Below are 133,626 nucleotides of genomic sequence, written 5' to 3' on the forward strand. Positions count from 1 at the left end.
CTAAGTGAATCAACAACAAATACATGTTGCAAAGATGAGCTTGTCTGCACTTTTGTTGGCTTCCACAACACGAAATTGTCGAAAATGTAACTTTAAACTGGCAACCAGAGCTACAACTACAACAAGAGCGACAACGACAACAACAACAAGAATTTTGAACAACATCAAACACTTTGCTGGCAGCGCCAACTGCATGCGTGTGTTTACTTTGCGTTAATGAAGTTGTGCGCCAACTGGGGGAGGCCCAGAGGCGGAGTGACGATGGACGAAGGAGGAGTACAGCTGAGAGGGTAGTTCTACTTATAAGGGAAAGAGAGAGAGAGTGATGTGTGAGAGAGAGGGAAAGCTCAGCTTAGCGTCAGAGCCCAAAGGTAAAGGTAATGCCATTGGCATTGCACATAAACGGCAAAGCGCAAATGAAATTGGGATGTGGAAGTGACTGTGGAGTGCGACTATGAAGGTGAATGTGCCAGCTCAGACAGAGAGAGAGAACAGAGTAGACAGACAAACAGACGGACAGACAGACAGATGAAGGGACAGAGCTGACATCAATGTCAGCGAGTCTTCTATGCAATTAGTACTTTTGTTGATTAAGTCGCAAATACGAACTCAATGTGTCTGAGTGTGCGTATTTGTGGCGATTTGACAGTGGAGAATACATACAAATATATATTTTTTGACTTTGTAATGTCTTTTTGGTAGCTTGGCTTTTAAATCGTCTGACATGAACATAATTATGCATTAAATATTGAAAATGCTGAAAATGCATTTTAAGCTGATGAAATGAACATGAAAACAAATGAAAAGTGCAAAGAAAATTAATCAATATCTGTCTGCTTTAGATAATAGTATTTACGAATGAAAAAGTTTTTGATTTAAGCAATAATTTATATGAAGATTTTGCAAATTTAAAAATAATCGTTTGACCCTTTACTTTACTGAAATGAAAAATTTGCTTATTAATAAAATAATTAAATAAATTCGGAAAGTTTTTTTTCCAATTTAGAACTGTATGATACTTTATTTTGTACACAGTTAAAAGTTCACTGTCAAATATTCATTTATAGCTTATCACATGGTTGCTTACTGTACAGGAAAATGTATGAAACTTTATTGATAGGAAATATTAATAAACTTGGAACTATTCAGTTTAAAAAATTAACAATTAACAAAATGATTTTCTACTGTACATGATTATGTTTGCAGCTTTACTTACTAGTCAACCATTTTAAATCCAGTTGAATGTTTACTGTCAAATGACAAAAAATGAAAATACAATATTTTAACTATTTTCTCAATTGACAAAACGATTTAGTACTGTACAGAAAAATCTCTGATACGTTAACAGAATAAGAAATATATAGCTTAGAAGACTTTCCAGTTTATTAAATAGTTTTCTCGTGAAAATGACTAGTACTTAATTTTGTATGTATTTAAATGTTTATTATCATTAATAGATTGGAAAATGCTGAATTTATGCAATTTACTAAACTTACATAACAATTTCTTACTACACAAAGAAATGCAAAACATAGCAACAAATACATATTCAAATGCAAAATGTAGTGAAAGTCAATTGGAACTTGTTTAGATTAACTACGCGATATTTTACTCGTAATGTGGCAATATTCGAGCAAAGAATTGAGCACATTTTATTTCGAAGCCACAAATGTGACCTATAAATTCTCTAATCAAATGAACGAGAGAAGTTTGAGAGAGAGGGAGAGTGAGAGGGAGGGTGAGAGTCAAAACATACTCATGCATACGAAATGCGCGCTGCTGTTATTTTGTGGGCCACTTGAAATATGTCAATCCTTTGTTATTGGATTTACTCTTGTTGTTGTGGTTGTTATTCTCCTGAGTTGTTGTTGTTGTTGTTGTTGGTCGGCTGCATTTGACAAGGCAGTCAAAGAAAATGTGGCTGACTGTAACCGTGCATAACCATTTGACAATCAACGTTTCCCTAGCCTCGCAACAAAATTCAAGCAGTTACTTTTTATTGACAACTTTGGAAATTGTTTTTACCGCAGCAAAACGCCCACATGCTGCCACGCCCAGCACAACTGTGTGTGTGGTAAAAATGTTGTTTCGAGTGGTCGCCTAAGGTCGATAAGGTAGAGCACATTTTTTGACAACAAGTTCGTGATTTTCATGCAAAAATATTATGGCAAACACACAAAGAAGGCGAAAACTCTGTTGCTTATCGATTTTAAAATTACATGGGCCAAGCAAAGTGTAAGAAAAAGGAAACACAAAATTAGCCAGAGCTTCAAACTCGAAACTCGAAAAACTGTAGCATACTTTTTTGGGCAAGTTGAGAGCGTAACCGTTGCTTGTGGGTGGTTGGTTGGTTTTGCAACAGCAGCCAAAAGCTAATGTTTGTAATGCTATGCCAAGAGCAAACATTAGCCAGATAGCTGGCACACAGTGTGTTTACTGGGGGGGTTGCGAGGGGGTGGTTGAGTGGAGCAGCTGCTGGTTTGACTGGTTGCCAACCAAACCAGACCAAACCAAACATTTTTAAAAAGGCTTGCATTGACTTTTTGGATTTATGCGTCCGCCTACACAGTTAACCCATTGGAAGCACCCCCAAAAAATACACTTCTCCCCTCCCCCTCCCGCTATTTACTCAATGTAATAAGCTGCCAGTCCAAAAACAAAAATATATGTATGTATGTATAAAACGACTATCGTAACAGCCCCCAGTCAGAAGTCAAATATGCTGCCAAAGTTATTGATGGCGCACGCAGCAAGACAAATTTACTTAAATCTTTTTAATGTTTGCACATTTTTTACACTTTTTTTCCCCTGGTTTTCTTTTCGCTTTTCGCTCGCTATCGTCGTTGTTTTTTTTTTTCTCAATATTCTATAAATATATGTTTGCCATATGCCAGCCAGCGATATGTTAACTTTTTTTTATTTTAGCTTAGCTTTTTTCTTTCTATTTGTTGTTGTTATTTCTTTTGCAGCATGCGTGTGATTAGTCGCATAGATCATTTTGACAGCGGCATATTTTCAAGTCTTGTGCATGATATATGGCGGAAATTTTATAGAAAAAGGATAAAGGAAAATAATAGAAAGGGTGCTTAATGAGGTTATTTGGGGAAAGCAACTGTCGGGAGAGTTGATAAAAGGGTTTTTTAACTAGGCAGCTAATCGTAGTGGCCCTTAATTTATTTTATAGGTACGTTGTTGAAAAGTAGTTCCTATAGATAATGTCGTTTTAAAAATTGTCCTTAAAATATGATTTTTCAAATATTTCATTTTTGCAAAAGGTTCAAGTTTCTACTCGAAATTGTTGTTCTTTAAAATCCTTTATTTAAGTGCTAAGGAAGTTTATTCTTAGATAAATTGTGCTCAAGTTTTCTTTCAATTATTTGAGTTTTGCTTTTGATTGATAATAATCAAGAATTTATATATTTTTTCGTAAAACAGAGAGTATCTAAAATTAATCTAAGCTATAAATATGAGAATCTTTGTTTATTTTTAAAATGGTTTTAGCTTATGTTTTCACTTACTGTAAATAGTGTCGCTCGTGTCAAATTGCGCCCAAATGTATATTTATGTATTCATTTTTTTATATATATTATTATATTTTACATTTTTCTCTTATACAAATTATTCTATACTTTTATTCTTCAACTCCCTCGCTTTCGCTGTACGTATAATGACATATTTAGTTCGTGGACTTTTATACTAAGAAGTGAAACATAATTTGTTTTCAACATGAAAGAAAATTCAGCCCCACTTTTTATATATTTTTTAAATTATAGTAAACGGAATATGAGATTAGGATTTCGCTTAACTATTTACAAAAGAAACGTTACGCTCGCTTTAAGCATTTCAATTTAAAATGTAAATAGCGAGCAATTAGCTTGAAAACATGCCTGGTTGCGGTTGGAAAATTGTATGCTTCATGCTTCACACACACACATACATACTCGAAAATACACACACACACATACACATACGTAGAGAGAAACTCACTTAGCTGGCAGTTTTTCCCGTCTGTCACCTGGCATCAATGCCCCAATGGAGGCGACGCCGCCATTGCCGCTGGCGTTTTGGCCACTGCCACCGAACAATGCAACCAACCGAGCAGCAGCAGCAGCAGCAGCAGCAGTAGCAGAGGCAGCAGCTGCGGCAGCAACAGGAAGCAAAGATGAGGCAGCAAAAGGAAGAGAGGGCAGCGGGAGCAGCGGCAGCTGGGAGGAAGCACTAGGTAGCCGTGTGTTGAGCCACCATTGTGCCTTTTGAGCGGCGCATTGTTGGACATTTTTCCCTTTTTTTCGCCTTTTCTTTTTTATATTGTTCGTGAGTGTGGTTTGAGTGTGTGCGCGTAAGTGTATGTGTGTGTGTGTTAGTTGATGTGCAGCTCTCGTTGCATTGTTAGCGAGGCGTGTGCAACGTCGACTTGTTGCCGTGACGTTGCCACTTGGCGTCCATTCGCCACTTGCCATGTAATGAGTTTGCCATTTTATTTTATTTATTTGCCCAGCGCTTTGTCTCGCACAACGCACAGAGCCTGATAAAAGGCTTCACTCACACGCACACACACACACTAAAGAAAGAAGCGTGCATTTAAAATTAAAATTAAATAATGATTTAAGTGCGCCGCGAGGCTTTGTCTGTTGTCAGTTCACACAAAAAAAAAGGAGTTAGAGTATAATAAATAAATAAATATTGCATTTAAGAAGGCATTTCGAGTTGCCTTTCATAAATTAGGGGAAACTTTTTGTATGCATTTCTAAATCAATAATCATGGATAAGATGTGCATAAAACATAAATCGTTTTGTTAGTTTGAGACTAGAGTTGAAATAGAGTTTTAATTTAGTTTCCACATAAATGAAGCAAAGATGGTTAAAAGGATCTATTTTAGAGGCATATTAAAATAAAATAGAGAAGTATGTGTTATGCTTATGTATTCTTATTTTAGTCGTTAGGTTTCGGAATTTCGCTTATTTTTTTTTAGGCTCAGTAGAAATTTTGAAATAAAAGCTCGTGTTTTAATATATTATGTATACGCAATTGCTATTATGTTCTGATCATAACTTGATTTACAATTTTTTTTAAAGTCACAGGTATCATTTTACTTTGATTTCTTGTATGAAATTTTTATATTTCAATAAAATTCGAAAAATTCAGATGATTACATAAAATTGTCAATCATATTTTTGGCGTGTTGATTCTTATTTTAGGGCTTAAGACAAAAAGTTATTTACCCAAAATCAACTTCTTATTTTAGTCCCAAGGATTAGAGAACTAACCCAATATATTTGTAAGCTCAGCTAAGAAATCTCGAAATAAACTCTTTGGTTAGATATGTTAAATGTGAAATATTATGTATACGCAATGCTTGCTCAAAGATCAACACAATTTTTTATTTACACGAATAGCTGCAATAATTATTTTACTTGCTCTACAATCATCGCTTAATCAGCCGCTATTGATCAGTGCATTTTACTTAATGAAGCTGTATTTAGAGTTTGCTATAGTTAATTGCGACAGTTTTGTGGGTTTTAGCAAAGAGCGAAAATCCTTTTAACAAAAATGACAGATGCAAAGTGAGATAAAAAAGAAGGGGAGATGCAAATAGAGAGAGAGAGAGGGGGAGATCAGGGAGTTGGACAGTTGAAGAGTTGTTTCTGTCGTTGATGTTGTTTTTGGAGGCTGGTGGCAAAAGACAGAAATCAAATTACAATTTCAATATGCGATGCGTACGAATGTCTGTTGGTGGCAGTTTTGGCTTTCAATGTGGAGCATGAACTTTCAAGTTGATGTTTAGAATTTCTGCGGGCACACATGTGTATGAGTGTGTGTGTGTGTGTGTGTGTGTGCCTGGTAGAGTTTGATTTGAGCCCACAAAATGGATTTCAGTTTGTATGCTTGTGTGCGTCTGTCATTTAATGGAATTTATCACATTTTAACTCTGTGACAGAAACGACAACGTCAGCAGCAGTACTCTCTATCTCCCTCTTTCTCTCTCTCTCTCTCTCTCTCTCTCTATTTCTATCTCTGTTCATGTGTGGCCACATGCTCATCCAAGCTGTGCTCTTGTGTCCTGTCATTTGCTCGGTTTGTCAGGCATGCATTTGAAATGTTATTCAATAATGTGCATGAGAAAGAGAGAGAATCTTCGCATATCGAATGGTTGTGCTGCAAGTGTCACTGTGTCATTGATTCCCAGCTAAATCCAAACAAACAATAAATAATGCAAATGCAACAAGTGTGTGCTGTCGCTTTATTTATTCATCTCCAAATCTCCCTCCTTAACGACTTCAACTGGGTTTAGTTTGAAGCAATTAAAAGCCTACTCATCAGTTGGCTATTAAGCAAAATGGAAATGCTTTCTTTTCGCCAAAGCTATTACAAGTTCTGCCCTCGGGATGCGCAAAGTTTGCAGGCAACTTAACGACTCGACGCCGATTATTAAATTAAAACGTGCAAAAAACTTTAGCCAATGCTCAAAGTTTTCTTTGCTGCAGCAACTTGAGCAAAGCATGCAGAATTTGTTAGTTAAAATGTGACGTTTGCTTAAATATTAATTAGTAATTAATATATTATTAAATTGAATGCATCTTTTATATTTTATAATTTCTTTATTTTGCCATAATAACAAATTTCTTTTACATTCTTTTATTTATTTATCCTTCCAAAACTAGTTGTTAGCGTATTTAATATTCTTTAGCGTTCAGTTTTTCTTCACTTCCTTTTTTGCATTGCGACGCATAATTTATTATGCGAGGCAAAAATCTGCTGCAGCAAATTTGTCACATGGGATAAATAATAAGAAGAAACTTGCTAAACTTTCAGCACAGCAGCAGCAGCAGCACAACTTGCTTTTGCTTTTGCCACAGGGCCACCGAAGTCCTGAAGCCCTTCAAGGCTAGAGCTCTACGACTAGCTCAGCTGAGCTGAGTGTTGGCGCTGGGGGATTTGTGACAGCGCTTGGGCAGATTACTCATACGCCATGAGCGCTGCGTCGAGCGTTGGCTAAAATATACGGGGAGAAAAAAATTTGTGAGCAGGCCAGCGTGAAATTAGTAAGAAAGCACTTAAAGTAGGTCGAATGTGACGCTGCAGCAAAAAAAAGAGTTGAAACTTAGTTTTGGGCAACAAAACGAAGAAAAAAGACAGAATTTTATATTGCAAGTGGAAGAAATGAACGACCAAGAGATATGCTTTGAATTTTTTATAGAGTTAAAATTAAACAGTTAAATTTATATGGATGATAATTTTATTAAGTATTAAGTATTTTATGTATGAAACTATAAATATGTATGAGTTATAGTTTAATAATTAAGTTTGATATTTATTAAGTTTGATAAATTTTATGTATGATAGTTTCATTCTTAAGTATTTCATCTATGAATTAATAAATATATATGAATTATAGTTCAATTATTAAGTTCGATATTTATGGAGCTATCAGGATAGCTTTATATTACAATAAACTATCGTTAAATATATTTCTTGTAGCTATCAAGTGGAAGTTCTTGAGATGCTGTAAATTACAATAAACTTTTCCTAAATATAATACTCTTCTATTTATAAACGTATCAATTTAAAGTTTTCAGGATAGCTGTAAAATATATTATAATATATTTGTAAATATATTTCTCCCCTGTCACCTTAAAGCTGCGTATTATAAAAAAAAAAAACAACTTAAAATTATATTTCTCCCCTGTTGTGATCATAAATTAATTGGATTCAAGGGTTCTCTGAGCCTCGGACGCAGTTGCAATTATTAACTAATATTTTGTGAGTATATTTAAAAATTTCTTTAGTTTTTATGATTGTAATATGATCTACTTCTTAAGTTTTATGAATCTCAAAGTTAGCTCTAAATATGGTTTTATCTGGCATATCACAAGTATCTAGAATTGTTATACAATTCGTACTAAGCGAGAACTTCACTTTGATTTCTTGTTAAAGTTGAAATTCATGCGTTTCTTCTTGAAGAAATTTGCAGTTCGTTATGTCTTGAAGACAAACTAAGCCGACGAGACAACATTGCGTTTGCATATTTAAAGCCATCTGAAAACTTTATGCTCTAGCAAGTTGCCTCTGGCTTTTCCCTTTGCCTCTGCTCCACACTTTCCTTCACTTCGGTTCTTGTCTTAACCGCACTAAAAACTGCAAGCACTTTCACTTACTTATGTGTTTATATAGCGTTTTAATGGACTTCGCACAGCTTGTGAGTATCACATGAGCTGCCTTATTGGTCTTATCGCTCCGGCGTGCTAAGACGCCACTAAATATGTCAAAATAAAGGCAAATTTATACACAAACTGATAAAAAAAAAGAAAATATAAAAAAAAACATAGAATGAAGATGGTTTTTTTTTCTTTGGGTTATGTTGTTGGCTGGCGGCAATGCTGCAACAATTGCTATCTTGACATTGTCATCTCTCTAGAACTGTGAGCTGGGAAATTGCCATTGAAATTGGCCCAAGCTGCCTGCAGCATCATGAGACTTTGCTTTGCTTGTTGGTTCTCGTTTCGTTTCGTTTCATTTGGTTTGGCTTGTTGTTGTGCTTTGGCACGCCTATCAGTGGAATTGAATCAAATTACCTTGTAATCTTAACCTTAAGGTTATTTGCCGTTTGCCACAAAACGCTTTGTGCCCTCTGCGTTTAGTTACTATTCAAGTGGCTCCCCGGTTTCCACTTCTTCTACTTTCCACCTCCAGCTCAACTTCTTGGCTCTCGCATTACATCGAGTCGCGTTTGACGTTGCACCTTTAACACTTGTTTCGTGTTGCGGGTGGGTTTCTCTTCTTCTTTTTTTGAGAGGAGGAAATATAAATGGAAATCTAGCACTACGTCTTATCATGATTGCAAAGTTTAAGTGACTTTTCTGCAAGTGCAAAGCGATAGCTGCCACAGTTACTTTTCGTTCCTCCTCCTTCTGCTCTTGCTGCTACTTTCATGTTGTTGTGGCACTTTGAAAATGTAGCAAGTCAATCAATGTTTGTTCGCCTGTCTGCTCTGAGAGCTAGTAGCTCGGAGAGCTGAAATTGTGGTAGTAAGTAAAAGTTAGTTAAATTTCGATTAGACTTCTGCATGTTGTAAAGTTGAGTCTTTGACTCGGCTCTGCTTTCGATTATAAAGGTTCCCTTGAGCATTTTTATATTCAACGAAACTACTTAACGGATATTCTGACAACTTTAAACTAAGCTGAGAGCAGATAATAAAAGATTTTGATTTTATATATTTTGATTGAAGGAACTATCAAGAAAAGTGTAGAAAAGGTTTACGAGTTAGTTGATAAATATTGTAATAAATATTAAAAGAAATTTCAAATTTGTAATTTAATGATTATAACATAAGATTTGATTGGAGTTTTTATGATTTTCATTGAACTAATTGTATGGATAGATGAAAAGATTATCAAATAGGAATCATAAAAAAAGTAGAATATAATACAATTAATTTCTGAACTTCTGATATTTGTAGTATTAAAATAAATTAGTGATTTGAGTGAGCAAATCGTTATTACAAAATACGATTTCTTCCTAACCTAATGTGTGGCAACTATTTGGTATATTTTTAGAATGGTTTATTTCGAATGCAGCATTGCAATGATATATTAAAGATGGCCTTCGGTATATTTAAGTATTTTTGTGGTATATTTTAAATAAAATACTGAACTGTCTTGCGTATATTCCTCTTCACGCGTCTTGCGTGTACTGAAAATACATAGCGGGTATTTCACAGTCGAGCACACTCGACTGTAACTTTCTTGTTTAATAGTAATTATTACACGATTATTTTTCATTATCTTTGCCTGATTTTGATGGAAGTAATTACATAAGATAGAAATTTGCGATTAACTCTTATAGCTAAAAGATTATCATATAGGAACCCATTACCAAAATAATTATTGTGGACATATAGTAAGTTTGTTCTTTTTCCTCTCTCCTTTCCCCTCACTCACTAACATCGTACAACATTTTCATGAGCTCCGGCACGTAGTCATCCCACTTGGACTGGAAAACATTGCCAGCCAATGGATCACTCATATCATATTTCTGCGTAAAACGCTCCACATCGAAGTTGCTATGATCCTCGGCATTTTTCAGATCCATTTTCTTTTCGTCAATATCCAATTTCTCCGCCTGCTGATAGACCAACACCACATAGCGACACAGACCGCTGTCTTTGGGTGGCAAAGGACCATAGTATTCAGAAATCGCTTGACCCTTGGCCACATCGATGCCGGGCACATTGACAACCAGCCAATGAAGCCACGAGCGATAGATGGGATTCTCACGACTCGGTGCATCGGGACTCAACATGACAATCGTGTAAAACGTTCCTGGATCGGCATTCCATTCGAGTTTCGGCGGGAATTTCAGTTCCGTGGGCGTATAAACTTTGCCCTCCTCAATCTCCAGTTCGTTGTCGAAGCTCAACTAAAGTTCAAAATCAAATTTAGTTAGGCGAAACGTTAGAACGTGTCTTAAAGTTGACCTTTAGCAGTTCCTTGGGCGGCTCCTTGAGGACATCGGGTATCACCTCCAACTCCTTCATCACCCGTCGCACATTCAACTCGTCCAGCTCGGCTCGAGTCGAACACAACACGCAGAGCAAGAAACCGTAGTGGAAATGCATTGTAAATGCTTTTGAGTCCATAATGCCAACAGCTTTTTATATAGCATGCGCCTCCCTTCAATCGATATTGTTTTGCCACTAATCGTCGACGACTCGAAATTGTCAACGCAAATATAATTAAGCAAATTGAGAGCCGAAGCAATTTGCAATCATTTGTCCGGTTCGTGCAAATATTTACAAATATATTTAAATGCTCGAGCAATTTTGAATAATTCGAGCAGCTTTTGTTGCGACACAATTGAAATTAAGCTTAAGCTCTCTCGGCTGCTCTTCAATTACATGCAAAATAAGTATAAATTGTTTGACGTTCGAATAGAAATATCTATTTAAATGGATAGCACATTACATTTTTGTGTAATTTGGCTTTTGTGTTATTTTTGTCGCCTGTTTATTCAACGAGAGAATTATTGAAATATCTCAATCTATATCAAAAGTAATTCACTTTGATTGTCTATTTTGTGTTTTCATAAAAATTTGATTATTTACCGACAAATTTATTTCACATATAAAGACTTTTTGTTGAGAGTTGAAATAATTATTCACATTGTTTCTCATATGAATTCGGTTATTAGGTTTCTGGAAAATATAAAAACTTTGTGTGTTAAGAGTTTAAATTCATTTCAGTTATCTAATTTGTTTTATCATAAGACTTATATAAGTTAAAATCTAAAATAATTCATTGTGATTGCATAAGAGTTCGATATTTAATATGTGAAAGGCCCTCAAATTTCGATCCACTGTTTTGTCAGTTAGTTTCTTTAGCGTATTTTTTGCATTAAAATTTCTTAAGTAAAAAATAAGAAAACATTTTTCCTATTAATTATAAAGTTTTCGCTCTTAGCTTAATTTCTGCAGCATAACTTAATTAAGTGAATCCATTTTCCGGCATACATTTGCATGGCAAATTAAAAGATGGAACAAAGAACAGAAAAAAAAGACACGGGGAGGAAGATGCCATACATAATTTGCAAAACTATGTGCATTTTTTTGTGATTTTTCGCACAGCAGGAGGCAGAAACAAATAAGCAGTAAAAATGTGGAAGAGATGAGATGGGATGAGGAAGAGGAAGAGTTGTTGCGCCTCAGTGCTGGCAACAACGTTGTGTGCTTCAACTTGTGGCAACATGTGCGTCTAATGTGCGCACATTAGCAACACAAATGCAGTCGACTTGCCTGAAGGATGTGGATGAGCAGCAGCCAGCCAGCTAGCTAGCTAGCTGAACGAAGTTGAGTCGAGTTGAGTTGAGATGAGCTGTGCCAAGCCAGCGCCACTCAAGCAAACGAACGCACTTAATTTATGCAATTTGGTTAACAACGTTAAAATTGTAGACAAGAGAGGAGAAGGAGAGAAGAGAGGCAGAGAGGGAGAGACTACGAGTTTTGGGTTGGCCTAGACTGAGAGGCAGCAGCCAGACATAAATCAAAATGGAAACAATAACGCAGCTTCTCTCCAGAGCTGGCTGGGAAGCTGCACGAAAGGAGTAATAAGGATAATGAAGCAGCATACAGCACAGCACAAGAGGCAGACGTTGTGGCATGCCGGGCACTTGCCATGTAAACGATGATGAGCACGATAATGATGGCATTTGAATGGGCACACACTACACACACACATACACACTCAGTCTCTACGTCTGATGTCGTAATTTGAACACTGCTCCAGCAATTTTCCTCCTTCAATATTTGCGTAAATATTGGCTCATTATTTGGCCATATTATATATTAATTTGCTTATTAATTATTTGAACGTTTCCAATTCCACAAGGTGAAGTGTGTGTGCCTGTGTGTGACATTTTGCAAAAGATTTTTCCCCAGTTATTAATATGCACCAAATTAATTGGCAATTTTCTTTGCTTGAATAAACAAAACGAAGCATTTGCTTCACCTGTTTGCGGACTAAATTAGTTATTGAGATTTGCAGATTTCGAAATTAGTTAAATATAAAAAGTTAGAATTAAAATTGCTCTAAGCTATTGTTTAGACCAATAAGTTAAGTTAGCTTAATCAAGTGTAACAAGAGCAGTTGAAGTGAAAAGCATAGCTTTATGATTATTAGCCTAATTTAAATTTATAATTCAACGAACACCATTTAGGCTTTAGCTTACAAAAATAAAATCGCATTCAATTTAATATTTACATTGCATTTATGCAATAATTAAACGTAGTTTAGAGTTCAGTTTACATGATAAAAGCTTACATCAAAAATGTCATTATAAATCTTTTCTATACACTTTTTATAACTATACATAATTTAGAATTCAGTTTACATGAAAAAAGTTAACAGCAAAGACGTTATCTTAAATCTTTGCTCTAAACTTTATAGAGAGTATTATAACTGTGGGTATTATTATATTTTGTACACATTCCATAGAGTATGAATGGCGGCATATTTTTCGGTAAATTTATTTGGTATATTTTTAGAATATGGCTTTATTGAAATGGATGCGGGTATCTTAGAGATAAGCCCACTCGACTGTAGCTGCCTTACTTGTTGCATTAAACATCATAATATAAACTTATACTTAATTGATACAAAGTTCCAATTAATGAAATAGAATTTAGAGTTCAGTTCAAGAAAAATTCGCATTCCATTTAAAATTACTTTCTACATAAATTACTGTTACTTTAATTAAATCGACATCCGCTCTTATGAAATTGACAGCTTACAAAATTTGCAAGTGTCCACAGTAATCTTGATACTATTCACTCTCTCAATAGATTGCAGAACAAAAAGCAAAAAAGCACCACAACAAGCACAATAGAGTGTCTCCATCTCTCTCTCTCTCTCTCTCTCTCTCTCTCTCTTTCTTTCTGTCTCCCTTGAGTCTGTCACATTTTATTAGCCTCAATCGTGGGTTGCATTTTTATGGGCCAAAACCCAAGTAGCTATGGCAGTTGCCACAGCTTCTGGCTGCATTATCTAGTTACTTTTACAAGTTTTTGCCCAAGATTACGAACGTTGAGCTGAAAGCTGTAGCTGCAGCTCCGACTGAAGCTCTATTCATGAAAACTTTTGCATTGTTGTTGTAGCTGCTGATTCTGTTACTGTTGTTGCACTAATTTGCATGACCTTTGGCTGTGGCTCTGGCTGCGGCGACTGAGACCAGCTCAGGGAGAACCCAGGTAACCAACTAACCAAGTAACCAAAAGCCATCTCATCCCAAAAAAAACCCAACCCCATCCTCGAAGCGACTCGCTGCAGAACTTGCATTTGAATGGCATTTCATTTGCGACGCTTTTCAACGTTAATGCCATGGAAAATGCATAAATTGTGGCACTCAAGTGGAGAAGTTGCTGAAAAACAATGGCTTCTTGGTTTGAAATCAATGTGAAAGCGAGGAAGGAGTATTGTGGATAGCAGGTAATATTGTAGATGGAGAGATATTAGCCGGGCTAATTAGCAATCGCCAAGTTGAGCTGCAGCTTATCAGTGCACAAGTTGTGCTTGAATGCTGCGATGCTCTTTAGTATTACATTTGCAACGCAGCAAGGTGGTAGTATATTTTTTTCTTTTCATATTATTCCCTGGAGAGGAATGTCCTCATTTCAGTTCTTGGTTTGATTAACAGAGTGATAGAGTTGCAATAAATTATACAACTGAACTACTTAATACAGGATTGCTTTTGTAAAATAGGATTTACAATATCTAAGCAAAAACTGAACTTAACTTATTAGGAATTAATGTATTCCAAATTACAGTCAAAAATGTAAAACAAATTTTAAATAACAGATAACGATTCTTTAGAATATATATGTATAGCAAAGTATAAGAATTTAACTGGTTGGTTTTATTTATTTATTTTTAAATTCAATATTTTCATGTGTGCTTCTTAGTTTGTTCATATTAGTAATAAATATGATTAGTATAATTTGAGAAATATGAATATAATTGTAACGCATAATTTAGCGAATTTTCTAAGTTGAAATTGAAATATTCACACTTGAAGCAGGCATTAAAATATAATAAAAGGTAACTAGGTTAAAAGCATGCTAAAAGTTATTATGGTTTCAAATTCACTTTTCGCATTTGAATTACGAAATGGAAATGTTTAAAACGAAGCACGAAATTTGCTTTTAAGATGTTGTTCACTTTGCGTTGTGTTGTGTGTCTGAAATTACAGCTGTCCCTTTCCACATTTGTATAGAGAGAGATAGAGAGAAAGTGGAGAGCAAATGGCATTTGGCAATTTCACTTGTTGTTTGTATCCTTTTTGGAGCACACAAACACACGCACACATGCACACACAGCAGGACTAAAGCGCTTGATATATCCATTTCGTTTGGAGGATTCTTCGCGTGCCTCGTTGAGAGCTCGCTGGCAAACAACAAAAAGCAATTGTAGTTGTTGTTATTGTTGTTACTGTATTACATGCGTGTGAAGCGTACAGCAAAAGCAACAACAACAATAACAATGGCAACAACAATGCGAACAACAATCATCCAAAACTGGGGAATTGTTCATTTGGAGCTCAACTTTTGAGCTGATGCTGTGTGTGTGCGCATTGTGTTTATTTATTTAAGTGTTATTTCGTTTTATTTTTGCAAAATTGAGTTATAAACAAGTTTTGAAAATTGTTTAAATGGAAAAAACAGATTGAATATCCTCCTCTGCAGCAACAACAACAATAACAACAACAACTAGAGTGGAGGCGACTCTGAACGAGGAGGCAACTCCGAGTGGCAGCCACTTGAGCACATGTCAAGTGGAAAATCGTTTTGTTGTTGCCTCCTCCGTTGCCCGTCGCTTGTAAAATGTGTGCGGCGAGCGCTATGAATATGTTTTTGATAAAGTTTATTTATATATGCAAATCGCATAATACTCGGCATGCAGCAAAAAGGGTTCTCGCCTTCACTTTTCGCATTTCCCATTCGCATTTCGCTTTTGCTTTTGCGTGCAAGTTTGAATTGGTTTGCCATTTCTGCTCCTATCGCTTCCTATATGAATTTATATTTATCATATGTGAAAGCAATATATATATGTTATATATGTGCTTCCTCTTTACTTTTTGTATAATTTCCGTTTGAAATTTCCTTTCAAAAAAATCAGGCGACACATTTTCACTCTCTCTCTCTCGATGTATTTTTGCACCTTATCCGAAGTTTTCCAGCTGACTGCCATTTTCTTTATTGTCATTGGCATCCTTCCAATCTGAGAGGCACAACTCAAACTTGTCGGCAACATTTACCGATTTATTTATTTTGATTAAGTGCACACAATTGTGCTGCTGCTTCTGAGTGGGGAAAGCAAAGGGGAAGTAATTGCGGCAATGTGACGCCTCGCGTTATGTGCTGATAACATTTTGCCTTTTGCGTATCGAACACGCGCATTAAAAACAACAACAACAACAACAATCGCAAACACAGTTAATAAAATATGAAACACGAGTGATAGCTTTAGATTGAGCTTGGTATAATGTACAACAAATTTGAGCAAATAAGCAGTGTGTTATACTTTCGAAATTTATTGCAACTCGTGTCTGGAATTTATTGAGAAATTTTGCTACAAATTGCAAAAGTATAATTTATGTGCTCCATTGATATATTAATCGGTTTTAATATACACATTTTGTTGTTATGTTTTTCATGTGCGTTTTTATACTCAGCATCGAGTTTAATACAATCTGCTTACAACTCTTAAACATCAAACTGGGTGGCGTTTATATGAATTAACATTCACATGAATTTATAGACCTGAGAGAAATTCCAGTAATTAGATTTTTCATGATACGTTTATTTATCATCAGCAAAAATATGAGCAAATTGTTAAACTTCTTCTAACAAAGCCTAGTGTCTAGCCTTACTGCCTTCGAGACCAAAATTGCCTAAAGGCAACCTTTTTTAACAATAAATTAGAGTTGGAATTATATTGATAGATATATTTTATTTTAAAAATTGTAGAAGTTATTTAAGCATTAATTAATACATGGCCAATAACGGCTTTGGATGACAATCTTACATATTTTATACTCTAACATTTAGTTAATTTTCCAAGAACTTTATAGTATATTTTGATCGTTGCAGTATATGTATATTCCAAACACGGTCTTGAGTATATTTTGTGCTCTATAGAAAATTTCGATCGTAATAGTACATTTATCGATATATCAAATACAGTCATCAGTACATTTCCGTATTTTTTCGGTACTCGCACTTTTTTTTACCAAAAAGTAGTTCACTCGACTGTAGCTTTCTTACTTATTTTTCACTTAGTTTAGTCTCGAGTCCTTCTATCTGCATTTTGTCATTGACAAAGTGTCGTATAGTATTAGTATTACATTTATTTTCACATTATTCTTAAATTATTCACATTATTATTCAGATTCAATTCGCAATTCAATTCCTTCTTAAAGGCGTTAAGTCTCGAGTTCTCTCATTCTCTCCCTCAGAGCAGCTACCTTAACTTACCTTTATCTTATCGCCATCAATTGACAATTGGATATTTAAATGCAATTATCAAACTTATCAGAAATCATACTCAAACCACACACAATGAGGACACTTCAATAAAGCCCGCTGGGCAATTGTTATGTCTTTATTAACGAGCCGCAACCAAAAGTTTGGTTGGGTTGCAGCAAATGGACAATGGACACAGAGAATGAAAGAGAGTGGACATAATACTATAAAAATATTAATGTTGGCTAATAAAAGGGCGAGAAGCAGGCAAGAAAGCGATTAACCCAGAACAGATACTATAAAAAGGGGGACGGTCTCAAGTCGAAAGTTTTTGGCAGCTTAACAACTTGGCAAATGTGAAGCAAATTTCCTTTTTTTTTCGTTGGCTGTTCTGTTTTGTTTTTATATTTTAACGATAACAAATCGCTTACGGTTAACAGGCGGCATTAATTCTCATTGTGGCGTAATTTTCACAGCGCCATTTATTGGCTAATTAAAATGGAGTTTGCTGCCTTCTTTGAAAGTATTTCCAAAGAGAAGAAGAGAGAGACAACAAGGACCTTAGGCTATATGCTCGGTGCGTGTAGAACATGAAGTGAAAGGAGCTGTAAATAATGACCGCAATTAATAATTTTGACAATTTACACAACATTGGGCAAAAGATAAGGCAAAACTCTGTGTGCGTGTGAGGAGGGGAAAGGAAGGCAATTCTTTTTGATTTCTTGACAAAACAGAAGTAAAAACCCTTTTCGCGCTGAGCACTCTGCTAATTTGCTCACTTGCCTAATAAGTTGTGCAGAAGTGAACAGTTCTTAAATTTTATTTAATTGCATATTTATTGCTTTCTTCGCAGCGATTTTGTTTCTCAATTCAATTTCGAACGGAGATGGAAACCCTTCAAATTAGTTCACTTCGCTGTTGTTGACAACTTCCAAATGCGTAGACCTTTTTACTTTTATTTTTAAGGAGTGAAATAATTGGGTATTATGACTTACATAAGATGTTTGTTCTTGTTTATTTGAAATGTATTTAATATTTTAAAAAATTTTAATGTATATTCCATATTTTCACCATTATATTATGCATTTTTTAAACTAGCATGTAAATTTGAATTATAAAATAAAGTCATTTCACACATAAATAATTGCAAAAGGAACTAATTAAAGACAATATTTATTAAATGTTTAAGAAGGAAGTTTTTACGAAGCAAAAAAAATGAATTTGGGTCTTAAGTCCACATATAATTGTAGTAGCATTCTCAATTTTTATCTATACTTCTCAAGTATAATATATTTATACTTTTTAACAATAATAATTTCATCATTTTTTATGGGGAAAGTTTTCTCAAAACATAAAACCACATTTCATTGTAATAGTATTCTCATTTGTTTCATAAATATAATAATAATATATTTCTACTTTTTCTACAAAACAAAATATTTAATGTAAATAAAGAAATACATTTTTAGGAGAAAAGTTTTCACATATGAAAATAGTCAATTACAATTTTAAGTTCAAACATTTCATTTTTTTTTTTCGGTATTGCAATTAAATTCTTCAACTAGTCTCTGTTAATAGTTCCCAATGCTTTCTTGCTGCTTAATATTATATATTTTATAACATCTCAATGAAATTATTTTTCGAACAATTACTGCTAAAGACAATATTCAATTACCTCTCTAAGAGTATCATATAGTCTCTGTTCATAGTTCAATGTGCTTTCTTGTCAGTTTTACTTTTGTTATTCGCTTAAAAATAAATCAATTATTTTAATTCACGTTGACAACTCGCGTCATTTGCAGCCCAACAACAACAAGAACAACAGAAACAAGAAGAAGAACAACCAGAAGAGCCACCACGATATTATTTTTTGTGGTCCACTGCTCTTTTGCACTTGACATGGGTATGTCAACGGGGTTGACAAGTGAGGAGGGGGCTTTTGACGTATTGCCGTGGTGGCAGAGGGGAGTGGGGGGAAGGCTGCGTTCAATAGGGGTTCAATAACAAGCCGCAAGTGAAAGAATGTCATGCATAAAATGTCAATAGCAGATACGTGAATGTGAATATGAATGAAAATGAATGCGAGTGTGGGCATTCAATCTCTCTGTTTTTTTATAAATATTTATTCAAGATAATGCTTATTAAAGCGTTTTTGTCTGTTATGAAAAGCACATGTGTGTGCAGTTTTCACTTAAAAAAAATATTTATATTAATAAAATGATGACGAGCAATTAAAATTTGCAGTTATTGAATTGATAGTTTGTGAAAGTGTCAATCTTCAATTAACACAGGAGTTGAGGATTAAATGAAAAGCAATTCAATAAAATTAAACTTTAGTTCGAGAAATGAATATTATTTTCAGTTTTTGTTAGTTCCACAATAAAGTTATTTACAGCATTTTAAGCCTTCAATTTCTATCACCAACCAAAATAAACAAACAAGCCTTTGCAATATGCAAATCGAAAGCAAGTTGCTGTGAACACAAGAACTCAGTCGAGTGTAATATCTCTGCTTTCGGGCCATAATCATAATGGAGGCTCTTATTCTATTGCTCTGGCTCTTGAATACACAATTTTCCATTATCATTAATTACCTCGCTCTCTGAATGATGGTCCAAAAACTTTACTACAACACAGTTTTCTCCATTGCCCCATAATTACACACACACAATAGTACAACAAAAAGCATAATAGAAAATTCTTGTTTTAATGCTGTTCCTTCTGCTATCGCAGGGAAAGGATGTTGCCGCAAAAGAGATAGAAAGTAGAAAGAGTGAGAGAGAGCGAAGTAAACTTATGACAGAAATTCAATAGCGCATGCAATTGAAGAAATTATTGTGCAATTTCAATAACTTTCAATTGGGTTTTCAATTTTCTGCATACACTCTTTGTACGGAACTTTATCTTATCTTATCTTTTGTCTGAGCGACAGCCCTTGCTCCTCCTCCCTCGAATTCTCGAAGCCAAGCAAACCGAATCGAGCATAAAAAACTGAAAAACTTTCACAACTTTTCAGTCTGTCCTTCGACGATTTCCGGCCATTGAGGAGCCCATTGGCCAAGAAATGTGAAGTGCAGCCATAATTGTGTAGGGTCATGAATGGAATACAACTGAACTTCTTTATAAAGAATTTTTGTTGCTATTGAATTTTGTATATTAACATAATTGTTAGAAAAGGGTTAATTGATGAAGAATTTAAAAGTGGTTTAACTTTAGTGGTTTACACTTTACATACACTTGATGTTTGTTGTATTATGCTTGGTAAAATTGAATTTTGGTTCGATATTTAATATGTGCTTTACTAAAGCAAGTAATTCAAAATAAGAATAATCCTAAGTTAAGCTGCTTGTTTAATAAAGTTTAACCAATAATAATAAAGTATGAATTTACATGCTTCCTGTACTACAAATATAACTAAATATATTTGAATAATTTACATTTAAGTTAAATTGTCTGATTGTTTTAGAAAGTTTAGGAAATAAAAATATGATATTAGTTTAATAATAAATATGATAAGATATTTCTTTAATAAAGTAATTTTTTAAAGTCTGAAAAAATATGATATAAGTTTAATTCTATACTATATAACATTCAAAATAATAGTACAAACAAATAAGAAAGTTACAGTCGAGTGTGCTTTACTGTGAGATACCCGCTACCCTCTTTGAATAAGATCAAAAGAATGCAGTATTAATTTTAAAATATAGCAAATTAATATACCGAAAAAATACTTTAAATGCACCGAGTGGTGTATTTGGTATATTAATATAGTACTACATTAAAAATACGCCACAAAGTAAAATATACCAAAGAGTGAAAAATATACCATACAAACGTATTTCATTAATCTAATTGCAACCAAATTTTTAGGAATCATAAAACTATAGTTTTTATTTTATATATTTCTATAAATATAAAAGCGCTTACTTTAATGTTTACTACTTTTTTTTAATCTTAGAACTAATTAATCAGCTTTTACTTTTGTTTAACATTTCTTTTAAGTTTTTTATCTATAAATAGGTTTTTACCTAAGCTTAACATTTCTCTAAATTTGTACATTAATCAATCCGTTTTTACTTTAGTTAAACATTTCTTCTAATTTTTACATTAATCAATCCGTTCTTACTTTAGTTTAACATTTCTCTCAATATTAATTAATCCGCTTTTGCTTTAGTGGTAATATAAGTTATATTTATTCGGTACCTTTTACTGCTTTAAATCGTAAACAGTTCAACATTAAAATGAATTTTCTGTTGCATACTGAATTTAAGTGCAACCACTAGGTAAAAGTAACACAATTTGTCATGGAGAATGTGCGTCATAAAGCAGCTGAAATGTATTTAAGTTAAGACATTGCAATGATTTGTTAGTTTGCCATCCTTATGCCATATAGAATAAGTGCATATGCCGGACTGGCCAGTCGGTTCTCTGCTGTCTGTTGTCCGGTATGTAAGTCATAATAACAAAATATGACGCCATTTGGCTGCAATTTGAAGAGCTTAACTATGTAAATCTTTTAATATGGCCAATGGATATGGCAGCAACAGCAGCAGCAACAAACATAGAAAAAATAAAGCAAACTAGATGCATAAAACCAGAATGCAAACAGCGTCGCGGCGGCGACTGAAGCCAAAAGGCAAACAATGCAATCCAAAGAGAAGAAGAACTTCTGCTGGCAACGCTCCCAACAGACAGATAGTCAGCTAGGCAGCCAGGCTGCGTCTGGATTTGGATTCCCAGGCGGAAGACATGCAACGAAAATATGCCTCAAGGCGATGCTCTGTGCGCACGGTGTGCAGAAAACGAAGCAAAGTTTTTCGCATAAACATGAAAAACATGAAAAACAGCAAACAACTTGCAAAACTCACGAAAGTACAGCTAAGGGCAGCTTGGGGAGGGGGCGGAATGTGGTTAAAGGATGAAACCTTGGCCGGGTTATGCATAAAGCAAAACCAAAAACGAAGACAACAAGACACACACACACACATGATATATGTATGCATCCAACCATGCATCTTCTCTATAGATACGAGTAAACTACATTCATACATATAATACTACATATATACATATATGTTTGAACATGCCTCGCTGCATATCATATTCGCGGGCTACGTGAGTTGTATACGCAGTGTAGTTGCCAGTGTTGTATAATGCTGTCTGTGCCCGCCAGGTAAATACGGAGATATTTACCTCTCTCTCTCTCTTTCACTCTGACTCCCTCTGTTGCTCAGCAAGTAATGCAATTGGAAACAATATTTGCGCTTTACAGCAACCGCTTGCCAAATATTATACATATAGCATAGGTCAGGAAGCTTTAACTGAAACGTATTCGCTTTTGCAAGAGATGCGAAATGTGTTCTAAAAATTCAGCTAACCAAGAAATGTTTCAACAATGAAAACTATTTATTTATTTGTCTTGAAAAATAACGAACTTTTATTTAAATTAGAACTTAGATATTAAAATGAAGACTGCAACTTTTGTATAGTATTCCAAAGTTAAGAAATCGAAAATATTAAATGTAAGAAATTTATTAAATTGTAGAAAATCTGCCAAAAAGTGGAAAATGTATTTGAAATTAGTCGTTTAGAATACAATCTTATCTGAATGAAATAGGCTGTCTAAAAGATGTTTCAACTTTGCAAAGGTTTTATTCATCTCATTTAAAAAAATATCTAAAAATCTTCTTGGGTTGTTTTAATTATAGACTGTTTCAATGCTTCTTCCTATAAGAAATATGTCACTAAATTAGTAAATTAAAAGTTTATGGGGAATTGTGGCTAACTTGTGGCTAACTATAATACTGTTAGAAATATGAATAAATTTCTTACAAAAAAGTTTGAGAAAGAAACTATTAACAATATAAAGAGAGGCTTTTTATAGCTAGCAAAAATCGAAATAAAGTTATTGAATACTCAAAGTGTGGTAACATACTTTTAAAATTTTACAATTGCTTTCTTAAATTCTTGCTGTACTATATCTATAAATTTTCTATCAACATCTTTCTTTATATGTACATTTTGTTTATGTTCTAAGGATAGATAGTAAATAAAAGCAACACTTATACTAATTAGTTCTAAAAGCTTCTAACAATTTGCAGATACGTTTGCTCTTTTAAATTTTATTGAGCTGAAACTTCATTAGAAAATATAAAAATGTATAAAAAATGTAGACTTTTTAAAATTGATTCGATTATACAGAGAAGAGAGAACAATTATAAATATATACTCTTAAACTTCTTATACATAATATGCTATACTTCTACTATGTATGTATATACTTAGATTGTATGATTGTATACTCTTATTAAATCGCTTCACCAAGTCACCTAAGTTTTCATTACAATCTTGTAACTTTAATTTACCTACACTAAAACATCGTGAAGTTCTCCAACACGCAGCTAGCACTGTTAACTAAAGTACTTGAGTGTACTGTATGTTCGTCAAACTGAAATGCCGGGGCTGATTTCAAAGCAAGCACGTGTCTCAGTTTTTACCAAACCATTAATCAAACAATTAGAGCTGGTTGCGTCAAGTAAGTGTGGCACAACAGTTTGCTACCCCTTCGCTATCCGCAAACGTATTTGCATAAATTATGGCTTCATAATAACCGCTATTTGTAATTTTGGTCACTGCAGGGCGTTTTGTCCGTTACGCCCACTCTTAACACCCTCGAACACAAAGGGTTGCTTCTCGCCCAACTGATGATGATAAAGTACTCTGAGCGAAGCAGAACACAGTACAGCAGCTGCACAAAATACTTTTGCAAATCAAAGACTTAAAACCAAATATGTATTTTGAATAAATCTCTCGATGGTATTTCAGTGTTTGACTGGGTATTAGAAACGGTGGGTATTATGCTTTAAATAGTGAAATAATATGTTTTTCTTTGCCACATATTTAGTGAATATCAACAGTAAAATAATATCTTTTTATGGCAAAACTTTTATTAGTTTTATCAATTTATTGATATGACGAACACAATTCTTATTGCAGTGACATGAGCCAGAGGAACTGAGGCTATGAGGATTTTTTCAATATTTTTACAAATTTATAATATTTTACGAATTTACCATTTATCATAATTTTATTTAATTTTAATTATTATCAAAAGTATATGAATTACTGTTATTCTTAATGCACTTTAAATATATTTTATGATGTATCTAATTTAATTTTTTATTCTTTTTCTTTTCTTAATTCCTTTTAATATTAATTGTTTATCTAATTTAATATTTCTTTCTTTTCTAAATACATTTTATTTAAATTGTTTATCTAATTTAATTTTGTATTCTTTTTCATTTCAGGGTAAGAACATGTTATCCTAGTTTGAACATAATTTTGGGTTGGTGCAAGCAAGCAATCAAATTTCTGCAAGAAATAAAATTAATATAATATCATAACAATGTAAAGCTTGCAAAGCTTGTAGAGTATAATTTTTCAATCGCTACATCTTGAACATATTAAGAATGAGAAGCAGATGAAAACAATTTTAATACTTTAATTAATAAATTACAAAAAACTGCCTATTTATACACATTTCATAGTAATCTTATAAATAATAAAATAACTAAGTAGCATGTTTTTAAGATGTGCTATAACACTTAATGCTTACAAGCAGAAACCATATTAGAATTCAGCAAACGTCCAAAGCGTGCTGATAACTGGAGTGTCATTTAAGGTGATTATGCTATTCAAAGAAATTGCTGCAGCAAAAGTGCGAAGAGCCAAACTAAAAGTGCCACTCGAGTAGATAAGTCTCAGATTGTTATTGGACACAAAATGTCAGGAAATGCAGGTCATTCAAATTAAAACGCAAAACTGCAAGACAATTATCGGCTGGTGATAAAGATAGAAGAGATACACAACGAACATCGAGGCTCGTCACGCATAACAATAACAATTAAAATGTACGACAAGTGCAAATTGAAGATGTTTGCCAATCTCTGGGTGCATAATCCCCATGCTAGGCAGTCCAGAGGTAGCTAAAAAGCATAAATAATGGAGCTAGCTGCAACTAGACCAAAGACAAAGAAAGAGTAGGAAAGGGAGAGGGCTTCAGGTGGCAGTAAATGAATGACAAACGGGAGCAGCAGCAGCAGCAGTAGGCAACGTCAATGCCAATGACGTCAACGCCATCATTGTCAGTGGCAGTAGCTGGCAATAGCAAAGGTGTATCTCCACCTGCTTGGCTGCAAGGCAGTATCAGAATTATTGCTAGCTGTCTGCATGACCAGCAAAAGGAGTAGAGAGGGAAGACAGTCGGGGGAGTTGAGTAAAAGACAGGCAAATGGGTTTTGCACTGACACGCTGAAGTCTCGCTCGCTCTCTCACTCGCTTCGTCGTCACGTTTGGCAAAATGAGAAAAAATCTTGTGACACACACCGGAAACTGGAGCACAGGACATGCAGAAGAGGACATGGCGTGGGTGGCATAGTCTGGCATCAAAAAGCATGAGCTTAAGTGCCCTAGCATTGTGCGAGGCGAGGCGAACACGAACTCGAGTTTCAGCTGACAGCCACAGAGCACAGACTGTGAGGCTGAGTGGAGACCCGCAGCCATGATTCCCAGTTGGTGCTTGCCACGCCATTGTTCTTTTCACTTTTTACGAGTATATGCTGCAAATGAAATGCTCCCTTCCCTTACACTCCACTCAAGGTGTTCGACAACGACGGCGAGTTGATTATGGCCACCAATGTCGACTTAAGTGGGCCTCCTCTGCTTTGCTCTGCTCTGTTGTTGCTGTTGCAACTGGCCTCCTCCATTGCTCCACTGATGAAGCACCTTTTGTTGTAATGAGTTTTGAGTGCGATTTTTATTTTTGAATACTTCCTGCCATCCTCCCCTTATATTTGCATCTATGTAGCTCCCATTTCTTTTTTGTTTTTTGTTCTCTGCTTTGCTGGGCATGATTGTAATCCGCTTATGTCGGGCATTTTTCGTGGCGGCTCGAGGTTTGTGTCTGTGTCTGGTTCGAGTTCGGGTTCTGGTTCTGGCCATTGTCTGCTCCAGTTGCCATGGTTAGCGCATTTTTCGCAAATTATTTTCATTGCTCACATTAAGCGCGCTCAACGTACAAATTTTGAATTCTCGCATTACCCCAAATATGCGCTGTACTGTGTGTGGGGCATTTTAAAATGGGGGCTTTCGATTTGGATATTTGCTTTCGGTGTTGCAGCTGAACACACATTCCATATTTTAGGCGCTTTCAAAAAGAATACAAAAATTGGAAAGCGTTATTTGTGGCACACAATATTATACAAATAAATTATACCTTATTACTGTAATTGTTATATTAAATATACTTTTGAATAAATAATACCATATTTTATTCATTTTTATCTTTTTATATTTAGAGCAGTCTCTTTTAAAATATTTATCGATATAAACGTATATTATGAATATATTGCTTTAATTGTAGAACTATTACACAAACAATAGAGTACCCTCCAATGGAAACTTGTCTATTTAAAGCATTAACAACGAACTGAAAAACAAATAAACAAGTAAGAAAGCTACAACTCATAACTTTACTTACTTTATATACGTATATATATTTATACAATTATTTGATGTCTAATTAAATTACTTATTTTTTATAGTTAAAGGTAGGTTAAAGCACTTAGCGCTAGAAAGTTTACGATATGTTATAAGTTAATTTATAATCTAAGCATTAATATTTATAATAAGAAATCTTTATTGCTTATTTAATTAATGTACTTTTTCTAATATTCAATAATTATCTTTGCCCATTTGTTTATGTAATATAATGTTTTATATTATGTGTGTTATTAACTTCAATATTTCTTCATAATCTACGTAAACTATTTATGTCTTTATTCATTCTCCTTTTTATCAACACTTTGCAATTATTGGCACTGGCAGCTTGTTTTCCTGGCCTATATTTTGGTAAAGTGGTTCTGCTCGGATATACTCTGCATCTTTTTCCTTGGGTGCTATTCATCTTCCCTTAGCATCAACTAGTATATGAGTTTTAATAGCCCCCGTTGCTGCATTTCTCTGTGCTTGGCCTTATTAAAGCTCTATCAAATTACCAACAACAAACGGTTTGGGTTTGTTTCACTCCCCAAATCCCCAAAACGATTCGCCTCTACTTTTGGCCATAAGTATTGGGTGCGCTTATTGCATTTGAGTTTTGTGCAGTGTGCGTGTAACTCATCAATAAGAGACGCAGCAGCAAAAGCAGTTGGGTGCACAGTTCTTTAGCCCATTACGGGAATGGAAACCCCTGCTGGACACACACACACACACACTCTCACACTCGTACACACTAAATTGATGATGCATACGGCAAACAACAGGAATAGTAACAGAAACAGCAGCAGCAACAGCAACAGCAGGGCGAATGACAATTGCATTGACATTTCGACAGAGCGAGGAACGAAACACAGCAGCAACATGTCGCCTGTCTGTCGAAATGGGAAATCCTTCCATTCAACTCCCAACTTCAGTACCTGATAGAGAGAGAGAGAGAGAGAGAGAGAGAGAGAGATCTCTTCAACAGACCGAAACATGACCATTTTACTGTGTGGGGTGTGTGGATTGTGTGTGTCCCATACATATCGATTGCAATTGCTTGATTTTGTCATTGGGATTTGTTGTCAGCTTGATTTTTGGTCTATTGCCTGTGTGCAGTTCTAGTTTATTTGTTCTGTCAGGCTGTTCGCTCGACGTCGTCGCTCCACTATTTTTCAACCAATTGGAGCAGTTGTCAGTTTATTTAGTTATCATGGCAAAAATGTTTGCTTATTGTTAGGGAGTCCGCTGTGTAATTTCTTATAGCACTCCTCTGATCGAACTGATGAACTTAGCTTCGCTCTGTCTCGAATTTAGCAATTTTACAATTTTCATTTTCAATTTGTGCGCAGAGCAGCGAAAATTCACTCGTTGCTTCCCCCTTGTTTTTGTAATTGGCGCCGGGCGGCAACAATTTGCATTTTTGGCCTCGACCAACCGACCATCGGATTGCGCAAATTTCACTTTGCATTTGCCTCTCTGCTGGCCACGCCCGCAATGCCCATTGAATTCAATTCGTTTATCAGTTCATTTGATTTTTGACTCTGCAACTCTTTAATACAAAAACCAAAAAAACAAGTAAGAAAGCTAAAGTCGAATGAGCTTGACCACGAGATACCTGCTATCTACTTTTTAATGAAAGCTATGCGGTGTGGTTTTCAGAAAATATACGGAATTATACTGTAAAAATACTAAAAATGCAACAAAGGAAATATTTAATATATTGCAAAATATACAGAAGTATTTATTTAATAACCTCTACAATTTTTATCTGAAAATATACCTAATTACTATACCGAAAGAATGCTAAAATATACCGAATACTTACAGAGTCAACAAATGCAAAAAAAGCGGTAATTTTAAAATATATTTAATATACTGAAAAATAGCAAAATATATTAATAATTAATATAATAATATAATTAATATAATAATTAATATATTAATATATAATTATTATTTATATTACATTTAAAATACACACTAGAATAGAGAGCAGAATGTGAACTTGATTTGAGTGGAAGTATAAAAAGCGATGTCGAAAATAAATCAATTTTAATTTTGAGCTTAATCTTCTTCCTCCACCGCTCGAACGCCAAAGGACAAAACGCTGATATATTATAACATATATCCATACTAAGATAAACTGCGTTGATTCCGAATAAAATTCTAGCCTCTTTTAGGTAAAGTTTATTTATGAAATATGTTATGTTATGAAACAATTTCATATATAAACAAAATTTTTTTTAATGCTCACTGCTGAGTCTTTTCGTAAAGAGTCAGCAAAAGAATTTTTATTTGCAGACAACGAGAAACGGTCAACAGTTGTTTGCAAGCTCTTTTGTGAACACATATGGACAAATACAAAGTGAGATGTTCAGACGAAAATGTAGAGACAGACACACAACAACCATGCCCGATGTGGGATTCGAACCCACAACTGGATAGATATTTTGATAGAGAAGAGCAGCCGAGCCTCTCTACCGATTACACTATCCAGTCGGCGAATGTCTATCGAAGTTAATAGTATTTTGAAATTGAGGTAGGTTGGAAAGGAGTTATAGGCTTGTGTCCTGACTAGTCGCAGATTCGAATCTAGAGAGCCTAGAAAATCGTATAACACATTTTATTAATTTTTATACTTTGTGCCTTTAGGAAATGCATGTTAAAAGGCAGCGAGAGTCATCTTTAACCTTATATATTCTTGATCAGCGTCAGGATTCCGTCTGGCTGTCTGGATTTTAGAGACTATAGGAGAAAGAGCGAGAGAGAAAGATATTAAATTTGGTTCGATAGCAAATGTGATTTTCGCACGCAGATCAAGTTTGTTTTAAATTTTTGCTTTGGTTGATCATATGGTATATTTATTCCATGTTCAGAAATAGTATATCGATATGCCAAATTTATGTAGGTGTCAGTGCATTTTTGCATTCGTTCAGTAAATAAATTGGGTATATTTTAAAAATAATATCGTTCTGTTTTGATTCTATTGATTCTGTAACAGTATATAAATAGACCAATTATATCATTTGGTATATTTCAGTATTTTTTCAGTATATTAATTAGGTACACTTTCTGCTCGACTGTAGTAAGCTTTATCTTTGAAAATGTGTACAATTCCAGGGTATCAGCTAGTCATTTAAGGCTCGGCCGAAACTTTGCCTAATGAAAATCTTAACTAGAAGTACACAAATTTTCGCCCATCGAGTGTAGCTTTAAATCTCAACTTGAGCACGTTTCTCGGTTGGACACGTACTTGGGCCAGCACTGAAAGAGAGAGAGAGACAGAGAGGAAAAGACAGCGAGAGAAGCATAACACATCCTGCGAAATTGGGGTCGTTTTATCGTTAGATGAGCAGCTGCTTTTGCATCTTTAATTGGAATTAAATGGGATTTTTCTTTTAATGAATTATTGAAGTTGGCAAGTGGCAACTTTTGCCAGTCGCCAGTCGCCATTCACATCTCATTCACTCCCCGCTGTCTCCTCATTCCCTTATTCCGCGTACAGCAGTCAGCCTATCAATTTCAATTATATAATAATCATTTCCGTCTGGCGCCCGCCCTGCTGCTGTCAATCATAAAAGAGCCCAAAGACCTATGACGCCTTGGCTCGACTCGTTGCAAGTTCACGCCAATTAAGGCTAATCAAATTATTTATAATGCTTAACCTAATTTCTGGCCTAGTCGTAGTCGTTGCAGTCGCGCCTCCTCCTCCTCCTCCTCCTCCTTTTTGGCTTTTTCTCTCTTCATCGCCAAACATAACTCAATAAAAACTGCGCTCCAATTTGTGCGCTGGCAACCAATATGCTCGACGCTAACATAGTGAGTAGAGAGAGAGAGAGGAAGAATGATGAGAGAGGGGAGGTGGAAGGGGGGAAAACCTGCAGAAGGGCATCCAACACTTTCGCTTGTGCGAACTTTTGCAATAACCACTTAAAATTCACTCAGCTGTGAATTATGCGCACATCGAAGTGTTGTTCTTGTTTGAAGCAGTCGAGGCAAAAAATCCAAATGGTGGCAAACGCAACGGCAACGGCAACGGAATGCGGCACGAAGCAATAAATGGACCCATTTGCCACTGCCTCTGCTATTGCTGTTGCTCTTACTGTTGCTGTTGCTGTTGCTCTTGCTGTTGCTGTGGCCTGGCCTGGTTATATTGGCTGACGGTGTTTTAATTTGGTAGCACAGTTTTTGCCTTCTGCCCTACCTCCCACACTCCCTTGTAACGTCAGCCTTGCTTTCAAAAGTGCCCGAGTGCGTTTTTTGATCAGGCATGCAATTGTTTTAATTGAAATCGTTGCGTCTTTAAAGGCAAAGCATACGATTGCCACAATTTTCCAAAGATTGTCTTCAATTTGTAATGCTTGATATTCAAGTTTAAGAAATTTAATTTAAGATTACTCATATACATTTGTTCTGTTTTTTTATGTAAATGACTAAATAAATTCTATTCTGTTGCCGATATTGTAGAAATAAATTTCGTTCTTGCTTACCTAAAAAACATATTCCAATTTACTATAATAACAAATTAACTAAAATATTACATATTATTGTATATTACAAACTTATTAAATTGCAAAATTGCCTTGGTCTCACATTTTTTTTAAAAATGAATTCAATCAAAATGTTTAATATATTGAAATCACTTTTTAACTAATTTTCTGGTAAATGTTTTCATTCTTGCAAGTCCAACAAACAATGTTTCAGCATAACTATAACGATTCATTAGCTGCGATATTAATTTTTATACAGTTTAAAAAATATTTAAAATGTATTGAAAATAATTTTGCAAATTATTCCTTACATTATTTCATGAGAACAATTCATAGTTTGATTTATTTTGAGTAGCTGATCGTTTTATTCTTGTAAACCAGCCAGATAATATTCTAATCAAATATTATAATTTTTCAATTGCATAATTAATAACTTGATAAATAGCTTTAATTTCTGCACCAACCAATTTATTTTTAAAATTTTATCACTCTATTTTAATATAATAAATTAAGTGCAATATTAATGGTTTATTAATCGTTTTATTTCTCTGCATTTTAATATATGAATTGATGAACTGCATTATTAATAAATTGGTTAATCGCGTCATTTATTTATGTGCACACAAACCTATTTTTAAGCAAATCTATTCGACTTTTGCAAATCTAAAAATAAAGAATCCTGCCCAATAGTCCGAAAGTTGTGCGGATGTCTGCAATTATTCTTGTGGGCTTACAGCGACTGTGAAAGCAACTTAATTTGTCAAATCAACTGTAATTTATCTTTCTCATTCGCTAAGCAATCAGCCAGGCAGCCAACAAGGAAGCTAAGGGCAAAGGCAAATGCAAACTGGGCCAGCGAACGAATCAAACGAGAAACTGAGAAGAAAGTCATTCATTATTGTAATTTATTTGCAGCTGAAAATGCCAAATATTTATTTAATTTTCGAGCATTCTTCAATTTATTTGTTTGCACAATCGAAATTCAAACAAAATCGTTCCCTCTCCCCTGTTACAAACAACAACAACAACAACACTTGCCCAGTCGGTCGAGCTGAGTGACATTTGGCAAGGCATATCGATTGCGATTAGTAGGAAAATTTTCAATTTTCCAGCAAAAGCTGTCAGAGTATTTCGTATAAAAAAAAGCCAGACGCACACACAGTGAAAATCAGAACCAAACAAACTTGACAGAGGGAGAGGAGAGGAGAGAAGAGAGAATGTCAGCCGCTGGCAATGTTGACACCCGATGGCAGCTTCAGTCTACAGTCGAAGTCGAAGTCTCGGTCTCAGTCTCAGTCTCAGTCTCGGCCTCAGTTTCGCAGTCTCTGAGCCTGTGGGCTTGCTTGCTTCTTGGTCTAACCGCTGCGCATATATACACACATACATATATATATATAGAGGGGAGAATCAGTATTATCGATGTCGGTAACAATGGCAACGTTGTGAACGCCTGTAGAACTTCCCCCTCTTCCCTCCTTTCCCATTCATTTCACTCCACAGTTGGCAGCTGAGGAGACGCGGTTTGCTATTTGAAAACCATTTTGTTTGCTTTATGGATTTGCAGAGCTTAAAGTGGCTTCGTCGCTTCGTTTGCTTCATTTTGCTATTGTTGAAAATTTTGAGGCGTGAATGCTGCCCCCTCGTCTCTCCTCTCCCTTCTTCAAGTGGCTTGGTCTGCGCCTTGTTTTTGTTTTATTTTCTCATGTTGACTATTGGCTTAGAGTTATGGCCAATGGCAACTGTTTACACGCGCGCGCTTCACGGCTTTTGTTTCAACAACAGCAGCAGCAACAGCAGCGGTAGCAGGACTCTTAAGATCCTTTAATTGGCCGGGTCACAGGCGCTAATTTTCACTGGCATCAAAGTGGCAAACTTTGTTTTGGGATTAGCCTCAGCCAACGCTCTGATTAAGTTGGCCAACTGGGTCTGGGTATCGTATCGTAGCATTTAGTTAACTGGTCCTTCAAAATCTCAGCGATTTAAAAGAGCAACAAGTTGGCAAGGCATTTAATGCCGCAGTTTAATTAACTGATTGTTCTAATTATATTAATTTGATTTAAATAGTTTGAAGTTTATTGATTATTAATGATTATTAATTTGATTTAATTCAAATATTTATATTATTATTAAGCAACAAATATTTAAGGTCAACAAATTTGGTAAGTCAACAGCCATGTTGTCCCCAAAAGTATGCTATGAAAAATTTCAAAGTTATTTATAGACTTGTTCGAATTATTGCTTTGGTAGTACAGTATAAAAGTTATATAAAAGAATTATTTGTTTAAACGTTTATTTAATATTCTCATTTTTACAACTTTAAAGAATTGTTGATGATGAAAGATTTGTGTAAAGCGAATAAATGTATTTTCAAATTTGATCATAACTAGCCAATTATGCTTAATTTAATTATCACTTAAGCTGCTGTAAAATATGTTATAAACGATTGTAATTGCTGGTCAATCGTTAAACTCCTATGCGAAGTAATTGTGAGACAAGTAGACTAATTAAGTAGCATAATCTTTGTTAACTACTTCGAGTGCTAAATAACAAAATAATTGCTCAAGTCGATGCTATTCGATTTGTTGCGAGCGCGTTGCTCGATCCATTTATTAACTTTTTAATTGGCATTTTGTTCACATTTCAAACGAGCTCAAGGGAGTATCTCAATCTATTATTGCGTTGCCCGCTTGCTTGTTTTGTGTTTTTTGGATGAGTTTTCTGTTTTTGGGTTTTCTCATTTTCTATTCTTTGGCTTTTGCATTTGATTTATACGCTTTGCTCATTTCCGTTTTGGGCCGTTGATTATCGTAGTTCTCAGCTCTCAATGCTGTTGTTGGTTAGTAGTTCTTAGCCTCTCAGCTTAGCCGAGTTCAGTTCAAGCGTGCGTGTATGTATTCTTTTTCCTAGCTTGAAATGTATCTCTAGCTGTATCGTTGTATCTTTGCAGCTGCAGCTCGTTGTAAATTCGTTCTGGCAGCTTTAATGTTTGCCAAAGCGGAAATGAAAAACTTTTGCACGTAGTCACCAAAAGTGGCCAAGTGCACGTTCTCGCTCGCTGCCTTTGCTGCTGCCAACATTGTTGTTTCTCTCGCTCCCTCTTTCTCTCTACCTCTGAGTTGGTGATGCTGCCTCTGTTGCTGTTGCGCTGCGATGAAGCATGAAAAGTTTTGGTTTAATTTTGGCATTTCACGTATTTGCACATTTCACGTATTTACAGCCACACAAACACACATAAACACATACGCATACACACACATACATGCTCAACACTTGCGTTTTCCAATGCTGCTCGCCACAGTGGATACAATTTGCCTATTTTAATATAGAAAATTATTTTAGCTTAGAGCGTGAAGAAGTGAAAACGGGTTTTAGCTGCTTTGCCTGACAATATGGTATATTTCGAATGTAGTACTTCTCCGATATACCGAAAAGGACTTTCGGTCTACATTTTGTAGTGTTTTTATGGTATATTATGTAGTATATTTCATGAAGAATGTCACACTGCAAAATAGGTGGCCACTATCTTAATTATATATACACTATATACCATATTTTTTTATCGGTATACCAAATATGCCCTTCGGTATATTTTCTAGTGTTTTTTCGTATATTTTAAGAATAATGCCATACTATTTTGTATGTTATTCAAAACGGTTAGCAGATATCTTAATTATACTATATACTATATGTAAAATATTTTCAATGAGAGCTTCAATGAGTTACCCTTATTGAGTATTTTTTTCCTAGGAACATTTGCTAAACGTTTGGTCAATATGTTTTGTGTGTTGGCCAAGTCGTTGCATAAATATGCAGCTATTAATATATCTCATTTAGACGCTATATACATAGATACATTTTTATTTTTATGAGTTTGTCTTCATTTTAAATTAAATTATGTCACTTTACCAATTACTCCCACTGTGCTTAGTCGCCTACTCTTTCACACCCACTCGCTCTGTGCATAAGTACCTAAGCACGCGCACACTTTGAGTTTTGGGGCTTGATTTGGGGTCTGTTTGGGGGCTCTTTGAGGGGTTTCTGGAAGCCTCAGCTGGGCTTAGCTGAATTTGCACGCACGTCTGCTCATTAAATACGCATACGAATACACATTCGAAGTCGCATTCGTATTCGCATACTAGACGTATACGCAATGTGAGGAGACAGTTGCGAGTGTCAGAGGAAGTCACATACTACATACTACTCAAGCAGGCAAAGACAGACATACACTTATAAATGTTGTGCTAGATAATGAATCTTTCACTCAACTTCTCTCTCTCTCTTTCGTTCCCTTGTTGCTGGCTAAGTTTTGGGTCTGTCTCTGTCTGCTTTATTTGCTTTTATTGTCTTCAACTTTATTCATATCCTGTTAAAATGTATAACTTTGGGCTTTTCGGGTTATAAATTAAATGCAAGTACAACCAACATACAATGCGAGCGTCCTTCTCAGCCCGTCAGAGTTGAGTAGGGGGGAGCTAAATATGTTGTCAAGCAAACGATTGAGTTGATAAACTGCGATATGCAGCATAATTAATGAGCATGTCGTACAATGCCAATATTTTACATTCGCACACACACACACACCAAAAACATACACACGCTTACACTGCGAAATATGTTTGTAATTGAACTTAATGAGCAAATTATGCAATATACTTACGAAATCTGTTTTAAACACAATTCTGAAGAGGAATCACTTCAAGTTTTCCACTGCCAACGTCACGGTCACGTTCTTCAAGACGATACATTTTTGTGTGAGTCGCGTTAAAAGCGAAATTAATCTTGTCAGATTCAGCTGGAGCTTTGATTGCCAGCCAGCAATTGATATGCTGAATTTGTGTTATTATTAAAGGCAGTAGCTGGAGATACTCATTTGAAAGGAATTCATAATAAATATTTAAAATGAAACAGCTCAAGGTCGCTTATTATTTTATATTTCTAAATATATCTTTAATCTTTTTAAAAGAGAAGTTTGATTAATGAGTAAAGAATGAATTTTTATATTGTATAAATAAGAAAGCTATAGTCGAGACTGCTCGACTGTGAGGTACCTATTTGCAATAAAACCATATTTTAATAAATATACCTAAAATATACCATAACAAAAATAAAATACTAAGCTAAAATATATTAATTTTCAAATTGCCAAATTAATATATCACAAGAAATATTAAAAATATACCAAAGGCTGTATTTGGTATATTGATATACATACAAAAAGATTTTCAGAATTAATTTCTACAATTTTGATCTGATCGCAACATTTTTTGAAATCTTAAATACTTTAGGTATTACAAACTAGAACTTTTATCTTTTATAGTCTCTGAGATCTAGGTGTTCATACGCACGGACGGACAGACAGACAGAAAGAGTTTAAATGATAGAGCAAAGTAAAATTGTACTATTTAATTTTTTTCTTTTAATAATTTATTACTAAATCCTCAATGCTTAAAATTTGTAGTTCGTAAATAAATTGAATTTATTTTCTTTTGAGCAAAACTTGTTGTCAAGCAGACAAAGTGGCATTTTTTCCTAGACTCCCTCCTAAAGTTCATGACCTGTCAAAATAGTTCAATAGTTTTTAGTAAAAGGCATAAACTCCGTCAACGATAAGCTTCAGCAGTATAGAAACAGCATTTTTTATACCCGCTACCCATAGGGTAGAAGGGTATTATAACTTTGTGCCGGCAGGAAATGTATGTAACAGGTAGAAGGAGGCATCTCCGACCCTATAAAGTATATATATTCTTGATCAGCGTCAACAGCCGAGACGATATAGCCATGTCCGTCTGTCCGTCTGTGTGTCTGTCCGTCCGTCCGTATGAACACCTAGATCTCAGAGACTATAAGAGATAGAGCTATAATTTTTTTTCGACAACATTTGTTATGTTTGCACGCAGATCAAGTTTGTTTCAAATTTTTGCCACGCCCACTTCCGCCCCCGCAAAACAAAAAAATCGAATAACAAGCGTAATTTTAAAGCTAGAGTTCCGAATTTTGGTATATATAATAACTACTATAGTAGTTATGATTTCTGAAAATTTGGTTGCGATCAGATAAAAATTCTCGAAGTTATAAAAGAAATATTTTTGTATGGGCAAAAACGCCTACTTACTAGGGGTCTTAGTTGCTTTGGCTGACAATCTGGTATATTGTGCCGTCTATGGTATATTTTGAATGCGGTACTATGTCGATATACCAAATATACCATTTGGTATATTTTTAGTATTTTTGCAGTATATTCGGTATATTTTGAGAAAATACCGCAAATTATATTTATTTTATTCAAAATGGGTAGCGGGTATCTCACAGTCGAGTACACTCGACTGTAGCTTTCTTACTTGTTTGGTTTTGTGACGATTAATTAACTACTTGAACGCTATTTGGCGACTCCAGCAACGTCATCAATAATGGGCAATAGCTTCAATTCGGCAACTGAAATTGCAATAAAAACCAAAGAGGGGGAAACCGAGTGAAGTTGCTAAGAAAGCAGCCAACAAATGAAAAGTCAAAAAAACATTGACTTTTGAACTTTTTCATTAGCGAGACGAAACCAAAACAAAAAAAAAGACAAAAAAAATATCGTGGCATAAAAACAATGTAAGGCCAGGGACAAGGAAGAGTACTTGGTGAAAAGTCAAAGTAGAAGTTGAAGCAGCCAAGTGGAAGCCACTGGAAATCAATACACATTGACTTACGACGTTCCAAGTTGTGCGACGACGATAAAAATCAAGTTCATTTACGAGCTAAAGAGACGACCATTTCGCAGGTGGAAAACCAGACAAAAACCTTCGCTCAAAAAAACACACAGAAAAACAAAAGCCGACCAACAGTTTTCTGACTATGTATACTTATAGCCACATAGTTGTTACTGCTGCTGCTGCTGCTGGTCTCTGCTGGCATTAAAGTTAATAGAAAAAGTTGCTGTTGGCCAAGATTCAATCATGCGATATAAATAAGCACACACACAGGAAAAACACAGAGACAGAGAGCAAGAGAGAAAGAGGGAGAGAGACAGACAACCAGCCAGGTAAATAAAACAATGAACGGGCAAAAAGACGTTTGCCAGAAAGACGTTAAGAAGTCACAAAAAGTTTCGTTTCGACTCCGTTTTATTTTATTTCATTTTTGTCGGTGTCTCAAGTTGAAAAATTACACAATGCGGGACAGTTGGTCAGTTAAGTTTGTCTTGAGGTTGATATTTGCTGGGTGTTGATTGAAGTTTGCATGTTGCCAAAACTTTCAAAATGAGTCTTAAAGTTGCCTCATTCCACCCTCCTTTCATTTCCCATTCCATCCACCAAAAAAGTTGACTAACTTTTGCTACCTGTTCACTTCTTCATTCTGGCTGCGTAAATAAGGGTTAAGAAAAAGCTCTCGAAAAAGGGTTTTGCAGACATTTGCAACTCGAACTCCAACCGAATCAATACAAACAAGTCGAGTAGTTTTATTTGCTATAAATTTACTTTGATTTCATTGATTAAAAGTACTTTTTGATTGAGTCGAGTTTGCAGCTCAATTGCTTATAAATTAATTTCAGCATAAAGTGCGGTGGAATTTTATTTATGAAAACAAAAAAAGAAATAATTTGTCATAAAAACAAGTGGGAAAGCTATCGCCGAGTGTAATATAATTTCATTATATTTGAGACTATTTCAAAACCAACTCTTAAATATATATATAATATACACTATTTATAAAGCCAGTTCTGAGCATAAGCTCTGGATTGTATTTTGAGGAGAATTCCTTCCTATGCCTATTGTATTTTCTAAGTTAATCTTACATTTAGGAAATATATTTGTCTTGTCAGTTTAAACAAAACAATCCAATTATCATCAAAACTAAGTGCTCTATTCTATTAAAAGTTTGTCATGCGAGATTAGAAGCTAGTATTTGCTGCATTAACTATTGCTCTCTTTGATCTCAGCTGCTGTTTATGCTTCAACATTCTGCTGCTGTTCCCCTCCCTAAACGAACTGATTTGTTTTCTGTAACTGCTTTTGCTGATTTTCTTGCTTGGCAATTTTCTCCATCCCCTATCGAAACATGCGCCCGCATATTGAAATCCATTTAATTCAATTACACATCGCCACAACTTAAAGCGCATTTCAATACAAGATGGGGAAGGAGGGTGCACAAAGCTGGGGGATATTGGAGGTCAGTTAAGCAGCTGGTGGCCGGCAAGCTGCCCTCTCCCTTTGCCCTTCCTACTTCTCCGCCTTTAGTCCACTTGAATCGCCCCTGTTTGGCTACCAAACGCAGTTTCACTTACGATTATTGCCTACTTCTTGGGGCAACGACAACGATGTCTGATGATTGCGAATGTATGTGTGTGTGTGTGTGTGTGCTTGTAGGACACGGCTAAGCGCCACATGCAACATGTATTTACCGTTCTTTTCTCTGAACTCTCGCCCCTTGCTTCCCCCATTCCCACATGCTTGCTTTACATGCTCGAATTGTCATTGAAGCGTTTAGCCATTTTATTAGATTGTGCTGTCGTCTTGAAGACCCAGTTTGCATTGGGGTTGGGCTTCCCCCTCCACCTCTTCGCTGCTCTCCCCCTTTGCCTGGGCAGGCCGAGATTTATGCGCATATGCTAAGCACACTGTTTGCCTTAAAAGGGGAGCGAGGCGACGGCGGCAGCATCTCGGGGCAGCTGCTTGTTCTCATTTTGGGGGTTGGCTCTCTTTCTTTTCTTCTCCCGAAGGGTTGCTGCTCCTGTTGTTATCCTGTCTGTGTCCTGTGTTTACCCCCAGTTTTCTTTTCTTTTTTTTTTGCTTGCCATTCTACCAACTTTTTGCTTGCTTTGGCATTTTTCCTACGCGTTTTTGCTTGTTTTCTAAATTAAAATTGATTTGATTTTTGCTCTTTTCTTCGACATCAACATCGACTTGGACAGCATCGGGCTGCTTGATGTTTGCCTTTGGCCCATGTCCTGCTACAGATCCTGTTATTGCTCTCTTTCTGGCTTAATATGCTTAAATTGCACATAGTCCGTGACGTCCTTGCATCCTCCTGGCATCCTTGGCATTTTCTTAATAAGTGGGCATGGCATTTTAATTCGATAACGAAACGTGCCACATCCAAAAAAGGGGCCAAGGTGCACACTCTGCGGGGGCAATTTTGGACTAAGGGTGCTTAAGTTTGCAGTTGAGCCGAGCATAAATCATATATTTTGAAATATTTCATGAAAATGTGCCGAGCTTGCAGTTTTGCCTGCTTCGTATTTTTACAAAACTAATTATGTTGCAATAAATCTACTTGAATTTTTACTCTAGCTTCGAGAAGCGTGACTATTAAAAAGTATACGAAAACCAACAGAATTTACTAACAATAAAATTGAAATATATAAATATATATATACTAAATAAAGTAAGCAAATATAATTTATTATTTTATATTCTCAATAATGTCTTCAGTAAATTTAAATAATAATTTAAATATTTTTATGATAATATGCCAAGCTTGTAGTTTACCCTGCTTCATATATTTTCAAAATTAATTGCGTTGCAATAAATCTATTGTATGTTACTTAAGTTTTTTTTAAATACTAAAGCTAAATCAATAGGAAATTTATTTAAAATATGTTAAACATAAAAATAAATATATATATTAAATGAAGTAGGCGAAAGAATATTATCAATAAAATGTTCACAACATTTATAAGATATTATAAAATATTTTTAAATATTTCAACCGAGCTTGAAAAACTCAAGCTTTGCGTTTTGGAAAAATAATAAAATCTACTCTTAAGTTAAATCTCCTTTAAATTTTCATTAGTTTTAGGATGTGTGACTATTAAATACATAAATATTGTCAAGACGATTTATTGAGGCAATAAAATAATGTTTAAAATAAGATATAGTTTAACTAAAATATTTATTTATAAATTTATTACTAAAAATAAAAGATAAGATGAAAAGAAAAATAGTCCGAAATTGTTAAATATGGTATTTAGATATGTTTATAAATTTGTTAAGAACATGTAAAGAGAAAATAATAGGATAAGATTTAAAAAAATAGTCCTAGATTGATTAAAATGTGTTAATACTGTAGTAAATTTAAAATTTTAAATTTTTATTCCACGTCCATAAGCTTTATTTGTACCCAATAGGTTTTTAAAAAAATGTTCAAACAATTTCAGCAGTTTTAATATATCGATACAATTAAAAATATCTTCAGAATATATAAGTCAAATACTTGTCTATTAGCAACTTTCTCTCTCTCATGGCATCTCAATAACCCTTTTAAAAAGGGAACACTTCAAATTAATAAACCTATTTGCTTTAGCCGAGCCAATCACTTTATTAATGAGCCCAAGTATTTGCGGAATTTATGTAGATGCTGTAATGAAATGTAATCTCGATTCGCCCCGTCCCCCAAAATGCCAAATATTCGAACATGTTCAATGCAAGCCAGAGCAAACACAAATAAAAAAAAGAAGGAAAAAATGAATCCCAACAAAATTCCCCATTCGCTGAAGAAAATGCTAAATATTTTTTTAATGAAGTTCCCCCATGTTGTATGCACCGCTTATGCTGAAAATCTCGCTGGGATTTGAGTAGAAAATTAATACGAAATCGAAAAACATTTACCAAGGCTTATCGCATCGAGGACAGGCGACAACGACAACGTTGCGTATGCGCAATGTCAAACAGCAGCGCTTAAAAGTAGCTTATTTAAATTATCAACACGTTTGAGAGAGCGAGCTGACGGGTGGGGAGAGGTATACAATAGCATTTGCCATATGTTTGGTCCATTAAGATAAGCGTCAATCGAACGAACGCAGAAAAGCAAAAGCAAAGGCAAAACAAAGCACACAAATTGTAAATCCGGCAAATGTGTAAAATTTTCTTTTTTAGGCACGTTTTAAAATTACCATCAATAATGCAGAATGTACGAGCGAAACATCCGAAAATAATGGTGGTGCGTGGGTGGGTGGGTGGTGAGTGGAGAGTGAAAGCTGAATGGGGGCTGATTTGCTTGCTGACTGACTGAGCGGTGTCAGTGACACTTGGGCGGTCCTTTGACTTTTGACTAAGCCCCAGCAGCAACTGAGCTGCGACTGAGGCCAGGACTCATTGCCTGATTTGATGGCTTGATAGAAATCTCGCTTCTCCCAAAGTCCTCCCATTGCAATCGCAGAGCGTAAATGGCTGAAAGAGAGGGTGGCTGATTGTCTGATTTTCTTGGCATTTTATTGTCTCCAGCTCGTTTCGTATTTATTGAAAATCGTATCTCAGCATTTAAAAGAGCATTTCGGCTATAACAACAAGTATGTTAACTTTGTTATGGGGAAATAATTATAAAGGAAAACATTGAAACAGTAATACAAAATAAATAGTAAAGAGCTAATAATGCCTTATATATGTAAAAAAAAATATTAGTAGTATAAGTAAGTGTAGCAATTATTTTAAAATTAATAAAATTGGGCAATAATAAAAGCCAGGAAATGCTACTTAGATATATAAATAAATAAATTCAAATAATTTATATTAGTGCGTAAATATTTATTAAAGAAAAAACAAAATTAAACAGTATTTGAATTCAGACAAACAAATATTAATTTAGTAAAATAATCTTAAACATTTTTTGTAATATTTTGAACTTTATGGTAATATGTTGAAATATTACCCAAATTTGAACTTTTGAAATTTTCAGTATTTTCTCGGTATATTAACTTAGTATATTTTATAAATAATATTTTGCATTTCATGTTATATTTTTAACGTCGAATGTTAATATAGCATATATAATCGTCGGTATATTATTAGATATATTATATATTATATATTATATTATATTATCGGTATATTAATTTAGTATACTTTCGGAATAAAACCGAACTGATACATGGTTTTTGTTAATATTTTGTACTCGATAGAATATTTTAATTCTAAAATATTGATATACAAAAAATAATCTTCGGTATATTTCAGTATTTTCTCGGTACTTAGTTTACTTTAATATTTTGTACTCCATGGTATATTTTGAATGTAAAATATGAATATACCAAATATAATCTTCATCATATTTTAAGACTAAAACCATATTGCTGCTTGTCTAACTTTCTTGTTGGTAAAGTATTCCCTATTCGTTGTCGTCCGTCTTTTTCCAACCAGAATTCAGCTTTAACTCGCTGCTCTTTCACCTGTCTTTGTGCTGCTCTTATTGCAGATTGAGTGGGTGGGGGAGGGAAAGCGGCTTTTGGGGCATTTTGTGCTTTAATCCGCGCAACTGTAGTCAAAGCATGGTCGAAGTGCCGTTTTCCATTTAGCATTTTGTCTGTGTGCCGCTGTGGGAAATTCAGCGAGCCAACTGGTATAGAGGGAGGAGGGAGGAGGGAGAGAGCAAGAGCTTCTAGTTGTATACAGAAAGGTAGCACGGTCAGCTAGGTAAATGGAGTGGCGGCCAGTAGCCAGTGGCCAGTGGCCAGTGCATTCCGAAGCTGGCAATTCAATAAAAATGCCGGCGTTGCGGGCGTTTTCTATACGAATGAAGCTGGCAAATTTGTTGTTTGGTCCGCCATCGACATGGCCGTCGACTTTTGCATTAATCACTTTTGCAAGCTTTCCGCTACGACCAACAACAACAAAGAAAAAAAATCCTTCCGCAGTCAGCTAAAATAGAAAAAAAAAACGGAAAAGAGAAAAATTGGAAAGCAAAGCCCTACGCAAAAAGGCATAACAAATGGTGAGAGTGCAAAAACCCCGACGAGACCCTTTAATCCTCTGTGCAAATGAGCGAGGGGCAGAGTTGAAAATTTATGGTCTCCACGTTTCGTTTTTCGGGATTGGACTCAAACAACATCCATGCGAACTGCCGGGCAATTTCTCTAAATTCGTCTATTTTTTTCACTCCATATTTTCTATAGTCTTTTCTTTTTTGCTAGTCGAATTTTTGGATTGCTAAAATATGGATGCGAAATTTGGCAGAGCAAATGTCAAAGATCAGATAGATAGAGCTCAGAGGTCAGTCAATAAAAATGGCAAATTGCTGCACTGCAATCTGTTGTTCAGACAGCAAAATGAACAAACAATAAGAAAATAGGTCGATTAGAATAAATGTGTGAAAAGATATATGCAACATAGAATATATGTTTATAAATCCACTTCAACGAAATTTGGTATTTATTCTGATACTTTATGCCTATTGATTTTTTAATACTTCTGGTGATATTTTTTGTTTCAAAAATGTCAAAAAAAACAAATATATTTTTGGTAAATAATATATAAATTTATATTAATGTTTATGGCTTTTGATTTTCCCAACAGTTATGATCACAATTCGCTAAGAATTCTTAACTCTTTTGACAATAAATATTAGATTTATACTTAATATTGTAATACACTATACATTAGTTTGAAATGTTTAAGGTTCTAGGATATTTTCTGTTTATAAAAAAGATTGGTCACAGAAATAATGACAGAACATATGTTATAATATTGATTTTAGGATAATAACCATAAATACAAATTTCTTCTCCGCAATTAAGTTAAAAGTTAATTTCGAAAGTATTGCTTCAAATCCTTTTCCCCAATTTAATATCTAATTTTCTGAATGCATAAATACAAATTAAATAAATACATGTAATTGTTCCTTAGTAGAAAAGTTGTGCTCTGAACTCGGCGTCAATTCGATTCGCGCTACATTTGAAAACTGTTTAATTTGTTGAGTTTTCAACTTTTAACAGGCGCTCGCCCGTTGGCCAAAAATGCTTAACTGGAATTTTCAAGGAATACAAATTGAATATTCAATCTGTATTCATTCATTCGTTCACTCATTCAATTGCCATTGCCCGCAAGCATTACGAAATTACCAAATTAAAGTTAAATTTGTTGTAAAATGTTGCTGTACAAAAAGTTCAGAGAGCAGTCCGAAGAGGAGGAAATTTCATTTTGGTTTCGCGCTAATGTTGATAATGGACAAGTTTTGTCTTGTGATTGCAATTTTTATTATTTATTAGTGAGAGCGCGAAACTTTTTAGCACGCCCCGAGGCTGTTTTTTCATATACCCTGTAAAAGTTTTGTGGAGACAAGAGGGGTTGGATGAAGGAGAAAAGTTGGAGTAAAGCGACAAGCTTAGAAATAAATTCATAAATATTTTAAACTAGAATATTTAAATGCAAATATTTCTAGTGATTTAAATACAGAATATTTATTCGATTCGTATAGTTGATTGGTGTTAATAGAATTGTTGTGCTTTGCTGTTAAATATATAATGCGCTTCAATTTGCAGTTTGAGGCAAAATTGAAAAAGCTTCTTGCAAAAGGATTTTTTTATTGCATTTGCCATCGAGCTTTTATGAGACACATTTTGTGGCAAAGAGAAGCAAACCAAACATTGCAATATAGAGAAAGCTAGAGCAGAAAGTAAACCAAACCGAAAGTCAAACAAACAAGCAAGCAAACAAGCAAACGAAACGAGATCAAATGAAATAAAATTTGTAATATAATTTCGATTCTTTTTTGGCGTGCTATGAAAAGCCGCAAACAGAGTTATGTTGATATAAATGGGTTTTGCATACCTCCAACTCAACGATGACTTCGACGAATGCACTCAGAGGCGAGTTTGCGAGTGTGTGAGTGTGGCCAAATGCACTTACACACATACACACACTCATACACATGCATATGCTTATTTATGAACTGTTTCCGGAACCGCAATAAAACAGGCATTTCCCTTAGCTCTGCTCCATTTTGGGTAGCTCATTGTGGCAAATGGGTTTCAGGGAGAGAATAGTAAAGATAGAGAAAGAGAAAGAACCGGAGATGGAGACAAAGTATGACCGCAACGAGTGCATGTATGTGTGTGTGTGTGAGCGAAACAGCATCAGCTTATGGCTTGAGTTGCATCCTTCAGCGCATCCTTATGCGACTCTCATGCGGTTTGCATTTGAATGCCATTTGGGGCTTAGATAAAACTGTGGCAATGCCAACACAGCTTCAAGAAGCTGTAAAATGCAATGGAAGAGTGAGACAAAAGGGGTAAGAGTGAGAGAGAGAGAGAGAGTAGTAAGCTGTAGTAATCAGCTGCAAAATGGTTGGTTGTAAAAATGTGAAATCGCTTCATTGTGGCTGATGATACTGCAAAAGTGACAGCAAAATGAAGCAATCGAAGAAGTTGAAATGCAATTCTAAAATTGAAAGCTTAACTTTGTTTAGCACGAATTAATATACAAAACAATATAAATTGATTTAAAATTTGAGAAAAAGAAAATTGTTATGAAATATCTAAATGTAAATTTATTTTACAATTGAGAAGGAAATTAAATTATATTGAATTATGTTGTGCTTTGATAAATTTAGAATCCGGAAACAATACTGAACAAGTAAGAAAGCTAAAGTCAAGTGTGCTCGACTGTAAGATACCGATTCATAAAATATACCAAATTAATATTCCGCAGAAATACTAAAATATATCTTTGGCTATTCTTGCTACATATATTGATATAGCACTGGATTCAAAATATACCAAAAGGTACTAAAATATACCAGATTGTCAGCCATAAATACTCCTGCAATTCAATCTGTTCCTTAATTTTTGATTGTTGTCAATTGTTGTAAAATCTTTTGATCCTAAAGAGTATTCTTATATACTTTGAAATAATAAGAAACTTAAATTTCAAAAACAAACAATACTGAAATTTGTTTTATTTATTATTTTATTGATTTGTTTTAAAATGTTTTATTGAAAATTAACAATTATTATTAGTTTGAATATTTGAAATGACTCAAATATTTTAAACTTTGTAGCACATATACTATGCAGATTGATTTCATCTCTTATTCTCCTTTTCACTCATCACCTTCAATGGATACCAAAGCGCTTTCATGCAGAATATCTTCGTGTTTATGTTGCCATTGAAACGTTCTCCATCAATCGCCAGCTTTATTTGTTATTCAATAAAATTGTATATATTTTTGTTATGCTAATGTTTGCCAGTTCTAAGGTGCTGCACACTCGATTACCTTTATGCATTTACATGGCACATGAAATTAATTCATAAATAAGAATATATCTTCTAGCAACATTCGAAATGTTCTGTGAAGCCGCGCTGGCAAAAAAGCATATGCGAATTATGTAAATTAGATGAACGGCAAAATCAACTTTCGAGGCTTTTCAATGTAATTTTTCTTTGCGCAAAAAACCCACAAAGCAAGAGAGAAAAACAAAAACAAGCGCAAAACGAAGAGGCAAATCAAATGAGGTGGGGAAGCGACGCAAGCTAAAGTCGAGACATGGCCACAAATTGCCGTAGCGTGGAAGGAAGGAAGGAAGACGTGGATGACGGCAAAAGGATTCGCACATTCACATGACGATGTTTACAGTTAGCGAGCCGAGAAAAGCGAAAAGCCCGCAAATGAAATGAAACGAAATGTTTGCATAAACGATTTAATCGAATTCCAATGCAAATTCACTTAAATTTCATTTCCGGCCCCCAGGACGAAGGCAACGCGATGCGACAACGAACCACAAACTGGGACTCAGACTCTCAGACTCTGCCTCAAGACCTCAACTCGGAGCTCAGCTCGGTATTCCCGGTTACGGAAATTAGCATAACACTCGCGGTAATACAATAAAAAGAAAAGGATACATTCACAGCTACAGCTACAGCTACAGTCACATCCGAAGGCTGCAGTTACACTTAGAGTTACAGATACAGATACAGTTCGAGCTGAAGATACATTCTGTGCGCCAGGGGCTGAATGTAAAGTTCATTTGCAAAATGTCTGGATGTACGAAATTGAAATAGGAAACACTTTTTCCCCTTCAACTTTAAGGGAAACTCGAAAGACGCGGAGGCTTATTTTGTATACCCTTTGATAAGTTTGCATTTAAGTGGAAAAGGATATGATTGAAATGATGGGGAATAACAACATGGAAATCCTTATGGAATATAATCATATTCAGCAACATAAAAGTGCTGATTTAGCTGGCGTATTTTTAAAGTGATTTATTATACATAACAAGGAAATATTTTGAAATAGTTTATTATACATTTTATCTACATTGCATTTTTTTTTAAATTTGTTTTGCGGGTGAGCTAAACTATGTCAAACAAAACGAAAAATCATGTAAGAAGTGTGCAATTTAAAATATACTTAAAGCAGTATATACATTAGTATATTTCAGTGATATGTACTGTGGTATATTTCTGTGGTATATACTATGGTATATTTATGTGGTATATACTTGTGTATAGTTCTGTGGTATATATCATGATATATTTATGTGGTATATACTATGGTATATTTATGTGACACGTACTACGGTATATTTCTGTGGTATATACCACTTTCAGTATGTTTTCAGTACCTTCAGTATTTTATTGGGGTATACTTTATGGCATTTTGTTTCATTACAAATGGGTATTGTACAAAATGTACCAGACTGTCGACCAAAGCAACTAAAAAGCAAAATTATTTCCCAAATAATTCAAACAATATTTTTGTCTGATCATAACAAAACATTTCTTCCAGTTCCTTTTCTAAATGAAGTAAGCGTATTTCGACGTCACGAAGTTTTCCACAAACATTTCCTCAGTCCATAGTCCAACCCTTTTTGGTATTTATATTTATGCGAAATGTTTTTCTGCCTTGGCCTTTAGCCTAATAGAGCGACTCAATTAATGAGCCAAGTTTTTATACGCTTTCATTCATTTGCCTTTTATTTTGTTAGTTCGTCTGTCTGTTTGTCCGTTCACAGAGATTGGGCAAGCTTTGGCTGTCTTTGAGAAAGTTTAATGAAATCTTGACACGAAGTGGACGACAGGGTGTGATTTGCTTTTTCTTTTCATTCTTTTTCTGTATTTGCAGCAATTGTCGCGTCATGAATTTTATTTTCGTCCTTAACAAGTTGCAAACAGAAAAAAAAGTGAAGAAACTGAAGAAAAATTAAAAGAAAATATATTTGAAGTTTTTGTGCCGCTTTTACAAGTTGTTGGCCGTAAGCCAGCAGAGTTCGAAATCCGTAAGCCAAAAGGCAAAAAAAAAGCTAAAAGCGAAAACTTTGCGTTGCATATTCAAAGCACTTACCAACACTGGCACGGACAATATGTTGCCTCCTCCTCCTCTTCCCTTGCAGTTGTTTTGGAGCTGTCTGGACGGACTGTCCCCGGGCGCGCATTTCCGTTACATGCCAAACACTTTTGGCCTTTGTCCCGAGACCGCAAAAGTCAGCGCCTGGCGCATACAAATTAATCACTTGCTTCTGAAGAAAAGGTTTGAGTGTCAGGCAAAGTTAATGGCTTCGGTTTCAGTGCAGACTATTTCTATCTCTCTCTTTCTCTTTCCACACACTCTCTTTTCTCATTTTATCTTTTGCCGTGTGGAACAACAGCTTCATCATTTTTCAACTCACGTACGCGACGTTTTTATGATATACCAATTTTGACATAATCCACGTGGATTACGAGCACGAGCAATGCGACCGACCAAAGCGCAGTTGTTGAAATTGGCCAACACTTTCCGCCCCCAAATTTTGTGTAGAATGGGAGAATGGGGAAACTCACAACTAACGTGTTTGATTTTGGCAAACTCCTAATACGCCAGACACGCGAGACTTTTCGAAGTTCAATACGTTGTCTGTCCTTTTGGGATTTTAGTTTTCAGCCGACGAACTCTCGAGTGACTTGTCCACAATTTGTTAATAAAATCAATCAATCAATTTGCATGGCAAAATGCGATATTTTCAACAGTAGCTGAAACTAAAATTGAGAGGGAGAAACTAGAAATTTATGATAATTTTTTGTTATACACACATCTTTTCTAAATGTCAACATTTTAGCTACGAAATTTAAAATGGCATTAATATGTAAATAAATCATATACAATAATTAGGTTTTTTTAAGAAACATTAGTTATATGTTCTACAAAAAGAGATAAAACTAAAAATGTGTGCTATTTTTATTGTCGAAAGAATATAAATTAATATGCAATTATTTATGATTATTATAATTATAGAATTATATAATTATAGAATTATATAATTATAATTAATATTATTATATAGAATTTTGAAAAGAAAAGCGAACTTAAACATATATATTTTAAATCAGGTCATATTGATTAATATAAAATTGAGTAAATATTTTAACTTTTTTTTTTAATATCCGATAAACGATATTCAATAATATTTAAAAAAGAAATATACATTTTAATACAAAATATATTAAATAGTCGTAATTGTAAAGAAGTTTTTTGAATATATTTTGTAAAATGTTAAGAAACTTAATTTAAATGCAAAAAACTTTTTGTAATTTGAATGAGGTTTTATTCAAATTGGAATATCTGAGCTAATTCGATGATACTATATACCACTCCAAATGTAAAAGTACTTTAACTTTATATTGAGAAACTATTTCAATTTTCATTCTTCTAAAAAATTCATTTTCCCCTTTCATAAATTTGTGCCATGTTAACATCTGAAGAGCATTTGCCTTACCTTACTAAATTCCTGCCTCTGGGAATACCTTAGAGAGCGCCACCTAAAGTAGCATTCGCTGTCATCTGCAGCTCACAAATTTGAGCATAAAATTGCATCGATTTATTTATGAAGAAGGTCATAAGACTTGCCATTTGTTTGTCTGCCTCCGCGTGGCCTAAGATCTCTTTGCGGTCTTTAACGAGGTCGGGGGGAGGAAGTAACGTTTACTGTGGTCGCAATCCATATATATATGTGTGGAATATTTTAACATCTAGTTGTAGTTCAATAAACTTTTATGCTAAAACCATGCCATTCATTATGAGCAGACCCCCAGAAGACAGCAGAAAAAAAGAAGAACAACAAATGCGAGTGCAAACAAGGCATAAATATGCCCAGGCATGCTTCCCAGATAACTAAGTACAACATTATGGCCAGAGCAAGATTGGTGGATGAGTGTGCAGGAGGGGAAGGGGAAGAGGGGGGTCGACTTGGTACTGGGCAAACACACACACATTGAAACCGAGATTGTCAACATGGCATAAGCGAAAGTGATACCGGGATTTTCCACATGACGACGGCGTCGTCGTCATCGTTGATGATGATGACGGAGCCTTAGGACCGTGGCAAGTGAGATAGAGAGTGAAGAGCGATGGAACGGGAGAGCGGTCGGAAGTCCAATGCCGATGCTGAAATATGCATTATAGTTATGGTAATGGCCCGCTCAACTACCCAGGCTACAGATCCAGCTATAGCTCCAATGCCACTGCCAGCGTTGATGTCAAAATGATGACAGGCATATTTACGCTCGTTTCGGTTTCAATGCTCTACTCGACAGGGTACATTAGCTAGTTGAGTGAGATGGAAAGGAGTTTGAAGATGACTTTTTAGTAATACACAGAAACTATAGTAAAGATTTTTAAGTTATCAGAGAGTAAACTACATGAAAATATGCATAAAAAAGGCTAAACATAGTAAAAATATAAATTTTATTAATATACAAAAAAATAAAGCTCCAACTGTTTTTTAAATTAGTTAGACAAAATTATTTTTTAGTTTAATTTGTTATGAATTCTCATAAAATTAGGACTTATTTCATTCTTAGTGTTCTCAATAATTTCTTATTAATTCAAGTAAATTTTAGTAATTTCAAATTTTTTCTGAAACTCCTTTTTTAATTTCTTCAATAAAACAAATTTTTATTTTTGTTGCTTATACTATACATTTCAACGAATGGCTGTGATTGTAAATTATTCTTTTGTTACGCTTATTTCCTCTTCTTAGTTGCTTTACATTATGTCTTTAGTTTACGTTATCTCAATAATAACTCTATTTTATTTCATTTGATTTTATTTAAAATCAATTCTTAAAAAATTGATTTTATTTTATATCACCATTAGTCGAAATGTAGTTTTTTGTATAATAACTTTATATTATGATATTGAAAATAAAATATTAAAGAGCTGTCAGTTTGTGTGTATTGTTTAAGTAATATTATTTTGTAATATATTTCTATATTCTTACGCTCTATTCAATAACTTATTAAATCATAAACTTTTTCGAAGGGTATTTATTGTTAGACTTTCGTAAAATTCAGCGCTCATTTTGCATTACTTTCTTTTTTGTCTCTTTTTATTCTGGCTTTGCGCGTCGTCTTTGGTTTTATGGCTTTTCTTTTCATTTTCCATGCCGCTTTGCGCAAATTTTCAGTGGCTTGGCTGATGGGCGGTTTTGTGTGCTGTCTGAGTGGGTGGCGAGGATGTTGTGAGAGTGGGTGTGGAGGAGAAAGAGGTGGGGGAGGGAGATCTGCTGACAGGCCGTGCAAGGTTAAAGTGACAAGTGCGACGGCGATGGCGATGGCGCCTTGCATAATGCCAAGGTAGCTGTTTAGACTGCGAATGGGGAGTGCTGAATATGTAGAAGTAAGAGAAGGGAAGGGATGGGAAGGGGTGAGGGGTGGCTTTCATGGGCAACATATTTGCGTCGCGACACAACAAAATTACGTGCAGCCATCGTCGAGTGACGGCTGGCAAAATTGAGGGGGGAAGAGAAAGAAGAGAGGTGGCAAGTATCTCGGTTGTAGCATAAAAACTTTTGCAGTCTGTGCCGCAAGTTGTTGCCGTAGTTGTTGTTGTTGGTAGTTTGCTGTTTGAATGCGGCTTTTGCTTTTGTTTTTATGCCACACTAAAAACATTGAAATGCGATACTATTGTTGCACAACTCTCGTTGCTGTTGTTGTTGCTGTTGTTATTCGAGTTGTTGATGTTTGCAGCACATTACCAACACCTCTGCTCTGTTTGTTCTTGTTGTTTTCGTTGTTGCTGTTTGTCTCGCACAATATGTGGCCATGTTTGCTGGCTGCCAGCATGAAATCTATGGATTTACCAGCACTTAAACTTTGTCATACACTCCTCCTACTACATCATCATGATGTTAGAGGTATGTTCATGATGATGATGACGATGTCGGCATTGCTTGCATTGGATGAGCCATAACGCAATATAGACGACGACAACAGCAGCAACATCGACAACTGCGACAGGCGACAAAACGACAAAACGACAACGAGAACGTCGACATCAACATCAACATCGACGACAACTGTCCAATGGTGCATTAACCTCTGCCATTTTGTTGTGGATTGTTTTCTGTTCTCTGAGTGCAAAATGCCGTGTGAAAGCTCGGCAAATTGTAAAGGGGTTAGTTAGGCAGTCAGACAGGGAGGCAGGGGCGGAAAGTAAGTGATGTGTAACTAAAGTTGGCTCTGATTGCAAAATGTGATAGATAGTTCTCAACTGAACTCTGATGAAATCAATACATCTAATCTTTAAATGGATTGCAATGCGACGTTGGCAAAACATCAATTTGTGATCTTTATGAAAGCAATTAAGGTACATTTTAAAAAACTGTAACTATAAAACGAAAAAAATTAAATAAAATTATAAGAGTAATTGAAACGGGATAAGTTTATTTAACTAAATTATTTGGAGAAATTCGATTTTACCTTGTTGAAGTATTAAACTGAAATTAAATTATTAAATTAAATTAATTCAATTTCACTTTTTGATTGGCCAGTATATAGATTCAAAGTAGTCGGTTGGTGGTAGTTGAAATAAGCTGTGATCCACTGTATAAAGAAATACATTAAATATAATAAGTACAATAATGAAACATTTTTGGAAACAAATTTATTAAAGTGGACAAATTTTGAAAAAATTTGCATATACATTAAAAACAAATGAAATATATTTCTACTTAATTCCAAACTTCTGCAACTAAATAACAAGTATAAAGCTACAATCGAGTGTGCTAGACTGTAAGATACCTGATATGCATTTTTAATAAAGGCAAAAAGTGTTGTACTATTCCTAAAATATACCAAATTAACATACCGCATTAATACTGATACCAAGGGCTATGTTTTTGGTGAATATTCAAAATAAATACCATCAATTGCAAAATATACCAGATTGTCAGATTATGTCATGTATCAAAAATATACCAGATTGTCAGTATATCAAATATTCATACATATCTGCTCTCGATCAGTTATGTTATTTAAGAAATACTTTTAAATGAGCTAAATCGCCTACATACTGGCAATCTGGTGTATTTTGTACTAAATGTATTATTACTAAGTATGCCATTTGGTATATTTTTGAGTTTATGTTTCAAGTAAATACTAAACAGTGATATTATGTCACAAATATGTATTTATATATCTTTTATTTTAAGTGTGAAAATGTAATTTTTAAATCTTTTGCACTTCCACAATTTTTACCACACTTGACAATATTTCCTTTTGGCCACAACATTTTCAGCTTAATTGCAAAGTGAGACATATTTATTTGCCAATATTTTATGCGCACGTAAACTACAGTTGCAATTTGATTTTTATGCCATTTTAATGCTTTCTTTATGGACACATGAGAAAAAAAAGTTTGCATTAATTTCGCTGCAAATGCTTTTTTTATCACTCTTCTTTTTGTATAATTAAAAAATTAATAGAATTAATTAAATGTCAGATTAAGCGGCATATCATGCAGCATTAATAAATTAACAACCAGCAAACAGACGTAAAAAAGAAAAACGGTAAATAAATAAACCAAATAAAAGCCGCAACAATGTTTATTAAAAAAAACAACAACAAAAAGGCAATAAACAACCAACTAATTATACATGCAACAAGAGGAAAGTTCAACGCAAAAAAAAAATGAGAATAATCAAAAGAAGCGAAGGCTTAACTTTTAATACTCTCAAAAAAGAAAGAAAAAAATGATAATCAACAACGAAAAAACTCGATTAATGTTGACTGTTTACTGCATTTTTTGATGGGGCGATCAAACTAGCATAAAGTAAAGACATTACTTTGTGTATTTTTATTTGCCAAAGTTCTGTTTTTATAGGCCAATTAAACGCAAATATTACATTAAATACTCAATTATGCATTATGCTTGTTTAAAAAAAAAACTAAATTATTTGCGTATTTTTTTTAAAGTAGCATACTTTTGGAGTAGTTGAAGATTTTTATATATTAGATTAGATCTTTAAAATAATCAAATCCAGATTCTAATAAAATAATAAATAATCTAAGTAAAATATTTTTATTATAGAATTCTAAAAATACAGTTAAAGCATCTGTATAATGTGTATGAAAAATTTTGGTATTTGCCATTTATTTCAGTTCTTTTTAAATTGCATTAAAAATATATAAAATTATATAAGTTCTCCTTTACCTTAAGTTTTTCTGAAAGCATAGCAAAGTTTAATTTCCTAACTAAAAACAATTTAGAATTTGTGATTTCTTTCATTCAATTTTCTTCAACTTATTCAAAACATTCTTAAATTTATAATTACATTTTATGTTTATCATTATTTAATATTCCCTAACTATAAACAATTGAAGTTTTGTCTTTATCAGTTTAAATTTTATTGCATTAAATAATTATCAAAATATATTACAAATGACTTTTGCACAAAAATACTTAATTGAACTTTTGGCAAAAGTAATATTGAGAGCAGCAGCTGCACAGCAATCGCCACTCTATAAATTTTATTTAGTTAGTGTATTTACGATACCATTATAAAAATTTATGATGCCAGCAATTGGTAAATGTTTTTTTTTTGTGCAGCACTTTGGCAAATTAAATTGTCAATTATGGGCCAGCAAGCATGAACAACAACAACTGTGTTAGCAAGCGAAAGTCAGAGCCATAAAGTAATATGTGTGTGTGTGTGTGTGTGTGTGTGTGTGTGTGTGTGTGCAACCCCCTTTTGTTGACCACACAACGCAACGTTGCAGGATCGGTCGATCCACAAAAACCACAGACGAGGCTGTGGCTCATGCGCCACTGATTGTTGTTGTTATTCTTGTTTGTGGTGTGGCATAAAGAGAGAGGAGGAAGAGAGAAAGGAGTAACAGAGTGAGGGAGAGGGGGACAAAAAGTGCAACCACAGTTTAACCAACGGGCCGACGCATTTGTCATTCTTTCGACCAGCAGCAGCAGCAGCAGTCGAGAGAGTCCTGAAGTCATGTTTGCCAATATTCAAATATAGCAAAAAGTCAGACATATTCTCATTAACATAAAACATAAATATTTACTTTTGGCTTTCGACATTTCTATTTGATTTCGTTGTGTGTGTTTGTGTGTGTGAGACAGACATTCATATTGCAGCACAAAGTCGTATCCTTTTGCATTTTTACACCATTACCGTTACGTGTTGGAAGAACGAAATGGTGGCTAAAATAGCATTTCCATAAATGCAAATCAGTTTGTTTATTCGCAACGCGCTTCTTCGCCCATATTTCTTGCAAATAGTTCAACTTATGAGCCAAAAAAAATACAGCAAAATTGTAACATTCTTGTTGCATAACTTGTGGTTTATTGTTGGGAGGTTGAAATTGGCAAACGTTGCAAACGTTGCATATTTCAGAGCAGTGAGTCTTCAAGTTATAGCAAACTTAACTTTATTAGGTTTTATATTAGCATTAATAAAATAAAATACAAAATTGTCAATTTCAATTCAAGATTTTTTTTTTTAAATACAAAAGAAAACTAGTTGAATGCAATACAATAATGTTAACAAAATGAGTAAGAAAACTGCTGTCGGGTATGCAAATATACCAAAAATTTACCGCAAAATACTAAAAATATACCGAAGGCTATATTTGGAGTATCAATATTGTAATACATTCAAAATATACAATATACTTCAAAAATACCATTGACTACAAAATATACCATAGACTACAAAATATACCAGATTGTCAGCCAAAGTAAGATCCTATTGCCGTTGAGGTTTTTTTACAATGTAAAGATTATATGTTTAATTGTAATAATGAAATAAATAGTTAAAAGCATTTAAAAATATAAAATATGTTAGATATTGACAATCGAAAATGAAATTGAACTAAATAGTAATATTTAGAATGATGATACATCGACAAATGGAAACATCAATCAGAGTATGGCCGTAATTTCACGACTGAGCTCCAATAACCATTAGTTGGTTCATTCATGTTACTGAAAGGTGATCATTGCAATAAATTATTAAAATTGAATATAATATTTAAACTTACATATCCAAGCAGTCGAAACTAAACCACCAGCCACTTAATCCATAACTAGCGCAATTTAGTTCGGGATTTCCATTATGATTTGCATCGTATGTTGAAAATGCATTGTTCACATTCTTTATGAACACAGTACGATCTGCCTGGCAATTGTGTTCCGTACAATTTCCGGTTGATTCCAATTTATAGAAGGATTCCGAATTTCCAATCCTAAAGTCATCAAAGTGAATGGCAAATGGCTTCGTTCCCCACCCAACTCTTACAGACATGTTTAACCTCTGGCGTGTAAAACTCGTAGCGAGATGAATCTTTTCCAATCCAAACCAAAACTCCTCATTTAAGTCTCCAAATCCATCCTCGTATTCCTGCCAGGTCCTATTAAAGTCTTCAGTTCCATTAATTCGTCGCTGAATAATCATCCAACCATCTCCATCGCACATCGCCTTGAAAGGTTTTGCATTTCCAATTTGTATCTCTTGAATACCAGCCGTCATGTTTACACAAGAGCTTGGAAGACTTTTAGAGATAGTAGTTGATTCCGATATTTCTTCATTCTTTGAAGTGGAATTGTTTGATGCAACTTCATCTTTATTAGTCTGATTCTGTTCCTTATTTATCAGCTCACACTCAGCTAAAGTTGAGAATAATGTAGACACTGGATTTACTTACTGTAAAGTCGATACTTACCCAACACTTTTTTTCAATTCGTTAATCGTCGCATCCTTATAGGTAGACTCATTTCTGAGTGATTCCAAATTTGTTTCTTTAAGAGAAAATATTATTTTAATCTGTTGTTCAAATCAGTAAAGTCAACACTTACCCAACAGTTTGTGATTATCCTCAGATTTTTGTCTTAGAGTCTTGTGTGCTTCCAAATATTTTTGACATGTTTCTTTCAAAGAAGAATGAATACTTAAATAACTATATTTAAAATTTGATCTACTTACCAAATATTCTTTCCTGGTCATCTTCATAGGCATCCCACTCTTCCTTAAACAGTTTCATAAAAAACGTATAATTTCTATGACATTGGCCTGGAAAAAAATGTGATCTTATTCTTGGATTATTTTATACAAGTTTTTAGTGAACTTACCCAGTTCATCTTCGGTGTATTTTAATTCATTTGTATTGCTCTGAAGTTTTGACTTTAACTTTTCGTTTTCCTTCTGCTGTTTGCTAACTTCATTTTGTAAATTTTTGATCATTTCTTTGTAATCTTCGAGTTGTTGATTAGCTTCAGTTATTCGATTTACTAGAAACTTAATTTTCTCTTCTGTCTCTACCGTTTTGTTGGCGATAATCTCATTTTGTTGATCTTCCCCTTTGGATTTTACACTGCCAGAGCTCACTTTCCATATTGACACAATTAAGAGAAGTACAGCGAATAGTTTGCGACAGATTTGCATATTTATTTATTTTAAGAGGGAATCCAAGATTCACATCCGTACGCCAGTCGTGATAAATAAATACTAAATTTTGCGAATAGGTCGCAGTCGAGGTGAAGTAAAATTGTTATTCAATAAAATGTAAAACATTCTCTCGCTCTCACATTTGAAGTCAAACGTGTTTTTCATACCCACTAACTATTAGGTAGAAGGGTATTATAACTTTGTGCGTTAGCATTAGTCTCCGACCCCATAATCTGATATGTTTTTAATGGAATACCAAAGATAGTCTTTGGCATATTTTGGTATTTTTTAATACAATAAGTAGATATAGTATATTTTTGGATTTAATGGAAAATAAGAAGGGAAAAAGGTACCTCTCAGTCGAGCACACTCGATTGTAATTTTCTTATTCCTTTCGTCGATCTTCTTTTCCACTCCTTAGCATTCTTTTATTGTATTATTGATAAATTGCTATTTCTGGTCTCAACTTAAGTTTGTAAAAAAAAACAGTCATAAAAAATAAAGTATTTCTTGTTTTATTTTTACTTTCTTGTTTCTTTTACGCTCACGACGCACTTTCGCCAGTTACTTTCTTTCTTTCTGTATACATATATTTTGTTATTAGCTGTGCTCTTGAAAGCGCAGATCATCGTTGTTTTTTATTAACCCATTTTTGATTTTTGTGAATTCATTTAAATTCTTTATTTATATGTATATATATTATATGTAAAAAATTTAAGTTTAAGTGGATCAAGTTTTTTTTTAAATTTTACCACATCCACTTCCGCCCCATTGAAATTATAGATAATAGAAATATATTTTAATTAATACATTTTAAACATTCAGTAAGTAGATTTATGTTCAAAGATAAAATCAATTTATTTCGAAAACAAGCAATGTAAGTTAAAAAAAAAAAGATTTCCATTTTAATTAGAAACAATATGAATTTTTAAAATAATTAACTTTTAGAGCAATTAGCTTCATTTAATAAAGGGAATCCCAGTCGAGAATATTTTTAGACATATCCTAAGTCCTCTAGCAAATTGTAATTACTGTCATCACGTATTCTAGATGATTTTCAAGTGGTGCCCTAAATTAATTGAGGTTAACTGTCGCCCCCAAGCTGAAGTATAAAGTTAATTGGTCAGTTTGTGCTTTCAACAGTTCTCTCCCAAAGGGGGAAATGACAACTGAACCTATACTTAGCACTAAAATTGTTCAATGCAACGCCCCAAGCATTTTTAATAGGAAAATAAGAGGAAGAGGCAGGCACTATATCATTATAATCAATGTTCTTATGTTCGAATTCGAATGGAAACCGCACAATAACAACAACAACAACAACAACAGGAAAACAACCGCAGACCATCATTAAATCAAAAGGCAAACAAAAATAATATAAGCGAAAGGGACACGCAAAACGTAGACAGAGTAGGTGTAGTGTGCCCAGACTCGACCACAGACAGACACAGCGCAGACGACAGTAGTGAAGTGCAACAACGCCCAAGTCATTAGAATGCCGTTTCATTCGACATTTTGTATGCAGAAAAGTTGGCAGAATAGCAGAAAGCAGAAAGCAGAAAGCAAAAACAGAAATCGCAAATGCAAAACGAATTTCATTAAATTAGACGTAACGGAAACAAAGTCGTTAAAACTTGGAGCCCAACCAAAAATGGACTGCAGCAGGATTACGGCTGCCAAGGACTGCCACACTAACGATACGAAATGATGGTCCAACCCCAACAAAACCCCAAGGAGCATTTTGCAGCAGGATATGCGTACATTGCCCATTGCCCGTTTTCCATTTGCTATTTTCCATTGCCCACTTGACGCTGGTCAGGAACGACAATGCTGCCAACGTCATTTTAATAAAAATTCCCACCCCTGCTGTAAAGTCGAAAATCCCCACGGTCACACAGACAGACAGGCAGACAGAGGGACGGACAGGCAGACAGTTAAACATTTTTCATGTGCATACCTTTGCCATACGTATGTACATACTTACATACACACGTAGTAGGAAGCATAGCCAAAAACACTCCCCTCGCTGCGAACGCATTGTCTACTAATAGAGACTTGAGCTCAAGTCTCAAATCTCCACTACTCAGTCTCCTTCTCTCTTTTACGTCTATGCTCATTGCATGCAATGGCAAATTGCCATTTTTAGTTGGTGCCATTCGATGTAACCGAAACTGGCGACCATTGCCAAAGCTACAAATTAGTATAATAAAACGTTTCATAAAACGCCACACACACACATACACACTTACACTAAGAGCGCTGGTGCTGGTGGGAGCGACAACAATTGAACTTAACTCTCACTCACTCTACTTTCTCTCTCTTCGCACACTGCACATGCTGTGCTTAAGTTGCCATTAAAGCTGCGCTTACGTTTCGTTGTGCGTTGCGTTGCCTTCGTACTCGCCTTCGCCTTTCAGTTAGTAGGATCGTCTGCAGGTATTCATTACACATAATGAGCGTGAGCAAGTTCAAGTACTTCCCCCCGTCCCCCGCGTCGCGTTGTGCTTACGGTAGTATTATATTCGTATTCGTATTTATAATGGCACCCAAAATACCAGTTGAAATTGTATTATCCTCGCGTCGCGTCAACTTCTTAGAAATTGTCGCCATATTTTGCAATTAGGCGCACGACGCGCCTGACAAACACATTCAAGAAATTACAACACAACGCCTAAAGGCGAAGCTACAAAACGACAACTAGAAAAGCGACAAAAGCAGCGACGCCGCGACGCAGACGCCAAGCTCAAAATGTATTTTATCGCCTGTTTAAGTGTCTTCTACGTTGCGACGGGCAGCAGCGGCAATTGTGTCCACGTTTTGTGATTCTACTTCCCACTCTCTCTCTTCCTTCGCATCTCTCTTGTTTAAGACGCCTACCACAGACGCCATATTGTGTGTTAAAGAGCGTGGCTCAAAGTGCAAATCGGCAGTTCAGTTTAATGCCCTCTTAAATTACATGAACTAAACGAAGTGCGCGAATTTTTCGAGTTTTGCTGCATTTAATATATGCATAAATAAGTAAATATAATAAGGTAAGCTTAAAGTCATGGTAATTTGTAAAGATAAAACACAGTTCGCTCACTCAGCTGGGCAGCTCATTTATTTTAATGCATTTTGCTAATTACTCACAAAACAAAACAAGCAACTCGCTCCCACAACGCAAATTTAACTTTTTGACTAACTCGACGAAGAAGAAGAAGGCTACATATCATTTGCTAGTCAAAGTTTTGTTTCGGGTATTTAATTACAACACCAACTGGGCGTGTATGTGTATGTGCGTGTTGTGTAGGCGCAGGTAAAAAGAGAATTGAAAAAGGAGCTTGCACGTCTGCATATGTACAATTCTGTGTGAGTGAATAGACAAACAAAGAGACGTCTGCGATTTCATTCACACTGTACTTTAATTTGTTGTTGGAAAAAAAGAGTCAAAAAATCAAAAATAACATAATAGTACTCGACTATGTTTGCTTTCGCATCCAAAGTGATTTGCACTAGATTTTTATGTTCACCATGTTCTCGTTTGCTTTTATGTCATTGCAGCGAGTATCACGATTTCAACAAGTGGCTTGTCGCTCCATTCCAATTATACAAGCCGTAGAGTATTCAAGTAACGACCATCAACCAACTAGTTTTCTTCTCTTTTTTGTTGCTCCTTTACACACATTCCTACACACATTTCTGTCTCTGTCTGCAGCATTTACATTTTGTTGTTTGCGTTCATTGGGGAGTTGAAATTAAATTGCTTTTCATAGCGTCGCATTTTTTGTTATATTTATTTTTATTGTTTTATGTAGCCATTTAGTTAAAGCAATTTTAATTCTTTTGCGTCTGAGCAAAAGCAATAATCTAAATACATTGTACATACTTACAACATTCTTTAATCACCTTTTCTATTTACGTTTGCTCTCTTTTTAGATGGCTCTCTTAAGCGGAGCTTAAGGTGGTAAGGCAACCATGCTAAAATAAGAGAGCAAGAAATAGTGAAAAAGTGTAATAGTGAAGACGTGAAATAGTGCAAAGTGAAATAATTAAATAGTGAAAAAGTGAAATAGTGCGTTACAATTAAGAGATACAGAGAAGATCAGCAACATCAGTATAAAGTGCAATGGTAAGTGGATTAAAGAGCATATTAGAACGTATTTTACTTTGCGAAATAAGAGTAGCCAGTATGCAAACTAGCAGCTACTGTAAAAGGAACATAAACTTTGAAGAGAAGCTGGAAAAACAGTGTGATTCGAATATTCGAAAATTTAAAGAGAGACGGAGTACCAGAGCTGTAAGTGCAAAAGTCATGCACAGCCACAGTGGACGTCACCAAAAATAACATAAATACCATTATTCTGCAGGAATTTTATCGTCATCCGAAATTCATAAAAAACGCTTTACACCACAAATCAATGCTTATCTAAATAGCTTAGTGGTGAACATAAACTATTTCCGTATGTTATGGAATATGTTTAGAACATGTTTCTGTCCGAAAGTACCGCAAGATAAGAATATTTGCTTACCATTGTAAGTACCGTTATTGCTGGCGGAGCTTAATCAATTTGTCATTGAGCCGGCCGCATCGAATTATAATGACATTTGGTCCCACTGTAGTACGATGGGTGTAATCTCATCAAATTGCGCTGCACAAATTGTTCTTATCGAGAGAGGCATGCGAGGAGTCAGCAAAACTGGCTAGTTCATTTTTATGGTCACTCAAATGCGCATAAAACTTTGGATATATTTAGTATACGACGAGTATGCCAGACTGCGTGTGTGTGTGTGTGTGTGTGTGTGTAGGAGACTCGACTCGACTCATATTTACGAGTCTTTTTTCAAAGCTTGTCCTTGTTGCTCCTGCTGCTGATTAAACTTTATGACAATTTGCTGAATCAGTGCTTTCGGGGCAACTTCTGGCCAGCCTCCCATTTCCCTATAGATTTCTCCACACACATTGTCACATGGCACACTCGACTGCCCAAATACAATAAAAATAAAGAGCAAAAAAAAGAAGTATGCCATTTTTACGATACAAATGCTGTCAACTAATTTATATATGTGACTCGACAAATATCCCTAATCAGAGTCATCATCAGGCTAAAATGCCAGCTGGCCAATTGCAAATGAGTAGTAAACAAAACGAGTTCGTGTTCTCTGTTTGTGTGCTTTTTATTAAATTATTTACAAAATGCATTTAAATTTTATTTGCCACATGTGTTGCAAAATTCTTGCGGGCCCATGTCGTCCTGGTCATTGTCCTGTTTGGTATCCTGGCGCAGATGCTGTCTAAACAAATTGAGAATTGATTCTTTATAGACCATTAGTTTTGATTATACAATAGTGTTTGAACGTCTGCACACTAAGCAGCTTGCTCAAAGCGGAGGGCGATGGGAATGGAAGGGGATGAAGCTAAGGTCTGGGGTTCGAGGTCTTGGTCTAGGGTTCAACGTCAGGGTCTCTCGGACCAGACGATGTCGTCTAGGACATTCAATTGAACGCTTCAACGCCTATCGACAATTTTGTGCCAAAAATTATGACCGCTGCCGGCATTTTGCTATTATATCCACGATATATGGTTGCCGGCAATGGAGACTTACAGCCACTATCTTTCCTCTCTTCCGCCCCGCCCTCGACGCCCCTTACTCTAGTGTGTGTACCCTTTTCATGTACATGATAAATTTGGGTTTATTTATCGGCCTGACCAGTGGGCAAACAGGCAACAGAGAGTTTGCTGCTATTTGTACTAGGATTTGAACAGCAACAGAGCGTACTATATACGTGTGTGTGTGTGGGTGTCTGGCAGTGTGTGTGTGTGTGTGGCTAATGGTATAGCTTGTTTAGATACATTAGGCAACAGCCGCTCTGGGTGCTGTGGCAACTGTAGTGCGACAGCTTTTTGACTAATAACTAAAGGCTTTAAGCAGCGACAATGTTTTGTACATGAAAAGTTCTTAAATTCAGAAGCATTTCTTAGTAAAATATGGTAGAAAGCAAATATAAATTGAAACTGAAACTTTATTTTAAAATTTAAAGAATATTTAATTATTATTTCAATAATATAGAAAAATATATGAATTTTAAATACATAAATAAAATTCAAAACAATGTAAAATGAAACAATAACAGAAATATGGTAATTCGTTTAGCAGAAGATAAGATTAAATGTAAAACAATATTAAAAATTATTATTATTATATTTAACTGGAAATAAACTAAACTATTTGTTTGGCTTAAAACCAAACTACAAAATATGCGTCAAATATCTACGAACAAATTTCAAAACAAAAACAAATAAACAAAATCAAAATCAATATGAGAACAAACATCAAAACCGTAATTTCTATTTATACAAACGTAGCTCATAGTCAAGAATAAATTGTATTAAAAGAGTGTATTAAATTTGAAATAACGAAAGCAAATATTAAAGCCCTTAAAACTATATATTTATAATCGCTCAGCTTTCAATTAAACCATAACTTTAAACAAATTTAAAATAATGATTTCTCAAAAAAATGTATTTATTATTTTATTATTTTATAAATTCGAAAAAATAAATGACAAATAAATGCATTTAAATAGATTTGATAGCAAAGCTTCCGTTGTATTTAAAAAAAAGAATAATAATATAATATAGTTACTCGTTCTGAAAGTGCGCCTAATAATGCCAATCATAATGAATTAAGCAAAAATGTTGCCAATATTATTGCGCTTCATTTGCTCGAATTGATTTTCATTTGTGTGCACAATTTTAATGCGCATTCAAATAGCATCCGTTAGCCGACAACAAAAACCAAAAGCAAAAGCAACAGCAACAATAAGCGAAGAGAAAAATCATAGGAACAGCGAGAGGCAGAAAAAAAACAGAGCAGAACAACAGACATAAATTGTCAATAACAATTTGTAAAATTGTTTTACAAGCAAATGCGACGAATAAAAACAGAAACAGAAAACCAGAGGAAGAGAATTCATTTGATTATCCGGAATATTTTTCCCCAATTGCGATGTTTACAGTTGCAGCAGACAGAGGAGCGGAAGCGAGGGGAAAATCGTTGGATGCGACTACTATAAACAATATCTCATTTCAATTTAATGATGCTGTAGCTCTCAGGGGGAGTGAAGGGAGCGGAGTCGGAGTCGGAGCAGAGGTCAATTCAAAGCGCATAATTAATTCGCCTGCTCCGGGATGCAAAACTCAGTGTGCTCTATTTTTCCAGCTGTGAAGTTGGTTGACATAGCTCGGTTTTTGGTTGCAGTTGCGGTGCCTGGTAGAGTAGGGGACAGTGGAGGGGAAGGGAGAGGAACTACGGTTTACCTGGCGGAATTTAAACGACAAAATCCATGGAATTGTCGAGCAGAATGTAAGCGCAGCTGTGGCGCCTCCAAACGGTGGCAGCTGCAAGTAATAATTATATAGTTTAGGTTAAATGAATCAAATGCCTTTAATTTTTCGAGTTGGTATTCATAATAACTGTTTTTTTTTAATAGTAGTTAGTTTAGTATTTATTTTAATTCTTTTTTTCGCATATATTTATCAATTGAATTTCTCATTGTTTTTTTTGTGTTCAGCTGTAATCGTGTTTTTTTTTTGTGTTGTGTTCTTGTTTAGTTTAGCTACTCAAACTAAAACTAGTTACAGTTAAATGCTTTAATTACACAATTTATTAATGTATAGATATACTATATATTGTTTTTGCTGTGGGTTATTATTTAATATTTATGATATTTTACATTTAACAGCCTTATTATTAGCATTTATTTAGCTTATCTGCGGGGATTATTACACATTTGCAATGAATGAAATCATTATTAATTATTGTTTAAGTGCTGTTGTTGTGTTCGAATCGACTTTATTCTAAAGGTTTTTGTTTTGTTTTGTTTTTTTTTTTTGCTTACTTTGTGTGTGTGGATTTTTTTCTTCATTGATTTAAATATATTTCGTTAGGGTTTTGCTAGGCGTCAATATCCGTTTTTTTGTTGTCTCTTCATATTATTTTTTTTTTGGCTCAAACTCTTTGCAGATTTCGTACTAAAAATTACATTAATCTTAACTATATTTCGGTGCTATTTGGGTTTAGGATTTCCATTTTGCTTGCCATATTCCATATGTTTTAATAAGGATTTCAAAATTCTATTTACAAGCCAACTTACACATTTCGTTGTTGTTGTTGTTGTTCGGGGGAGGTGAAAGTCTAGGCTAGTTATGAAGCGATCAAGAATGATTTTTTTTAGCTACTTGGGAGGCAAAGTGAGGGCAACTATTCAATAGAAATTGCAGCTGCAACGCGTGTTGGTTTTTTTTATTTGTTTATTAATTTGTTTTTACTACGTTTAACATATTCAGGTAATATGTTAATTTGAGCTTCGTTTACAGCTGAAATTTCATAGAAACTCAATATATTTTAGCTATAGTTTGAGCTCTTTTGTGTGCACTCTAAGCTTGTATTTGTTTGTCTCTACTTTTTAGTTTCTGAGCTACCATTTCACACAAGTGTCTCTCACTCAAAAACTTTCACGCCACAATAACCAAGTTAACTATTCAGTATATAAAATATACTATATATAGTAGACAGTATATAGTATTTACTATACATGGTATACAGTTTTTACAGTAAATATTATATACTATAAACTAAACAGTATATACCAAATATAGTATATAGTAGAACAGTTGGCAGTATATACTGTAGATAATATATACCAAATATAGTATATAGTATACATATACAGTACTACGAATAAGCAGTATATACTGTACTTAGTATACAGTATTTACTTTACGCAGTATAAGGTATACACAGAATATACTATATACTATATACAGCATATACTATAAACTGTGCGGCACATACTATATTTTGCATATATTGTAAACTGTACAGTATATACTATATACAGCATATACTATACATAGTATATATAGTATAAACTTCATTACTCTCTCCCCCTTTGCGTCAGCATTCACAACATTCGCTTTGCTTTTAACTTATGTCTATTTACTGAGCAAAACACACACCCAAAAACACAAGCACTGGGTTTAGTTTTTAGACATTGGCACTTGTATTGCCGAAACTACTCAGGAATTTGCTATCAGCAGCCAGGCTACTTGAACTATGGGCAGGATTAACAAGTAGGGGCTTGTTGTTGTCACCTGTGCCAACATGGAATTGCTGTTGCTGCTGTTGTTGCTTGTATGTCTGATATGCATCCGAACTCACAGCGGACCAAGTGCCATCCTTGGCCTTTACGTAGAGATGCTGTTTGCTCGGCTGCTTGTTGCCAAAATGATAATCACCGGCCGCAATCGAGGCACTGGAAGCCCAATCGTTGAGCAACTGATTCGTTGAATTGCACAATGCCGAGAAATCGGCATCGATATTCAGCTGCTGTTCCCCACCGATTGGTGGGCCACCGGTTAAAAAGTCCATATTATTATTGCCATTGCCACCATTCCGTGTTGCTGCTGTTGATTTGCCCAGAATGTTTGTTTCGCTCTTGAACAAAGACGCTGTGGCCTTTGGCTGTCGCTGGCGTCTCAAAGTGCCAGCGCCGCCACCGTTGGCCATTTGGGCGGCCAACGTTGTGTTGGCATAGGCGCCCAAGCCCTGCTTCAATGCATTGCTGGCCAAGAGCAATTGTTGCTGCTGATTGAAGGGATTTGTGCGTTCTGATTTACCAGTAGTTGTAGCTGCCACTCCATTGTCGTTAATGCTTTGCATGTGATGATCCATTTTGTTCTCGGTTATGTTGATCTTTTTATTATTGAGCTTGGCCGGTGAACCGTTGCCCATGATGGCCGTTGAGGCCGTCGATGTGGTCATCACATTTGGCTCAAGGCAGCCATAATGTGCGCTTGCTGGTGCCGAATACATGCCCGTCGATTGGTAATCATTATTGCCGGTTATCAATGTGCCATTATTGTTGTTCGTCGTCGTTATTGTAGTTGTTCCTGTTGCCGTGGGCTTTGTCCCATAACGATTCGCCGTCTGATTGGGATTTGGATGTTGATTCTGATTCTGATAGAGCTTCACATTGGCCACCACATTTGCTGTGGCATAGGCGCCACAGCTATCGTATAATGATGAAGCTCCACCTCCGACTCCGATTCCGCCTGCCATTTGGCCGGAAGTTTGTGCAACGCCATTGTGTGGGCTTTTGAATGTTGAACATGCAACTTCCGCATAGTCCGGCATATTCAATGGCGAGAGTCTGCAAAACACAGAGAAACAGAGAGAGAAAGAGAGAGACAGAATGAGAATGAGATTGGGTATTAACTGTGGCTTAAAAAGCGTATGTCTGGGACACACACAAATTCATTTCATAAATCAATCGTAGGAAATTGCTTTTGTTAGCCGCTCTCACATCACAGACACACACACACACGCGCATTAACTGAGATAAATCGAAGTAAGGTGAGGAAGTGTGAGCAGTTCATTCCGGAAATTTGTTTGCTGCAGTTCATTACAAAATTTTGCGATATAACGACGCCGACGACGACGACTTTTCCCTCCCAATACAATTTTTGCCCATTAGCTGGGCGTGTCATGCATTTTAACTTTCTAATTAGTCGACGCTGAAACAAGCTACAACAGGAAAAACAACCAGAAACAACAAAAAAAAAAAATACTAAAGGAAATCACTGTGAACAACTTTTTTTTCGCCACATTCACTAACACGCTTTTCTCTCGTCGTCTGTTTTGCACAAATTTTCTATGCGCAAACTTTTTTATTGCGCAAATTTTTCGTGCACTAATTAGCTAATGAGATAATGCTTATCTATCGCAATTTCCCAATGAATTTTTCCTCCTCTCCTCATACTTTGAATTGACGATTGCGCGGGTGTCTTTCAGGGACTGTTTGGAGCATAATTTGTATGCTTTGAATGCATAAAAATAAACCGTAAAAAGAGCTTATAGCAAAAGTTTTGTAAAGCAGAACATGTTTACGACACGCAAGAATAGTTTTAGTTAGCCAAAAAGGATACTGAACGGAATAAAAAGGAAAAACCGTTGAAAGGAATTAATTGCAGCGAATAAATTAGGGGATTTATTTCCAGAGAGGAATCAAACAAAATAAGCGCAGTGAATATATCAGAGAATTGTTTTTTTTGAAGGAAATTCAACAAATTGAATGCAATGAATATATTATAGTGCTATATATAATTAAATTTACATTAATAGAAAACCGAAATTTATTTTTGAAATGACTCATATTATTTGTAACACAAATGGGTACTCTAATATATAAAGTAAGGAGTGGAAGTACTGAATTTACTAAAGAATTTATTTTACAAATAATTAAAACTCTATAAAAAGATATAAAACAGTTAAGTGTCCATATTCAACTTATCAAACATAAAATTCGGAAAATTGTACAGCAAATTTTTATTACTTAAAGTAAATCAGTTATTTCTATTTCTATAAAAAAAATTATCATATTAGTTTAAATAGAATTCTAGTCACGTTTTCAATACTTGAAAATATATTCATTTAAATCGTAAACTAAAACTATACATCTTACTATGTGGAATCATATTCCATATTTCTGATAGATTGTCAAATTAAATCAATAACACAGCAATAAGCACTTAATTTTCGTTGATTGCTTTCATTTTTCAACTCTTGAAATCTCTTGTCTGCCCATTTAAACTGCCGCTTTAAAAAGCCTGTGCAAATCCTACACAAGATTAAGCATCACTTTAATGCGCTATAAATAGTCCACGTTTTAACCCCTTTTTGTGTGACACCAAATAAATGCGAGAGACACCTGCCACCCTCAAAAGCAAAGTGAAAACAACGCGACATCAGCCACATACGTTCTCATTTTAAAGACGCCTGAAATTATGCAACGGAATTTGGAATTTTCCAGCAATTAAACGTGCCCGTGACAAGGGAATACAAGTGCCTATTAGGATATCGAATTGGGGAGAGAGAGAGAGACAGCAACAGAGCAGTCGCTCTCTCACTCTCTTGTGAACTAAACGCATTTGCATATGCTTAAGACTTGGACTTTGTGACAGGGGACAATGCCCGGGGGGCTATCAATTTTTAATTGTTAATTTAGCGGTGCAAATTGCGCACATACTAATAAACCAAATAGATGGAAACGCGAAACGAGAGAGAGGGAGATAGAGAAAGGGAAAGGGAAGCAAGATGTTGTTGTTGTGTTCCTTAGGCCATAAAATGTTGAAAATCAGACAACCCGAAAAGAAATTAAATATTTTAATTGGAAATTCAAATGACGACGAAGTCGCGTGCGTTGCCCCAGAGGAAGGAACAAGCACACGGGGGGAGGGAAGTAAAGGTGTGTGTGTGTGAGTAGAGGAAAATGTTGTGTTTTTTTTACGACTTTACAACGTTGTTAAAATGCACAACAACACAACAAGCAGAAGAACAACCAGAAAGTTGCCAAAGTACATAACGGAAAAATTGAAACGGAAATAATGAAAATCGCGTAACGGAAGTGGCAAACAGCATTAGAGTGTGCTCAGGAGGGGTGGAAGGGGGGGAGAACACAGGAGTGCTATAGGAAATGCTCAAATTGCAGTGGTGTGAGAGGGAAAGAAGAGAAGAGTGAGAAGAGAGAGAGACAGTAGAAGATTCCTGGGATATATTGTAAAAAAAAGTCAAAACAAATAAATGCGTAAAATGCCGCAAATAAATATACACACACACACACACACACACAGAACTTTGGGGTACCAAAAAAGCGAGCTAAGCTGAGTGGGAGTTGGGGGTGGCTTTGTTCAACGGGGCGTGGCAGGGGTGGCAAGCCAAGCAAAGAAAGAAGCAGCAGAAGAAGAAATAACACAGAGCAGCAATATGTCGCCAGCAGTTGCGTCTTTTTATTGCGCCTTGTTTTCCTTTCAGTTATTGTTGCCACAACGCTACATTAAGCTTTAAAGAAACTTCGACAACAACACCAACAACAACGGCAACAACTGAAAACAAAAACATGAAAAACACGGCAGAAATTCTTTTCTCATTTTTTTTAAGTAAGAACTAAAAACAAAGAACCTAAAAAAACAGGCCAAGGGAGGCAGCAAAAACTGAGGACAAAGTTGGATTAAAGAGATATGGATTAAGATGGAAAGAATGAGAGAATGACACACAAAACAAACCAAACGAAGGAAGAAAAAAAAGTAAAACAAATGTTTGTATAGAGAATGAAAAGTTTGCGCTGGCTTTAAAGACAGGTGAAAACTATTGTTTTATAGTTCCCAAGAGTTAAATGCTAACGCTTTATAGCGATAGCTGCTCAACGACAAAAAAAAAACAAAAATTAAGATTAGAAGCTCACTTTTGTAGTAGGCAGCAGTTTAAGTTTGGAATATGGAAAAAAATCACTTGAGCATTTCATGATTAAAATATAGTTTTTATAAGTGATAGCTTTAGCTTAAATAAAAAAGCGATATTTATTTATATTTAACTACTGACGATATTGTGAAGAAAGTTTCATTTCTGTATGCAAAAACTTGATAAATTTTTAAGTAATTTAAAAAACCCAAAGAGAAGATATTTAAATTAAATATTTTCAGTTTCAAGGCGTTAATTAAGTTAAGTATGGAATATTGGAAAAGTAGCTTAAAGATTGCTTTTATTATTATATTGAAGTATCATTTTAACATTTAAGAATAGTATTCAATTAAATGAAAAATAACATAAATAAATTTATATTTTTAAATCATGTATAGAGTGTGATTAGGTGAAGATTTCTTGATAGAAATTTATTTACGTCTTGTGAAAGTTTTGTTTTTTTGTTAAGTAACGTAAAAACGTTAAATAAAGAATTATAATTGAAAACCGAAAGTAAAGTTTTAAAGATTGTTTAAAGAATTAACTTTTAATGATAAATTCAACTTGAATATAAAATATGTATATACAAAATGCATAGTTCCAATACGCATTGTTTAAAAAATCAATTTCATATTTGAATTAAAATTATAAATAATTCAATAGATTGTCTGTAGTTTCAATCATCAAATTAGAGGAATAAAATAGGTATAGGTATAGGAAAATCTTTTTAAGTATATATCAACATCTGAACAATGACAAATTTGAGTTGTCTGAACGTTTGAATGCTTTTCCTTTTATCTTTGCATTTGTCCACTTGTGACAGCTCAACTAGGATTTAGCGAGTGAATAACTGAGGTAATTTGCGATATCTGCAACTGGCTCGTTAAATGCGCTGTTCTGCATATCACTTAGCCAACCACCGTGAGTTGGGCTATGCATTAAGCGGGCGGCAAAAAAAAAAGAGAGTGAACCGACTACTGCATCACCACCCAACATCACCCACAGCAACGAACAGCACAAAGCAAACAGACAAATGTTTAAAAATATACAAACGAGAAATATGGAATTCATATGCGTATATGGAAATGAATGAGGAGGTGGAATGGGGGAGAGAGAAGAGTGAGTGAGTGGGAGGCACAACAACATAAATGCCCGCAGTAAAGCTCAGTCAGGGGAAAAGGGGAACCCCAATAAAGCGAGGGCAGTGGCTGAGGATGAGGATGAGGCAGTGCCAGGTTGTGGCAATCGCCATGGCCCAAAGTAAAACCCGTTCAAGTGTAACAATTTAATGGCGCTTGTTGTTGTTTACGTTTTTTTCGGGTTGGGAGAGATGTGGAATAAATGAAGGAGGAGCTTTGGGGTGGATATTTCAGTTTGGTTTGCTTTTGGTATTGAAGTGGGATGCGGCTGCAGCTCCGCAATTTTTACGAGCGAATCGTAAATAGTGCTCGTCGTATTTTCCTTTTGCATTCGCTTGTATGTAGTGGTAGTAGTAGTAAAACATTTAAGCATTTGACGTGGTTTTTCGGCTGCGTTTCTCCTCGCATCGCAATTTTTCGTAATTAAACAGTCAGCGAAGCGTAGACCCCAGGATATTAAGGCAACTTCCTGTGCGCACGACGCAGATAAACAAAGCTCGTCCGTTCCCCTTTTTAAGCTGTACAACAACCCTTTCTCCCTCTCTCTCTTTCTCTTTCTGGGCAAATCATGCTTACCTCTCATAATCAGGCAGCGGCTGTTGTTGTGTACGGTTTGATTGTCCTTGTTGTCCTTGCTGTTGTTGTTGTTGCTGCTTCTGCTGTTTGTGTTTCTGCTGCTGCTGATGTTGCTGTTGAGCTGTGGCCTGTGCGTAGCCCGGAAGTTGCTCCTTTGTCGTACATGAGGCGGACGCTTGTCGCCAAACACCGCCACTGGGATCGATCCATAGTCCATTCGAGCCACCAGAGTTGTTGCCACCACTCAAAGCACAAGAGTTGCCACCGCCAATGCCACCGCCGCCATTCATTGGTAACGTTGGAAACTTTCGCACGGTGCCGATTGCGTGATTGCCTGTTATAAAAAAAGAGCCAAAGCAAAAGGTATCGAATATATAGTACACACATTGAATTGAGGTTTTCTTTTTTCTTTTTTGGGTCGTTAGCAGCGCCAATTACAAAACTAAAACTCTAGCGAACGTCTTCGTTCTTTGCTTCGGGCTGTAAAAACAGCAAAAGCGGCAACGTGCAAATAATAAAAGACGGAAATAACATTTTATATTCAATTGGCAAGCATTTCCTCCAACTCTCTCCCATTCCCTTTTTATATTTGTGTAGAGTTTTACTAGACAATTGATGTGATTTTCACGTGCGCATTTGTCGTTTTTCCAGCCATTCCTCGTTTCGCTCTTTATCTTTTTATCGTCGGTTTAACCTTCGAGCTCTGTCTCTCTCTGTCTATAAGCTTATTACCCTTAGGTATCCTGTGCTTGGCCCCTCTAATGTTATGAGTGCGTGTTGCGTAGTTCAGTTTTTGTGGCTAACAAAACGGCAGCCTAATTGAGAGCAGTCATAAACGCAAGCCAGCGGAGCGCACTCATAAATCATAGATTATATGAGCTCTTCATTCAGCTTGTACATCGAGCGTTGCTTTCTGCAAAAATTATCTTATCAAACACACAACTTTTTCCCCAGACATCTTTTTTTTCTGTTCTTGTTTTGTGTGTTGCTTTTCTCTTTGGCCAAATGGAGCTGTTAATGTTGAGATTTGTGACCGCTTTGCATTTATTATGGAAAGGCTATAAACCATGTATGACAAGCGAAGTTAAAATAGTGCCTTCAAATGATTCTCCATTTGCAGGATTTAAATTAGCAGCAAATTTAGCTTATGCCTCGATATCCTTTCTTTAAATTCACAATTCTACCTCATCTCTAAAAAATTTAACATAACGACGGTAATGAAAGGATATATGATTGCACTTACAGATTGTTCACATAGTAAGAATTTTTTAATTTTGAATGCTTTTCAAATTCGAGTCTGGCCTTTAATGTCTATATACTATATTGCAGCTTTCTTTCAAGTCTTTTGTGTGTTGACTTTTAGGAATAACTACATGTAAACTACTTGAAATTGAAATTAATTTCAACTTGAATAAATATATTTATTATTTTCTGCATAGACTTCTTATCTTTTGTTGTATGATGCTGGCCCTTAAATTATTTTACGAATAAATTCGCTTTAGATTGTAGAAAATTATTATTTTTAGACTTTTAATGCCGTTTAAATTCGATACATTTTACCGTATTTTATATATTAAGAGGCTTCTTTTATTTTTGTTAAATAGGGTTTCTAGTTTTTTATATAAATATTCTAAAATATTATTGAAAATTCCTCAGATCGTAAATTTTAGATTTAAAAATTTCCCAGGAATTTCAAATAAAATTGAAATTAATTTCAACTTAAATATTGCGTCACTCAGTTCATCTATAGACTAGTACTCTTTTGTTGTTATGCTGCCTTAAAAATTATTTGACAAATAAATAAGGTCAGCTTCGTCGATGTAATTTTGCGCCTTTAAACTGCTAATCCGACTATAAAATCACGTTATGCTTAAGCCCAGACACATTTGCAATGCTCAATTGAGCATTCACCTCATAAATTGCAAAGGCCAAAAGCAAAAGCAAAAGCAATTGCCACCCACTGAGGCAAAGGGCAGTAGAAGCAGTTACATTCTACCATCTAAAGCTAGTCTGGCAACTAAGCCGCTGCCACCAAAACTTAAGCTACAACAAATGCAAAAAAAAGTATATTTAAATTGACGACATTGCTGTAAGGTTAAGGAGAAGGGAGGGGGAGGGAATAGGTAAATGGTAAAACTCACCATGTAGACTGCCCAGCGAGGTCTGCTTGATAAATTGATAGCGCTTGAATAGAACCAATGCGCCCAATAGAAACACAATTATGGCAATGATGGAGCCCAGCAGGACGATAAACCAGGTCTGCGTTAAAAAGTCATCGGCAATATCACGACTGATGGGATAGCTGCACAAAATACACAAAATACACAATAGGAAAAGAACACAAAAAAAGGAAAAGAAACGGAATGAGCATGATATCAAAGCTGGGCAGGAAGTACGTGCCTAGGCGAGGCTTAGTTTAATGGCCGTCCGCCATGGCCTTCAACGTTGAGGCAACACCATTGTCGTTTGCCGTTAATGGATTGATGTGAATGTGGCGCTGCTGTTGTTGCTGCCACGACTCCGTGCCACCGTTGGCTTTTGTCCCAGCAGCAACAGCAGCAGCAGCAGTCAAATGAGCTCGACAATGACACACAATAAAGCCACACACCATCTCTCCCATCTTCCATCTCACATCTCCCCCAGTACTCACCGCGTGTAGCCGGTGTCCAGTGATTGGGTCCGTGCATCGATGCGTAGCACAGCCGGTTTGCTGAAGGGACCGACGCCAACGCGGGTGGCAGCCGCAACGGCAATGTAGTAGGTGACGCCCGTGGTGAGGTTTGCCAGCAGCAGAGTTGGTGTCGCCGCATCAATGGTCATATTTTTGAATATACGCGTCGTATTGTGCACATCCAGACCCTTGACGAGCACATTGTAGCTGGTCAGGATGCCTACAGGGGATGCCAGCCACGCAGCAGCAACAAGCGACAGACAGCCAGACATCCAGACAGAGAGTGAGCAACGAGAGAGAAATGAAAGACAAATGAAATTAAATGTTAACAAGGGCTGAAAGAAAATAGTCGCGCTCATACGGTCAACCGAATGCTTAAATGCCCTTGCTAAAGAGTTTAAAGGCACATTTTCACATTTATACTCAAATTGAATTTACACATTGAACAGATAAAAAAGAAAACATTCCAGTTTTTCATGTCAACTTGAATGAAAACAGTTGCAGTTATTTATGCAGGCAAGTGAAAGTTAAAATAACTTTGTTTATTGATGATGTATAGAATGACGTAAAGGCTGAATTTTATCTCAATATTTTGTGCTATTTTTATAGGTGAAGTTTGTAATAATATTTGAATATAAAATGTATTAAATTCTAACTCACAACTCTAACTCAAAAATTTCAAAAGCAAATTTAGTATAATAATCGACTTATGGTCCCAATAATATTCAGAATTATTGACAATTAACTTGTAAGTTATTTTATCTGCAAATTTCTCATGCAAAATTTGATCTTTGAGCTTAAACTATTTTCAACGGAAGAATTCAGTATATTCTATAATTTTTAGTATAATTAATATTGCTTTTGCGTACAAAAGATGAGTTTAATTATAATAAATATTAAACTCATCTTTTGGTAGAGTTTAATATGGTATCTGTTTAGTAGCAATATTAGAATTTTAGTGCATCTCAACTTTCAAACTTTAATAGAATTATGTTAAATTCAACATTTCCTCTGCTTACTAACTTTATTACAATTATATTGAAAGTAAAGGTCATTTATTTCGCTTTCGGTGACCGCCACCAAGTTGATCCTTTAGTCGGTATACCCTAGAGAAAAAGGCGCCTCCCGAACTGCAGAGTAAGCCTAGGGATTTGTGTTTAGTACGTACCATTGCGAGTGCGATTCGGTTGCGGGGGAAGCCATTTCAAGAAGACGGAGGTGCGATTGAATTGGATGGCTTCCATGCCATACGGTGCTGCCTCGGGCACTGTGAGCAGCACACACACACACGCACACATAGAAAGTAAACAAGGAGATGAAACAAATGAGATTGGGATTAGTTATGTTCAGCCCCTAAAAACAGCATGAGGTCAAGAGCTGCAGCTGATTAGCAGACAAGCTTTATATATAGAGTACACAAAATAACTAGCTGGGAATCTGAATCTTACCATCTTCCAGAGTGCGAGCGTGTCTCGAGTTCGAGGGTTTGCCTACGATGCTCTTGTAAAATGGCACAAGAAAAAACTCATACGTAGAAGCCTTTGCCAACCCGGGCACACTGCACGAACTGATGCCTTGTCCTTTGTTCAGGAGCGTTAGCATTTTGTATTCCGCTGAACGCAATTCGCGAGCATACAAATAGAAGCCTTCGATGTACTGGCCATTGTCAATGTCCCAGGCGAGTCGAATCGTTGTCGAATCGCTGGCATTCGCCTCGAGCAGTTCGACGATGTTATTCGATTGCAGCAACGTCTCCACATCGCTCAACAGCAGCTGTGAGCTGGAGGAACTTGCATCGCTGCCATCCCGCACTCCGATCAACTTGCCAGCTGTAATTGGCTCTGAGATGGGCGATGGCGGTGAGAAGCCCAAAGCATTCTCGGCCCGCACAATGAACATGTACGCAGCACCCGACTCGAGGCTATCCACGGTGACAATGGGCTCACTTAGCCTGCTGGCAATCGGTATCCAGGTTTTGCTCTTGTTCGTGCAATACATCTCCACGCTATAACCGTGGAACGGGGAGTTGCCCAGCTTGTCGCTGCTGGGCCACACAATGGTCATTGCGTTGGCTGTCGCATTCAGCACTGTCGGTTGCCCCGGAGCTGTGGGACATTTGCTTTGTTCGGGCGCCCGGTAGAACTTGATGTTCGGATTTGTGGGCAACTCAATGCGTAGGAAACCGCTCCACGTGGATTTCCCCGCCCGTGAGCTGGCCACACACGTGTACAGTCCTTGATCCTGTTGGCGATCCAAGTCGGAGATTATCAAATCACCGGCAGCGGTTATATTCAGCTTGGCACTCGGATGCACCGGGATGCCGTCGCGATACCACGAAATTGTCGGATTGGGCAAACCAATTGCTTTGCATTGCAACGTTGCCAGCGATTTGATGGGCAGCGTTTGATTCACCGGCCCAGCGATGATTATGGGCGGTGGTCGATCCTCCTGTGAGTCGAGGGTGATTTGCACCCTCGATGTTATGCTGGCCACCTCATTCATGGCATTGCACACAATCACCAAATCCTTGTCGGTGCGCTGAAAGCGTGTCAGCGTCAGTATCGAGTGTCCTTCCTCGGTGTTCAGACTATGAAATCGATCCAACGGCGGTGCACCCGGAAATATCAGTGTGCTGTTGTTCTTGATCGTCCAGAAGATGGTTGGCTTGGGGTTCCCTGAGGCGCGACACTCGAAGGATGTGTCGGCTCCCAACTCGACCGATTTACTCGCAGGACGTTGTATGAATTTCGGGGGCGCTACATTGTGCATATTTTGTGTGTGTGTTTTGGGGGGATCATATAGGAGGGTAAACTAATTAGCTAAATGTGCTAGACTAGCGCTAGTTTAATATGGTCAACGAGCTTAAAGTGGTGGCTAATAAGTAAAGTTCGCCAAATATTGTATCGGAAATTTCATGTATTTAAATTGCTACTGAAACACACTTTAATCTGTGTAATAATTGCTTTGCATTATGATTGAATATCAAAGGTTAATCGATTGCAAATTGAGTAAAAGACGTCAGAGTCTGACATCGGCAACTGAGAGCTTAAAAGTTAATTAAGTCAAGTGAAAGCTATTTAAAATGTAAGGTAGTTTAAAGCTTTAAAAGATATAATTCAATAGGCAAAATGATATATAAATGTATAATATTTACATTTAAACTCAGTTTCTGCTGCTGATTTGAACGCTACTGTTTTACAATTTAAAATCTTGTCATTAAGCTCTTGCATTGTTATTGCTTTCTTTCCGTTACGAAAATTGTGTTTTATTTTTTTCCATACAATGCATTCATTCAGAAATATCACTTTAATATCTGATTAGCATGTGCATTCCTAATGTTTATTTTATATATCAAATTTGTGGAATATATTTTCATAGAATGCTTATGCTAAATTATACATTCGCAGTCTAAACTCTGATTATTAGCTTAGTTGCTTATTAGAATAATTTCATTTCTGATAATCTCTTAATAGCAAATACTTTTTTCCATTGAGAATTTTAAATTTTATTTATTTTTCAACATCAGTTTCAAATATTTTCATTACCTTTTGCATTCCCAGTGTGTTATTTCCAATTTGAATAATGTGGGGTAATATTTTGATTATTTGAAGACTAATTTATTGCTCAAAATCTTGTCATCTGCATTCTCTGTTGATTATTGTTGTTATGCAAATTGTGGAATTTTTTATTGTTTTGTGCAATCTATGATGTTATTTGCGTCTATATTCCTATTGTCAATTTTTATAATAAAATTAAAGCACTGTTTAGTTTATACTTCGTAACAATCTTCTACATTCCTGTTGTTGTCGCTTCACTCCCTACCTAATAAACATTATTTGCTTCAGTTCCACTTTAAGCTCGTGTCATTATCTAGTTGTTCTGCTAGCAGTGTATTAATTGAAGCCATAACTCACCGAACACTGTCAGCGTGCCCATGGCCGTGATGGCGCCCACCACATTATCCGCCTCGCAGCTATATTCCCCTTCGTCCGCAATGGTGACGCGTTCCAGTCGCAGACTGCGATCCTCCAGCACACTGACGCGGTCTGTGTATGGGGCGACATAAACCAAATGAGTTGCGATTTTTTTTTGTGGCTGCTGTTGCCTGAATGAATTATGGGATGGAAAACTTACCTAGCGGCATGTTGCCGCCTGAAGCGGTGCGCAGCCAAAGGACATCGGGCATGGGATCTCCGCCGACGCGGCAGGGAAATGTGACGGAGGCGCCTTCGAGAACCGTTTGATCATGTGGGCCGCGTATGATGTAGGGTTTAACTGTGCAATAAACATAATGAGACGCTTAGCGGCATTTAGGTGCAAAATCCACAGTGCCAGAATCCCACAAAGGACCCAAGTCACATTCCAGCAAATTGAACATGACACATTGATTTGAGGTGAAACTTGACGTGCGAGTATAAGAGAGAGGAGGTAAGGGGAAAGGGAAGGGGAAGGAGCTGACTTACCGTGTACTTTGAGTGTGGCCAAAGAGGATTCACGCACACCGACTGGATTCTTGGCAATGCATTGGTATTGACCCTCGTCACTCTGACGTGCATCCTGTATGGCCAAATTGCCACCATCAACGATGCGTACACGCTTCGAGCCCTCCCAAATCCAATTTCTGGCCGCCCTTCTTCCATGTGACCGTCGGTTCCGGAATGCCACGCGGTGGGGCGCACTCCAACAACGCCGTTTCGCCCTGGGCGATGCGTGTGTTTTGCGGCTCCAGGCGAAACTCATCGCGAAGCACTGTCAAACAGAGAGAGAGAGAGAGAGAGGAGGGGGAGATATAGAGATGGAGAGTGAGAAGAGTGACAGCGTTTTAGTCTCCGTATATGTATGTGTGTGTGTATGTTGGTGTGAAGGCCTCTGTCCATTTGATTTCTCCATCTGCCGTTGCTGTTGTTGTTGTTGGTTATAAATTATCTTGGTTTTGCATGATAAATGCCCGTCCCTGTCCTGCCTTAACCTGCGGCACTCTCTCTCAGCTTATATAGGTGTGCGCTTTTGTGGGTGTTTGCGGCATGACAGCAAAGATAAATTGTTGGTAAATGGCATAAATGTGATTTTTATACGCCATACGCCATGTAGAGAGAGATGCCGCCGAGTGACTGTAGCTCATTTGTAACACACAAAAAAAAAACTGTGTGGCAACGCCATTTGCACGCAGCTTTTTAGTTAATTTAATTCACCACTCAAACTTCTTTCTCATATTTAAGCGTATTGAATTTTATTTCACTTGGTCAAATCAAGCAAAGATAACTTATTGTTTTGTATTGATAAAACAGTTTGTTGTTGGCAAAGCTTGAAGAGCTAGAGATAATAGTAATTTGATTCGTATAATCGATAAGACTGGTACTGGAGTCAAAAATGAACTAGTAACTCGATAAGTTGTTTAATCGAACTTAAATGTTATCGAATAATATCCATGTGCTAAATGAAAATTCTCTTCCAATATCTTTCTACCTTTTTATGCATTTCACATAATTGGGAATTCATTTTCTCGATATTTGTAAACAATTCTATTTCATTTATAATAGTATAGAATGAATATAGAGAAAATTATGTGGCGTCTTAATATATTTGCATGTTTTTAAATATCATTTCAAGCTACAATTTAAAAGGCACTTTCGCTTTAGCAGCTCAAATTTACAAGTTTAATTAAATGCTTTTGGCATGCACATTAAAGTTTATGCAAACATAGTATATCGTTTTTATTGCTGCCTCAACTCTTCTTCGTTCGTTTGTTGTTGTCAAAAGGTAGAATAGAGACTCCATTTTCATTCCTAGCGCAGACGTCTAGCTTCACGTTCAGATTCCAGCAGCGTGAGAATGTCGCCTTCACGCACAGGTCCCTTCACATTGCGGATGATCTGACGATTATTTTCGCCCAGAAATTCCACCTTCACTTGTGTGCACTGACCCTGAGAGCCGGTGCGTCCCAGCACCTTGATGACGCGAGCCCAGACAATTGGTCTATCCATATTGTATTGTACTCTTTTTTATTAAATTCTTTTTGGTTTGAAAAAGAAAAATTTACAAAGCTTGCGCTTCTGCTTGGCTGTCTAGTGAAATGTGTGAAAGATATCGATTAAGTAGAGAAGGAAAGTCGATAGACACAGAGTTGTAATCTGAGGAATGAAAGTTATCGATGAAGTAGAGAAGCAAGCAAGACGATATACACAAACTAGAAATCTACTTGGTGAAGGTTATCGATTAAAAAGAGAAGCAAGCAAAGAAGTCGATAGACACAGAGTTGTAATTTGCAATGCCGGTAAAAGTGCTGTAAAGTGTTCTTCAATTTACATTTGCAAATTTTTGATTTAAATGAAATGCACTTTGAAAGTACATTTTAAATAATTGAACGCGCAAAGTGGAAGCCGAAGCAGATGCGAATTTATTCATGCGATATTTGCAGCTTAGTAGCAATTTTTGCGTTTTAATACTTGGAGCATTTCTAAAGGTTCTTTTTTTTTTTTGTTGCCTTTAACCCAGCGTAGTAAATCACGCTATTATCAACATTTTGCTTTGCCAACCGCAGATTTAAGGCACTCACTAACTCAGCTGTCTGCATTTATTTTGCATGCTCTCTCGCTTTTCTTTCCTGCTTTTCTTTTCTATTTTCTATTTTTTTGCTTTATACTTTGTACTCCATCTCCATCTTTCAACCTTGCCATGCTGTGCAGTCTGTGGTCAAATTGCAAACCTGTAATTTGCACACCTTGCTTGCCCCATGAGGCGGCGGCTGCTGCTGTTGCTGCCACTGACGTTGCTTCCACCTCGATTTGCACAGTTATAAATTTGCTATGCGAATATTTGTCCCACACACACAACACACAGACACATACACACAAGCGGGGGAGTAGTGCAATAAATCAAGTAACTTTCAAGTGCTTGAAAAGCAGAGCAAAGTACAACATTTTTTTTTATTTTTTTCATTCGTGCCATGAAAAGCGAGCTTTGTGCATTCACTTCTTATATACTTTGTATATAGCGAATAAATCCGAAATGCGGCAGCAGCTTTTACGTAAATTAAATTTCACTTTTTTCTTATTATAATACATCTACATTATATTCTTGTATTTTAATCTCCCAAAGTGAATAAGCGCATTTTCTGTTTCTTTTTTTGTCGGTTTAGTTTTTGCTTTTCTCTTCCCCACACTCTTTTTACGCTGTGCAAAAATGTTGAGCCATGACTTTTATTAAATTTAAAGTGATGTCTATAAATCAACATAAATCAAAATATATTTTCTGACGAAAGTGAGCACGAAAGCGAAGCACAGCAAGAAGAAACTTTTAATACTTCGGAAATAGCAACAACAAAAAAGCGAAGCGCCCATCCCGACATCGTCCGTATCCGGACACCGACTTTCTGTCGGAGCGAACGAAACACAGCAGGAAACACGCCAACCATCAATAAATTAATCAAAGTCATAATCAGTGTCAGGTTCAGTGGCACTGGTGAAAGTTGTAGGCCAAATTCTCAATTGGGTCGTGGCTGTTGTCGTGGTCCGTGACTCAGTGAAGCGGAAAAGCGCCGCTGAAAAGGTGCAAACTGCCAGCTGGCCAGATAATGAGTTAATAAATGATCGTTAAGCCAATATTTATATATAGTATATGACAGCCCCTATACAAAAATAAATGTTAAAGCCACAGCGCCACAATTAAAGCTATTTTCAGACGGGCAGATGCGAGAGAAAGATACCTGAGCAGGAGAGTTGGAGTTGGAGTACGTCGCACACATTGCGTATGCGTAATGTGACAGAAATTGCGCTGACAACATCAAATATGGGCAACTTATGTTTATTATTGACACACAAAATAAAAAAAAGCGAACGAACGGAAAAAGAAAAGCAAACTCTACCCTCTAGTCAGCTTTTATTGCCTAACCCAATCAATGTGAACGGTTTTCTCCCCGCCTCCCCCCCTCACTTCAGACATGAGTCGCAATAACGACGTTTTAACCAAGCAAACAAATTTGACGTGCTTTTCGTGATTTACATGCAAATATTGAAAAATATTCCCCAAGGATACCGCAAAAAGCAAACCAAACCAAACCGGCTAAGGCTAAACACGAGCAGTACCAGAAAAGAATAAATAAAAATAAAAAAAGCAGCAGCAAGGAACAGGAAGAACGAGGAGAACTTCCAACGTCAGGAAGCAAATATCGATTTTCATGTGAAGGCGGTTGTGGAAAATGAAAGAGTATGGCAAATAAAAGAAATATTAGCCAACAAAAGACAAAGTGGCGGTCTGCGGTGGCAATAGGGCAAATGGGAGTTCAAATGGGGACCCGAAAAAAACGAACCGTATATATACACTTTTACTGTTGTCCGATATGTCGGGCTTATAGTATGAATAATGATCTCGAAAGTAGGTTTTACATTAAAAAGAAATGAAAACAAAAGTGGGTTGCAGAATTATGATAAATATGCTTAAATATTTTATATTAATGTAGGTTATAAATCGAAGAACATTATACAAAATTCAGTAGATTTCAATAATAATAATAAATTTAAATATAAATAAAAACACAAAAAACATATAAAACACAAAAGTAGGTTTTAAATTAATATAATATGAAAACAAAAGCAGCTTGCAGAATTATGATAAATATGCCAAATATTTTATATTAATCTAGGTTATGAATAGAAAAAATTTATGAGAAATTCAGTGGAATTCAATATTTTTAATCAATTTAAACATAACAGACATTTCTTATTGTTAGACAGTTATGTTTATTATACATCATCTCTTATCTGCAATATCTCTATTTATTTTTGTCTTTTCTTGAGTCAAAAATAAGCTTAACTCTCATACTATATTTTGTATATTTGTCCTTCACTTGCATAAACAAATTTGCTGATTTTTTCGAGCATAAGTTAAGTGAGTTATTCTCTAATCTGTTGTGATAGCACAAACTCTTGTCAAAGCATACATTTAGACCTGTCCCAACCTCAATAACCATGCTATAGCTACACTCTAGCCATGTGTTCCCATAAATCACACATACAGAGAGAGCTCTGTCACCCAAAAAAAAAAAAAAGGAAAAAAGAGGAGAAGCAAATAAGGAAAAGCTCAACTCAATCCGTTCACTCAACCCGACAACCAACTAACCAGCTGAAAAAGGCTTCAAAAGTCAAAAAATGGCAGTAAAAATAGAAAATTCAGAGAGAGCAAAAGAGAAAACTAAAACGGGTTAATAGAAGCAGAAGCAGTGACAGAGGCAGAGGCAGCGACTGAGGCAGAGGCAGAGACCTCTGACAAGACAAGTGGGTGCGTTCATGCGGAAAACTTGTAAACGCAGCTCAGCTAGTTAGTTAAGTGGGCGTTGCTACACCTCCAAGCGAATCCTGCCCAAACACAACACACACAGCAAAGACGGCAAAAAAAAAAGACAGTCGCTGCCCTGGGCATATCGAAGCCCAGCAACAACAACAACAACTGTGGCAAAAATCAACATCAATTTAGAATATTAAAAACGCAAACGCGTGCGTGGGCAACGCTGCTGACAACGATGTTGTGCCTGCCTCCTGCTTTCTCTTTCCCAGCATGTGGCGTGTGGAGTTGAGGATGTGACTGTATGTAAATGTGAGTCTGTGTGTGTGAATGTGAATGTGGTTGTGAATTGAGGACTTACCCGCCACTTGCAGCGTGGCATTGCGACTCCGTGCCACGCCCAGTTCGTTTTTAGCCTCACACCAGTAGACGCCGGCATCTGTTTCGCGACGCGAATTGACAACCTGCAAATAAAAAAACAGAAGCAGAAAGAAAGCGAGGGTAAGAAAAAAGATTAGACATGAAGTAAAAGCTGAGAAAAAGCATGAGCTTAAGGGCCAAATGTGAGCAAATTTTAATTGAAACGAGTAAAAGATTGTTTTTCCAACTCGTTATACTCTAACCAAAGGGGGAATTTGAGGAAATATGTGCAGCCAAGATGAGTAAGGGAATTTCATATACGAAAATTTCATACTATGAAAATATTAATATTAGAAAATTATCTTTGGAAATAATTTTAAAATTAATTGAAAGTTCCGTCTAAGAAACTCTAAAGTTTATAAACTTGTGTTTGTTTTCAATTTGATTTGGTATATACTGAAGTTTAGTATACGAAACATGTTAAATTTATAAAATAAAAAAAAAAAAAAAATCGTTAGCAACTTAAAAGCTTATCACTTTAAGTTTGCTATCTATCTATCTAGTTTTAAAAATTATTAATTGAAGTTTGATTTAATTTTGATTAGGTAAATAGAATGACACATTTATAAAATAACATTGGCCCTGTATTTAAGTTAATTTTATTAATTGTGATAAAAACAATTTCTTAGCAACTTTAAAGTTAATCAGCTTATGTTTTATTTTAAATTTTATTTGGTGTATACTAGAATTTGGTATCTAGAACATGAGAAAGTTTCAAAATATCAAAATTTGAGGTGGGCACTTAATATCAAGATTAGATTATCTGCCTATAATTACTATTAACCAAATATTTAATTTAAAATTGCAATAATTAAACCGAAACCCATTAGAAAAATTCTTAAATGACTTAAATATTCAATCTTTGCAAATTCATTTATATTGTTTAAGTTTTGTTATCTTATTCTTTTGGCGTATAAATTTTGAGTATGAGGAGTCAAAAAGAGGAATGGATTTTTAATAACATTTTTAAATGAAAACTTCAAACTCAGCAAATTTCTAGTTTATCAGCGAAAGTTTGACAATTTCAGTTATCAAATTTATTTCTCGTATATGTCAAATATATGATATATAAAAGAAAATCTCTTGTTACGATGCCAAAGATAATAGTTTATCGTGCAGTTTAAGCTGACATAATGCAAGTCAAAAAAGGGTATATAACTGATATCATTCAGCAGATTGCTTTTGCAGCTTTTTCTTATTGTAATTTTACAAATGGCAGCAAAAAAGTGCTTTTACAACTCGCAAGACGTTTGCTTGCTTCGCTGTCTCTTTCGCTCTTCCTCTCTCTCTATTACCTCACTCACTTTTGGAGTCTGTCGCAATCTCTCATGTTGTGCTGCTTCTTGCCTCTTCTTGTCCTCTCGTCGTCGTTGTTGTTGTCGTTGCCCTGTCTTTTTGGCCATAATAAACAGCCAGCAATCTGTTGTCTGTTGCGCGTCTGCTGCCTTCAAGTGCTCAAATCATAAAATGTCTCTCGAGCAACTTTATAGTTACTTCATGTTCCCTTCCCTTCCCTTCCCTCTCTCTCTCTCTCTCTCTCTTAGTCTTCCTCTCTCTCTTTCACCCCCTTGCTTTCAGTTGCTTGTTTCGCTGACTGTTTTTGTCTTTCAGTTTTGTTTATTTGTTTTTGTGCGCGCTCACAAAAGAAATTCCCCAACATGCGCTTAAAATTAAATGTCAAAATGTGTAAGATGTATGTGTGTGAGTGTGTATTAGTGTAAATATGTATGTGTGTGTGTGTGTGTGTCATATTTATCTGCTCTGCAGCAGCGGCAACAAAGTTCGCACAATTTACACAACTTCTGCGCCTTCTCATCCAAGTGAAATTAAGTGTTGCGCTAAGTGAAGATGACAAAAGGGTTCTTCAGCTGTATTATTCTTTCATTTAATCTTGCTCATGTGTGTGTGAGTGTGAGTGTGTTTGTGTGTGTGTGTTGTGCTCTCTACTGTGCCGCGGGTGTGCTTTGTAAAACAAATAAGCGAATGCGCTTCAGGCATCTCAATTGTCATGCTGGCAACTCAAAGGCAAAGCCCTTCATACTCCACAGCAAACTTGACGCAAAAGGATCTTAAATATACGACTATCACACACACACACACATCGCATTGTCCTTTGTCAGTTCTTAGTCAAACTACTTTATTATTCCCATCATAAGTTTTGTCTCTCTACACCACAGGCAATGCCCCGCTTTCCGTTGTCTTATCAACTCGAGGCTGACAGCCTTGTGATTGAACTGCTTTTTAAGATACACAAAGCACAAAAGACGTTTCATTTCTAGCAGAATTAATTATGTTTTAATTGTAGAAAGAACAATATAGTTGTTTGCATACATTTTGTATCAATTGCTTTGAGTTGGAAATAAATAATGAAATTATGAAGTTATTAAATTTGTGTGTTGTATTTTATTGAGTTTGAAGTTAATTTCTTAGTTGCTTTGGCTTGCAATCTGGTATTTTTTGGACTCAATGGTATATTTTGTATGTAGCCCTTTATCTTTATACCAAATATAACATTTGCTATGTTATTTCTATTTTGTGGTATATTAATTTAGTAATACAATACATCAAATTTGGTATATTTTCAATATTTTTGGGGTATATTATAAATGACTGCCGCACTTTTTTGTGTTTATTCACAATTGGTAGCGAGTATCTCACAACCGAGCACTCTCGAAAATAGATTTCTATCTTGTTTTTGATTAGTTTTATATTTAACTCGGTGTTCAAATACTTCTTCTTTAATTCCATAATATTGTGACTACTATTATTTTTAATTATTTTCCCTTTTTCTATAATATTTATTTTGAATTTTTTCTGTTCTGTCTTAATCTCACTTTCCTAGACAAAAATCTTTTTTAAATTCTAATTTTCTTATATTTTTCTCCAATCTGAATCTACTGTAATTTGCTCTACTTCTTTTCTTTCTTACAACTTTCTTTATTTTTTTTCTCATTTTCTGCTTTACAGAACTAACCTTGCGCTCAGTAGTTTCTTTTGATTTTGTCTGCTTTTTACCTGCATTTAACAGCACTTCAAATATTAAGCATACGCCCCATGGGCCGCAGCTGCTGCGTAGCTGCTGTCGACCAAAAGACTAAGCTTATTACCAGCTACCAAAGCAGTTGCAATTACAATTTTATTTAAAAATTTCCCGCTCGCATTCATTCTGAATACATATAAAATGAAATCCGTTGCAATGGAAACGAAAGCAGATAAAAAAAAAATAAAAATATAATTCGTGCTCTGTACAGACAGACAATGTAATCTATATGCTTTCCACTCTTTTTTACTGTAGCTAGCTCTTTCTATTGTTTGTTGTTGAAATTTAATTTGGCCAGAGAAGCGAACAGTGACAACGGCAACAGCAGCAGGAGCAGGAGCAACGACAGCGACAGGATAAGGATAAGGAAAAGGAAAAGAAACTGCGCCGAAAGTCACATAAATTTATTTATGTCTTTAATGACTTGAGCCACGCGAATTGTTGCGAATTGGCTGCGCTAGCTCTACTCTCTCTTTTTTTGTGTGTTTGTTGTGTTGTTTGTGCGTGCTGCCAGCAAACATTGAAACTGATTTGACACCAACAACAACAGCAACAAGAACAGCAACAATTTTGCCGTGTGCTACGTGCGTCTTGAATTCAGTTGGGGGAAAACAACAAAGGTTGTGGAGGGAGGGGGACTTTGGAGGGCAGAGTTGAAGCGCTGCGGCTATAAAATATATTGACTGTGTGTGTGTATTAGTATAAATATATATACACACACTCGCTCTCTTTCTCTTTCTTTCACTGTGTATTCGCGCGTTGAAAACACGCTTCCGTTTTAATTTAAAATACCCATAAATTTACAACATTTCATTTGGGAGCCATTTCGTTTTCATGTTGTTACATTTTGTAATTGTGTGTGCAGCAAAAAGAGATAGAAGTCAGTAGAGAAAGAGAGAGAGATAGAAGGAGAGACAGAGAAGAGCGAGAGCTGAACAAAGCGAAAGTGTGCGTTTGGATAATTTTATTTTAAATTTAAAGCCAGCAAAATGTGGCGTGTAAATGCTTTTAATTGGGCTTGAAATCGAGCCAGTCAGCAAAATTGGCCAAAAAGCTGTGACACAAAGAGGTGACAGACTGAATGAATGAAGAGTTCAACAGGTAACTTTCACAATATAATATAAATAGTGTAACATGTATTTAGAACAAGGTTTAGGCTTAGCTTTTGATGGAATGAATAGTTGCAAATTAATAGAGAAATTGAAGTTCATAGTGAGAGAATAAATCGCTCTAAATCAAATATATTTGTCAACAAAAATATTATACAAGAATATATTGTGAAATAAATACAGAACCAATTATAAAGTAATCCAAATAAAAATATCATCAAAGCAAGAATAAAACATTCAAATAACATTTGTTTACCATTTGATTTAGCGTTTAAAATTGTAAAAGACTTAAAGACTTTTGTTGTCTAAAATTACTTTTTGCCAGTATCTTTTTTGTTCATACTTATTGAGATTTTTAAAAAATGTTTGAACGAAAGTCGTTGACTTTTAAAGCTGTGTTCATTTCAATGAACATATATAAAAAGCAGGTAAATCTCAAAGGACTTGGCTACTTGCTACGACTCGCTTGACAGGACAAAGCAATGCTGATTCTTTTGCCACCGGTTCAAGCTGGTTGTTTACCTTCATTTCTGTTGTTAATAAGTCGAAAGATTTGTTGCTGCCACCCTTCTTTACCTTTCAGTCAACCAATCAACTTTGGAACGACTTTGACTTGTTAAGTCGTTCATTAAACGGCTCTCGAAAGTGTTTCGCGTCCCTCGCACACTCAGTTAATAAGCGAACGAACATAAAGTGTGAATTGCGGCGCACTCATAAAGTCCATGTGAATATACATAACGCATACGCAACGTTGTCGCTGACTCCTAGGGCCGTAAATACTTTTGCTTGGTTCTGAGCTGTTTTTTTTTTTCTTTTTTATGAAGCTGCGAATGTGTCAAGCGTTTTGTAAACTCATTAAAATGTACTCCACATGCCTGGCAGTTGAAAGTTATGTTGCGCTTGTGGCCAAAGTGGCAAGTAGCAAGCGGAAAGTGGCAAGTGGCAGAGGCACAGTAACGTGTAGTCGTAATGTGGCATTAACGTGACTCTGTTGTAGTTTTTAATTAAGTCGAATCAAAACGATATTCCATTTTTTTCGCTCTCTCTGTTTCAGACGATGATTTATTTGACTGCCAGCAAATGTTTTTGATTGCCTTTTAAAGCTCGGCCACAAAACTACACAGCGTTTAAATAAGCATTTAGAGGCGAACGAACGCATTACATGCAAACACTTGAGTGCCAGACAGTTGTACAAATACCGAAACCAGGCAACTTTTAGCCAAGGATGAGCAGAGGATGTGAATGTAGAGGATGAGGATGTGAATGTGGATTCAGATTCAGATTCAGATTCAGTTGCTTTGCCGCCTCTTCAGCTGTTGATGATGTGCGGAAGGCACAAACCAAAGTGGCGCACACAAATACACGCGCATAGTTGCTACAAATCATGTGGATCCTCCTTCGCTCTCCTTCCCATCCCTCCTCTCTTTCTCATACTCTTCTCTACTCTGCTACAACATTTGTCTGACTGGTCGTTTCGTCCTTTTTCGTGCAGTTACGTAAATTATTGTCTGTCTCCTTGTTGCTCGCTCCTCCACTGTCACTTTTCGCTATACTTCAGATTTTCTCTCTGTATTTTTTTTTTTTTCGGGGCGCACACACATACAGCGAGAGAGAGAGCAAGGAAATGAATGAGAGAGTGAAAGAGACAACTACACACATTGTATTTTATTGCAAATTCCCCACTCGCTTGTCTCTTATTGTTAGTTAAAGACGAGAAGCTAGACCCTAGCAGAACTTTGTGCCGCATTAAAGTTGCCACACACACAAAAATTTTGTTTTCTTCTCTTCGTTGCCGCTGTAGAAATTTGATAGTGTTGCATACTTTTTGGGGCGCTATCATTTTCGGTCGCCCCTCGTTATAATAATGCTTGGGCGAAGTAGCTTCACTTCCCCCATTATAAGTAAGATGAATTGTCTCTGACAGAGAGAGAGAAAGGGAGAGAGAGAGAGATAGAGGGAGCGGGAGTGAGAGAGAGCGACGGAGACTTTTAGTTGCAATGCGAAAAGCTGGCGGAATTAGAATGTAAATTATGCAAGTGACATAGAAAAATGGCGCAAAAATATAAAAAAAGAAACAAAAATATCCTTGGCTTACATTTTAAAATGAAAGCAACCAAAAGCGAATCGGGATTAGTTGTTGCTGCTACTGCTGCTGCAATCTTTGCAGTCATAGTTTCTCCACAAAGCGCACACGGGATTAGCCGATAAATGTATAATATTTTTGCAAAATGGGGTCAACTTTCAAAGCCCCACATTGAAAATTTGTGTAATTTGAATGCTGATTTCTCTCGCATTAAATCCCACATAATTCATTTATAATTGCCAACGCTTTTATCTGTGTTTTGCCATTAAAAGTACAATTGCAGCATTTGATTTAAGCTCTAAATGAAACACTTTTCTTAAATGTTAAAAAATATATTAATTTGTTGATTGTCAGCGCTTTAAAAGTGGGCACGAAATGTGGCCAAGAGAAATGTCACTTTGGTTTTTGTGGTGCGGACAGGTTAGAAATAATGGACGGGGCTTTAGCTTTCGAATTAATTCATTTAAAACTCGTTAGTTAGTGCAGAGAGCGAGCAAAACGGAAGCTTGTGTCTGAAAGTCTGATTTGCTGGAATGCTGAAATCCTGAATCCTTTTTTTGCACTTAAGTGATAAACAAATACACTCTCACATCAGAGGCAAACACACAAACAAACACACACAGAGACAAATGCGAAAGCAAAATGCATAAGCAGACAGACTGAGCAGACGACGACAGATCGAGTGTGAAAAGTGCCAGGCTCCAGTTGGTTGAATGAATAACGCAGACTGCATCGGGGGACAAGTGGGGGAAAAAGGATGCGGAGTCGAAATGTCCTGGCCGCAGCAGCAGAAGCAGCAGCGTCTCCAACTGCATCATCAGCATAATCAACGCGCGCCGTTGGCTTTTTGCGTCGTAAATTGCTGAGTACTCAGTCCAAGTGCTGCCACTGCTTCAACTGCTGCCACACACCAACACACACACACACATACACTTACTCATACAGTTACACTCATTCAGTGGAAGCTCATCAGAGTGCTGACTTTTGCTGCGTTGCCAGCCAACTTCCGTTTGTCTTTATTTGTCTGGCTGGCTTCAGCTTTTGGCTTCTCTGCTCGAATTTTCTCCACTTTCTGCACCTCTGAGGGCATCCCTCTTAATGTTTGTTTACCTTACGTTAATGAAGTTGTTGGCCCGAACCCCACACAACGAAATGCTTGCAAAAATATTTTTGCAGCTTGCAAAAGATACGAGTATATGTATGCATATAAAAAAGTGCAAAGCAGAGAAAAAACGGAGAAAAATAAAAGCAATTAGTTTGTTCATCACTCAACAGATGGCCTGGCAAAATGAAAAATTTTAAACAGCCTTTTCACCTCCGCCGCTGACTATCTCTTCGCTATCTCGCTGTCTTATTATGAATGAAAAGCGCGGAGACAGCGGCAAAATAATAATTATGCATGCAGCAAAAAGAGGAGAAAAATATGAAAATGCAAAAAAAAAAGAAGAAAAAAGAAAAACAAACAAACATATAAATAAGTAAGCGAGAGAGCGAGTGAAAATAATGTAAATACACCGCAGGCTCATTTCATGATCCTACCCAGAAAAATAAGGATACAATGACTTTTTCGGTGAGTTGAAAGCACCGAGCTCAGCTCTCTCTCTCTCTCTTTCTATCTTTCTCTATAGAAGTGTGAATTAAGCCGAGGTTGGGGATTTAATCCCTAAGGATGAAATTTCACTATAAACAAAAGCTTCACAAAAAATGTACTGCTGTGGTTTTTAGAATTCTTTTGAGTTGCAACGCTCTGAAGAGCTGAGAGTTTATCATAATGAAAGATGAAAGTAAGTCTAGCAAAGAGCAAATCTGGGATCTGAATTGTCCTTTTCTTGACAATAATATATATAAAATATTGTGAAAGATAATATAAAAATATTAAAATAATCTATCTGAAATGTAACTCATTACAAACTCTTTAGATAGTATTTTTTTACTTCAACATTTTATTGAAATGATGTCAATAATAAATGTCAATCATATAATACAGAGGCTGTTCTTTAATCTAAACGAGTTCTTTACAAAATTGACAAAACTTTGAAAATTGAGAATATAAATATATTTAAAAAATTTTACATTTTTATAAATCATATTGAGAAATAGCATCTCCACTTCTAAATTTTAACTTCTTAAAGGAGTATAACATTTCTATAAAACCTTTCTATCTATTTAAAACTGAGAATAAAAACGTTCTATTCTTACTGTTGACTTCTCGAAAGTATTCCCAATGCGACATTTACATATTATAATATCCATTTATTATATAGAAATAGCATATCCACTGTTAACTTTTTAAATGAGTATTGAATTTTTATAGAAATATTTCCAACTATTTAAAACTGAGAAGCAGTATACTTCGTATTCCGACTGTTGCCTTTCTAAAAGAATTTTTAATTTTTATAAAAAATTCCTCGTCGGGTTTAAAATCCAAGAAACATAAATTCTTCCGGCAAGAGTATTCAAATGGCGCTCTCTTTGCCTTACGCCACTCGGTAAAAAACTGTCATGTTGTGGGACTTACCTTAAGGAAGAACAATCCACCCGCTGGCAGCGTAATGCGATGGGAGCCCGGCAGTATCTTCAGTGGCACGCCATCCTTATACCATTGAATTGTGGGCGTGGGCGAGCCCTCTGCCTTGCAATTAAGCGTTGCTGGCTCGTGTCGTGGCACCGTCGTATCTATGGGATGTTCAACTATTCGCGGCGGATGTGAACCTGCAACGATGCAATGCAGAAAGAGCAATGAAGAGGTTAAAACGTACTTTTCTCTTTTTTTTTTTTTTTTGTTTTGTATATAAATTGCAGAGGGAAGAAATAAGTGGAGAGCGGAGAGGTGAAAGGAGGGTGAGCATATCCTTTTTCCGCTGCGTCAGTTGCGAGAATCGTCAGCGGTTTGGCAAATGTTAAAAGCGACGAGCAAATGAAAACAATGTTAATGCGCATTGCCGTTGACGTTGCAAATGAAGTTGCAGTTGCAACTGACGAGTGGCAAAAGCAAAGCAAAGCGATGCGAAGGGGGGAATTTCTGTATCAGCAAAAAGACTCAAAGGTTCAGTTTGGAATTAATTTGTGTGAATTTGCATATGCGGCAAAAGGACCACCGCAAGGCAGCTTAGCAGTTAAGTAGTTTTTTGTTTTTGCATAATGCGAAACTGTAAAATTAACTAGAAAAACGAGGAGGGCGGAGGAGGTAAATATCAGACACACACACAGGTTGTCAGGTTGTCAGTTTTTAGGGGGCATGTTAGCCTGAGATAAGCAAAGGGATTAGCATAGTTTTCGATGCCATTCAAGTAAAAGCAAAAGCATTCATCAACAGCGCATTTGCGAATGCAGTTCACGCTGCAAATGAAACGTATTCAAATTACGCTTCATATAAAGCCAAAGCCCAAAGCAAATGAGAAACGTGCTCGTGTGACTTAAAGGATTCAAAGCACTAAATAAGATTTCCCCAAAAACACATACAAAGTGGCATTAGGACAGCATTTAATTCAAGAGATAAATCTCTCTCTTATAGTTTCAAGTCAAACTTAATCCATTTTGATTTTTGTTTGCATTTCACAAATATATTTGTATAATCTTAAGGTGCTTTTCCCTAATTATATTTTTAAGCCCATAAAGCGCTTTCAATTCATGTCAGATACTTTCCCGTAGAGCTTATGCGTATTCAACACAAAAACTTGTCAGTGGCAAAAAGACATAAATTTCAATTTTCATGTCATATATAAACAATTTGCTGTCACCCACACACGCACACAAAACTTTATCGCAACAAAAATCTATACGGATTTATATAAATATACATTTACAGAGAGACAGAGATACATTTATGTATTTGTATCTGTATCTGTATCTATGGCTGCCGTTTGAAAATTGATATGTCAGAAATGTTGGAATATTGAAACGTTATTAAATAAGAAAAAGCGCAGCTGTTGTTGCTTCTGCTTCTGCTGTTGCTGTTGCATTTTGTTGTTGATTGCATCGCCAGCAACATGACAACAGCAACAACAACAATAACAATAACAATTTCAGTATCAACAACTTCGCACAGCTCGAGGCAAATGCTGCATGTCATGCAACAGACGCTGCATAAAGTCGAACTGCAAATCGAATAGAAAATTGGGCGGCGAAGGAGGATTCTCCTCTTCACTGTTCTGTTCGCATGTTGCATGTTGCTGACTTTGCCCCGCGGCAGCCGCTTTAGCAAGTCGCAACGCATGTCAATGTTATTTTAGCAATGGAAAAAAATAAACGCACGAAACGAAAAAACACTTCAAGCTCAGAGTGGAGCGTGAGGCAAAGTTATGGCCAGGCCAAAAATCAACACGCAAACAAAACAAAAACAACAGCAGCGAAAAGAAACAACAACAAGTAACTAAAGTTCAGTCAAAATGTTCAATGTGCCACACTTTGAGGGTTAAATGTCGCATGTGGGTGGCAACAACAACAACAACAACAACAACTTTGAGACAGGGGTGCAACACACACAAAAAAAAAGTTGCTGGACCGTGGACGTATTTTTTTTTGCTGCTTTTGTTTTTTCTGTTTACATATCTTTGCTGACCAGCCAAGAGAACCAAGCTGCCGGAGCTGCCGCTGTTGCTTGTGGTTGTGGTTGTGCCCTGCGGTAATGTTCAACACCTAAAAAAGGTTGTTTTTATAAATGACACATCCAAAAAAAGGGGCTGCCCGACTACTTTCTACTGTCTGGCAGCGGTTGCAAGTGTCATAAGTGCCAGCAAAAGAGTGTGGAGTATTGAGCTTGGCCTCTGAGTAACAAACAGAGCTTTCATTTTACCCTCGACTGACCTTCAGTTGGGGTATGCAGAGCCATGAGTCAGACAGTCCCGAATCAATTAAGATTTATTGTTAATTACATAATTGAACATTTTCATAACAACATTTATCCCATGCTACATAATTTAAAAAGTTATCGCAATGTCTTTTATAAATATTTCTGTCCTCAACTGCGCTTAAAATAAATACAAAAAAATTATAATTAAATCAACAAATCATTTTTTAAATGATTTGTCCTTTGCAACCCTGCAGTATCTTTCTATATAAATATTTCCTCCTGTTACTGCATTTTAAAGTTATTCAAAATATTTAGCTAAATTAACAAATTTGTACATTTATTTATTATTTAACCGATCAAATGAAATGAAAGTTGAGTTAATTTATTTATCACAATGTCTTTTATAAATATTTTAGTTAAGAACTCAATTTTTAATCAATTCAAAAATTTAATTAAATTAACAAATTCATTTAAAATTATTTTTTATATTCATTTGTAAGTTAAATCATTCATAAAATAAAATTTAGCTCGAGCTATTTTTTCATAAATAAATAAATTAGGTTCCAACATCATTTCAATTAAATAGAAAAATGTAATTAATATGTTAACTAATATATTCAAGACCAGGTAAATTCAATGCAGCTTCTAATCATTATGTTCAATCATCAAATTATTAAAAGCTTTATGAAAATTAGTTTGTGGTTTTAACTTTTTTTCATTCTTGTTTATCATTAATATGAAATTAAAATACATTAAAATTAGCTAATTATTTTCGAATTGAAATAAATTGATTTTAAGGTCTAAATATTAATTAAAACGTTAATGTCGAACTAACTAATTTACGAATTTAAGTTACACTCTTCATTATTAAATATCAAGTAAGAATACTTTTATCTAAGAACTTAAAATAATTGAGCTGCATTTTGAATAACTACATATTATCTATCAAATATTTCTTCGCAAATTTATCACAAATGTAATACACTTTTTTTTAGCAAATTTATTTATTTATGAATTCCATTTTTTAAAAACTGTAAGTAAGCCCACAATTTGCCTTCATTGCGTATGCTTGATTTGGCAGTTTTATTATAGTTGGCATTTCTTTCTCGTGCTTCGCCTGCGACTTTGTCGTTTTCGTTGTCGAGGCCAAAAGTTAGCGTGTGCATTTAATGAAACGACTTGCAGCTAAATAATTCAATTAGAAAATTGAAAATTGCATTCTCGATTTTCAGTTTTCTCAGCAATTCGCTCTGGTAGCCCAGAGGCCTACTAATTTAGTTTTAATTGCGTGCCACTCACAAGTCCATATAAGAAAGCATATATAATATATACATATAGTAGAAGATGGTTATGTGTGTGTGTGTAATATGTTGGCCAAGCATACAAAGAATGTAACAACATGGAAAATGCACGAAATTTGCATAAATTGCTAAAACGACAAAGGCATTTCCAAGCGCTTATGCAAAATGCAAAAGTGCCAGGACCCTAAAAGGACTTGAAATAACCCAAAGAAGCAAGACGGACACAAAACATGACGACGTCGACGACGACGACGACGTCGAAGACGTTGCACTATGAGTGCCACACTCTCTTGTGGGGCATGGAAAATGCCTGAAGAAAATTTCATAGTGCAGTTTTTCCCTCCCTTTACATTCTCTGTCGATGGCTGGGAAAAAGCGTTTTGGAAACTGGGTTTCACTTAACAAGCAAAATATTTGCAGCAATTTCCTTAAACATTTTCTTTTTGTTTTCCACATATGAGTGCCACAGTGTGTGTATGTGTGTGTGTAATGGCAGACATTTGCATGCTTTCTGCATTGTTTGTTGCTGCTGCTGGCGGCCAAAAAACAATGCCAAGAACTAAAAGCAAGCTAGAGAGTGCGCCTTCAACGCCTTGCCACACACATTTGCAGCAAGTGGCTTTAAGAAGCGCCTCTTCCCCTCCTACCCTACTCTCCCCTCTCGGCTTACATCATCATCAATCAAAGAGCCTTGAGCTGTGCTCTGCTCGCTGCTCTGCCTCTCTCTCTTTGACTGTTGTTTTAATTAGAACGTTGCTAATTGTTTTAGTAGCATACTTTTAGGGCAACTTCTGCTGCTGTTTTCCCTCAGCTGAAACTGTGTTACGAGTAGTTTTGTTGCACGTCCAGTGCGATAATTAAATTTTCGCTATAATTTATGTATATAGTATGTTGTTGCAACCAAACAGCTGCTGCTAAGCAAATTTATCTTGTAGGTGGGCGCCAGAATGTTATATGTATGTGTTCGTGTAACTAGGCGAAAGTTCAACCAAAAATATTTGGAAGTGAGGGAAATAAGGCTTTATAATTATGTATGTAAGTTAAAGTGATTTTAATTTCATTTTCATTTTACTAATGAAGCTGCATTTCTCAGCTGCTCACGCAACAAAAGCAAAACACAAACTAAGTTTCAATTAGCTTCGTCTCGAAAGTAAATTCAGCTCAATACAAGTGCATATTTCAGCACTGGATTCCTTAAAGTTTTCATGGCAAAATAGCAACAAAAGTTGATACTCAAATTTTGGCAAATTGGCAGCAAACTAGATTGATTGCCATAGAATTTATTTTCCGAAAAAATGAGAAAAAGTAAAACTTGATTTGTTTACTTATTGATTATGAAAATATTTAGTATTTTATTTCAAAGATAATTAATCTTCCATTACATAGTTTATAGATATTTTTAATTAATATTAATAAATGTTTGGTAAACAAATTTAATAAGTATGTTATATAATGTTATGTCGAATCTTGTATTTTATTCCTAACGATCTATCCTATTTGTTATAGCTTGAAGATAAATAAGTAGGAGGGCTGAGGTCAAATGTGAGATCTAATTTTGAATAAAAGCAAAACAGTGCAGTAATATTCTTAAAATATCTCAAGTAATATATCGCAAAAATACAAAAATATACTGAAGGTTATATTTGGAATATCGATGAAGTACTGGATTTTAAATACACCGCTACTTAAACATGCCATTTTAAATAAAAGCGAAATAATGTTTTATTATTCTTCAAATGTACCAAATAATATTCTATAAAATAATAAAATATACTGAAAGTCATATTTGGTATATCGATGAAGTAGAACATTCGAATTATACCATAGAGTTCATGATATACCAGATTGTTTGCCAAAGCAACTAATTCCCAATTGCTGTAGGCGTTTTTTGTCATAATTCTTAAATAATATCTACAATTTCTATTCGATACCAAATATTCAGAAATTAAAAATACTATAGTTATTATAGTCTGTACCAAAATTAACGAATCTAACTTAAAAATTACGCTTGTTATTCCTCACCTTAAGGTAGGCTAATTTAACAAAGACGGTAATGTTGTCTTGAATTAAGAATTTAAATTATTATTATCTCTTCGATTAATCCTATTTATTCATTAAACGTGGTCAAATAAAATATACTTTATGCTATCTAATTTCTCTGTTGCCTTTATCAATATTAATGTATTTTTCTTTTCATGTATGATTTATGTTATTTCAGGTAAGTGCCAAGTCATATTTGTAAATATCACAACAGCTAATCCTTGACAATATCAACAATATTACAAAATAAGCTCAGCTTTTCGTCACTTTATTTTTTTCCACCCTCAAGTAATTTTTCTGTTACCAAATCTTCAGTTGTTTAATTTAGTTTCAACCACCGAAAAAAGTTGTGAACATAACAGCAACGATTATATCATTGTCGCCTCAACGAAGTCGAGTCTTTCACTTTTTTTTTCAAGAGAATTGTACAATATTTCTGTTCTATGTTTGTTTATTTTGTTATTCCTGTGGAAACTTCGTGCTTCGTGTAGAACGCAAATGAGTCAAATTAAAGTTTGGTAAACGCTTCGTGTGCAGCAAATTGTTTCCGGGGATGTTGTGAAAAGTTTTTGTTTAGTTATGAATCATAACGACGCAACGAGAACAACAGCAACAACAGCAACAACAACAACGAGAACCAACAGTCGAGTATGGCTATAAATTCTCAACGTTTAGAGCACAGTTTTTTTTTTTCTGTTTTCTAGTAGCTGGCAAGGGTTGCCCCTGGGCGGCGATTGAGAAGGGGAGACAGGACAATGACTCACAAGTTCTAGCAAATGAATTGCTTTTTTTTTTTTTTTTTGGTTTTTCGGTGTTTTTTTGACACTCTTTATAATTGTGTAGATGAAGGAGTCTCCCACCCCTCCTTCAGAGAGTAACTCGTGACGACGCCCATGGATTATGGAGTGACATTTGCCATGTTCATTCAAATTGTAAACATGTCGGGAGTCAAGATTTTTGTGGTTAAATGCAAAATGCAATAAATGCAAAGAGAGAGATAGAGTCAGCATTGGCATCAACGTCACATCCAAATGTGCACTATACAAATGCTTATATATATAGTGTCTGGCTATGAGAGTTGGCCTGTTGAACTGAGAGCCAAGCTGCTGCATATAAAGTGCAAATAATATAAATAATTCAAAACACACGAGAGACTGAACGCCGCACACACACATACATTTGCATTGACACACTTCAAAGTTGCACATGGCAGGTTGCCACCCCCCTACCCCCTTCCCTCTCTTTCCTCCACCCTTTGGCAAACTTTTGCCCACTTTTGGCGAGCGCCCACTAAATGCATTACAATGCCAAATGCAACACACAACTCAGTTCGCACATATACAAACCGAGTGTGCAAATACTTTTAGACAACAGTGTAAGGGGATGGGGAGTGGGAAAGGGGAGTGTGCAGCTGCAACACTCGTATATCTAGCTAAACAGACGCCCACTCAGTCAGTGAGTCAGACAGATAGTCGTAGATACTTTTGCTCCACATTCCCGTAGACAGCAGCTCCACCTGCAACCACAGTTAGTCAGGCGCCTCACCCTATCTCCCTCTTCTCTATTTCCTCTACCCTAGTGAGCCTTGCTCCCTCCTCTCTCGCCCTTCTTTACTTCCTCACCCCCTTTTGTGGAAAAAAACATGTGTCCAATACTTGGCGTTGTCTGTGGATGCAAACACAACTAAGTATATGCAATTGCACTTGCTGCTGCTGCTGCCCAAAAACTCGCAGCCTTGACGATTCAGCCAAGAGTCAGCACTCACACACACACACACATATGCCCCTCTACACCCACTCACACACTCACTCACTCAAATGCAAAGTTTTCACATTGAATTTTCCGGCACAGCGCATCGAACGACAAAATCCACAAATAGTACAACAAGTTTGCCTAGGTGGAAGTGTGTGTGTATAAGTGGGTGCAAGTGCACATGTGTGCGTATATGTTTTACATATATAATGTGGTGTGTGTGTGTGTCTGTTATTCTAGTCTCTGTTTTTGTTGTGCGCTCTACAGGGCATCTTCAATTTTGTCTGTTGGCAGCTGCTTCAAACAGACTTTAAGCAACTTTTATAAGAAAACTGGGAAATTTCCAAATTTTAAAGTTAAGCTTTTGAACTATTTAATTATAATTAGCTAAAAACTGTCGTGAAAAATAGGTGTAAAATATTTGAAGCGAAAATGTGTAAAACACTTTAGCTAATTGCAATAACTTTATATAATTTATCTATGTTAGACTTGAAGAAAACTTTTGGCAAATAATTTTGTACTGAAAATATGTGCAAATTTTAGAGCTAAAATATCTATTCCGCTAAGATGAATAGGAAGAAAAAAGAACGGTGGCTAATAATACTACTTCAATACAATTATTATTATTTTATAATGAATAAAATTCGTTATTGCAAATTTCTTATTATTTATTTAAATAGGAACTATAAACAAAGGAATTCTATTCGATTCCGCTTGAAAAATGTTTGAAAGTGTGTCACCCAAAATTCTCGTATAGAGTATTGAAATATGAACTATAATCAAAGGAATTCTATTTTTGTTTTACATAATTTCCGAAAGGGTCACAAAACTTTGTGCATCGTAAAATTATAGTATGGTTGATCAAGGAAGATTGTTAGAGGCAGCCACACGATATTTTTATTTGCACATCGGGACATTTGAAATTCCAGTTCGTGTGATGGCTCATTAAACAGCAAATAGCCGGCGCAACAAACCCACCTATGAAGGCACTTGCCACCCGCTATCCGTCGCCCGTCACCCATCAACTGGCAAGCAGGAAAACCACGTCTCATTCAGGATGAGCAGAGAAATTTCATTCGTGTTAAGCTGCTGTGTCAAATGCTAATTAAAATCAAGCGGCATTCGCTCGCTTATATAAACAGATATCCCCACGCCCAGGTAAAACTAAAATCACAGGACATCAACGAAGGAGCGGTGGCGACTGAGGCGGCAGCAACGCCATCATCATCATTATCCTTGTCATCGTCAACAGCAATCAAGATAAAAGATAAGTTAAATGCCGAGCGGGCAAAGTGGTGAAGATGAAACGAGGCCAGTAACAACAACAACAAGGCAACTGGAACTGTAGTTGGTCCTTGGCAATCTGCTTGCTCCTGCTGCTTGTTTGTTTTGTAATAAAGTCCTGGACCTGGAGCCGTGGCAGCGGCAACGGCGGCGGCTGCTGCTCTTCAGTTGCGGCATCAAAGCAAACTTTCGAGTTGCTGCCTTCGGTTTTTCGGCTAGTGATTTGAACGCTTGATTGCTTTCACTCATCCTGTCATTTCTCTGGACCTCATCCTGGGCCCGCAGTACGTGCAAAGCACCAAAGGACATGCCCCAAGTCTCTCTGTGTATGTGTGTGTGTGTGTGGGTGTGCATGTTAATTTCCATCTGCCTGATTGCGAGGGTGTGTGTGTCTCTATATCTTTCTATCTATGCCTTGACGGTCGAGAGAGCTCCATAACAACACGTTCGGCTCATAATTTGGAGTGAAAATTTTCAATTAAACTTAATTGCATTAAAAGCGAAGGGTTTAATCTGTCGTTATAACCGCCCCCATTTTGCCTTGGTCCCCCCTTTGCTGTTGTTGTTGTCCTTACTTTTTAACTTGTGCTGCGCCTTCTCCCTTCCTTCCCTTGCATTTCATTTTAATTTTCGTTCCCCCTTTTATAGTTGTTGGTTGTCGAAACTTTTTTATGTTGCAATAGATTTAGCTTTTGTGGGGTTTTTACTATGAAAGAGTTGAAGAGGGAAAGCGAGGGGAATCTGTTTACACTTCTCGTTAAATATCAAGTCAATTTGTGCCAAAGTCATTTCAAGTTTAGCTATTAATAAATTTTCATATTTATAATACATATTTGAATTCATTTTCGACATTTTGATTACAAATTTATTGCATAATCATGTTTTAGTTTTATAGTTGAAATTTGATGAGAGTTTTTTGGGCCAATCGGAACAGTTTGCAGTACATTGAGGGTAATTGATATAAAAGTTAATTTGCAGTCTTCAATTTTTGTAAATCGCATTGAAATAAAAGTTAATTTTTGGTCTTCGATTTTATAACTATTAATGAAATTGTAGTTCATTGGCAGTCTTCGAGGTTATTATTTTCAATGGCATTACAATTTATTTTTAGTCTTAAATTTCGTAATTTTGAATGAGATGATTCCATTTTTTAATATTTAGTCTTCAATTTTGTTAATTTCAATTTAATTTATTGAGGAAATACTTTTAAATGGGCAAAAAACGGCTACTGCTATAACTGACAATCTGGTGTATTTTGTACTATATCAATATATCAAATACCGTCTCCGGTATATTTTAGTATATAGTATTATTTTAGTATATTTTTTAAAATTAATATTCCAGTTTTTTGCACACTTAACTCTAGCTTTTTACGTGTTTAATTTTAAGTTACATACATCAATTTCAATTATCCATATTTATTTATTAATGTAAGAATTCAGCATTTAAGGATTCTATTTTATTTTCGCTTTTATGTTTGTTGATTTCATTACTTAATGATATATTTGAAATTCCTATTGCATTATTTATTACTGGCAAACAGCAAAAAAACTTTATAAGCAGAAGATTTATGAGGCTCTCAAAGTTGTTATATAGAAAAGAAAGAGCGAACGAATGTTGGAATGGAAGCCTCTTTGGTGGTCAGCTCTTGCATTAGGCACTTTATGGTTGCCATTTCCGCAATTTTAGCAGCATCAGAGGCCTTTCCTCTTGCCACTTGCCACATGCCGCATGCCGAATTCCACTTGCCACATTCCACTCAATGTAAGCGTCAAACAAACGTTTTACTCGGCTTTTTGTTTGCATCTCTGTGTGTATATGTGTGTGTGTGTGTGTGTAAATTGCAACGCATAAATCTTTGTGACAAACACCCAGAATACACACACACACACTCGCACATACACATTCGCAGTACACACACACAACAGACACTCGAAAAATACAATAGAAGTGATGCGACAGCCATTTTTCAAAAACAAAACAGTCTGAAAATAAAAGCAAAACGAAACGAATTGAATTGAATTCGAAGGAGCGAGTAGAAGACTGCCAAACAGAGGCGACTCTTTGCTTAGGCGACAGACAGTGAATAAAGCATGCAAAAAAAAACTGAACTGAACTGAAAGAAATGGAAATGGGTATAAAAAAAAGTGTCACACCCTTGATGTAAAAAACACAACAACAGCAACGACAAAAAAAAAGTTAGAAATACAGGCAAAACGCATGATTGTCTTAATGGCTTCGACATGTTTGCAAAACGACTGTCAAAAGCAGCCATGTCAGGGATCCTTGCTGGCATCAGGCGTCACATGAAATCACCAGCAAGACAATGCAAAAGTGACTAAGAATGAAGGAGAGAGAGAGAAAGAGAGCGGGGGAAAGAGAAGTGCTGAAGAATTGTGTGTTGTGAGTGTGCCTTCTGCCTTTTTGATTTGCTCGGTTTGCTCTTCAGGACATTTGCGATTGCGAGACACTTGAGCTTGTCATATGCCTCCGTTTCTACTGCCATTTCTACACTCCATTTCTACCCACACACACTCTTGCAGCTGCTTCATCTTGTGCATCACTTTCCCGTCTTGTGTGTGGCATGACAGAAAGTCACTCAGTCATGCAACCAGCACCACAGCAGCAACACTTGATACTGCCCCATCTTCAGTTTCACGCTCTCTATGCATACTCTGCCTGAGGGTATTATAATTTAATCACATTATGTGCAACGCATCATTTGTCGCAGTTACTATAAATTAATCATATTAGTGATCAGCTCAATAGAGAGCAAAATGTCAGCCTGTATGTTAATCATTTTCTTGTCAAATTAGTTACTCTATTCAAAAGCTATGTTTGAATTATTAGACTCGAAAAATCTTTATTACTTTTGCTGATGTCTTGATTAGAAATTTTAGAATTCTTGTTTACACATCATATCTTTCATTTTAAGCTATACAAATCTCTCAGAGTATTATATTATCTGCGTATGATCTTATTCTTGTTTTCTCTAAGTAATAAATTATCTGTTAAAATATCCATCTTATTCTTGATAAAGTAGACGATGTGCTTGGAAGCTGTGATTAGGTTGTTTTTATCAAATTATATAAACTGGAAATATATTCAATAATTTTACTTCAAATTCCAAATTATTTACTCTTTTTATAAGAGCTTCTTCTATATTTTTGTTAAATATATTAAAATGTTTTTCTATATGTTTGATACATATATTGAAATGTCTGTCTATATGGTCATCAATTTGTTGATTTGATTTAATTAGTTTTAAATTCTACATTTATTCTTACATCGATCCTTCTTTATTTTGACTAGATGGCAATATATCTGCCTTAATGTATTCCCATTAAATTCTTGATAAATTATTACCTTTGGTTTGAAGCCTTAATTGAGTTATTATTAAAACTCTTAAATTATTCTTTTTTTTTACAACTGAAATAATTGTGATTACTAGTTTGCTTAAATTATATTTCTCAGTTATCTGTTAGAGTATTTCACTTCCCACATTCCTTGCTAACTTTTCTCTGCTTTTTTTTCAATGTTTCATTTAAAGTTTTTTTTGGTAAGCTCAAACAAAGTTCTCCCACCCATGAAGCAGGCTCAGACACGAAACTCACACACTTAAGCCGCTGGCAGTGCGTCGTCTCTCTGTCTGTCTGTCGTGTCTGTGTAGTAAATTGAATTTCTCACCTGAATGCATTGACATGTCTGCATGTGTAATTATCGTTATCGATATCGCGTATACGCACAGTTAGAGACTGGCCTTTAGCTGGGCATGTAATGGAGGGAGGAGGGCGTATGGCACATTTAACCCTCGTTAAGCAAAATCGAAATTAACGCTTTATGTGTATTTAGTTCATGTGAAAAAGGACACTTTTTTAAGGCTTCCCCGCTTCAGTTTTAGCTTTGCCTTTGCCTATGAAGTTATTAAAAGTAAATTAGGGTTGACTGTAACCAGCTAACGGAACCCGAACCAGTTGTCATCGTTGACTGTGTGTGTGAGTGTGTTAGTGTGAGTGGGTGCGGGCGACGCTTGTTTTGGCTGCCTCTCCCTTTGATTGCTGGTTGCTTGTCACCAGCTACTGTCGTCCCACCTCTTTCCCCTTTCCCCCTCTTCTGCTGCTGCCCTTTACAACTTGCACCCACTTTGTAAGGGTTGCGTGCCTTTCACGCGTTTTGCTTTCGCTTTTGTTGTTGCTTAGTCTGTGTTGGGCATTTGTTGTTGTTCTCGTTGGTGTTGTTATTGTTTTTGTTGCTGTAGTTGTTGCTAACTTAATTGTCAACATGGGAATTTTTTAAGCTCAACAACAACTTGCATAGTTTAGCTGATAGACGACTAGAAGTATGCTTACACCAAGAGTGTTTGTGTGTGTGTGTGTAGTTTGGAGAGTGTGTGTGTGTGTGTGCTGGGTGTTTATGTCTGGGATTTATGTCGAAAAGTTTCAATTATTTTCAGATTTGTTTAATTACGCATGCATAGCGTCTGCCTACAACAGCACTTCAAAACAACAACAATGAGACGAAGACAACAACAAATTGATTTTTAAGTGTTTGCGACTAGAGCGTTGTTTGTCAATCAACTCTTAATTAAGGACGTCGCAACTTGCATGCGGCAAACAAACTTCAAGTATGCAAACTCTCTCAAACCCTCCAATGACAGACTATGTGATATCTTAACTCAAGTGAGGATGAGAAGAACCCATCAAAAGTAGTTGCTATGATGATTAAGTATATCTTGGAAAGCGAAGAAGAAGAAGAAACTTTCTAATATTCATATGCAATAATAAAATTTTAAGTTTTACATTTAAAAAAAAATGTTTTCTGTCTAGAAAATATATTTGGTAATAATATTCGCATTGCACAAATATGTTTGTTGATCACAAAATGAAGAATTAATTTCATATGAAACAAATTTTAATTATCACATTTAAAATATTTTAAAATTATTTATTTGTCCTTACAAATTCAACTTTCATAATCAATAATTTTCTGAATCTCTGCTTTTGTCTCCTACTCTTAAAGGATCGTAGATTCTGTAGATAACGTATAGAGAACTTTAACTTTAACTTTTATTATCTTACTCTAAAGTGATCAGAGATTCCGGAACATCATAAATACCTCTTCTAATGTAATTTATAGAGCATTTCGCCTAGGTAAACTATGTCGCTATGCACACACATTAACACACTCACATACAAATGCAAATGCCTCTTCAAATCGGCCGCAAAACTGTCGCAAATATGTTAACACACGTCTGGTAGGCGCAATGACACACACACATACTGAGATTTACACACATAACACCACACACACATACACACCTTTGAAGTGCAACAGCCGCGAGCAAAGTTGAAAAGTGCGCTTGTTAACATTCCTTAATTGCTGTTGTTGTTGTTCCTCTGCCGTGAGGCATGAGACGAGGGAATGGAGAGAGGGATAGAGGAGAGCGAGGAGCGATGAGCGAGGGGTAGCAACAAGGATGTCGACAAGGACGACAATGACGAGTGCAATTATACAAAAACTACTTAGGCGCGCATCCTGCCTGGCAGGCAGAGAAGACGCAAACGCAGACACGACTCGTCTCAACTCAACTCGAATGAATTCAACTCGAGTCGAGTCGAGTTGAGTCGACAGGACTCAGGACTCAGCACTCCTTCTGCTGCTGGCGTTGCAGCTCCTGCGCAACAAAATTGAAAGAAAATTCACTTTCGTGTTGTAAATTTGTAAACATCCTTGAAAAAATAGCTAAAGGCAGACTTGAAGTTGAATTGTTTGGGGGTGACAACTAGAAAGGACTACGACACAGTACGAAATGCAAGGAGCAAGGAGTAAGGCAAAATGAGGAACGGAAAAGAGGCTGCTGATGACAGCCGCAATGCAATTTGCAGTGCATCTTTTCTATTATTATCATGCTCAGCACGGGGCAGAACACAACTGAAGCACTTTGCCAATTACCAATGGTAACCAGGCAGGACTCAGCGCCAGAAGCCAGAAGTGATCTAAGGACGAGGCATCTTATCGGTGGCCCTCATTGATGGCCAACAACATTTGTCATTAAGTCAATAAGCGCATTGTGCTTAAATGTACATAAAATAAAGCCAGGAGCTCCGAGCTCCGAGCTGCTTCTCTGAATGCCATTAAATTGGGAGAACGAGCGAACGAGGACCTCAGGTCTTTTATGTATGTGCTCATGTGTTTTTTCCCCCCCGATGTAGAGGACAACAAAGCCGATTTATGCCCAATTGGATTTGCTGCTAAGAGCCACAATTCATGTTTTTATGACCGGATGCCTATTAGGGCCTCTCAACGTTGCGAATTGCCGACGCTTTTTTTAATAAATATAAAATGTCCTGTCCGAAAAAAAACACACACAAACATAATACAAAGAGAGATGAGAATAAAGAAGAGAAAAGGTAACTCAACGCACACACAAAGCAGCAAAATGCTTAGCATTGATAAGCGTCTTGACTTCGAAAGGAGAAAGAAAGAGAAGGTCAGCTGTGTTGTCCTTAAACAGGATACGGTCGAAGTCCAGTCCAAAGTCGAAGTCCATTCATAAAGTACGGACAGCATATCGTCTTTGGATGCTCATTCATTTCATTTGATTTGCTTGTTAAAAAGCTCAAGTTTTATGGCCATTTCTTTTCTTTTCTTTCATTCTTTCGGGCCCGACTCGGTCCAACAAGTCCCCAGCCATATCGATTCGCAGATAGTCCAGCAGAAAGTTTACTACAAGAAGAGGAGTGGAAGCGAGGGAGAGACTTGACAATCTGCTGGCTTGGCATTTGGGTGGCGTTCATCATCGCCTCTGCTGACGTTGATAAATTATTCACGGCTCTCTGGTACAACAGCTGAGCCCATCAAACTAGGACTACTTTAACCCAGGCAACGGGTAACGGGAAACATGAGCAACAAATGGCACAAAAAGAGAAGAGAAGAAGAAAAAGTGTTGCGCGGCGTTTGAGGCGTCACTTTTTGGCCTTGCCGAGATTTTTGCGGCTCAAAAGGCAATGAGTTGGCAAAAATTATGACTCGTCGGCGTAAAGTCATAAAAATATATACACAATATATGTATATATAAAAACACACTTATATACAATAGAGGCAGAGCAAGAGGAAGAGACTGGGAGTAAAGGGTTAACAAAATGGGTTTTGCGTCATGGCATTTAAAATTTAAGTGCCTCAGTTTTTGCCTCGGTTGTCTCGCTGCTAGCGTCGTAGATGGAACGTTAAAGGCATAGTTAAAGCTCTTTGGGGGCTCGCTGTGTATTTTGTGGAGCGAGACTACAATTTTAGTACAGTTTTTAATATTTAAAATTGCCTAAAAAGATGAGGCGGCAAATAGGGAACTGTAGCGTTGGGAAATGGAAAAATGTTGAAGAGAAAAGAATAGTAGAAAAAACTTAAATGTAGCTACGACTGTTACGACACCCGAATTTAATACAGAATATACAATAATTAGCTTTAAATATTGAAATTTCATTACATAACAAGTTCGGAAGCTACAGTTGAGTGTGGTCGACTATTAGATACCCGCTAGCGAAAATATTCCACAATAATAATAAAATATAATGAAGACTTTAGTTTTTTTACTCTACCGAAAAATACTAAGATATGTCGAAGAATGTATTTTATTCTGAAATTATTTCAAGAATATACCACAAAAATACTCAATTATATCGAAAGCTATATTTGGTATATCGATATTATTCTAAATTTTAAAAATACCTTAGAGTATAAAATATACCAGACTGTCAGCCAAAACAATACAAAGTATTTCTTTAATTGAAGGATAGAATAGAAATGTTAAGAAAAATCTTATAAGAAAGGAAGTTACAAGTATTAGAGCATTTTTAACACATCAAACTCATACAGTGAATATAAACATTAAGCTTTAAATATCATCATTTTTTACTGCTTCTAATAATAAGAATATTTCCGTATTTGTCGCTAAACTTCTTTTCAGCATTAAAGCAGCTTTTATTTGAGAACAACTCGAACGACTTTAATGCCCGGAAAAACTATATTTACATTTTTGATTGCAATTTGCTCTATTTACTCAGCGACAAGTTTTGCTGCAATATTCTTTCTCGTAAAATCATAACCTACATTTAACATTTGTTTTTATTTTTGTGCTGAAAACTCAGCTGCTTGCAAAAGCTGCTTACTGCCAAAGCCCTTGCAATTTCCCACTGAATTGACAACTTTGACATAATTGACTGCAAGCGAAACGAACGAACGAACGAAAGGAGAAGAGAGAAGCGTAGCGAAATGATGTAAAATAAAATCATAACAACTCATAAACACCGCAAGTCCTTGAGCAGCCTTTAAGAGAGTGTACAAAATTGTGTACGTATATAATAAAAATTAAAAACCGCACTTCGCCATAATGAGAAGCGCGAGTCAAAGGCGACAAGGATGACGACGCTGACGACGAAGCTGATGACGACGTTGACGTTGACGATGGCGTTGACAGTGTTCTGACTATTTTTATAACAATTTCATAATATATTTTTTAGCATATTTTTTGCTTGCTTCGTCGCTGTTCTCGCTGTCTGCTCTTAATGCTATGCTGTGCCCCTCATCTTCATTAGCACATTAAAATGTCAATGACACTTTGGGGCGGGGGCGTTTGCTTGACGTTCGTTTGCATAGCTCAAGGGTCGAAAGGGTAAGCATTTGAAAAATTCGCGAGAAATGCGAGCAAGTGCCAACAACCAGCATCAGACTCAAACTCAGTCTCTTGCTCTCTGCCCCGAGATGCTGACGGCGTCTCTTCGAGACTCCTCCAGACATTTGCGTCCGGCCTCCGCCTTGCGGCATACTTAACCCGAGCCTCAGTCTCAGTGTCGGTCTCGGACCCAGACACGGACTGTCCGTCGGTCACTCAATGCTTTATGATTGCTCTGGCGCCAGGGTCGCCGCAATAAGAACAACGACGAAAAACAACAAAAAAAAATAATAATAAAGAAGGAGTGAAATGCCAAAGTTGCCATAAAAAAATATGCTCAACACTTGTTTATGTCCGAGTTGCTGTTGCGGTTGTTGTTGTTGTTGCTTTTGTGTTTTCTCGGCCATTTTCAAGTTATTTCGCAACATTTCAATGAGGCATATTAAATATGATATGCTCTATAAACAATTTAAAATTGGCTGCCATCAACTTTTATAAATGTGAGCCAATAAGAGTGCACAAATTATGTGTGTGTAAAATATTAAGTGTTCAGCGAAGAAAATTATGAATTTTTAGTATGTTCATTGAATATTGTAAAATGATGCAAATTTTATATTTCTTAATTTATTCGATTTTTTAGGTTTTAAATAAATTTGCTATAATAATTTTTGCGGTATTGATTTCAAAATATATTATATTAATACGAAAAATACTAAAAATATACACAAAAGCTATATGTAGTATATAGATAAAGACATTACATTCAAAATATACCATTGAGTGAAAAATATACTAGAAAGTAGGTGTTTTTTGCCAATACAAAATAAGTTCTATAATTTTTATTTAATCAGGAATCTTAAATAATATAGTTATTATTGTATGTACCAAAAATCATCGCTCTATATCTTTGAAATAATCATTTGCTTAGACTCTTCTCAAAGCTTATTTTCATTCAATTCCCAAGTTTCTCTATTAATTACAATTATGTTTTCAAAGTTAACTGCAAAGTGTATCAACACTTCGACTGTTTTAATTATGTTTAATGTTTTTCCTTACGTTTTTTATTTTGTACTTTACTTTGGCGCCGTATTCGCTTTTTTGTACCATTTCTGAGGCACTTTAAACTTTTGATAGCCGTGTTGCGCCTCGGCAGCTGCTTCAGCAAAATTTACTAGCTCAATTCATTAAGCGCAATTGGTCGTTGTTTTTCTAGCTGTTGCTTGATGATGTTGCTTTTGCTGTTGTTGGCCTAGTTTTGCGCATAATGCCATGAAATATGTTTTCATGTGGCAAGCGTACAGTTTGTATGTGTGTGTGTAGCACACACACAAAGGCTCAGGCTCAGCGGGTAATCATGTCAAGCTGTGCCCGGATTAGCGCAACAGCAACACCAACAGCAATTGCTGTTGATAAGCATTGTCGACGTTGTAGCTATTGTGTTGTTGTTGTTGTTCTCGCTGTTATTATAGACGGAGGTCGAAGTGTGAGTTGAAATCGAGGAGAAATCACTTAATTAAGTTAATCAAAATTTTGCCATTATTTGAGGCAACAATCGATTCTCCGAGTCTCCTGCATGACCAGCTGCATGTGGCTTTGTTTATTTGTTTACTCACACACACACTCACATACTGCACACACACTGTCATAAAAGATACGTTAGATAAATAAATAAATGTCTCTCTATGCCTAATGATTTGTTTGTTTAAGGACATGTGTATTTATGTGCATTTTGTGTGTGTCTCTCTCTGTGTTTATGTGTTTGAGTATTTATGTTATTTGTATTATGACAGGCAATCCGATTGCTGCAGAAATTAATTAAAATTTTGCCAATGTCTCTCTCTATGATTCGATACTGTCTGACTGCCCCGAAGGCAAAGCAATTTCATTTTTGTTCCTCAAATTGATACTCAATTAAATGGAGACGCATCTCATAGGCAACTAAATTAAAGTTGGACATAATAAACTGCATTTGATTTATGTACAATTCGAATGCGTACACTAATTATTCCTAAAACTAAATTCCACAATTTTGCTTGGCTGCATTTCTGCCAAGATTTATCAACAACAGTTGAGTACAAATCTGATGTAAATTATTAAATTTTTGCTAAGCTTTTAATGCATTAGAAGCTTAAAGATTTAAAGATCTGAGTTTCAATTTGAAAAACCTGCCGCACATCAATCAAACATAATCTATTATAATCTTCTTACCCTTTTTTTTGTCTTCTAGTTATTTTTCATATTGGCAAATCTAATAAACGGCAAAAAGCTCATTTCAATTAGTTGAACTGCCGGCAAATAATGGTTGCCAAGTAATTTTGAAAGTACGGATACCTTTTCTTGATATAATTTCGCATTTAGTCTCAATTAAGTAGGAACACACACAAAGGGAAAATACTCTGAGCAACAGCAGGTTGAATTGCTGGTCATTATTTGCCAGGGCCGAGGAAACCCTTTTGGCTAAGACGAGTCTTAAAGGCAAGCATTGTCTTGGCCATATAAAATAATTTCAAACCCTTTTTTTCTGCACTAATTTAACGCACCAAAGAGCACAGCCCATGTTAACATATACTAAAGTAGCCAAAATAGATAGCAAAGGGAAGGGAAGGGAAGGGAAGGGTGGGATGATGATGATGATGGGGGTAAGATAACTGTCTGGGGCACATTGATACCGGCGGGCAACATTTCATGCCACTTATCAAAGGCAACAATTTAGGTTAAATACTCATTAATATTCCGGTCTGCGAAAGTTTTTGCCAAATAAATTTATGCCCGACGCTTTTGGCCGCCAGGCGCAAGACAGCAACAAATATAAATATAGAGAGGCGCACACGCACTCACACAGAGTAGAAGAGGAAGATAGCAATACACACACACGCACACACACACACACACGCACACACATACAAATTAATTTTGTTCTGTGGGCCAACGAGTCGTATGAGCGCTATGTTGCTGTCTGTGTTTTCGTTCTGTTTGCGTTCCGTATTTGTTTGCATTGCTTTTGCTTTAGCCTACTTTTTTTTTCTTTTGGTAGTCGACCAAACAACAGCTGAGCCCTCAGTTCATGCAATGAAAATGATAATTGGCCCAGTGCTTCCCAATGCCGAATGAATAATTTATAAATTAAGGCTAAAGAAAAGGCTGAAACTTTGGCAACCGAAGTAAAAACAAAAGTTGCCAGCAAAAAAAAAAAGAAGTAAACAAAGTAAAGGAAGTAAAGTATTTAATTTGTTTTATTTGATGCTACACCAATACAACACATTCACATTGAATCGCTGCGCGTTGCTGCCACTAAAATGCCAATAAATTTTGCAATGTTGCCCAACAAAAATTTATTGCATACTTTCCAGCGCGTCGCATCACATGTGTGTGTGTGTGTGTGTGTATGAGAGCGATTTTTTTGCTCCTTTCGAACGTTCTGTGTGTGGATTTATTTATTTACTGCTTCATGGCGAAATTTTTCCGTGCGCTGATAAAAATTTTGACATGGCAAACGAGCCGCGGAGGAAGAAGCTACCCAACAAAATGACAGGATATTATTCAATTGAATTCGTTTACATGCATCAAACTACATAATAATAAAAGAGCCCTTAACCAAAAAACGAGGCAAAATGACAAGAGATAACAAGTGGATGAAAAGTTTGGGGAATGCGGGTCGACCGAGAGATACCCTAGAAAGGGAATTTGAAAGTATGAACTACCGAAAGTTGCTCATTTCACTATTTTTACACGGTATTAAAGTGCAAAAATTTGAGCATTCAAAAAAGTAGCAAAAGCTCTCAAATTAAATAAAATATAATACAGCATGTAGTATATTGCTTTGTGCCACACACACATACATACATATATTGTATGATATATCTTTTGTAATATTTGCGGTAAAACGCTTTTGTTTTATGTCGCTTCGTTTCCGTTTTGCGCCAATTTCGCTTCGCTTCATTTTTGAGGGTCGCCATTTACATGGCCTCTTATTGTTTTTCGGGTAACATTCTCATTCATTTTTTTGTGCGGGGGGCTTATTAAATGCGCATATTTTATGCAACAGTCCAAAAAAGCGAACAAACAAGAACAAAAAACGAAAAACCGAAATTGCAAAGAAAGATATGAGAGCGAGAGCTACAGGAACTCATTCATAATTTGCTTTGGCCTCGGGGCTCTAACTCTGACTCTCTTCTTTTTCATATACTATATATTTCATGCTCTTCTTCTTCTTTCTTTTTTTGCCTAATTTGTTTGGGGGTTGTTAGGCAGCAGCTAGGGAGCAGCTGGAGTAAAGGGAAGAGGGATGGGGTGGGGAAGGGGAAGTGGGAGAGTAGTCTGGGGAGTCACTGTGCGGAAATTGTTTTGTGGCTGGCAAAAGTTTTCGTATGAAAACCAAGCAAATAAGTTTATTTGGGCGAAAGTAAATGAGAGTTAAGTGAAACTTAACTATGAGATATATTCAAGCAGAGAACATACATTCATATATGAACATATATATTTGCTAAGCTAAAGCTAAGCTAGTTCAAGTAACTAAAGCACTCTTTTGACGCCAGATACTTTGGCAAATGTTGCAAACGTGACCAGGGAATTTGTGCTAAGAAATTTAATACGTTGAGTTGAGAATACATATTTTATAAAATAGGAATGAGTTTAAAATTCTAGTTAGCGTATCAGCTATACTCTTTCCATTCGTTATTACTATTATTTCTATTATTGAGTTATATATTTCTATATAGTCTTATTCAATTTTTATTGAGCTAGAAATTTGTAAAGGTGACGCAGAAATTGTGAGGCAAAAATTTATGAGAAATTGAGTTCAGAATATTGAAATATCTAATATTCAATTGTTTATTAAAGCAACTGAATTAAAAATTATATTTATTGTATAGGATATTTATTTTTTATTATTTTTATATTATTTAATATTATTATTTATGGTAGTTACATAATGGAAACATTTTCCAAAGTAGTTATTTTTTCAGTTTTTTTTTTTGTTGTAGTAAGCTTGAGATTTGTGATGGCTTTAACGCCTATTATAATATCATAAAACTCGTTTTCACATTAGAAAACTCTTGTTTATATATATTCAAATATTGTTTTTATTATTCAAATTTTCTGACACTGAATTGGCATCAAAAAAAGAGAATAGACTTAAGTAAAAATTAAAAAAAAAACTTTTAGACTAATGTGATATGCATTGCTAAAGTGACTTGACTTATGCTATAGAACTATTTCCCAACTCAACTGAAATAACAACAGCTTAGCTTAAACTTAATTTGTCTAACTATCAGCAATAGACAAGCAATAAAAATATTTTCAAGATTTTCTCAGCTTAACCTACATTTGTTATTTTTTATCAACGATATTGAAGCAACTGAAGTATTTCCTTAGTCAACTTAATTATCAACTCCTCAGACATGGGAGAGAAGCACTCGGAAATGCTTCAACTCTCGATGCTGCTTAATACAGCTAAATACTTGAGAATACATTCGAACTGTTGTTGCTGAGTGCTCGACAACAAAACACCTGGCACTTGGGCACCTTTCACATTTCACATTTGAGTCGCAACATCAATAATAAAAGAGAGAGAGAGAAGGGAAAATAAAAAGCATTTGGATTTGTATTCAAAAGTTTTTCTTACTCGAATTGCGAAACTTTTCCGCCCGCAAATACTTGTACGTGTGGCAAGTACGCAAACACACACTTTAGGTCAGCCGCTCTGTTGCCTCAGCTAAATGCGCCTCATTACAGAGAGGGTGTGTGTGTGTGAGTATATAATAAATACTCATATTACATGTGTGGATTCTGAGCCACGTTTTCTATGGCACGAGTATTTGCAACAGCCGCAGCGGCAGCACTTGAACAAATCCTAGAAAACTGCACTTCAGCAGCAGCAGCTACAGCAGCTGCACAAACAGAGTGCAACACGCACACACATAGAGATGGGGGTGTATACAAAGGAAGAAGAAGGAGGCGAAAAAAGGACTCGCGCGTGATATGGACTTACCTTGTGCATACGTCCACTTCAGCAGGAAAACGATGAATACGAAACGTAAATCCATTTTACAATTTTTTACAGTATTTCGACTTGAGATAAAATGGCTAAAAAAGCGTTGCAAAAGCATTTATTTGCTTGCTACACACACATACACTCCGATACACACACACACTCACACACGCAGGCACAAAAGGATTGCTGCTGCTGTGAGGATTTCTTTTCTACTTTTTTCTTCTTTCTTTCTTTACTTTTTTTGTAGTATTCGTTTTCGTACTATTCGTATTCGTATTCGCTTTCGTATTTGATTGCAAGTTTTCTGCTGCTGCAACTTTGGGCCCGGCTTTAGACAGCGCTCAGCATTACACACACACACACACTCGCACACTCTCATACACACACACACACACTACGATAGAGTTGCCGTTGCACACATGTTGCGAGATTTGTGTGTTGGCAGCAAACAGTCGCTGAGCTTGAAAGCAGCCACTTTGCTTAAATGCTTCCGTTTCCGTTTGCTTTTGCGTTTCCGTTTGCCACCAAAATGTTGCGCGGCATCAGCATCGTTCTTGCCACCAGGTGGCCACAGCTTGTCTCGAGCATTGTGCTTCGTGTGCCACGCATTTGTTGCCAAGGCACTCGCAAACAATTAAATTAAAACCGAGTTTTTTCCTCTTTGCTGTCTCCAATCGAATTGAACCGCACCGGCAACACACTCCCAACACTGTTTTGTTTATGTTTGTGGCAAGTAGCAAGTGGCAAGTGGCTGTGGCAAAGTGGCGACAAATTTTGTTGTTGAAACACGCGCGACGCGCTGCTGCAAAGCGTTTAAACCGTTGGCGGCAGTAACCAAAACTCAACTGAATTGCTTGGTCGAAGTTCCTCGTTGTCTGTGCCACAGCCAACGGCCAACAGTTTACAGCTACGCCTCCCTTTGACCCTCTTCCCATCCTCTTTCTTGCAACAGTGGTGAGTTTTTCCCTTCGGCTGTTGCCTGTGCACTCGGCAAATTTCACCGGATTCGTGCTTCGGGTTTTCGGAGTAACGAGACGAGCGAAATTCCTGCAGGCAACACACAAATCAGCTGTTTGTAACTCCCTCAAGCTCAGTAACACTTTACGCTTATTTATTACTGCACGTATTAAGTTATTTTTAGACATTTAATTTAAGTTAAAAATTTAAACAATAAATAACTAATTGATTTTTACATTTATATACTTTCAGTGTTCTCCCTAATCTGCTACAAAAAAATTCTGTTTTTTATGTGGTAAGTCCCTTCTTATCATTGCTTCAATATACTGCTACTTGCCACGTTTTGTTTATTATCAGTTGAGAGTGTGTGTGTGTGTGTGTTTGCATGTGTGTGGCATAAACAACATTTGTTGCTGAATCTCTAGACTGCCGGCAAAAATGTTGAGTTTGCGCATTCGCGCAAAGAGTCACATTATTCGGAGTTCGGTAAATTCCGCTGCTCCCAGGCGCTGACATTTGTGTTTGCCAAGAGACTGAGAGAATTTGTTGGTAGAGAGCGAGAGAATGTTTTCGAAAAGTAACGAGTGGAATTTCAAATATTTGCCAACGCAAAAACCGTTAGATGCCAATGCATGCAAATTGGCGCAAATTGGCGCAAAAATGTTTGCAGTAGAAAACAGATTCGTTTTAATTTTAACATACTATACTAAATGTCGAATTTGTTCAAAAAGTTCGAAACAGTTGGGAAATATTATACTAATCTCTGTCAAATTAATTAGCATACATTAGAGTTAGAAAAAAGGCAAGGGTATATTTTACAGCTAAATCAATGGAATAACAAATTAAGTTATAGAAAGATTTTATGTTGTGCTAAAAAATTAGGCTAACTACAATTTTCGTTTTCAAAAAAAAATAATTTTAAATATCACGTTATTTTTAAACACTTTATAATGAAAAGGTTTTTAAGTAAACGTTTATTAAAAATAATATAATTATAAATAAAGTGCGTACTTCTCAAATTCACCGTTTTGTAATGAAACTAAGGAAAAATAATATAAATTTGTAGGAGTAAGAGATTATCTTAATGTTAAAAAAGTCAAATTAGTGATTTTCCAATTAAAACATTATTTTCCTATTTGCACAGAACAAAACTCTTTTAAAGCATTATTTTCTGTAGAAATATAAAAAAAGTCGAGTGTGCTCGACTATGAGATACCCGCTATCCATTTTAAATAAAAGCAAAATAGTGCGTTATTAATTTTAAAATATAGCAAATGAATATACTTCAAAAATACTAAAGGTATTATATTGCAAGCGCTATATTTGATATATTGATGTCGTACTACATTTGAAATATACTAACAACTTTATTTGGTATATTGCTGAGGTACAGCATTTCAAATATACCATAGAGTGCCAAATATAACAGATTGTCAGTCAAAGCAACTAAACCTCGTTGTTTTTTTTTCCTTACAAAAGTATTTATTAAATATCTTAAAAATGTATTTTATTTTAATTTAGGAAATTAAATTGGCTGATACAATTTAGGTGATTTAAATCGTACATTATCTTGAAAAGTCCAATGAATTCTCCGTTAAAGTATAAAAATTCCGCCTTAGAACGTAATCTATGCACTTTTTATGTAGTAAGCCGATATTTAGTTTCAGATCCCTTTTAGTTGCCTCTTTTGCAATGCATCGTTCTCAGTTTGCACAGCCCACATCATTGGCCCAGTTAATTGAGAACTAATGTCATTTACATTGAGCAGCACAATCAAAATTAGCCCCAGTTGCCTGCGGTTGCAATTCTGCAAGCCACCAAGTCACCCCATTGAAAAACCATTTACTCCCTCCCCCCACTTACCCGTCTCAACGATGCCATTGTATAGTATGAAGCAGTTAATCAGTTCGTCCGACTCGGACTTGCAGCTATATAAACAACAATTAAAATGTTACAAATTGCACGTACAAACATCCTTCAAAGATCCTTCCATGGTCTATTTTCTATTCTCGCATTGATAGCAGAAGGCGGCGGTTGGAGGAGGAGGAGGGGAAGGTGGTTGCTATTGTTTCATTCTCTCTTGATTTTTTCTTTTGCTTGTTTTCTTCAATTATTTCCGATTATTGCAGGTAGAGACTTGAAATCCACGTTAATTGCTATTTTACCAAGCTTTTCGCCCCCACCCCCACATTCAAGACTTTAAAGTGGACGAGTGTGTGTGAAAGAAAGAAAATAACAACCTGAGGTCAGGAACTGATTTTCCATTCGTCTTTCTGCTGCTCTAATGCAGCTCAGCTTTTGCTTTCCTTTCGCTGCGAGGGGAAGAAGCAAAGCGACAAGCTAGAGAAAAATTACACTAGACGTCGACCCAGTAAAGTAAGTTGATGGCGGTGGCGGGGCCGGGGGAAAGTAGGAAGTTGGATGATAAACTGCAATCGAAGGACGTTGACTGAATGATAAATTATACTTGACAATGGCCACTGGCAGTGTGTGTGTGTGTGTGCGTGTGAGCGTGGGTCGAGTCCTTGGAAGTCCTATTGCTCACACGCAGCTGCAAGTTGGTCAGCGAACTTGGCGTGTGCGTTGTCTGTCATAAGTTTACTTTTAATACAAAAGTTTTTCGCACTGTTGAAAAGTGATCACAATGATAATTACACAAGCGTAACAGTAGGTGGCACATCCCTTCCCCTCCCCTCCCGTCCCCCGCACTTCTTACGACGCAAGATTTATGGGCGCATGTGGTCAGATAAGCAGAGGGAGAAAAAGTGGAAGACACAGGCCACAGTCCATAGAACTCAAGTATGGAGGGCGGCATCATCATCATCATCGTTCTCGAGTGTCGAGTACCGAGTGTGTTTCTGTCAGTCGACCTCTGACTGAGTTGAGGCGAAAAAAAAGGAAAAGGGAAGAGAGAGAAAGCATGACGGGGGTACTGGGATAATTATGATGGTTGCTGCTGTGTCTGACTCGAGCCTTAGCCCAGTTTTCACTCATTAAGGATATCCGTGCAGGAAAACAATGCCAAACTCGAAACTTGGCTGCGAGACACACAAAAGCCGTTACAATATTACCGCAGCCCAGCCCCTCTCTCCTCTCCCCGTCACACCCACACACACAGTGCCACAATTTCCAACGCCTCCATTTCATGGAGCTGGCTTTTAATGCATTTAGTGGCTGCGGTTTTTGCGCTCACTGTGTTTGCTCTTTGGCGCGCCAGAACAACAACCGAAGCAGCAGCAGCACACAAAACAAAAACAATACAAATTTATATATTTGCAAGCTCTCTCTCTCTCCCTCTTCCCTCTCTGCTGCTCTCTGTATATCTTTGTTTATCGCCGGTTTGTTGCACCCTCAGCCTCAGCCACAGTTTGCTGCATTCTTTGTATGAGCTCTGAGCCAGAGAACTTGAGCGCACTCCGCACGGAAGTTCCGGATACGCAGCGCACTGCGGGCTGCAGAAAACTTGTGCTCTGCGGGCATCAACCAAAAGGGAAACAGCCTCTGAAGGGAATATGGAATGATAAGGCGAAGGGGGGAAAAGTGTTAATTCGTTTGCTTTGCATTTTCTTTTCGGGGCATAATTTTATTTGATTCATTCGGGCTTTCCGAATTAAAAGTTGGCATTCAAATTAACTTGAGCCGGAGGTTAACAAATTAAATCCACAAAACTTGCAAGGTTCTTCAAAAACCAAATTAAAACTACACTTTACGAGTGCTGTGTACTTAACCAATATAAATTTCGTCAGAAAAATAAACTACATACAACTTGTAACGAGATTTTTAAGTAGAGAAGTATAAGATTTTATGTAAAGCAAAAGAAATAATATAATAGAGGAAAAGCTTGAAGAAAGAAATTTAAATTAAGTTGAATTTATTAAATTTCAACTTTCAAGTTTATTTATTAACAAAAAAATAGAAACGAATTTTCTAAGATATACTATTTTATATATTCAATGAAAAGGCTTCTTTAAATTCAAGCCAAAACTGTCATAATATGAAGCAAGTAAATTAATTAGGAAATATCTTCAAGGTGGGAATTTAGTTGAATTGAAAATCTTTTATCATATCTCATAAATTTAAGAAAGTTTTCTAGTACGATGTATTTAAAATGACGCAATCTGAAGCAAATAAATTTGATTTATTAAATGTTAAATTAAATGTTCTTCATACACAAATTCAAAATTACACTTTACATTTTCAAAAGATAACAACTACTGATGAGAAAAAAGAAATTTCTTTGTTTTTTAACCCTAATATTTTATACAATTCAAAACTATTTTGCTTGCTGTAAAAACTTGTATTTAATATCTGCAATGAAATGCGAATTTAATCGAATTTTACATCTTTCACTGTCGCCATAAATTCAAGTTAATTCTCCGTACTTGTATTTAAACTGTCGTAATCTGCAGCAACTAAATTTGATTTATTACCAATTGAATAAGTTTGAAAGCGGACGGAGAAAAGGGTTAACGACTCAGCTCAAGCTGATGAAGCAAGGAAGCACAAAGTTTACTTTAAAAGCATGCCACATAAATCTAAATAGTTTGTGCAAAGTGTAGCAACAAAATGAGCAAATATTATAAAGAAAATCAGCAAACAAAAGAAACTCATAATTCAAATGCAAATACGATAGAGAGAAAAACAAATGCAAAGGTTTCGAGGGTGATTGATTGCAGTAGAAGTGTAATTGAATGGCCACAAGAAGCGAAAGTTTTCACTTTTTTACCAGACAAGTCTGGCATTGTGTGATGGAAAAGCGGAAAAGTGCGGAAAAGCATAAACAGACAGACGACAGACAGACAGAGAAGACAGCTTGGGGTGAGGGTCAAATGCAAATGTATATTCAATGTGGCATTAAAAATGCAACGATGTGCGAGCAGCTGAGCAGCTGAGACAATGCTGCAAATCATAAAAATCCAAATTGCTAGACATAAAAGTGGGGAGACATACAAATACAATATCTTATCCGAGGGGGTTGCTTCAGTCACTGTGGCAAAGCCATTGAGCTGAGCCACTTAGCTGCAACAAATCGGCAAATAAGTGGAAAATATTGCAGGCCACAAATTGCTAACATTTCGCCTTTTGTGGCACTTCTTATCTGTCGAGGTTGCAGCAGCCAGCAGCAAGCAGCAAGCGGAATTGTCTTGGCATTCTTGGCTGGAAAGCAATTCGATGACCTCTTTAAATATTAATACGCGTCTTCTGATTGCACTGGGAATTGTGATTGACTTTTTAGACCTCGTACGACAGTCGAACAGTCGACAGTCTACACACACCCTTGAACTACCCTCGCGCCAACCCCTCGCTAAATGCTCTTCGGTACTCCCCTCTCTGAACTCTGCTTCCTTACCATGTATGGGGATTGTACAAACAATTCAACCGGTGGCTGGTCCCCAGGAGATTTTCACTTGCCTAGCGCAAAACTTTGCACTTGAAAATGTCTTTTGGCAAAAGTTTTTCGAAAGTTGCCACAAAACTTTTTTTCTTGTTTTGTTTTTCCTCATCTCTTGCCCTCTCTCTCTCTCTCTTTGACTTTGGTTTTAAAACAAATACATGTCGAGAGTGCGGCCATATTTTATTTATTTGACAGCATTCGTTCTAGAACTTCCATTTAACATCATCCAATTAAAACAGTAGCAGCACACGTTTGTCCAGAGTTCTTGCTCATCGCATATGCAGAGCGACAGTTTGGTACAGAAAACTGAACTTAACCAATTGGCCACGTTTTCCAATTCTCATTCTCATTTTGTTGCCCTCAATTAAGCCAATAAATTGTGCAGTGCAACAAAACAAATCAAATGCGAAAATCAACAGAAAACAAAAAAAATATAATATTGATAAAAATAACACGGATCGCAGCGAGCAATTAAATGTTAATTTATTGAAATCAATGCAAAATTAGTTGGCAATAAACTGCAAAATTGTCATTTATATGCGTTGCGTGATTAAGTGAAAATATTGCCAGTAGTCGACTTGCAGTTATTCTATTAATTTCATTTTATTTCATAGAAATTTTAATATCGTGAAATTTTAGAAATTTTTAATTTCAATTATAAATAATTTTTCAATAAAGAAATATATAATAAATATTTTATTTTTTAATAAATAATAAAATAAAGTTAATATAAATTAGTTAAATGTGAATTTTGAATATCTAGAGTTTATAAATTTATTTTCTATTCTTCTATTATTTTTCATAAATAATTTAAGAGATGTAAATAAATAAAATTCCACTTCCTTGTCATAGAAGAGTCAGAAGTTAACAGGCAAAAATGCCACTAGTGCGTATACGTAATATTTATTCATTTAGCATAACAGTGTTTGCATATCATATTTCAATATTAACAAACTGATTTCTTAACACATGATGAATTCATATTAAAGCTGGTAAAGTTTTCCCTTAATTCCTGTCTCGCTTTTCCTGGATTTTCTCTTAAATCCAACTTATAATTATCTCCGAAAATTGCTTTAATTTGTGAGCATTTCCTGTTTATTTTTAATTAAATCGTCTTGGACCCTCTTTAATATTTTTTGGCGTCTGCGTTATATTTTGGGAAGTTTCTTTTTGTTTTATTTCAAGGGTTGCTAAATGAACATTAGCTAGAAAAAGCTGTAACTGTTCTCGTTGTCGTTGTAGTTGTAGTTGGAGAATCCGCCGGATTGTGTGTCTGCTTCTCTGGATGGTACTTCAAATTTGTTTGTTGGGGGCTCTTTCGCTGGCGTCTGTCTCCAAAATGCCCATGCCAATGACTCACACGAGTTTTATGCCCACTTAATAGTTTTGTTTGTGCCTTGGGGTTGAGCCAGGCAAATGACTAACCAAATTGTGAAGATGCTCGGCTCGCAAGTGCTCCGTAATTTATGGGCGGCAGCGTCAAAAGGCAGACGGTTGGCTACTTGACAAGCGCACACAAATAACCCCTGACACACACACACACACACATACACACACGCATTGTATACAATCTTTTGGTATGTGTTTAGGTTTAAATTATATTAAACTGCCAACGTGGCATGTGTCCCATTTCAAAAACAAAATGCTCTCTCTCTTTTTCTCTCTCTAGCAACTTGACTCCTTTTTCTAACTAGTTTAAATGAGCAAATGTTGCACGAATTTAGGTTCTAGTTGCGGTTATCTGTCGAAATTGTTTTCATAATGGCACCTCATAGACTACTACAACGTGGGCGGTTTTGAGCCAAAAGAAATCCTATGTCCTCTGTTCTCTGTTCTGCCATCGAAACGAAAACAAAATGCACATTTATCATGAACACATTCTCCCTCTCCCTCTTCCCCTCTCTAACTAGCCCAGCTCAAAGTCAGGCATTTACATTTAGTGCATTGAAAATGTCAAAAGTTGGAGCGCACAAAAGTTTCAACACTTTTGCCCAAATATTAGCCCGCACTCTCTGCCCTCTATTCTCCCTCTTCACTCTCCACTTTGGAGCGTAACTGCGACCCCAGCGGGTAGTCTAATTTAAATTGGTTTGTTTTGTCTGTGGCCATTGCGCTTTTTTACAGGTCCCCAACAATTACGACTCCTGAACGCTACCGTTTGTTTAATGCTCTTTGCTTTGGGTATTTTCAATATGTGGCGACAGATGTGTAGACAGTTTTTAAATGTAATTTAGATACATTTTTGTATGATATGAGTATGAGGTTTAGCCCAAATGAATTTTTACTGTATTGGTTTAACTCCTTAATAAATAAAAAACAAATAGGAAAAGAAAAAAACCAAAAAAATTAACTTTTATCTAATACTTATCCAAAAGACCTCCAAACTATGAAAAAACAAATATAGTTAAGAATGTAGTAGTAAATGATAGTTATGAATTGAATTAAAACGACAAACGAAATTATGAATGATTAAAAAAAAGTTATTAATAAGAATTTAAAATTATTGATTTTTCAATTATTTATATTTAATAAAATGTAAATGCAAATGAGTTAAAAGTATAGCACTTATTATATTTTAAATGTCGTAGAACAATAATATACCAAATATAGCCTTTGGTATATTTTCAAGGTAGTACTAAACCAACACACCAAATATATCTGTTAAGAATATTGATTTGGTATATTATAAAATAATAAGCCACTGTTTTGTTTTTATTCATAATGGGTAGCTGGTATCTCTCTTTCGTAATTGTTTAAATTAATTTAAAATCCTTGTAAGAGCAACCAATATTCGTCTTTTTGAATAGATACTTTTCTATTTTGCAATGGATGCGTTGCCGTAAAAGTTTTTACTGCTCGAGGGAGTTGCCGCTTGGTCACACCGGGGGCCAAGTGGATGAAAGTGCGCGCCAGAGAGAGAGGGAGAAGGGGAAAGGCAAAGGGGAAGAGGAAGGTAAATGGTAAATGCTAACGTTTACTACAACGAGCAAACCAACTCGTCGTATGTGCAATTGTACAATTCATTTTTTGACTACGTCGAGTGAAATTAAAATGCTTGTTTTCACTTTATGCAAATTTTCTTAAAATAAAAACGAGAGAAATCGTGGCAGGGGGCAAGGGGCAAAGCGAGAAGCATCATAAAAATAAAAATTGAAGAGGGCAAATGAGTAGATGCGATGCGCAGGATTTACAGGATTCAACGGATGACGTTCCGAGTGCCCAAACATTAAACAAGAAAACAGCAGCGCAGCAAAGTAAAAAGTAAAAAAAAAAAAAATACAAAATAAAGAAAGCAGTCGGGCAAATAAAATGACGCGTATTTACGTTTGGGAATATGTAAATAAGAGTCCGTTGTATTTATTTCCTTTAGCAGCGTCTTTTTTTCCATTTCCCCGACTTGCAGTCTTTTCCCAACTTTTTTTCGCGTCGTATTTTGGGATCCTCTCGAGGCTTACAAGCTATTAAAATGTCGCTGCATGTACTTAACTGCTTGATGTTGTCAATTTAAATTAAAACCTCTGCCGCAAAAGTTGCAACCAGACAGACACATTCAGAGACATAAGCTACTCTCTATATGAAGTCTCCATTCCTCAGATATTTTTGACACCTCGCGCCTATGCTTAACACATTGCTGACTGACAGCCAAGAAGCTGTTTTGCGTGTGTGGGGCAAATGGATATTTCATTAGCGAACGTGTGGATTAGCAACAGCAAAACTTTTTGTTTATGTCTGCTTTGTTCATATGCAAATAAGCACAAAGGGTCCCCCCTTTGTACAATATGTGCGCATGGGGAAATCAAAAATGTTTTGGCTACAAAATTTAGTAGCAGACAAAGCAATTAAGTTTATGCAACAACTTGACAACCATTAGCGTAATATGCTTAACTTCAAAATATAAAGTATAAATAATAGTATATTTTAATACTATAGTATATTTTAATGCTGCAATTGTGAATGGAAAAGAATCCTCTTAAAGACTGCGCACAAAGCTCGCAACTTGAAGCTGTCAACAACTGTGCATTGTTTGTGTGTCTCTCTATGATTCTGTATTCTCTGTTCTGTGTGTGTGTGTTTGTGTGGTGTAATAAGCGAGGCGGCTCAAAGCATTTTAGTGCACACACACACTCGCAGACACAGAGCATAAAAGCACAGCTCGCACGTGCTTTGATTTTCTAAATAATTGCAATGACGATGGTAACGTGTGCCAACAACAACAACAACAACTACAATCAAAAGAAAATGGAATGGAGATGGAGGATGGAGCAGGGAAAAAGGAAGCCGCGAGGCACATGATAATATTAATAATAGTGGTAATAATCATACGCACTGTGTGACAGCAGCACAAGAAATCGTCGCGTTTAATATGATTAATGCTGTGCAGACTGGCAAAATATTTACACGTCGCCACAGCGACAAGCGACAAGGCTGCTTTTTAAGACATTGCGATGCATTCCGACATTCACTTTCCACCAACTTTCGCACATGTTCTGGCAATAATTTATTAATTTTTGAAATCAAATTATTATGAAATCCTTGCTTTTTTTATCCCTTTCTTTTTTGTGCACAACTTTTCTGCGAATTTATGGCATGAAATTGAACTGAATTGTAGCGCAAAAGTTTGCTCAGCCAACAAAAATTCAATGAACCACGAAATTTGCCTGACAATTAAACAGCTTGAGACGATCGGAGAGGAAGAGCAAAGAAAAAAATGTTGAAAGATTCTTACATGATAGTAAAGGAAAAAGTTTTTGTGTGCGCCAATTCGAAAGTTATGGCTGTGGCGCCTCAAACTTATGCAACGAATTTCCCTCCCATAAAAGAAGCGATCGAAAGTTTTGGCAAGCTTTTGCAATTGCTCAGCCAAAGGCAGACGAGAACTAACACTGCGCTCTCTGTACCAAAAGGTAGAAGCAACAACATCAAGCAAAAAGTGCATTGTATATTTATGCCTTTTGGCTGCCGACGCTGCAGCAAAAAAAAAAACATGATGAAGAATTCAAAAACGAGAAGCGAAACTAAAAACGAACCAATGGCAAAATGCAGCAGTGCAGAAATTAAAGAATAATATTTTCTTAGGGCCACAGCCGAAATGCAGGCAAGCGGTAAACCAAAAAATGCAAAGCAAAAAGGAAAGGGAAAAGCAAAACAAACTAACTTATATATGTGGAAGAGTGAATACACTACGTGAGGAGATTTATAAGAAATATTAAGAATAAAGATATGGCCTAGGAAACAAAGAAAATTTCAGTCATTAAATAATAATAACAAAATTTGGGGAATAGCAAAATAATAGAAATTATATAGTTTGAAGATATTTCCTTAACGATTGTGACATTTGCACTGATGCCACTTCAAATTTAATCAAAATATAATTGATTACACAAATTTAAATTGAGAAGTAAAGTAAAATGCAAGAAAATGCAAGATTTTTACAGTGCAACGATTTTACATTATATCAAAATATAATAGATTTATTCACATAATTTACACAACTTAAGATTTCATCAAAATTAAATAAATGAAATAAGAAATAAATAGTATTCAGGAAATAGAGAAAAGGAACTAACTTAAATTTCTTGAATAATAGAAAGTATGTAGCTGAAAAATTGTGATATTTGTAGTGAAATTAAGATTAAATCAAAACATTAAAGACTAAATGAATTTAATTTGACAAATAATTTATAGTAAAAGATAGCTTAAAAATGTAATATATGTATGTACAGATTATATCACAATATAATGGACTTAACCACTAAAAGTTGTAGAATAATATAATGCATGTAGTATATGGAAATTGCTTAAATTCAGATTGTATTCCTATAGAAGTAGTACAATAAATAATCTAGAAAAATAGGCCGTTACATATGCCACTTCATAGTAAGAGTTCCCCTTGGTTAGCGTATGTATAAATCCACATCTCTGTAGAAAAAAACATCAACAGCGCCGCGACTGAAATAGAAGTCTTTAAAAACGCATAAATTGTGTGGATAGTGTGAGTTCTTCTTCTTCTTCTTGTTCCACCTCCCCCCAATTTCTAAATTTCAGCAGCATTCAGGTTGACATTGCACAGAGGGTTGTTTGATGTCTGCGCTAGGGCAACACGCCTCCCACCACCCACCTCCACTTTCTATCTCTCCCTCCCCCGCTCTTTGCACATCTTTAAGTGTTATTCTTTGGGAACTAACCCTTGTTAGAAATACGATATGTTTACTTAAGTTACGCCATCAGAGGGCATCAGGTAGATAGAAGCTGCTGTCAGGATGAGTTTTTGACAGACAGTTGACAGTGTTTTTGTTTTACGCAAAAGGAAGGGGACTGAATAAGCCATAAATGGGATGATTGCATTTAAAATAAATACGAATAAATAACTGCTGCAACGAGGCAATAAATCTGCATGTGCAACTAAATGACGACAATGCTGCAGCAGCAACATACACAGCAACAGCAACAACAACAACAATTGCATCATCAAGTCGTGACATTTGACAAATGAGCCATACCTCAACGAACCCCCAGTCTCCACTCCCCCCACTCACTCCCTCTTCGCTCTTGCACCCCTCGGCACATTTGGCAAAGTAAAATATTGCACTGGCAGCAGACAAACACACACGTACGCACACTCACACACACAGACGCACACTCTCACATGCAAATTGAAGGTACATCAAATGGGTGTAACAAAAGCAAAAGCCAGCACAGCAAAAGAGATGGAGTCAGGTCTCGGGACTCGGGACACGAGACTCCTGATCCCATCCTCCAACACGGATTTTCAGCAATTTCCAGAATCTGCATTCGAATCAGCAAAGTCAGCAGCGTCACCCCCAAGGCAGCATCGCCTCCTCCTTCCTTTACTTTTCTTTTTTTTTCGTATGGCAAATTGTCAGCGCTGTCGTAATTTTTAAGTTAAAAAAATTGTTAAAAATTTTCATAGCATTCATTATGCCACGGCCCGAACTGCCTGCCTGCAACTGCCACTCACTCACTCAGAGTCTCCCAGTCACAGTCGCAGTCACAATCCCAGTCAGAGTCACAAACTCTCTGTGTTGAGGAGTCAGTGTTGGAGCCGTCTGCGTGTTGCACAATAATTTATTGCCGCACAATTGCAGCTGCCACACATTCCAATGCACTTGACGCGCCCCTTTTATCCGGCGGTGCGCGTCTGGAATGAGCTTTGCCCTCAGCATTTTGCATAGAGTGAGAAGTGAGTTACTAGAGCTGCAGGATAAAGAAGTAGAGGAGGTTGCAGGATCAGCTTGAACTGTTAGTGCACCCGCGATGCTTGTAAAATTCGCATATAAAGTGCGCATTTTGGCAGCGCGAAAAGCAAAACTATGCAAAGTACTTTACATTTGCTTACTACATTTAGAAAACAGATTTAGCAGTTGCCTTTAGATTGTGGGCAAACTTTATAGTAAATATTATTATTATATATTATTATTTGTGTGAAAGTTTTTGAAAAATTTATATTGTCTATTTTTTTAAATTTGTTAAGAATTTATGTATTCCCAGGTTTATTTTGTCAAGGCATTTTTCCCTTTTGTATACCTTGATACAATACATTTAGCAGTAGACTTAAAATTGTATTTGTCATTTATGATAGAAAATATTATTTAGTCCAGTTTATTTTATAATTTTTGACTCGATTGAAGAATTTATGTTTTGAATGCCATTTTGCATATCAATTTTTGATTTCTATGTTTACTTTGCCGATTGTCTTTTAATTGTCGATAAAGGAAAAACATTTATTAAAGTTGAAGTTTCGATTAAAGAGTTTTATTTTGATATGAATTTTTATATAGATTTTTCATATCTTTGATAACAAGAGAGCGAAGAGTGGACTTTAAATAGTAGGTTAAACAAATATAGTATTTAGTATTCTATAACAGAATCAGTCTATAATTTTAGTTTTATAAAAAGTTTAGTAACTTGCTAATATAAGGAAAATATTATTATTGTTTACATCAAAAGTTATTAAGCAATTAATATTGCTAACAATTAGGTGCTCATTTCTCTTGAGGTCTATATAATAATAGAATTATTTCAATTTAGTTCTTTATAATCTTAAAAAAAATATATCTGTTATTAATCGTATCTTTAAGTTGCCAAATCCACAAATATCGATTAGAATTACAAGATTCTCATCAATCGCATCAGAGTTGATGCGAAAAGTGTCAATTACACAATGTACAATTGTTTATCTGCGGCATACTTTTAAGTACACTTTTCTCTTGAGATCTATCTACTACTACTATACAATTCTTTCAATATTTTTTTAAAAAAGTAGTGAAATACCTGTTTTATTAGTCGTATCCTCAAGTTAGCAAAACCACAAATATCGATTAGAATCACAAGATTCGCATCAGTCGTAACAGAATTGATGCGAAAAGTGTCAATTACAGTAAATGTCAAAAGCAATCAATGGCATAAATAAGTCATTAGTTAGTTGAGTTCAACACACGTAATGGGCAATCAATAAACTTTTGCTCCCAATGGCCGAAATTGCGTGCAGTTAATTAGTATCCTACGACAATGAACCCCAATAAAACCAGAAAAGGTGTTGGCCACAAATATTTCGAAATTATTTATTTAATTGACACGTAAACTCTAAAGTGTAGAAATTAGAACAAATTATATGGAATATTTGAAAAATACTTGTAGTAAAAAGTAAATGTATTATTTTTGTAATTTACAATATGCAATTAATATTAAAAATAATACCAAAACAAAGTTCACTAGACTTCAACCCCTTTCAGCTCAAATTCAATTAGAAATAAACCACCCAAAAACAAGTTGTCAAAATTAGGCAGCTTTGTGTAAACTATCGTGCGTGTTACACAGCCATCAATACACAAAATTATTGTAATCAATTTTAATTAGAGTGTGATAGCTTCTCATAGGCAATGCCCACAGCATAGCAGAGTAGCCTGGCTATCCAGTCGAGTCGATTCCATTCTATTGCTAGAGCTGAATGAGGGCTGCAATTGACGCTGTCAAAGCCGTAGCCAAGTGCACTCCCCACAACAAAAGACATAATCCCATAGCCAAGGGCTTCACATTCGTAAAAGAGACGTGTCCCACACACACACACACACAAAGTACACCCACACCCACACACTCTCACTTACACTCCCATACACCATTGCATTGTGGGCATTCAAAGCAGATTTTTGGTTTATGTCAAAACTGGGAACAATGAGGCAAGTGGCTTTGCCCAAAATTTAGGCTGACAGCCTGACGTTCCCCTTATTCCCTCCCCCTTCAACCAGTTTACTGCCCTCAGATCTTATGCATATGACATGTACTCGAAGCGGAAGCTGATATTGCCAGGAGAGAAAAATAATTGATTAAAAATAAGGTAGAGTACCATAAACAAATTTAGGTATTTCTTCAACTAATATTAAGCTTGG

General features: G+C 35.9%; 5 protein-coding genes and 1 long non-coding RNA gene across 6 annotated transcripts; all 6 read right to left on the reverse strand.

Moving 5' to 3' along the window:
- Positions 1 to 9,709: 9,709 nt before the first annotated feature.
- LOC132798941 (putative odorant-binding protein A5) lies at positions 9,710 to 10,616 on the reverse strand. Its single transcript, XM_060810980.1, has 2 exons — positions 10,476 to 10,616; positions 9,710 to 10,417 (listed from the first exon to the last, which is right to left on the reverse strand). Exons 1-2 carry the CDS (start codon positions 10,614 to 10,616, stop codon positions 9,932 to 9,934), a joined length of 627 nt encoding a protein of 208 aa, XP_060666963.1. The 3' UTR covers positions 9,710 to 9,931.
- Positions 10,617 to 48,341: 37,725 nt separating this feature from the next.
- Positions 48,342 to 49,789, reverse strand: LOC132796863 (uncharacterized). Its single transcript, XR_009633601.1, has 2 exons — positions 49,075 to 49,789; positions 48,342 to 48,922 (listed from the first exon to the last, which is right to left on the reverse strand). It is a non-coding gene; the product is annotated as an uncharacterized LOC132796863 (long non-coding RNA).
- A 7,113-nt stretch (positions 49,790 to 56,902) lies between these two features.
- LOC132798578 (angiopoietin-related protein 4-like) lies at positions 56,903 to 57,664 on the reverse strand. Its single transcript, XM_060810487.1, has 2 exons — positions 57,042 to 57,664; positions 56,903 to 56,985 (listed from the first exon to the last, which is right to left on the reverse strand). Exons 1-2 carry the CDS (start codon positions 57,527 to 57,529, stop codon positions 56,919 to 56,921), a joined length of 555 nt encoding a protein of 184 aa, XP_060666470.1. The 5' UTR covers positions 57,530 to 57,664; the 3' UTR covers positions 56,903 to 56,918.
- Positions 57,663 to 58,487, reverse strand: LOC132786782 (uncharacterized). Its single transcript, XM_060793440.1, has 5 exons — positions 58,129 to 58,487; positions 57,983 to 58,069; positions 57,856 to 57,927; positions 57,723 to 57,798; positions 57,663 to 57,666 (listed from the first exon to the last, which is right to left on the reverse strand). The coding sequence occupies exons 1-5, from the start codon at positions 58,439 to 58,441 to the stop codon at positions 57,663 to 57,665; spliced, it is 552 nt and encodes a 183-aa protein (XP_060649423.1). The 5' UTR covers positions 58,442 to 58,487.
- A 7,391-nt stretch (positions 58,488 to 65,878) lies between these two features.
- Positions 65,879 to 118,701, reverse strand: LOC132783581 (roundabout homolog 2). The gene is given in 13 exon segments (XM_060788834.1): positions 65,879 to 68,635; positions 73,437 to 73,770; positions 75,578 to 75,738; positions 76,087 to 76,327; positions 77,276 to 77,374; positions 77,556 to 78,863; positions 80,022 to 80,153; positions 80,242 to 80,382; positions 80,571 to 80,715; positions 80,717 to 80,856; positions 85,748 to 85,850; positions 94,557 to 94,750; positions 117,865 to 118,701. Coding segments are annotated over 13 exon segments (4,281 nt in total). The 5' UTR covers positions 117,983 to 118,701; the 3' UTR covers positions 65,879 to 67,470.
- Positions 81,706 to 82,187, reverse strand: LOC132783586 (small ribosomal subunit protein eS28-like). The gene has a single exon (XM_060788842.1). It carries the CDS (start codon positions 82,089 to 82,091, stop codon positions 81,894 to 81,896), a length of 198 nt encoding a protein of 65 aa, XP_060644825.1. The 5' UTR covers positions 82,092 to 82,187; the 3' UTR covers positions 81,706 to 81,893.
- Positions 118,702 to 133,626: the final 14,925 nt, after the last annotated feature.

The sequence above is a fragment of the Drosophila nasuta genome, chromosome 2L, assembly GCF_023558535.2.
Source record: "Drosophila nasuta strain 15112-1781.00 chromosome 2L, ASM2355853v1, whole genome shotgun sequence".
Classification (NCBI taxonomy): domain Eukaryota; kingdom Metazoa; phylum Arthropoda; class Insecta; order Diptera; family Drosophilidae; genus Drosophila; species Drosophila nasuta.

Coding starts and splice junctions, on each gene's coding strand:
- LOC132798941 (XM_060810980.1), bottom strand. CDS start 10,616: ATGCATTTCCACTACGGTTTCTTGCTCTGCGTGTTGTGTTCGACTCGA. Junction 10,418..10,475: donor CGCCCAAGGAACTGCTAAAG/GTCAACTTTAAG, acceptor TTTGAACTTTAG/TTGAGCTTCGACAACGAACT.
- LOC132798578 (XM_060810487.1), bottom strand. CDS start 57,529: ATGACGGCTGGTATTCAAGAGATACAAATTGGAAATGCAAAACCTTTC. Junction 56,986..57,041: donor AGTTTCGACTGCTTGGATAT/GTAAGTTTAAAT, acceptor ATCACCTTTCAG/TAACATGAATGAACCAACTA.
- LOC132786782 (XM_060793440.1), bottom strand. CDS start 58,441: ATGCAAATCTGTCGCAAACTATTCGCTGTACTTCTCTTAATTGTGTCA. Junction 58,070..58,128: donor ATACACCGAAGATGAACTGG/GTAAGTTCACTA, acceptor ATTTTTTTCCAG/GCCAATGTCATAGAAATTAT. Junction 57,799..57,855: donor GGATAATCACAAACTGTTGG/GTAAGTGTTGAC, acceptor TTTCTCTTAAAG/AAACAAATTTGGAATCACTC.
- LOC132783586 (XM_060788842.1), bottom strand. CDS start 82,091: ATGGATAGACCAATTGTCTGGGCTCGCGTCATCAAGGTGCTGGGACGC.